Raw genomic sequence first — 144,179 nt, 5'->3', positions numbered from 1 at the left:
ATGTCGAATGTCAATGTGTTTTGTTCTGCTATGTTGGATAGGATTTTTTGAAGTGTTGATAGCACTTAGGTTGTCACAGTATAAAGTCAGAACATCTTGTTCCACATTATACTCTTTCAACATCTGCTTCATCCAAACAAGTTGAGAACAGCTACTCGCAGCTATTATGTATTCAGCTTCAGCAGTAGATAAAGACACACAATTCTGTTCCTTACTAAATTAGGAAATCAGATTATTTCCTAGAAAGAAACATCCTCCAGAGGTACTTTTCCTGTCATCAGCACTTTCAGCCAAGTCAGCATCATAGTATCCTATCAGCTTAGTGTTTTCACAGGATGAGTATAAAATTCCATAGTCACTGGTGTTATTGATGTACTTCAGTATTCTCTTCACCTGAGTAAGATGACTCATCTTTGGGTCAGCTTGATATCTTGGACACACACCTACAACAAAGATGATATCTGGCCTACTTGCAGTAAGATATAGTAGACTCCCAATCATGCTTCTGTACATGCTTTGATCAACAGATATACAACTTTCATCCTTTGTTAGCTTTAAGTGAGTGGTAGCTGGAGTTCTTTTGTGTCCACCATTATCCAGTTCAAATTTCTTCTCAATGTTCTTGGCATACTTACTCTGAGAAAGGAAGATTGTATCCTCCATTTATTTAACTTGAAGTCCAAGAAAATAGGTCAATTCACCAACTAAGCTCATTTCAAACTCAGATTGCATTTGCTGTACGAAATGTTGAACCATCTTGTTCGACATTCCACCAAAAATAATGTCATCAACATATATCTGGGCAATGATCAGTCTAACATTGTCATCTTTTACAAACAAGGTCTTGTATGTACCTCCTTTCTTGTACCCTTGACCCACAAGAAATTGAGTGACTCACTCATACCAAGCCCTAGTTGCCTGCTTTAAGCCATACAGAGCTTTCTTCAATTTGTACACATGATTGGGAAAGCTGGGATCAATAAATCCTTTAGGTGACTTCCTTATTCAAGTACCCATTCAGGAAGGCACTCTTAACATCCATCTGGAACAGCTTAAATTTGAGGATACAAGATACACCTTGCAGTAATCTTATGGACTCCAGTCTAGCAACAGGTGCAAAAGTCTCATCAAAGTCCAGACCCTCAATCTGAGTGTATCCTTGAGCTACTAGTCTTGCCTTGTTTCTGGTCACAGTTCCATGTTCATCAGACTTGTTCTTGAAGATCCACTTGATACCTATCACATTTATACCTTCAGGTCTTGGAACTAAATCCCATACATCACTCCTTTTGAATTGATTAAGCTCTTCTTGCATTGCTTCAATCCAGAACTCATCTGTCAGAGCTTCTTTGACATTTTTAGGCTCAATTTTGGACACAAAACAAGAGTTGGCAATGACTCCAACTGATCTTCTGGTAGTGACTCCTTCATCAAGATTTCCAATAACAAGGTCTAGTGGATGATTCTTTTGTACTCTTGTAGAAGGACCCTTCTTAGTGGACATCTGATCCGGCTCAATATCTTCATGTTCATCTTTCTCTGGTTCGGATTCAATTACCTGGGTAGGTGCATTATTTTCCTGAGTAGGTGTTACAACATCATCATCAACATCCGAAACCTTCTCTTTAGGCACATCATCAATCACTACATTGATAGATTCCATCACATATTCAGTTTTGGTATTGTAGACCCTGTAGGCTCTGCTGTTAGTAGAATAACCCATAAATATTCCTTCATCACTCTTAGGATCCATCTTCCTTCTGTAATCTCTATCAGACAAAATATAGCACTTGCTACCAAACACATGGAAATATTTAACCGTAGGTTTTCTTCCTTTCCAAAGCTCATAGAGAGTTGTAGTGGTACCAGTTCTCAGTGTCACCCTGTTGTGAATGTGGCAGGCTGTGTTCATGGCTTTAGCCCAGAAACGATATGGTAAATGTTTAGCATGAAGCATGACTCTAGCAGATTCTAGAAGAGTCCTATTATTCCTTTCCACCACACCATTTTGATGTGGAGTTATAGGTGATGAAAATTCATGTTTAATTCCCTCTTTAGTACAATATTCACTAAACCTAGAGTTCTCAAATTTAGTTCCATGATCACTCCTGATTCTAACAATACCACAACCCTTTTCTCTTTGCAATTGTGTACACAATTCTTTAAATACATCAAAGGTATCTGATTTTTCTCTAATAAAGTTAACCCAAGTGAACCTAGAGAAATCATCAACTACTACAAGAACATACCTTTTTCCACCAATGCTTTCAACTTGCATAGGTCCCATCAGATCCATGTGCAGAAGCTCAAGAACTTTAGAGGTTGCTTGATGTTCCAACCTTGGATGAGACATCCTAGTTTGTTTGCCAATCTGACATTCAGCACATATGCTTCCTTCAACAATCTTCAGATCTGGTAGACCTCTGATGGCTTCTCATGACATGGTCCTCTTCATTCCTTTCAGATGCAAATGTCCCAACCTTTGATGCCACAGTTTGATTTCTTCCTCTTTGCTCAAAAGGCATGTTGAGATCAATGATTCTTCCTGAGACACCCATAAATAGCAGTTGTCTTTGGATCTTGTGCCTCTCATAAGAACTTCTCCTTTCTCATCTGAAATCTGACATTCTGGTTTGGTGTAGTTTACTCTCAGCCCTAGATCATACAGTTGGCTAATGCTAATCAAGTTTGCAGTTAATCCTCTAACTAGTAGCACATCATCAAGTCTTGGTAACCCATGTTTTATTAGGTTTCCAATTCCCACAATCTTTCCTTTAGCTCCATCACCAAACGTGACATAACTGGTAACATAAGGTCTCACATCTTTCAGATAAGTTTCAACAGCAGTCATATGTCTTGAACATCCACTATCGAAATACCAGTCTTCTTTAGATGATGCTCTGAGGGATGTGTGAGCAGTTAGACCAGTCTTGGTGTTTCTGTGGTTCCATCCATTGAAGTGCATGAACTCACCTTTCAGCTTGAAACAGTAAGGTCTGATGTGTCCCTTCTCTCTACAATGATCACATACCCACAACTTTGATTTCTTCTTAGTCTGATGTTTCTCAGAATGTTTGAACATTGACTCTGCTGTCTTCATTCCAGTCTGTTCATTTATCTGTTTCAGTTGAAGATTCAACCTTGACAGTTCATCATTGAGTTCTGAAATATGAGCCAAATTATCAAACCTTTTATCCTGCAGTTGTGCAATCTCTCTTGCTTGCTCTTCTAGTTTCTGGGTGAGTTCACTGTTTTTGGCCATCAGGTCATGATAGGATATAACAAGCTCATCATAAGACATTTCTTCCTCACAAGACTCAGTGTCTGACATAATTCTACCAGCTAAGGTAGAGACATGATTAGCAGATTCAGCTTTCACCTCATCATCTGAGTCATCCCCATCTGACCAAGACACAACCAAACTTTTCTTCTGTTTCTTTAGAAAAGTGGCACACTCTGTTCTGATATGACCATAGCCTTCACATTCATAACATTGTACTCCTTTGTAGTGAGAATCCACTTCATCAGGTCTTGTCATCTTCTCTTTACTGGGTTGACTGTCAATGTTGGGTCGGATGTTCTGCCCATTTGGTCTGGACCTTCTGCCAAATCTTTTGAAGATCTTCTTGAACTGTCTCCCAAGTAGTGCCAGAGACTTTGCCATGTCTTCATCATCTTCAAAATTTCCTTGTGCATCATCAGAATTCACACTGGAAGTAAAGGCAATATCCTTGCCCTTTTTATCAGTCTTACTGTTGACAGTAATTTCAAAGTTTTGCAGTGAACCTATTAATTCATCAACCTTCAAGCTAGAAATGTCCTGAGCCTCCTCAATAGCAGTGACCTTCATGTCAAATCTCTTGGGTAGAGATCTTAGGATTTTTCTCACTAATTTTTCTTCAGAGATTTTCTCTCCAAGAGATTCAAAAGAGTTTGCAATGTCTAGAATATTCAAGTGATAATCCTGAATGCTCTCATCTTCTAACATTTTCAAATTCTCAAATTTAGTAGTAAGAAGTTGCATTTTAGCACTTTTTACCTTTGTTGTGCCTTCATGTGCAGTTTTGAGATTCTCCCAAGCATCCTTAGACACAGTACATTGCTTGATCAGTCTGAACATATTCTTGTCTACACCATTGAACAGAGCATTCAATGCCTTTGAGTTTCCAAGAGCCAATTCATCTTCATCAGCACTCCATTCTTCTTTTGGTTTCAACACTTCAATCCTATTGCCATCAGCATCAAGTTGCACAGGATGTTCCCAACCTCTCAGAACTGTCTTCCATATTTTGCTGTCAATAGATTTGAGGAAGGCACTCATGCGTGATTTCCAGTAGTCATAGTTTGAGCCATCCAACAGAGGGGGCCTGTTAACAATTCCACCTTCCTTGTCCATGATGCTAGAATAGAACTCCCTGGAGCTCACCCTAAAACAGGCAGGGTGCCTGCTCTGATGCCAATTGAAATTCTAGCGCACTTGTTTTAACAAGTTATGTCAGATGTTTTAACGTTTGCAATGTTTTGATTAATGTTTCAACATCACGCGATAAACAGAAATAAAACAAGAAAAACAAAGGACAGAAAAATAAAGAACACAGGAAGTTTGTTGACCCAGTTCAGCACAACACGCTTACATCTAGGGGCTACCAAGTCAGGAAGGAAATCCACTAGTGTAGTCCTTATTCAATAGCCGTATAGACTTCAACCTAGGAACTCCTAGATCTGAGATCCCATCTCACTATCCTAATGGTCAGTCACTGCCCCAGGGACCTATCAGACCTCAAACACAACAAAATAGAAGTTACCTTCCAACACAAACAACCAAACCTTGTTTCACAACTTCGGTTTAGTGCACAAGAGTATCAATACTCAAAAACTCAGTCCTAAACAAGTATCACAGACGACACAAGATAGGTACACAATAAAGATTCTAGACTTGCATCACAAACGACACAAGAACAAAATACATGAAGACTCAAACCCTAAAGATCTAAACTTTTTAGTATGACGGCTTGAATGAGCAATTAGGTTTTGAAGTCTTCCTTTTATACTGAAGCAGCTTGGGCTAAATAATTCATTGGGCTTCAGTAAACTTGCAGATCGGTTCAACTTAACCTGCAAAACAAGAATCAGAACAAATCTGAAAAGTCCTAAAATGTCAGAACATTTATAGGAGCGTTCCAAATAATAACAAATATTTCCTAAAATAAAATATCTACTTTAGAAATATTCCACAGCTAATTCTTAGATGATATGCTCGTTGCTTGGCCACTAAGTTAAGGAAATATGGTTTCCTTAATCGATAAAATACGCGCGTACACAAAGGCGAGAACTCAGGCTCACTGAACCGTGCCAGGATGTTGAAACATTGTATCCAACATCTTAGAGAGTCGCCTTACCAAATGCTGGAACATTGGTTCCAACTTACAGAACAAGGATATTTGTTTTAGCAATAATGCAGCCAACACAAATACCCAACAATATTTTCTCAATTTTTCACCTAATCTCATGGTTCTAACCTCAAAACTTATTCTAATTATCACCCTATGGATTATCTAAGGTCTGTACACAATTACTACATCAATTCAACAACTTTTCATCATCTAATCAACAAATTTCTCTCTAAACCCTAATTCTTAAATCCTCACAAACTCAACCTACAACATGTTCAATCTAAATATCAGAATTACAGACTTAATATTACTGAAAGTTAGTCTCACCCTTACCTTAGAATTATCGATTAGCAACCCTTCTCTTGGTTCTTCTCTCCTCTTGTTCTCTTCTCTCTAGACCTTGTTTTCTCCAAATCCTTGTTTTTACATATGTTAGTCTTTCAACCTAATGTCTCCTCTATTTATAATACTAACTTCTCTTCTTAAATATAATTAGGCCCAATGACTCTCTTCTTTCTATTTCAGCCCCCAAATCTACTTATTCTAATAATTATATTTCTCAACTAAATATAGTCTCCCACTAAATATATTCTTTCACTAAATAATAATACACCAAATAACAAATATATTTCTACACCAGATAACATATATATTTCCACACAAAATAACAAATATATATCTACAAAAAAATAACATATATATTATACTAGTAAATACCAACATATAACATAACAAAATATCACTCATCAAAATAAATCGACTAAATTATAAAAAGACATCTAATCTCAATAAAATAATAAATAATAAAAGTAGGGCGTTACAACTCTACCCCCTTAAAAGAATTTCGTCCTCGAAATTCAAAGCAAAAGAGAAAAATGAATTTTATTATTGCTTAAATATCTTAAATCATATATAACAAAATAGAAACTTCAAACAATACACAAAAACCACATTAAAGTTAGTCAGTTAAACATGATCATATAATAAAACATAACCATTAATTAGAAAACACAACGACAGTATTCGACTGTCACACGACACAACGACTCATCTACTTGGCCGGACGGACCGACCTGCTCTGATACCAATTGTAACACCCCGTTTTCCAAACATAAAAATTTCATAAATATATCAAAGTTTCTCAACATAAATGGAATGTCACATTTCTTTTCATAAAGTTGTAAACGAAATAAATAACTATTTATCCTTGAAAATTCAACAACGTAATATTTAAAACTTCGCAGCGGATTTATTCAACATCTAACATAATTCTTGGCATAAGGGCCTCAACATAAAATCTCATAAAAACTTAGTTCAACAACAATTCTTGAAAAACTTCTTAAAGTAATACGTCAGGAACAGAAAGCAATAACAAAATTCCCATCCTGTTACGTATCAGAGCACCTAAGACACACTTGTGAGAGAGTCCACTCACGACCGCGACTAATCTTGGTTACCTGCAAGTTACCCATACGAAGAGCAACATTTTCAAGCAGAAGGGGTGAGATTTCACAAACAACAATATTAAGCATATAATTCATCACTTACATTTAACAACATAGACATCATTAATTCATCATAGCAATAATTATTCATAAAGCACTTCATTAATAACTCATCAACTTGACATATTAACATCTTAACAACTTCGACTTGACTATGCAACTTCAACTCGACTATGCAACTCTTAACATCTTAAATCATCTTGACAATGCAAATGCATGTGGTACCAATCAGGGCATCAAGCCCCCAACATATTGAGCGTAAAAAGGCTCCAGGGCATCAAGCCCCCAACATATTTGAGCAAAAGCTCCAGGGCATCAAGCCCCCAACGTATTTGAGCAATGACTCCAGGGCATCAAGCCCTCAACTTGAATGAGTATGCATGGACTCAACTTCTTACAACTTAGATAACATCATGAACATCACATACGACTCCAATGACTTGGACAACATCTTACAACTTCACAACTTAGACCGACATTTACAACTTTATATTATTAATGGTCAACAACAGCAAAACAGCAACGTAAGGCAACATATAATAACTCTTAGATATCATATCAACATTAAAGAATGAACCACATCAACATAATCATCATAAATAATACATAAAGTGAATATATAACAATATCACATTACTAATAATTTTGATCATCTTAATTCAGGCTTTCTGGACAGCTTACAACATCATAAATAACTTTCATTCACTACCCCAAGGTCATCTCAAGACTGCACGTGCGAAAGGATCGCAAGGAAACAATTTTGGGCAACTATACTGAAGATTAAATCAATTCAGGAAAAGATGAGGACGGCTCAGAGTCGTCAATGTGGAATGTGTTTTGATTTTTGAAGTATTAAAGGGTATCACAATCTATAGCAATGATGAATCATAGTTTTATTTCATTATAAAATTTTCAATACAATCATATGCCACAATTGTGTCCACCAGGTCCACCATAAAGAAAAGCCTGCCTATACACAGATCCTGCATAGCCATTGTATCCCAAGTCATAACAATCCAATTTTGCATCAATATATTTCTTCATATCATCATATTCTACATCATTTTCATTATATTTTGAATCAATAATCGCAAGTCTTCCCATGAAATTCGAGTTTATAACTTTTTCTTTAGGCAATCTCCCGCTACCCATTGGGGGGCTATCCTTATTAGGTGGGGAAAAAGTTTGACCGCCAAATCTTATTAAAGATGCTCCGTTACTTAAGTGAGTGAATAATTCTTTTGGCCAATATCCAACATACACTGATTGAGGTTCAGGATCAATAATCAACCACCAATGACCTGTTGATTGATCCTACACATATTTAAACCATTAAGAGATATCTGAATAGGTTACAAGAAAATGATTCCAACCAAACAAAGTAAAAATAAAAAAAAGGCAAAATTACATTATGTGTCCTTTATCTCATTTATTTGGAACACATTAGTCTTTTATCTTTATTTTTTCCCGTTTAGATCCTTTATCTTTCATAAAAGCATGTATAAATCACTTTTCTCATCTTTTATTAAAAAATACATAACTTTATTTTAAAAAAAATATTTTCATTAAAAATATAAAAAAATTAGAAATAAGATGAACATTTCATCATCTTCATCTTCTTCCTTTGAATCTTCATCATCTTCCTTTAATCAAAAAAATTTCTACACAAATATATCTTCAAATATCATAAATTTATGTTATGTTCACCTTAAATCTTCTAAACACAAAAATCAAAACCCCAAATTCTCAATAAAAAAATTAAAAACAACAACAACAAATTAGTCGCTAAAACATTAATCTCAAACTTATTATTTAACATTTTCTCAAACTTAAAAAGTTTATATTATTTAACATTAATATCTCTCTCGTTCTTTGTCTGTTGAACCATATCGCACATATTCTGCACTATTGTAATCATGAAACACCACAAAATCAACATCAACAAAAAAAAATTATTCAAGGAAGATGATTAAGATTTAAATGAAGAAGACGAAGATTCAAAGGAAGAAGATGAAGATGATGAACATGTTCATCTTATTTCTGGATTTTTTTATTTTTTATAAAAATATACTTTTAAAAATAAATTTTGCACGCTGAGGGAGTATATAAGGACTTTAAGTCCAAATTCTTCATAATTTTCTTCACTTCCTCTCTCTAGGGTTCGGCACAAGTTCTTGCTCTCCATTCTCTCTAGAATTGTCTTCTCTTTTCCCACACAACACTTGAATCCTCACTTAATCTTCACTCAATCTTTCATCAAGACTAGAATCTAAGCAAGGCTTGATACTAAGAGTGTTGGCTAGAAGTTCTTCAAGCAAGCTACAACAACTTGATCTCTTCTCTTTAGAAATTGTTTCACTAGGGTTTGGTGCTAGGCTTAGAGTTCTTGAGCTCAACTGCAGATTCTATAAGGTGAGTTCTTAGATAGATTCCACCCATGAGATTGTGTGTTTACTCTTGTAGAAAATCATGAAATTTTAGGGTTTATTCATAGAGTTTTGTTACCCCTTTTCATGCCATGCTTGCTTAACTTGTGAATACTTGCTAAGTTAATGTTTTACAGGTTTCCTATGATCATTAGAGTCATATTACACTTGGATATACTTGGTTTTGAGGTTTTTGGGGTCAAAAATACCATTTTTGAAGGTGCTGGACTATCATAACTCGCTGGGACGAGCTATTACTCGCCATGGTGAGCTAGGCCACAGAACAGGGGGTCCTGCTCGCCCCCAACTCGCCACAGCGAGCAGCTGCTCTCCTCCCACACACAATCACTCGCCTAGGCGAGTAGACAGTGAGGAAACTCACTGTTTTGCTCGCATCAGGCAGTTTTGGCGATTCGCGAGGTGGTTTTCTCCTTGCTGTCTTTTTACAAAAGTGAACCCTTCAAACGAAGATCCCATTGGATTAATATTGAAAAGATATTCTTGAAAGTGAAGCAAGTATTTAACTAATTAAGTAATGCATGATATGCGAGAGAAATTGTAGGCTTATAATCGGGTAGCGAACTATACATTAAGAATGGGAATGAAACTAAAGCCTCAATATAGCTTATCTAGAATTAGAGTGTTTAGCATGAATACTTATACATATATATATGTTAAGACGTGAGACGATTAGTTTAATCTTTTGAGTAAGAAAGTATAAGTAAGAAGTAAGTGTCGTGCCACTTGCGATTCACACTAGGTTGAATCTCAAGCGTTTCCATTAGGCGAAACGGGATAAGCTTCGCAAGAGGGGCCCGTACGACACTAAGGCAGTACCGATGTTACCTTAGATAGGTTTCCATCGGTTAGATAGGGATTATGCTCGGGTTTACTCCACCCCGGGGCTCTCCGTAAAAATTGAACTCAGATAATGTATTGTTCAACGCTAACCTCTAACTTAATGAATACGATTATGCATGTTATGATGTTAGACTTGAGTTAAGTTATGAAGATCACCAACGATGAACTAAGGGTTTTTCCTATTCGTCCGGTTTAGAAACGTGTCATGTAAAAGTTAGTATTAGGCCTTGATGCACTAGCGTATCTCGGTTTAGCGATCTTAGTTCCCCTCGATCGCCTTGACACGTAAGATGTAAGCAAAACCATTGTTTTATACGAAGTAACTATGACGGCTTTAGCACGCACTACCGTCTAAGCAAGCATATCCACACACGTATAATCAACCGTCAGGTTGTATTGTAGACACATGGTAACCGTAGGTTTTCCCCGAGGATACCTATAGCTTAGGAATAGGGAGCTCACTGAGACATTATGTCTCATCCCTCTCCTTATTTTGTTCAGGTTCATAGGTATCTCGTGGCAAAGGTAAAGAGAAAGCTTTGGATTGATCGTGCTTTCGTGGATCCAACTTTGTGTCTTTCTATTGATGCATATGTTATATTATGAGATGTGTTGTAATGAACTTTGTAGATAAGTTTCGTTCGACTATCTTTGTGGAAATAATGTAACATAAGACCTATGTTGGCTTTGTATTTAAACTCTCGACTGATGTCGTTTCTGTATTGTATAATTAATGTACCCAATATCAGTTTTAATGTACTTATTGAAAATTCTAGACACTTTCAATTTGGGCGTTACAAAATTTATGTATTATTTTTATAAAAATTGATTAAAAAAGGATTTATATGTGCTTTTATGAAAGATAAAAGATCTAAACGGAAAAAATAAAGATTTTTTTTTACTGAGTCAAGAACGAGGAAGACATCAAAGAGCCGGTAGACACCCCGACAACGTCGACACCCCAGGGAACTCAAATCCTCTGCCGCTCACCCATATAATATATATATAGAAAAAAATAAAGATAAAACACTAATATGTTACAAATAAATAAGATAAAGGACTCCTAATGTAATTTTGGCTTAAAAAAACAAAAACATCAACTCATAATAATGAGTTTTAGCTATTTTAGGTCTTCTACTTAATTATCATTATTTTTCAATTAATTTAATTGCCACTTTTTAAAATTTCTCAATATTATCTTTCAAGTAAAAAATAATGTACTGATTATTACAAGCCTTAAATAATCTTTTCTTGTGTGTAAGCCTTAAATAAACTGTTATATAACAACAACAAAAAAAGCATTAATATTGTCAATTTGTAGTAATAGTTTGTAGCAATAGATAGTATTATAAAATATGTGAGTACATTCATATTTATATTTTTACCTGTTTAATTTTGGCATGTAATAATTTTTTCTTAGGCGATCCAATGGAACTAGTGGGTCTTAAGATAACTCCAAGAGCATTCGCTTTGTTACGGTTAACTTGCACGAAACCCGGACAAACATGATTGAAACACCCGGTTTTTTTGTGACCATCAACCTACATGTTTGTATAAAATTGAGCTTAAGCACAATCACATTATTTTTTTGATTCGATGACATTATTTTGAGTTATGTGATGCATTAAAGTCATTATCTTACCGTCCACTGACCAGTTAGTCGCAGTTGGCTGTCTCCATATAAGCTTGGGTGAACCTTATACATCGAAAATGGATGTGAATAGTATATTAATTATAAAAGGGATATTTTCGGTACAATATTAAAATGAAGTTTTATACGCATAATAATATGAAACTATCAAATATCAATACATTGGTAAGAAGAGATCAATTTAAGGAATGAAAGATTTCTCTCTCTAGTACAATGTAATCTAATAAAATTTAAAAATAAAATAAAAAATCTGCATAAATGTAATGATAAGTAACTTACCCCGGTACCAACTTTTATGCTATTAAGTTCCGTTGGCGGTCCACTTTCAACCCAAATTGAAGATATGCTATATTGATTTTCTTCAATTGATAGATTATACAAGCCTATCATCGCGTATGCTCCATGAAATATCATGTTTTGGGTTGTATCAAGGGTTACAGTCTAGAGAGTATAAAAACATACAATGTTTAAAACATATTTGTTAGCAATATATGATAAAATGGTTTGATGTGAAAAATTTGAGATATTACAATGTACCAAATAAATTTATCATGTTGGTTATGTCTTATGTTTAATATTTAAATATATATTTAATTATTATCCAATATGAACCACAATTCAACTATTAAACCATGAATTGTCTTCATATTCGTGTCTGTTTTGTTTGTAGAATATATATATATATATATATATATATATAGAGAGAGAGAGTGTGTGTGTGTTAAGAACACTGATCATTTTCTAACACTTTCTAAAACTCACTCGCTTATTGGATAAATATGGGTCTCACACTTTAGAAACGAGTCTCTTATAAAGTGGTGGGACTCACGCGTGTTTCATCTAATAAAAAAGTGATTTTTTTTTGACAAGAGAAAAAAAATGAATGTTAGAAAGTGCGTATTCTTAATACTTCTCATACATAAGTGTTCGCCCACAGCCTGGTTACGACAATTGGGCACTCTCCTAATTCCAATCTGATCCCTAAAAAAAAATATCATAGTCCATGTAAAATGTATCGATTAAAAATATCTACTTACATGATAGTCAGGCGAGCTTTCGGAATTTTGCTCAAAATTATCAATTTGTAACTCCGAAGACAAATTAGTAATAATTTGACGTCTCCTTGTCATGTTGTAGATAGGAACTTTTCCTGTTGGACATTCATCCACGATTTCTTTATAGGATGGTCTACTTCGCACGTTGTTCCTTGCGAAAGTTGGGTAAAGCTATGTCGCAATGAAGAGGGAACAAATTGAGATTGTGAACAATTAGTTGCAGTTGGAGTTGAAATTCCTTAAAAAAGAATAAATTAATCTCTAATAATTTTTTAGATTTGAAATGTAGAATAATAAATTATTTTAGGTTTTTTTTACGTTACCCCTCGATGATTTTGGGTTAATTTACCCCTTTCAAACAATTTTTATTTCTTCATCTTTATCTTTAAAATTAGTTAACATTTTCATCTCACGAACATCAAAGTTTCTCATCTCTTCAATTTAACATGTGATCTCCATCTTTTTCGTTTCATAATCGAATCATATTTGTTATTAGGGTTAATTTACCCTTAATTCATTAAGAGTAATGTATGTTGGTTTTTTCTTACAATTAGTTATCATTTTCATCACAAAAACATCAAGTTTCTTCATCTCATTCATTCAACATGTGATCTTCATCGCCTTCATTTTAGAATTGAATCATATTTATTATTAGGGGTAAATTACCCCAATTTATGAAGGGGTACTGTAGGCTTCACCTTTATTTTGTTATATACAAATTACAATTATCATGATTCTCTAACTCTTCATTAAATAACAATTAACTACTGCACCTGAATTTTGTGATTTTTTAGCAAGGGATGTTGTAGAGCAGGTTGCTTGTACATATCAACACAGTCAAAATCATTGTCCACCTGATATTGAATTTCTTAACCAAAATTACAATCAAGCAAATCATGTGTAAAACAAATTTATCAAGGAAAATAAGTCACGGAAATACCATGCTGATATCTGATGCAAAAAAATGATGTTCCTCATCTGGTAGAATTTTGCTTCTTGCATCAGCGTTTGAATAAGTTGTGCACAAACTAAGAACTAGAAAGAGAACCAGAGCCATAAGTTTTATGATGTTACTTTCAAGGATATCTAATACTTCTACTTGTACGAACACACATATATATAGGGGTGTTCAAAACCGAACCAACCCACTGGAAAACCGTAAACCGAAACCGCAAAAAACCGCATTTGGTTCGGATGTAATCAGATCAGTTTTTTACTCAACCGCATGATTTGGTTTGGTTTGCGGTTTTCATTTTAACAACCGAACCATACCGATCCAACCCAAACCGTATTGGTTTGGTTCAGATTTTATTTTTAAAGTCAACCGAACTAAACCAAACCACATACTTTTTTATGTCGCGGTTCGGATGATTTTTACGCTCAAAACTGAACCAAACTGCACTGTGAACACTATATATATATAAACACACACACACACAGGGGGCTACTAACTTGCACCCACCTAAAAACACTAAGGTGCAAGTTAGCAAGCTACTCCTACTAGTTATTTACCAAAAAACTCATTTATCGTTGTTCAAATCAATTTTAAATAGAAGGATAGTTTTGTAAATTTAGTTGATTAAAAAAAACAATAATTTTTTGAAACATGCTGTAACCGTTTTTCCAACAACGTTGAATCCATTTACCTGTTGTGTTAAATTACTCTAGTTTTTCATGGTTTTTTTTCCCTTCCTTAGAAAATATACTATTGATAAAAAAAAAAACACGGTCTGTAAAATAACAAAATGCACTGATCACCAAAAAAATATTTAACAAAAAATAGATTAATGTCATTTTTCTAAACGAACCTGAAAGTTTGTTTTGCAATATGATTAGTGATTAGAAAAAAAAAAATCCGTCAAAAAGCTTTCAGGTTCGTTTAGGTCACTTTCTATTTACTAGTCAAGAAAAAAATATGACAAAATAAACTAGTCAGGAAAAAAATATGACAAAATAAACTAGTCAGGAAAAAAAAAAGCCTTTAGTGATGAGGAAAAAAGAAAACAGGAAGCATGTGCAGGAATTGGTTGTCGTGTTTGACGGAAGAAAATGTGTTATCTTTTGTTTTTTGTTTTTAAAAAAAGTGGAATAGACAAAACTATCCCTTAATTTTAAGTAACTTGAACAATGGAGATTGATTTATTTGTAAAATACAAGTGGATGTGTAGCTTGCTAACTTGCACCTTAATGTTTTTAGGTTGGTGCAAGTTAGCAGCCCCATATATATATATATATATATATATATATATATATATATATATATATGTATATGTATATATGCTGGAAGAAATTAACAATTCAATTTTATGTGAACATTAAAAATTAACCTTCCTTAATTATAATATTGATCATTTGTCCACAAGATCTAACTCAACTAGTAAAATTATCAAAATTTCTATATTGGACGTCATGGTTAACGTTTAAACCCCGACTCCTCCACTTATGTGTGTGGGTTTCAAATGAGTATTTTCATTTTATTTATCTAACAAAAAAAATATCGATCTTTTGATTAAAAATAAATGCATGATATAAATTATTAAAGTCTTTCAAAAAGATATAAATTATTTAAGGATATGATTAGTATTAAGGAAATGTTAACTTATGACCTTAGGACACATGTTAAAAATTCCACTAATAGAAATTATGTATTGGAAATTGTGTTAATTTATTGCTCAAAATAAATACTACCTCCGTCCCTAATTATAAGACCCTTTTGAAAAAATAATTTGTCCCTTTTTATAAGACCCCTTTGATATTTCCAAGTACATTAATTATTTCTTTACCAACATACCCTTATTTATTTTGCATTTTTTTCTTCAATCAACAATAAATATTATATTGAAAACATCAATTAACTCTCTCTCTTAAGGATAAAATTGTAAAAACAATAGTAATTATATACAAATTTAATACTACAACCAACTTTCTTAATCTCCGCAATTTTGGCAAAAGGCTCCTATATTTAGGGACGGAGGTAGTATTAATTTTTTTTCATCAAATTCTTACAAGAATGAAATTAATGTTTGAAGTATAAGTTAACATGACCCTCAGTATTATTATTGAACATGTATCCGCTAAACATCAATAAAAAATAGTAGTTACGAGATTTATTAAGAAAAAAAAAAGTTAAAGTTGATTTTATAATATCAAATGAAAAAGGAAAAAAACATAACTATGATTTAATGCATTTTAATTGCATTTAAGACAATAAATGTATTTAAATTGCATTTAAGATAACTAAATGCATATAGAGAAGTTGACTTTGACTATATCATTTTCTTATAGACAATTAAATGCATGGCTTCTACGAATACTAGGCCTACGTTGGCTATTTTGTCTGGATTGCCTCCAAGTCCTTCGATATGTTCAAACTGCATTCAATAGTAACAACAATGCAATGGATCCAATCCAACTAATGAAACTGGTTTTTTAAAGTCACTTTTCCTATTTTCAGTTCATCAATATTCATTTTCCCAACCTTCAACTATTGCAGACCAAGAAGAAAGTGACATCACGACTCCGAAACTGAAGTGGGAGCTAATCTCAAGTGCAGCCGGATCTGTGTTTTTTCTGCTGTGACATTCTACATACGAATGTAAATGACAGTGGTGTCGTAATTAAGAAAGATACACATGCTATAATACCACTATAACAATGAATCATTGTTACGACAATGTATACGAATTTTGGGTATGCAGCTCTCTGAGTTCCTAAGATTGCTAGAGATGGTGTCTTTATGTGACACTAAAGCTTTTACGACAATACAACTAAAACATGACTTCATGTAGTGAAATTAGTTCACTGATAACAAGTAGAATGTTTATGTACCAAGAAAAAAATTGACACATTTATTATAGAATGTAGTGAAATTAGTGAACTTATCACATAGATCTAATCATGTAATTTTATGAATGTTTATGTACCAAGAAAAAAATTGAGAATGTTTATTTGATAGGTATATTGTTGGTGTTCTTTTATCTAAAATGATTGTAATGACCGATTCTATATTTTATTGGAGTACTTTTTCTTTCGATGTTTGTGATGTTGATTCCCATTTGCACTCATTCTACGAATGATATTGTTTATATATATATATATATATATATATATATATATATATATATATATATATATATATATATATATATATATATATAGGGTTATGTTACAAGACACCTTCATAAAAAGTAGTGTGGTGTCTTTTATCAAGTCACACCTCAAGGTGTGATTTTCACTTTTTTAGTTATAACTTTGATAAAAGACACCTTCATAAAAAGTAGTTGGTGTCTTTTAACAAATGCTCATAGAGTAACTTGATAAAAGACACATTCACAAAAGGTGTCTTCTATCATAACCCATATATATATATATATATATATATATATATATATATATATATATATATTATTGAAGAGTAATATGTTTTTTTTATTTCTTTATTGAATTGTGGGTTTTTATAGATTTTATTGTATTATTCATGTATTCGTTAGTCCGATATGGAAATACAGTTTATTTTGTTGTCAAATATTCTTTGGAACATTGTTTTTTCGGTTAATTTTAATGTGTGAATGAATTTTTTATGTTTGCAGGATTCATAAGAAATAATTATACCGGCAATGCTATATCCAAAGACAAAATTGATAGCGAAATTTTCTCAAACTTCCATTTCTATGTATTTTTAAATAGTACAAGATTTATGTCATACCCCAATTTTTGACGTAAGGACATAATACAATAATACAAAACAATATCTAATCCTCCCAACACTATTATTAGTGATAACATTAAATAGTGATAATAATGAAGGGATCAATCTGGATGACATAAATAGTGACATAAAAATTGATACCCCAATTATTGTCAATTGAAATAGTGATTGATGTTTTGGTTCTGGAGTTGGGAGGATTAGATATGGTATTAGGGATGGCGTGGTTGAGTACGTTGGGAGAGGTGCTCACGGATTGGAAGCTTTTGACGATGCAATTTGTCCACAAAAATCAATTGGTGAAACTCCAAGGTATTGGGGGAAAGCAAGACAGTCAAGGTGATCTGAACTCGTTCTTAAAAGATATACATGGAAGGATTGGATTGGAAGGATGGTGGCCTCAGTTTCAATCCATTGAGGCTGGTACAGTTCTGGAATCACAAGATCTCAATGAAGTTTTGGGAGATTTCCAAGAGGTGTTTAAGAGTCAGATTCTTCTTCCTCCTGAGAGGTCCATAGTGCATCAGATTAATCTCCTCCCAAATCATGGTCCTATAAATGTCAGGCCCTACAGGTATCCTCATCATCAGAAAGAAGAGATTGAGAAGCAAGTGGCTGAACTCTTGGAAGCAGGAATCATTAGGCCAAGTAAAAGTGCTTTCTCAAGTCCAGTAATTTTGGTAAAGAAGAAAGATAAGAGTTGGAGGATGTGCGTTGATTACAGGGCCCTTAACAAAGCTACAATCCCAGATAAGTATCCCATTCCTATTGTTGATGAATTATTAGATGAATTGAATGGAGCTGTCATGTTCTCAAAAATTGATTTAAAATCTGGTTATCATCAAATTAGGGTGCATGAGAATCATATTGCTAAAACAGCTTTTAGAACTCATAATGGCCATTATGAATATCTTGTTATGCCATTTGGCCTGATGAATGCTCCTGCCACTTTTCAAGCTACAATGAATGATATTTTTAGGCCTTATTTGAGGAAACTTGTCTTAGTCTTTTTTGATGACATTTTAATATATAGTAAAAATATGCTAGAACATTTGGATCATTTGAAGTTAGTTTTAACTCTGCTATTAGACAATAGTTTCATAGCTAATCAATCAAAGTGCAAATTTGGATGTGTCCAGATTGATTACCTTGGTCACATTATTTCTGGAAAAGGTGTAGCAGTGGATCCTGAGAAAATAGAGTGTATTGTAGCCTGGCCTGAACCTAAAAATGCAAAAGGTGTACGTGGTTTTCTGGGTCTTACTGGATACTATAGAAGGTTTATCAGAGACTATGGGAAAATTGCCAAACCCCTAACTGAATTGACAAAGAAGGACAATTTTTCATGGGGGCAGATGCAAATAAAGCTTTCCAACACTTGAAGAAGGTAATGACCACTCCTCCAGTCCTGGTTCTTCCCAATTTCAATATACCCTTTGAAGTGGAGTGTGATGCTGCTGGTAGAGGGATTGGTGTTGTGTTGATGCAACAAAAGCAACCAATAGCATTCTTCAGCAAGGCTTTGTCAGAGGGTAACCTGGTCAAGTCTGTGTATGAGAAAGAACTGATGGCTCTGGTCTTATGTATCCAACATTGGAGGCATTATTTGCTGGGCAAAGAATTTGTGGTGTACACTGATCATAAAAGCTTAAAACATTTTTTACAGCAAAGAGTTTCTTCACCAGACCAGCAATGTTGGTTAGCTAAATTATTGGGAAAGTTTGAAGTTAAATATAAGCCAGGCTTGGAGAATAAAGCTGCTGATGCATTGTCAAGGATCTATGATGAAGGGGAGATGAATACAATTGTTTCTTATCCTTTGTGGGAGGATAGGGTAAGAATACTTGATGAAATTGCTAAGGATCCATACATCTAGCAACTGGCCAATAAGGTGCAAGAAAATTCAGCATCTCATCTTGGATTTGAAGTGAAACAGGGAGTGCTGTTATATCATGGCAGGTTAGTCATATCCCCACAGTCACCTTCCATTCCCTGGTTACTTGCAGAATTTCATGCCACCCCTGCTGGAGGGCATTTTGGTTTTCTCAGAACATACAGAAGATTGGCTGAGTCACTGTACTGGGTGGGAATGCAGAGAAGTGTCAGAGAATTTGTCAGGGCATGTGATGTTTGTCAGAGACAAAAATACAGTGCTACAACTCCTGGTGGATTGTTACAACCTCTGCCAATTCCTAATGCTATAAGGGAGGATCTATCCTTAGACTTTATCACTGGTTTGCCCAAGTCCAAAGGGTATGAGGCAGTTTTGGTAGTAGTGGATAGATTATCAAAATATAGTCATTTTATTTTGTTAAAACATCCTTATACTGCAAAGTTTATTGCTGAAGTGTTTGTTAAAGAGGTAGTAAGATTGCATGGAGTTCCTAATTCAGTGATCAGTGATAAAGACCCAATATTTGTGAGTCATTTCTGGTTGGAGCTATTTAAATTACAAGGCACTAAATTGAAGATGAGCTCATCTTACCATCCTGAAACTGATGGGCAGACAGAAGTGATTAATATATGTTTAGAAAGCTATTTGAGATGCTTTGCCTATGATCATCCTAAAACATGGTCTCATTGGTTACCTTGGGCTGAATTCTGGTATAATACAACTTTTCATGTATCAATTGGGAAGACACCTTTTGAGGTGGTGTATGGTAGGCAAGCTCCTCCAATAGTGAAGTTTTTTTATCTAATGAGACTAGAGTTGCTGTTGTACCTGCTGAATTGAAAGACAGAGATGAAGCTTTAAGTCAACTGAAGAGGCATTTATCTAAGGCTCAAGAACAGATGTCAAGCTATGCTAACAAGAAAAGAAGGGACCTGAGTTTTGAGGTTGGAGAGTGGGTTTTTCTGAAGTTGAGACCTCATAGACAGCAATCTGTGGTGAGGAGAATCAATCAGAAACTGGCTGCAAGGTTTTATGGTCCTTTTTAGATAGCTAAAAAAATTGGGGAGGTAGCTGATGACATGCTGTCATTACGTAATTTTTAGGACTTATTGTGACATTTTGATAGAGTTCTCATGCAATTTATACTGTTCTGGAGTGCAAAAAGCTTAAATATTGAAGTCGGTTCGAAGGAAATCGCGCCACGCCAATTTCAAGCCGTGCTGCGATTTTTTGAAGCAAAATTACATCCTCCCTGATTGAGGGAAATCGCGGCACCAATTCATCTTCCCTCAATCTGAAGAACAAGGGTTACGATTTTGGAGAGCAAAGTGCGATTTTGAGACATCGGAGACGGCTAGAAGGGCGATTTCTTCAACCTTTTACCAATTCATGTATGTTTTAATTATTTCATTGATTATGTTATTTGTAAACTCGATTATGAGTAGCTAAATCTCTTAGAGATTAGATCCGAGATGAATCTTTGTAACCCTAATTGACACATGTTGCTGTAAAACTCTATTTTGTTTATGAATTCAATTCTAGTTTATTCAATTCAATTGTTCTTAATGCTTTTTATATCTTGATCACATATAACTTGATTTCGTGAGAACGAATGACCACTGACCATGGCTTTCGACTTAGACCTAATTGAATTGTTCTAATAAACAGGGTTAGTTTAGGAATAGATAATCGTTTGTTAGTGATAATAGGTTAACGTTCGGTAAAACCTTCAAGAATTATTAGACCACCTAAGGAATTAGGGGCTGTAGTTTAAGAAGAGGGTCCTAACTCAAGGGATTGATTAGGGCTATTTTGTTAATCATCGTAAATTAGAAGAGGATTCATAACAAATAGGTGCAGTAGACCAATTAGGGGAACTTAGAGGATTCGACGGATCTGATCTCATCTCTCCCCATATTTTCTTAACAAATCTTTATTTTCTGTTTCTTGATTTAATTAAAATCAAATCAAATCTACTGCCTAGTGGCAAAACAAAATAAATTTTATACATCCTATTTTTATAACGCAATTGAATTATTGAAGTTAAAAACAGTCCTCGTGGGATCGATATTTTTACTACTTCGATAGTATTTGGTGCACTTGCCAAACGTCTATCAAGTTTTTGGCGCCGTTGCCGGGGACTGTTGAATTATTTCAACAAGGCAATTACGTTATAATTTAGGGTTTTTGCAATTTAATTTTCTGTTTTTAATTTTTATTTTTCTGTTTTCATATTCACTTGATTACTTTGCATTGTGCAGTGCTACTAAGGTATTTTGCTGTTTATGCGAGGTAAACAGAGCTCTGACGACTTAGAGTACGATCCGGAAATTGAAAGAACTGCTAGAGCACTTCGGAAAGCTGTCCGGTCGCAAAGGTTAGCTCAGTCCGTTCCACCGGGTGTTCGAGAACAAATACCGGAGCCACTCTCAACTGAATCTGAAACGATCTCTTCTCCTAAATCTGCAACTATGGAAGGTGAAGGAGTTGTACCACCGAGACCTAAGCTAGGAGACTACAGGTTAGCTACTCATCGCGGTCAACTGACCCATACTTTTCAACCAGCTAACCCCGTAGCTTTCGACATTAAGACAACTGTCCTCAACGGTTTGAGGGACAAGCAATTCAATGGGACTGAAGCTATGAGTCCTCATGAACACTTGAGCCGCTTTGCTGAAACTTGCGAGTTTTGTGTGCAACCAGCCACCGTGACTGAAGCACAAAAGAAACTAAGGCTATTTCCTTTCACCTTGACGGGAAGAGCAAAAGATTGGTTGCTAACAATACCAAACGGGACTGTCCAAACATGGGAAGAGTTAGAGCTGAAGTTCTTGGAGAAATATTTCCCTATGTCTAAATATTGGGAAAAGAAGATGGAGATCTCTAACTTCAAGCAAGGAGAAGGTGAGTCATTATATGATGCTTGGCAGCGATTCAACTTGCTTCTTAAGAGATGCCCTAATCATGAGTTCACCGAGAAACAATACCTCCAAATCTTCACTGAGGGGGTAACACCAAACACTAGGATGTTCTTAGATGCTTCCGCGGGAGGTAGTCTCAAGAGCAAAACTGATCATGAAGTCCAAGCTTTAATCGAGAACATGGCTGGAAATGAGTATCGTGCTGAAGCTAAGAAGAAAAAAATAGGAGTGTTTGGGGTGAGTGAACAAACTGCTATCCTTGCTAACCAAGCAGCTATGAACAAACAAATTGAAGCTCTAACTAAGGAGTTTCAAGGCTTCACTTTGGCTCACAAGCAACAACAAGTAGCTGCAATCAAGTGTGATCTATGTGGTGAAGAACATCCAAATGGTGAATGTGTACCAGAAGGATCAAGTGAGGAAGCTAACTTCATGGGAGGCTATCAAAGGCCAAACCAATACTACAATTCAGGTATCAACAAGCATCCAAATCTCAGTTACTCAAATAACAACGCTTTGAATTCTCAGATGCTTACTCCTCCTCAACAACAAGAAAGAAAGCCATCAGCTCTTCAGGAAACTATGATGAACTTCATGAAGATGACTCAAGGCAACTTTGAAGAGATGAAGAAGAGTCAAGAAGCTGAAAGAAAGAACAATGAAGCTTCTAGGAAGATGCTTGAAACTCAACTGGGGCAATTAGCTAAGCAATTGGCTGAACAAAGTAAAGGCGGATTCTCAGGTAACACGAAAGACAACCCTAAGAATGAGTCTTGTAATGCTATTGAATTGAGGAGCAAAAAGGTTTTGACACCTTTAGTTCCAAAAGCTCCAAAGAAAGTTGATGATGTAGTAATTGAGGTGGAGGAGAATGGTGAAGTTGAAAAAAATGATGAGGGTGTAGTTGAAAAAGAAGATGATTATGGAGTAGTTGAAAACGAAAGGAAGAAAAAAATAGAGGGAGAAAAAAGTGAGATGTTAATTGATGAAGATTCAATCTTGAGGAAGTCAAAGAGTCAAATCTTGAAAGATGGAGATAAACCACAAGTTATTCCATCATATGTGAAGCTTCCATACCCTCACTTAGCCAAGAAGAAAGAAAAGGATGAAGGTCAATTCAAGAAGTTCATGCAACTTTTCTCACAACTTCAGGTGAATATTCCTTTCGGTGAAGCTCTCGATCAAATGCCGTTGTATGCTAAATTCATGAAGGATTTGTTGACTAAAAGAAGGAAGCCTAAGGATGATGAGAACATAGCACTTTCTGAAAATTGTAGTGTTATTCTTCAAAAGAAGCTGCCACCTAAGCTGAAGGATCCTGCAGCTTTCACTATCCCTTGTTCAATTGGACAGGTGGACATTGATAGAGCTTTATGTGACTTGGGAGCAAGTATCAACCTGATGCCTCTTTCAATGATGAAGAAGCTTAAGTGTGGGGAACCAAAACCAACAAGAATGACCATTACTTTAGCTGATCGGTCAATCTCTTATCCTTTCGGTGTGCTTGAAGATGTGCTAGTCAAGGTTAATGACTTGGTGTTTCCAGCAGATTTTGTGATCTTAGATATGGCTGAAGATGAGGATATGCCACTCATTCTAGGAAGACCTTTCCTTGCAACTGGCCGTTCTTTGATTGACATTGAGAAAGGAGAGCTAATGTTGAGATTCCATAAGGAGCAAGTAGTGTTTAATATATTTGAGGCCATGAAGCACAAAGATGAAAATCCCAAGTGTTACCGGATTGACATTGTTGAAGAAATAGTTAAAGATGACTCTTGTGAACATCAACCAACACAACCTCTTGAACGTGCAATTGTGAATTCTATAGCAAGATGTGGAGATGATGAAGATCTTGAAGTAAGTGATTGTGTGAAGCAACTAGAAGCAAGCAAGCAAGAGTTGGGTCCGGTAAAAATAGAAGAATTAATGGGTAAGTACTCTATGGATGCTCCTATTTTGAGTGGAGAAGGAGAGAAAAATCCAGAATTAAAAGAACTCCCTTCTCACTTGAAATATGTTTTTCTCACTAAGGATGCCTCTAAACCAGTAATCATCAGCAATACCTTGACACCTTTGGAAGAAGAAAAATTAATGAGGGTGTTAAGAGACAATCAAGGAGCTTTGGGGTGGAACATTTCTGATTTGAAGGGTATTAGTCCAGCTTATTGCATGCACAAAATACACATGGAGGCTGAATACAAACCGGTGGTTCAACCTCAAAGGAGACTTAACCCAACAATGAAGGAAGTGGTGAAGAAAGAGGTGCTGAAGTTACTAGATGCAGGTATGATCTACCCTATCTCAAATAGCTCATGGGTAAGTCCAGTTCATGTGGTACCCAAGAAAGGAGGAATGACGGTGGTAGCAAATGAAAAAAATGAATTGATACCTACCCGCACCGTCACTGGTTGGAGAATGTGTATAGACTACCGGAGGTTGAATACCGCAACAAGAAAGGACCACTTTCGATTACCATTCATGGATCAAATGATTGAGAGATTGGCTGGCCAAGCCTTTTATTGCTTCTTGGATGGGTATTCGGGGTATAATCAAATTGCAGTGGCTCCGGAGGATCAAGAAAAGACTGCCTTCACTTGTCCATTTGGAGTGTTTGCTTATCGAAGGATGCCCTTTGGGCTGTGTAATGCGCCGGCAACCTTTCAAAGGTGCATGCTTTCCATCTTCTCTGATATGATAGAGAAGAACATTGAGGTATTTATGGACGACTTTTCTGTTTTTGGTAAGTCTTTTGATCAATGCTTGTTCCATTTAAATGTTGTACTTAAAAGATGCACCGAAACTAACCTTGTTTTAAATTGGGAAAAATGTCATTTTATGGTAACTGAAGGTATAGTTTTGGGGCATAAAATAAGTGCTAAAGGCATTGAGGTGGACCAAGCTAAGATAGAGGTTATAGAGAAACTTCCTCCACCCGTCAATGTTAAAGGAGTGAGGAGTTTCTTGGGGCATGCCGGTTTCTATCGGCGGTTCATAAAAGACTTTTCTAAAATTTCCAAACCCCTCTGTAACCTCTTGGTCAAAGAAAACGAGTTTAATTTTGATTCTGAATGTCTAAATGCTTTTTCTTTGATTAAAAACAAGTTGGTGACTGCACCAATAATCATTGCACCCGATTGGGATTTACCTTTTGAACTTATGTGTGATGCAAGTGATTATGCTGTTGGTGCAGTCCTAGGCCAACGCAAGAACAAATTTTTCAATGCAATTTACTATGCAAGCAAGGTTTTAAATGAAAATCAAGTTAACTATTCCACCACTGAAAAGGAATTGCTTGCTGTAATCTTTGCGTTGGAAAAATTTCGTTCTTATCTAATAGGATCCAAAGTCATTGTTTTTACAGATCATGCAGCTCTTAAATATCTCTTAACAAAAGGGGATTCAAAGCCACGACTGTTGAGGTGGATCCTATTATTGCAAGAATTTGATCTTGAGATTCGTGACAAGAAGGGAGTCGAGAACGTGGTAGCTGACCAGCTCTCAAGGCTGGAGAATGATGAGGTGACAAAGAAGGAGAAGGCCATCAAGGCCGAGTTCCCCGATGAACAGCTGTTTGCTATTGGAGAAAGACCTTGGTTTGCTGACATGGCAAACTTTAAGGTCGGCAACATAGTTCCTGATGATCTGACCTACCCTCAGAGGAAAAAGTTCTTCAAAGATGCAAACCACTACTTGTGGGATGACCCGTATCTGTTTAAGGTAGGTACTGACGGTTTGATTAGACGTTGTGTTGCAGGTGAGGAAGCACATAGCATCATGTGGCACTGCCATAGCTCAGCTTATGGAGGCCACCACAGTGGAGAAAGAACAGCTGCAAAAATTTTGCAAAGTGGATTCTGGTGGCCCACCCTTTTCAAAGATTGCCACGACTTTGTCACAAGATGTGACAGATGCCAAAGGACAGGTAACATATCAAAGAGGAATGAAATGCCCCTAAAAGGAATCATTGAAGTTGAACCATTTGACTGTTGGGGTATCGATTTTATGGGACCATTCCCTTCCTCTTACTCTTATCTCCATATTCTAGTCTGTGTTGATTATGTCACAAAGTGGGTTGAAGTGATACCATGTGTTGCTAATGATGTCAAAACGGTTGTCAACTTCCTTCAAAAGAATATTTTCACTAGGTTTGGAACCCCTAGAGTATTGATCAGTGATGGGGGGAAGCATTTTTGCAATAATTTTCCTGAAAATGTGCTCAAAAAGTATAACATTAAGCACAAAGTTGCAACTCCCTATCACCCACAAACTAGTGGTCAAGCAGAGGTTTCAAACCGACAGCTGAAATAGATTCTGGAGAAGACAGTTGCGTCAAATAGGAAAGATTGGTCTAGGAAATTAGATGACACACTGTGGGCATATAGGACAGCCTTTAAGACCCATCTTGGGTTCTCACCCTATCAGTTAGTCTATGGGAAGGCATGTCATCTTCCAGTCGAGCTAGAACATAAAGCTTATTGGGCCATTAAGGCCTTAAATTTTGATCAAGTAGCCGCTAGTAAGAAAAGAATTTTGAAACTTAATGAACTTGAGGAGATGAGGCTTAGAGCGTATGAAAATGCGCTCATCTATAAAGCCAGGACAAAAAGGTATCATGACAAAACCTTAGTGCCTAGGGATATTAACTGTGGACAACTAGTTTTGTTGTATAATTCCAGGTTGAAGCTGTTTCCTGGGAAGCTCAAGTCAAAATGGTCTGGACCATTCTTGGTCAAAAGTGTGTCACCATATGGAGCTGTTGAACTAGTGACACCTGAAGGAGATCGAAGTTTCAAAGTAAAAGGACAAAGAGTTAAACCATACCTAGGTGGCGACCTACCAAAAGGAAGGGTGGCACTCATTCTGAAGGACCTCTGAGGATCCTTAGTAGTCAAGCTAGTGACGATAAAGAAGCGCTGAGTGGGAGGCAACCCACTAGATTTACTTTGTTTTCAATTCATTTTCTTTATTTTCTTTTTAATGTCGAAGTCCATTGAACTTATTTCCCTATTGTAATTGCTCCTGCACTTGTTTATTATTAATGAATTTGTTTTGTTTCATGTGACCTATTCCAGTTTAGTAACAGTTGTTTGATGAAACGGTATTCCAAAAGTTCTAAAGGAGGGGTGACTTGATTCAAAGGCGAAGTGTACGGCGTTGCTAGGTAGTCACACACTCCCAGAAATCTCAGCCATAAGGTTCATTGCCAAATTTGTTTTTCAATTTACTTATATTTAGATTAGTTTTCCATGCAACTACATTTCTAGAACTTGCATTGTTTCTCTATTATTGATTGGTCTTTGTCGATTACACACTGAGGCAAAAGTGCTTGGTCCTGTGAGCCTTTTTGAAGCCTACCCTGTTTTTTAATTTGTTGAAATTATCCTTTCTTAACCAATTGTGAGCCGGTAGGATTAGAACTTTTTGTTCGGTGACAAACTACATTACAAGCCTAGAGACTTTTAGGACTTGTCCCTTAATGTATTTTCTGAGTTAAGGCATTGTAGAATGTTGCTAAAGATTAAGTTTGGGGTTGCTATTGGAATTTGCAACCAACTAAGTTTGGGGTGGGGGTACTAGAGAATAAGAGAACAAAAATGAAAGAAATATGAAATTGTCATGCAAAATACACACAAAAATGGTGTATCAAAAAAAAAAAGAAATTGAATGATGAAAAAGGGACAAAACATTGAAAATTCGAGTAACTTCAAACTCGATTGTCCCTAAATGTTAAAAATATTCTCTAGTACCTTTGCATTGATTGTTATTCCACAAGGTGAATGATTGAAGGATTGAATTTTGTGATTTAACTTCCGTAGGAATGCCTAACTCAAATTTTGTGTAGCCTACTTATCCAAATATATCCCACCTTTCACCTAAGCCCCGTTATAACCCTAAAGACCTCAAAAGTGTGTAATGATATTGACTTTGATTGATGTTTAGAAACTTTTCAAGTGTATGGTAATATGTAGACCTACATGTCGACTGGCAGAACCCTGTTTCAATTTGATGCGAGGAGTTGTGAATTGGTGGATGCGAACAAGTCAAACTAGCTCATCTTTAGCTAGAAGTAGAATGAACTTTTGGGTACTATCGTTTTGTCAGGTAACTGTTATTTTACTGTCGTTTGTCACTGTTGCAAGCAAATTCCTTGAGGACAAGGAATGGTTTAAGTTTGGGGTTGTGATGACATGCTGTCATTACGTAATTTTTAGGACTTATTGTGACATTTTGATAGAGTTCTCATGCAATTTATACTGTTCTGGAGTGCAAAAAGCTTAAATATTGAAGTCTGTTCGAAGGAAATCACGCCACGCCAATTTCAAGTCGTGCTGCGATTTTTTGAAGCAAAATTACATCCTCCCTGTTTGAGGGAAATCGCGGCACGCCTATATACATGGCGCGGCGCGATTTTGATGGGTCAGGCCCATGACTTCTATAAATACTGCACTCAATCTGAAGAACAAGGGTTACGATTTTGGAGAGCAAAGTGCAATTTTGAGACATCGGAGACGGCTAGAAGGGCGATTTCTTCAACCTTTTACCAATTCATGTATGTTTTAATTATTTCATTGATTATGCTATTTGTAAACTCGATTATGAGTAGCTAAATCTCTTAGAGATTAGATCCGAGATGAATCTTTGTAACCCTAATTGACACATGTTGCTGTGAAACTCTATTTTGTTTATGAATTCAATTCTAGTTTATTCAATTCAATTGTTCTAATGCTTTTTATATCTTGATCACATATAACTTGATTTTGTGAGAACGAATGACCACTGACCATGGCTTTCGATTTAGACCTAATTGAATTGTTCTAATAAACAGGGTTAGTCTAGGAATAGATAATCGTTTGTTAGTGATAATAGGTTAACGTTCGGTAAAACCTTCAAGAATTATTAGACCACCTAAGGAATTAGGGGCTGTAGTTTAAGAAGAGGGTCCTAACTCAAGGGATTGATTAGGGCTATTTTGTTAATCATCGTAAATTAGAAGAGGATTCATAACAAATAGGTGCAGTAGACCAATTAGGGGAACTTAGAGGATTCGACGGATCTGATCTCATCTCTCCCCATATTTTCTTAACAAATCTTTATTTTCTGTTTCTTGATTTAATTAAAATCAAATCAAATCTACTGCCTAGTGGCAAAACAAAATAAATTTTATACATCCTATTTTTATAACGCAATTGAATTATTGCAGTTAAAAACAGTCCTCGTGGGATCGATATTTTTACTACTTCGATAGTATTTGGTGCACTTGCCAAACGTCTATCAGTAGCCTATCAACTGAAGCTACCAGATGAATCTAGGATACACCCAGTTTTTCATGTCTCACTGCTCAAAAAGGCAGTGGGAAACTATCAGGTGCAAGGTCAGCTGCCCAAAGGACTTGAGATTGATGGGGAAGATGATGTGTATCCAGAACAAGTGTTGGGTTCCAGAACTATAAGACAAGGGGATACTGAGGTGTTGCAGAGCTTGATTAAGTGGAAAAACAAGTCTTTAGAAGATGTTACGTGGGAAGATAATGAGATACTAAAAGGGCAGTTTCCTGAATTTTGCCTTGAGGACAAGGCTGTTTCTAAGGAGGGTGGAGTTGATAGAAACGTGAAAGAAGGAATGGGCCTTGACTTGGGCCCTAAGCCAAGAGTGTGGAAAGTCTATAGTAGGAAGAAGACAAAAATAGCTAAGAATGATGATGTGGCAAAGAATGGGGTTCCACTTGTGTAACATTGGCCATTTTCATGTTATATAACATTGCCCAATTAGGGTGTGCCACGTGGCACACCCTTTAAAAAAAAATAATAAAACAACACGTGAGAGAGAGAGGAAGAAAACTCAGCTCCACCCTTTTCTTCTTCTTCTTCTTCATTCCTTCCTCTTCAAAACAAAACCCACCCACCATCATCATCAGCTTTCCGTCCACCGCTAGTCGCCGCTGCCTCCGCCGCCATCTACCTACCACACACTTTTCTTCTTCAATTTGGCTGAAGATGTATCACTGGACATATATTTGACAGCATAAAAGCATAATCCACAAAGGCAAAACACAAAATTGCTCTGAACACTTCCACTTGACTTTGACAGCACAAAGGAAGATTTGAAGCTGATAGAAGGCATAGTTGTAGTTCCATTGGAAAATATATTCTTTTGATATAAGTTTGTAACTCTTTTTAGAACATAATGAATTCAGATTCTTTGTTTCACTACAATTACTCTTGTCCATTTAAATATTTAATTGAACCATTATCAACATACAAAATGAAAGCAAAAACACTATAATTGCTATAATTGCAGAAACGGGTTACTCTTGTCCATTTAAAACTCTGTTCTTTTATTAGTGTATACCAATGTTAAAGGTACAAACAGACAAGCAGGTAATTAAGGTTTATAATGAATTTTATGGTTAATATACCTTTAATTTGACGCATTGAGTTTTGTTTTGAAGAAAAGCTGATGATGATGGTGGGTGGGCTTTGTTTTGAAGAGGAAGGAATGAAGAAGAAGAAGAAGAAGAAGAAAAGGGTGGAGCTGAGTTTTCTTCCTCTCTCTCTCACGTGTTGTTTTTTTTTATTTTTTTAAAGGTGTGCCACGTGGCACACCCTGATTGGGCAATGTTATATAACATGAAAATGGCCAATGTTACACAAATGGAACCCCAAAGAATGCATAAGACGCATGGGCTGGCTTATATAAACAGGGATAGTACTAGAGAATAATCAGCTGATAATTATGTTATGATTGTGTGGGGTCACCTTTGGTGATTTGGGAAGCCTGCGTGCTTTAGGGTTGGTAGCTGCTTCTACCAATTTGTTATTTTTTCATTCTCTTCTACTGTAATTCTGGATCTTAACGTTCAATTACAAAGTTATTTCCACTATTTTATATCATAATCCATACTTTATACCATTTTCTTGTCTGTTATTCCCATCATATGCCTACTCAATTAACTTTTCAATAAACAAGGTAATCAATCCATAATATACCCAATTTATATATAACATCAATAACAACTTTTCATTGAGCCGGGAAATGGTTTTACTTCAACATGAACCAACGCGGTTAAAAAACCCATGAATGTCTCCTCAGTCCTCACTCGTATATTGATGGAAAGAAACTACTTAGCTTGCACATTAGAGAAGAAACACATGCCATATTATTTCTGTTCCTACATACTGACATCTAGGCTTACCTTCCAACAGAAGACCCTACAAAATCATAAAAATAGGCTTAGACTTCCTATCAAAGTGGAACTCTGCAAATGAGTGCATGGAAGTCAGCAACAAAAGGAACAACAATTATATCAATTAAACGTTGAGCGATTGCTTTAAGGGGTAAACGTCATATTGAAATTTTAAAAAGCACTTTTTCAAAAAGACTCTTCGTATTGCGAAACAGAATATTGAAAATGCTAAAATAATAACATAGTTTAAAACTATGTCTTCAGTGCTTGATTGCAACGGTAAATCATTCTTCTTCAAAAGTTTCAGTAGTTCCTGTTAGAATTACTTCTAATATTTTGTGGGCTGCAATCAATTGTTGATTTTGGTTTTAATAAAAACGGACTGATGTTGTGATCCATTTGATGATGTTTAGGCCCTAATAAAAGTGATCAATAGATAATGGGCTTTTGGGCACTTAATCTGATTTGTGTAGAAACATAGTGTAGGCCCAAACACTAGGCCCATGATGGGTGGTGCCTAGGGTTGCACGGTTATAAATAGAGAGGCTAGGTCCCTTTGCCATCACTCTGACTATTCTGCTCATTAACGGTTTGCCCCATTGAAAACCCTAAGTTTGTAGCATGTGAAAGGCATAGGAAGACTCTTGTCTCCAATCTCGGCGAATCCGCTTCCAAGTAAGTGTGTTCTAATTTCATATAATAATAATTCGATCTTGTTGATTTAACTTACATGTGGTATCAGAGCTGCTATTATATGATTTAGAACCCTACTTTCAATTGCTTTGAATTATACTTATTTTATTCGATTTTATAAAATCTGAATTGAGAACATCAAATTGACGTTTTGAAAGATGAGAGAATAATTGTTCTATCTAATTTGGTTTTCTCGATCAGTATGACGTTTTGAAAGATGAGAGAATAATTGTTCTATCTAATTTGGTTTTCTCGATCAGTAGGGATTTTCCATCGATTACCCTTAATTGTGTCATCATAAGTTTCGGTTTCTATTTTTATGTGATACACCATTGATCTTGGTCTTAATTTAATCCATGTAAAATCCATGTAAAACTTGATACGTGCTTGTGTGCGGTGGTTGTGTTAAAATTCAATTGTATTTTTATTGACATCTGCTACTGCCGTCACTTTATTCATAGTGCACTATAGAGAATCAATATGATTTGTAGTATAACAAAAACAAATTGATAATGGTTCTGTTATCTTTAATTTTATTGCGGCTTTCAAAAATATATCAATGGGTTGATTTAGCCAATTATACTTTGATCATCGAGAAACTAATTTTCTTTCGGTTCATGATTTTGATTATAACTTTCCATGAGTTTGATAATATGTGCTTTGCATCCTATGTGAGTTTTGATGGTAAATAGCTTTTTCGGTTGCTATATTTTTGCTGCATCTTATTTGTTATTTGAGATTTGCAAAGCAAAGTCGGTGTAATTTTGTTGTGCGACTTCCGTTATATTTTAAGAAAACTATTGTATGCCTGGGAACATGAATAGTCCTTTTCGGTTGATATATACATAAATTGATTTATAAAGGGTTAAGGGCTCTGATTGTACTACTTGATTTCGTCACAAATTCATGAAGGTAGTTAAAACAATGTGAACTACTAAAGTGACATTTTTTTTTTATATATATTAATATGGATCGAAAAGAATGCTTCATGCAATTGAATTCAATTTCCTAAAGTGGATATGGACATCGATCAATTTTGAGTGATATGTTTCTAAAGATTTAGAATTAAATCTTTTCCCTTTGGCTCATTTTTCATCAATATCGTTGCCACCATATCTTGGAATTTGATATTCTTTTCACCTTGGTATTTTTTTTTTTTTTTGGGGCTGATATATTTATATATGGTCTGCACTTCATGGTGAATTTGCATATTTGTTTATAACGTTCAAATTTGCTTTAAAGAATTTGTTCTTGTTTTGAGCATTCAGTTTGAAGCTTTGAATTGAAAGATTTGGTTTTTCATGTTCAAAATGAATTATTGAAATTGTTTCAATTTTCAAAATTATGTGGCTCATACTAAAAGAATATATTTCCTATTGTTGTATGTGCTCGATCTTTGAATATCTGGCAAACAATTTTCATTGAAATTACTTGAACAAGAGTTTTGATTGTTTTCTTTGTGGAATTTTGGAAAATTTTCTTGATCAATATGAAATATAGTTCGAGTTTAATAATTGTTTGATCAATTATTATTATTTTTATATGTGTCAAAGATGTATTAATACATGTGAAATTGGTATTTGATTCATTTTTGTGTGGCTCCTTCTTCTGTTAAGTTTATGGATAGTTTCCTTTATATATGACTATAGTTTCTATTCTATTATTTGAGTGGATTTGAGATTTGGTTTATGCATAGATTGAAGTTGCTTTAAAAATATGTTTATCATGATTGAATTACAATTGCATGTGTGAATCCAGAGACAATTTTGAGTAGTCATGTTCAAATTAAGATAATGTATTTTTGTGCTACTCCTTTTGATGTTGTTCTTGTCACTAAAAATTGATTTTATATTTATTTTTGTTGCCATAAGGTTTGCGGTTTTTGAAACAAATTTCACATGTGATTCATTGTGCATGTGCATCTAGTGTGTATAAACATTGGCATGATTACTATATGAATATTCCATCAAACATAATTTCATTTTATCTCAAATCTAGAAGGAAACATCATGATTAATATTTGATGGATCAAACTTTGCATATTCAAGAGGATTTGATTTGATTTTGGTGGATTGATTTGTTTTGAAAATTGAGTAATTTGATTGGAAATAATTTCCAAACATTGTTTTCACATTTTTATTTATGGGAATAAATTTTATATTTATGGGAATAAATTTTATTTTGTGAAATATGTGAAATCATTTTTTTTTATATATATATATGTGAGATATATATTCCCAAGGATGAGTGTAAAATATTATTTGTGAAATTCTCTTTTATAGAAGTGAATTATTCTATTAAAGTGTTGTATTTGTGAAATTACTTTACATTCAATTTTGTCAATCATAGCACCAAATATCAATGTATATGAATTTATAATTATTGAATTATATGTTGCCTTGTTCTTATTTGAATGCTCGATTGTGGAATATCATAAAAGATAATTTTTGAGCAATTCTGAAGGCAATCAAAAACTGTTATCCTTGTATTTTATTGATGTATTATGGGAGTCTTTCTTTTGCTATATTGGTTTCTTGTTGAATTATGAACCAATTGAGATGACAATATGCCAAATTGTGTGGAATTTTCTCTAAGTCATCGAAGCTTAATGACTCTACATACAAGGAGAATTGATTACATTTTTTGAGGTTAGCCATGATTTAATTAATTTAATTTTTTTTTATTTATTGAATTTGATTACACTTATTCCCTTATTATACAAGGGATGAGCATATCATGATTTAATTAATTTAATTTTTTTTTATTTATTGAATTTGATTACACTTATTCCCTTATTATACAAGGGATGAGCATATCATATTGGTGTAATATTAATTGACATGACCATTGTGTGATAGAGAATCTAGTTGAATATTTGTTTAAATATTTTAAAAATCTTGGATTGATAATCCAACCATCCTTCTCTATCAAGTGGGAGAATCTTACATGTCAATTATCTAGAAATGAAAAAACAAATATTATTTGTTGATGAATAATCTTTAGTTTATTATGGAGACTTACATTGAGGATATTATAGACTTTTCTTAAATATTTTTTGTAAATATTTTGTCTTTTATCCTCAATGGTGGTGAAATTCAAGTCTCATATGTTTCCGCTGCGTAGTTAATTGATTTAAATCATTGCTTGTATGAGATTATGAGTTTAGCTGTAGTAGTTACTCTTCCAAAAGATAGCACATAATTATATGTTGATTTCTTTTATGTGCTTTTAACGTACTATTTTGCCGCATTGGATCAAACAAAATTATGATGAATGCAAATTAAAACGATATTGACCAGTTTAGATGTATTTAAATGATGCATATTTTTTCTGTGACGTATTTTGACAAGAGTTGTTGATTCCTATGCAAAAAGAATTTCTTGCGTTGATATAGGTCGTTACCACCAAAGTGGGACCGCCTCTATTGATTGATTGATGAAATTTCCTTTTGTAGTTTGAGGAATGTTTTTAATTGTAACATGTAATTTCCTGTCCAAAGGTGGTTATTGCATTTTACAATTAAAAATTTAGTTGGGATAAGTTATTGGAGAATGTTTTGAACTAAAGGAATTTGTCTGCCCAAAGGTGACAAATTTCTGAATTCAATACATGCTCATTGATTAACTTACATGAGGTTTTGACTGGGGTTATAACCTTAGTTTGTACATTCTGCCCAAAGGTGATTGTACAATTATATTGGCCTCATTGTGATAGCTTGTTTATTTTGAGCTATATCTTGTCAAATGATATATTTTAATGCATTCATGTTTTGTCTCATATATTTCCTCAATGGATAATTGTTATGCTTTTATTATGCATGCTCATTGATTAACTTATACTTATATGAGATGGAGTTATTGGAGTATATGTTGAACCAAAGAATTTGTCTGCCCAAAGGTGACAATTTCCCAAGTTCAATGTATCCTCATTGATTAACTCATTTGAGGTTTTGGCTTGGGTTTTGACCTTAGTTTGTACATTCTGTCCAAAGGTGATTATACAATTATATTGGCCTCGTTATAATAGCTTATTTATTTTGAGCTAAATAATGTCTTATGACATATTTTAATGAATTTATGTTTTGTACCAATGAATTTCTCTGTGAATAATTGTTCTGCTTCCATCAAGATGTTAAACAAGTCAAACTATAAGAAATGGAAGTAAGATTTGGAGTTGCCTCTAGGAGAACATGCATGAACTGTAATAACCTTTTGGTAAGTGGGAGATGACTCACAAGTTAAAGTACCTGACCATATTGGTGTCCATATGTCTAATGAAAGTTATTGGACATGAAAATATGACAATGTTGTAATTTAGGAGTAACTGTGAAGTCAGTGGGAGATGTCAACTTAATTTCAGTTTAATATGATCAAGGAGTAATTGTGAAGTCAGTGGGAGATGTCACCATAATTTAACATTCTAGTTTTGAACTTGTTTTGAAAAATATCTTTCGCGTAACCTTCATTTAGGATGAAACTTATTTGTGTTACCTTGTTGTAGCAACTTTGTTTTAGTTTTACTCTTGGAGGTTGAAAACTAAGTTTGAGATTAAACTCACATAACCTTGCTTCATCCTTTATTCATCTATATAAATTGTCTATAGTAGATGGTTCATAACTCCCTGGATCTTTTGTTGATAGTTTATTTAAATTGTCTTTGACTTCACATAACCTTGCTTCGTCTTTCATTGTCAAAACTTTTTGTTGCTATAAGGTCTAATGTTGAGGAAGACATCCTTTACTTTATGACATAAGCACTTGGATCATATTTATTGGGGAAAGGGCTGAGAAATTAATCAAAGTAAATATTCTACCTTTCTTAAAGTTTGATGATCCAGGTACTTGTGTGGATTGCATTAGAAGCAAATTTACTAAAACCAAAGGTTACAACTAGCATTTTTGAACCCTTTGAAATTGTCGAAAATGAAATTACTGGCTCCCAACTCCTATATTTTATGGTAATAAATTATTTATTACATTCATTGGCTCCCTAACTTTGACATTAATTGTTCTTTTAACCAAATGACTTAAGTTCATTGTTTTCAAGAGTCATTTTGAATAACATGAATACTGTGAATTCTTTTGATGCATTTGGTTAGTGGGAGTTTGAATTTTATATTATTAATTTTTTATGATGAATTTTTATTTCACTTATTTTCTTTGATATATTGATGTGAATTTACATTCAATTTAATTATTGATGATGAGATGAATTCTTGTATACATCAAATATCAAATGTGAAAAATTATAGCTCAGTGTTGAAGGGATCACTATGCCGGTGATCGACACTATTTTGGAGCTGAGGCATTACATGTGAAAAATTTTGAGCTCAATGTTGACAGGATCTTTATGCCGGCTGTTAACATTATTTTGGAGCTGATGTATTATGTGTGAAAATTAGAGCTCAGTGTCGTTGGGATCACTATGCCGGTGATTGACACTATTTTGGAGCTGAGGCAATGTGGTTTTCCGTGGACCACATAATTTCTCTGACTTTAAGGCATTTGAGAGAAATCACATAATTTCTTTGGCTTTAATGTATTTGAGAGAAATCACATAATTTCTTTGGCTTTAAGCATTTGAGAGAAATCACACAATTTATCTGGCTTTAAGGCATTGAGAGAAATTGAGGACCGACAATGAAAATGATAGTATGGTCGATGATCACGTTGACATATCATTTCTTGCTACACTCTACACAGTTGACTAGTCGACGGAATTGGTGATATTTGTAACCATGGAAGGTGTTGTATCAATTAAGGATATAACTACCGCCATGATTCGATATCATTCAGTTCTTAGTTGGACGGAGTCTTAATTAAGTGTTGCATCATGGGATCATGTAGTGGTCACGTTAGGAAGTTTGTTATCAGTCCGAGAGTCGTTTTCAAAATATATATTTTTTTTATTTATTTATTTACTATTTTTTTTTTAAATACACAATTGATTTTGCCCAAGTGGGAGAATGTTAGAATTACTTCTAATATTTTGTGGGCTGCAATCAATTGTTGATTTTGGTTCTAATAAAAACGGACTGATGTTGTGATCCATTTGATGATGTTTAGGCCCTAATAAAAGTGATCAATAGATAATGGGCTTTTGGGCACTTAATCTGATTTGTGTAGAAACATAGTGTAGGCCCAAACACTAGGCCCATGATGGGTGGTGCCTAGGGTTGCACGGTTATAAATAGAGAGGCTATGTCCCCTTTGCCATCACTCTGACTATTCTGCTCATTAGCGGTTTGCCCCATTGAAAACCCTAAGTTTGTAGCATGTGAAAGGCATAGGAAGACTCTTGTCTCCAATCTCGGCGAATCCGCTTCCAAGTAAGTGTGTTCTAATTTCATATAATAATAATTCGATCTTGTTGATTTAACTTACAGTTCCACCAATAGTTTAGTATCATTGTTGTTCATAGCAAAAAGCTGCAATAAATTGACAATAGCTTACCAAATGCAAACAGGATACATAATCAAAGAAATTAAGACATTAGTATGTCTAACAATACCAGTAAATGGTGTGCAGATGCAACACTTGGTGCCAATCCATAGACATTATGCTTCCACAAAGCCTTCTTTCTTGCTCACATATTAAGCAAAAAATCCTCAATTTCATTTCATATATCTTCCGATTTCACAAATGACAGCATATATTTGTAAAAGACAAAGTATACACACAAATAAAGCATACCAATATCAAGGGCTCCAACATGAACACATGCTTTAGTAACTTCACGACCGAGATGTTAAAGTTTACAACACCAACACTTGTGATTGTATTGAATTGTGTCATTTTCTCAAAACTTGATCGGTGCAGACGTGTCTGTGTTGTGTCATATCTGATGTCCGTGTCTGTGTTCATGCTTCATACATGATAAGAGAAACTTTGGAAAACCTAATAATATATGGAAGAACACTAGAAGATGAACTCGTTTCTAAGTAAGCAGTTTATGGTAAAAAAAAAAATATTGTTTTTCATTCATTACATGTCTTTTTTTGAGACATGAATAAATATATGATTGGAATGTTCATGTTAAGTGTTAATTTGATAATTTTCTTAAATAAAATAATGGAAAAGAATTTTTTTTTTTAAATTTCTTTGTAATTGTTAGTTTCATCAAATGATTAGACTAAACCAAAATATCTAAAATATAATAAATATTTTTTTAGTCAATATATTAAAGAGTTTTAAATACATAAAAAGTTTGAAAGTATTGTTATTTATTCCTAAAAACTACTTTTGTAACTCATTGATAAAATTAACGATTATTTTTTTACAGCTCTAAAATATTTTTTCTTCTTTTCAAAGAAATAATAATACAAGTTTTTTTTTAATTATTAATTCATAATGGTTGAAAAATTATGAATATGAATAGATGGATTCAAGCGATTAACAAATTTTAGTTACCGCCGAATAAATTGTTAGAAACAACGAATTAAAACTAAAAAAAATAATAAGTGGAATATCAATGTGGTACAAATATGTGGAAATTTATGGAGCTATGAAAACCCTTTTGTGTGAGCATAATTGAATAATTAAAACTAGAAATTTTGTTATGATCTCTAGTTTTAGTATATGAATATTGTTATAATTACTATTTTTTTTTTGTGGGCAGAAGATATCTATTTTTTTTTAGAGGAGGAGATATCAAATTTTGTTATGATCTAATTTTCATATATTAATATATTTTTAGATAATTTTGGTGGAAAAAAAGTGGAAGCAAAAACAATAGAAAAATAGTGACAACAAACAAGCATAATCAATAAGTGTCAATTAGTGTTTATGCGTTGGATGTTTTAAGTTTGATCTAACATCCCAACTTTACAAAACTAAAAATAGCTAAACAAGTTCCAGCTAAAAAATTAGAGAAATCGTTTCATAACAGGACAAAGGAGTAAGCGTGACAGTATATAAAGATTATCAATCTTATTTTCTAGCAAACATCAATATCAGTTCTTTTCTATCTTTCCTTTAACACCATGAAGATCTTCGTTCTGTTTGGTATCACTTTTGCATGTGGCTTTTTTGGAAACTTTATTTCAAATGCTAATCCTCTACCGTATGAAGCCATATTCAACTTCGGTGACTCTACAAGTGATACCGGAAATGCTGCATTTGATCACCTCAAAGAAATGGAAAAATTAATTCCTTATGGTTCAACATACTTCAAACATCCATCTGGACGCATGTCAAATGGACGACTCATCATAGATTTCATAGGTACTTTTACACATACTTTTTTTCTTAAATAAATTCTTTTTGTATTAATGAAATAGTAAATAACAAAAAAAAAAAAATAATACCAAGAACTCTAAAATAATCTATTTTATGAGGTCGTTATAATTAAAATCAATAATTTTTAAGGTTGATACATTTCCGATTGAAAATTTCACTAGCTTATTCTCATTTTAATTGTAGCTGAGGCATATGGGTTGCCATTTTTACCGGCCTATAAGAATATCACCAAAATCCCAGATGCTATAAAAAAGGGAGTTAATTTCGCTTATGCCGGTTCAACTGCACTTGATGTCAAATATTTTAGTGGTATTAGTGGAGTCACTGCACCAAAGGAATCATTAAATGTGCAATTTGATTGGTTTAAGAAGCTAAAACCCGACTTATGTAAAAGCAAAGAAGGTTTTGTCCTAAATCCTTGCATGTTATTTTTGTGTGATATAATTGGTTTATCATCTATATGCCTAACAATACTTTTGTTTTGTTATGAGTTCACAGAATGTGACAGCTTCTTCAAAAACTCATTGTTTATTGTGGGAGAGATTGGTGGAAATGATATTTTTTATCATCTTTCTAAAACTATTACTGAACTACGAGAGATAGTTCCCTTGATGGTTGAATCAATCAAAAATACCACCAATGTATGTTATACAAATCTTAAGTAATTAAATGTTTACATATTAGCAAAAAATAAATAACTGTTGACTTCAATTGTAGAATAATTTTGTTTAAGTTATAGGTATTAGTGAATAAATAATGGTCTTGGAAAAATGTAATAGAGATTTATTTAATTATGTTTGTCAGGCTTTAATTGAAGAAGGAGCGGTAGAGCTAGTGGTTCCAGGTAACTTTCCAATGGGGTGTAATACTGACATATTGTCAAAAAAGATTAGTCAGAAGAAAGAAGACTATGATGAATTTGGATGTTTGACAGCTTACAACACTCTCATCGAATACTTTAATGAGCAGCTAAAAAAATCCATAGAGACAATAAAACAGAAACACCCTCAAGCTAAGATAGTATATTTTGACTATTACAACGATGCCAGACGTTTATATCAAGCACCACAACAGTATGGTGTGTGGAGCAATTATTTTCTATCCTTGTTAAATTTTCATTGTTTTATTCTTGTCAAATTTGTTTGATCCCATTCACTAATTTATGTACATTAATGATGTAGGTTTTACTTCTGATAAGGTCGAGGTTTTGAAAGCATGTTGTGGAGGAAGTGGACCATATCATCATGATCAGTATTGGTGTGGAACGCCGAATACAACAGTTTGCTCTGATCCTTCAAAACTAATAAATTGGGATGGACCACATTTTACCGAAGCCGCTTATAAGCAAATAGCTAAAGGTTTAATCGAAGGACCTTTTGCATATCCTTCTCTAAAACCTGCTCCTTTCAAGATAGCTTAGAGTTGATGATGTAAAAATTAAGAAAGACTTTCTTTGATGAATTCCAAACATGGTTACACATTATCTCTGGTATGAGAAGTTTAAATGTACTCAATATAGTGAATTAAATTGGGTTTTTCTTTTTTTTTGGGTACAAAAATTGGGTTTTTCTAACCTATGAACATTGCATAGTTTAAGGTGCTATAAACGTACCACTTTGGTCAAAATAAATTGTCTTATTAATTAAGTACATATTTCCGGTATTTATGTTAGGATCAAATGTAAACGCAATCTCATATATCAACTATAAAAAAACATATAAGTGATTTTTTATACTGAAAAAACTAACGAATCAAATTCCCTAAAAAAAACTATGTGATCAAATTAATGGCTGGATGATAAAATTTCATTCCATATATCAAGAATATATTTTTATGTAATTTTTTTAGATGGAAGAGAAAAAACATTTTACAAAAATTAAATAGAATGGTTAATAGGAGAGATAAACAAATTGTTTTCCAAGAACAAGTTAAATAATGTGACAACTTATATTGATTAAACTGATACATTTATTGCACTTTAACCTATGGAATGAAAAATCCGTCTATAATTACTCAATATATATATATATATATATATATAAGGAAACTTGATTCTTTCTTATTCAAGAGTTTTGTTGATGTGGCGCATCTAGGAAAGCTTCTCATTGTTAGAAAATTTTCTCACTTCACTTATAACTTTTCACCCTTTGATATATCTCATTAATCCTCCACTAAATCATAATGTTGTGTGAATTAAAACTCTTCACTCTTTCTTATTCAATTATTATTAGTACCATAGAAAGTTATCATGTATTTTTTTTAGGAGAGTATATTAACGGAACAACTTAGTATACACTCAATTGAGAGAGACACAATTTATTAGTTCATGGGTGATAGGAATTTTTAAAGCCGTAACATATAAACCAGCCTTTTGTCACCTTTAAAATCAGACTTTGAATAAATTATGAATAAAAAATAAATCATATAAAAATAATCCTTGAACCGGCAAAGTGATATTGTTATTAGTTTGATAATTTTAAATTAAAATCATACTTTGAATAAATTATGAACAGGGGAGCATAGCCCTTGTTCTCAAAATTCATCACCAAATTCCAATTGGTTTCTACTCCAACAACATTCTCCATTCACGTGAGTGCTGACACTGAAGAGATACCCTTTCCCACTCCGTGCATCAAGGGCGATGCATTGAGCATCAAAATCGGTCAAGAGGAATACCGGAAGGGTTTAGAAGATTGCAAGAATGCGTTAAGGGCTCGTCTGACCCTTAACAAAGGAGATAAACCGTACTCGGCACGTGATCTTAGTGCTAAAATTGATAAATTATGGAAGACATCAGCGGGTTGGAAAATGGTGCCGCTTGGTAAAGGGTACTATGATTTTCTCTTTGAATCGGCGGAGGATTATAGGAAAATTTGGGCTGTATGTACGGTTAACCTCAAACCGGGTCTCTTACGGTTTTCTAAGTGGACAAAAGACTTCAAGTATCAGACACAAAAGCAGACTCATGTGACGATTTGGATACGTTTGATGGAGTTGCCACAAGAATATTGGAGGGAGAGAACTCTGAAGGAAATTGCAAGTGCAGTTGGGACTCCAATTGATGTAGATGGACCAACTAGAAACCGTACTTTTGGCCACTATGCTAGAATTCTTGTCGACATTGACCTCTCAAAGCGAATTTATGATGAAATTCTTGTAGAAAGTGAGGGCTTCGCATTTAAGGTAGAGGTGCAATATGAGAGGCTTCCACTATTTTGTCAACACTGTTATTCTATTGGACATAATGTCTCTTCATGTCGTTGGTTGCAGCCGCAACCACCAAAGGACAAGAATGATAGAGCGAAACAAATTGTTGCCGAGGCTGCCCTTAAAATTCTTCATCGGCAACACAAAGGTAGTAATGATGTGGGTGCATCTACATCAGCCATTGTTAACAATGGGTCTTGGGTTCCTATCCCGGTTGTGTCGACTGTTACAACCACTCACAGAGTTTCGGTCTCTGCTACACCTGCTCCTACATCATTAGTCTCAACGTCACTAGCCTCACCGATTTCAATGCCTATTATCAGTTCTCAGATGGCGCCGGTTGTTTCAGCTATGGTGGTTTCTTCTCAATTTGATAAGTCCAATAACTTCAGCATTCCTTTACACAATGTGTTTGATTTAATTACTCCTCGAGAGTTGTCACATAATAGGCCAGTGCTTGAGCTTGTTTCCCCTGAAGCGCACGTTGACGTGCAACCTGTAGAAGTGACAACGTTGTCTCAGAAATCGAGGGAGGTGTTGGAGAACCCCTCGATAACTGCAGCTACGGAGTCGCTTTTGGATAGTGTGAAACACAATCATATGAGTCCGCGGGAGATGGGGAGGAGTCCCAAGGAGTCTAATGTGCGTGTTACACATTCATGTCCTCTTGGGCGTGAGGACATACGACCTGACGGGGTGGAACAGACAACTCAGACGTCGTTGGAGATTCCAGTGACTGATGAGGTATCTGAACCACTTCAGGATGGTGTGGATCAAGATCATGTGAGCCCACGGGAGCTGGAGGAGAGTCCCAAGGGTGCTCGTGAGATTGTTCCAAGGCCATCTAATGGTGAGCATGATGACATGCAAGACGCGCATTCTACTAAGGAAGTGGATGGAGTGACCGTTGAATCGATTGTCACAGTTTCTTCGCAGGCAGATATCTTACCTATAGTCTCTACACATGAGGTGCCTGTTATGCAACGGCATGAGGTTCCTTCTGAATGCGCAACTGTTCAGCAGCACGGAGTTCCGGTCTCTCATAATGTGCAACATGATTTGGATCTTTGGGCTCGTATTCGTGAGTATGATCAACGAATGGCGGCTGAAGGATTTACGCAAGTTCTATCCAAGAAACAGCAAAAGGATTTAAAAAAACAAGTGTTAGTAGGGAAGCCTTCATACAATACCCGGACAAGGGGTACACCTCCATCCTCTTCCTCATGAATTTACTTTATTGGAATATCCAAGGTATTGGCAATTTTGACTCTAAAATTGCTTTACGTAATTTATCTTTGTCTCATTCTCCTGGTATTATTTTTATTGCGGAGCCTATGATTCTTTTTGATGATGTTCCTTTATGGTACTGGCATAGTATTGGTGTTTCAAATTATTGTTTGAATGTTAGAGAAAATTTGCAGCCGAATTTATGGGCACTTTGGGGCAAGGTCACTATCCCTACGGTTTTGTTTGTGTCGGATCAATGCATAGTCTTACAATTGTCTTGTCAAAATTCTCTTGTATATATTGCTGCGGTTTATGCTAGTAATTTTTATTTGAAGCGTCTGCAACTTTGGGCAGACTTGTCTCATCTCCAAGGGCGCTTTCCCGATCCTTGGTTATTTATTGGTGACTTTAATGCGGTGTTGGGTGCTCATGAGAAGCGTGGTCGTCAGCCTCCTCCATCTTTATCTTGTCTGGATTTTCTGAATTGGTCTAATGCAAATTTATTAAATCATCTCAGCACGTTGGGTACTTTTTATACTTGGTCCAATGGCAGACTTGGTTCGGAAAATGTGGCACTTCGCCTTGATAGGGCTATCTGTAATGTGGAATGGATTAATTTTTGGCGCAGAACTTCTTGTTCGGCCTTAGTGAGGCATCAATCGGATCATCATCCTCTCTTATTGACGGCTGAGTTGTCTACAGCACATAGTGGCGGCACTTTTAAATTTTTTAAAACTTGGACTTCCCATGCTGATTGTCGTAGGCTTCTTGTTGAGAATTGGACAATGAGGTTCCGGGGGCATGGTATGTCTCGGCTATAGGCCAAGCTCAAGCACATGAAAAATATTTATTCTCATTGGAACCGTACGGTCTTCGGTGACGTTGACAGACAAGTTCGTTTGGCAGTGGATGAAGTGAATAGAATTCAACAAATTATTGACACTGATGGTTTTTCGGATCAGCTTTATATGCAAGATATTGAGGCTCAATTTATTCTAACCAAAGCTTTGCATTATCAAGAGGAGCTTTGGCAGGAAAAAGCTAGAAACCAGCGGTTTATACATGGGGATAGAAATACGGCTTATTTTCACAGAGTAGCCAGAATCCGGGCTTCAAAGAATTCTATTTCTTTTTTGCAAGATGGTGACAGAATGCTTATTGACCCTGAGGACATTGAGGTACAAGTGGTTAATTATTTCAAGTCCATTTTTACTGTTCCTAATAACTGTACGCAGAATAATTTGATTGAGGAGACTATCCCATCTATGATATCGGATGATGATAACCAGCAGCTGATGTGTGTTCCTCAATTTGATGAGACTAGGAATGCGGTGTTTTCCCTTAACGGGGATGGTGCTCTGGGTCCTGATGGGTTTGGAGGACTTTTCTATCAAACCTATTGGGACATTGTTGGTACGGATGTAGTCCAGCCGGTTCAGGAGTTTTTTATTACTGATGCTCTTCCTGTAAATATTAATAACAATTTGATTGTGCTTATTCCAAAGGTGCCAGGGCCGAGAGTGATGGGAGACTATCGCCCTATTGCTCTAGCTAATTTTCAGTTTAAAGTTATCACTAAAATCCTTGCAGACAGATTGGCACCCATTGCTATGCGGACTGAATCAATTGAGCAACGTGGGTTTATTCGTGATCGTAATATTTATGAATGTGTGATTATTGCATCGGAAGCTATTAATTTACTTGACAAGCATCAATATGGAGGTAATGTAGCTTTAAAGGTCGATATTGCGAAGGCTTTTGACACTTTAGACTGGAATTTTTTGATTAATGTTCTTAGGGGTTTCGGTTTTGCTGAGACTTTTGTGAATTGGATTCTAGCTATATTGAATTCAGCTCGGCTGTCTGTGTTGGTTAATGGTAAGGCTGTGGGTTTCTTCTCTTGCACTAGAGGGGTTCGACAAGGGGATCCATTATCCCCTCTCTTATTCTGCTTGGCCGAAGATGTCTTGAGTAGGTCCATCTCTTTGGCGGTATCATCAAGGAGGCTGCATCCTATGACTTATTGCCGTGGGGTTTCTCTTCCTACGCACATATTATATGCTGATGATGTTATGATTTTTTGTACAGGAACTAAGCGTAATATTCGTGTGCTTCTAAATATTTTCCATAGATATTCTGAGGTGTCCGGACAGATTATTAACAATGCTAAAAGCCGATTGTACACTGGTGCTATGAATTCAACACGTGCTCAGATGATTTCAGACATGTTAGGTTTCACTGTGGGACACGTTCCTTTCCTTTATTTGGGGTGTCCAATTTTTCAAGGCAAGCCAAAAGTTGTTCACTTTCAAATGATTGCCGACAGGATAAAGACTAAGCTTTCTTCATGGAAGGGTTCTCTTCTTTCTATCATGGGACGGGTTCAGCTGGTTAAATCTATTATACATGGAATGTTACTCTACTCTTTTCATGTTTATATGTGGCCACGTTGTCTGCTTCGATTATTGGACACCTGGATTAAAAATTTTATCTGAAGCGAAGATGTTCTTTCTAGGAAGTTATGCACGGTTTCTTGGAAGTGTATTAGTCGACCATGGGCGGAAGGTGGGTTAGATTTGAAGCCAACAAGTTTAAGTAATGAAGCGGCAATGTTAGAATTAGCATGGAAGCTTATATCCACAGACTCGCAATGGGCATACATCATGAAGCGTAGATTTTTTTCCAATGGTAAACCTCTTAACCATTATTTTAAATCTTCTGTTTGGTCTGGTATTAAAACTCACATAGGTACGGTGCTTGATAACTCTTTGTGGATTGTGGGCACAGGTGAGAATATTTCTCTATGGAATGATAATTGGCTTGGTACCTCTCTTGTTGTTTTATTTAATGTTGATATGTTCTTTCATGCTGGTTTCACTGGTAAAGTGTCGGATATTATTGTTGATGGAGGGTGGAATTTGCCACCATCTCTTATGACTGCGGTTGTGACTGACAAGCTTCCTTCAATTCCTTTACCTTGTGATCCTCTACCGGACACTTTTGTTTGGTCACACTCCGCTGATGGTAAATTGTCTTTGAAATTGGCGATTGATTTTCTGAAGCCGACAGCTCCAAAGTTGCCTTGGGCGGATCTGATTTGGAAGGGGTGCATTCCCCCTTCTCACTCTTTTACTTTTTGGCGATTCTTGCATGGTAAAATGCCTACGGATGAAAATCTTAGAGCGCGGGGCTGTGTAATTGTTTCAGCTTGTTTCTTTTGCTTGAAAATGGATGAAACGTCTGAACATCTATTTCTTCAGTGCCCTTTTGCAACTGATCTCTGGTCTTGGCTTGGTGGTAAACTTAATTGTTCCATAGACTGTACTTCAGCTCTCTCTCTTCTCTCTTGCCTTCCTGCTCATTGTTCTTCGCAGACAGCTGATATTTTCCTAGCATCAGTTATACATACAGTGCATACTATTTGGCTTGCTAGAAACAGCATGCGGTTCTCTTCGCAAGTTACAACCTTTTATTCTGCAAAGGTTCGCATTCATTCCTGGGTGGCTTTATCTGGTAATACCTCAACTGGGAAATGTTTGCCATTTGACTCTCAGCTTTTGGATGTTTTTTCGGTTGATGCTCATTGTCGTACCGTAAAAGAAATCATCCCGGTGTTGTGGATAGCTCCCTCTTCTCCTTGGCTGAAGGTTAACACTGATGGTTCCGTCATTGCTGGGCATGCAGCTTGTGGAGGTCTTTTTCGGGACTTTAGGGGCTCTTTTCTTGGTGCCTTCTGTTGTAACATTGGGGAGGCATCGGTTTATTATTCCGAAGTTCTTGCTATCATTTTAGCCATGGAGCATGCTTCTGCTCATGGGTGGCGACAGTTATGGTTGGAGAATGATTCCACTAGTGCTTTGCTAATTTTTTCTAATCCTTCATTAGTGCCAGTTATGCTTCGAAACAGATGGCATAATGCCCGTAGTTTGGGTATTCAGGTTATTTCTTCTCACATATTTCGTGAAGGTAATTGTTGTGTGGATAGGTTAGCAAATATGGGTCACTCTTTGCAGGGTTCTGTTTGGTTAGATGTATTACCTGCTGCGTTGTATCTTGATTTCTTTCGGGAAAGGGTAGGCTTACCTAATTACAGATTTCCTTAGGGACTTGTAGTCTGCTGTTTGTATTGTTTCTTTATTTTCTGAGGGTTTTGGCCTAGTCCCCCATCTTCTTGTACAGTTTTCCCCTTTTTTTTAATAAAATGTTAGAGTTTGGCGGCATAGGATGGAGGTTTCCCGGGATGCCAACCTAGTTGGGATGTCGGTGTTTCCTCTTGATGCTTGTCCAATCTCCTCGCTTAGCAAAAAAAAAAAATTATGAATAAAAAAATAAATCATATAAAAATAATCTTTTTAGAATTCATTAATTTTCTCTTACTCGGTTACTCCTATAAATTTATTAGGTCATGGCTATATTGATATTAGTTTGATAAGCTTCAACCCATATGCCCCCATAAATTAAATAGACTAAAAGTGACAGTGTCAATCAATCTTCTGTTACAACAAATTAAAAACTCTTCAACTTTTCTCATCATATAATGGAGCTTTTTATTATTTAAATATTTTGATGAAAATTCATTAATTTACACTAATGTAACGACAACTTCAACTTGAAGAGTTAGAGTCAAGGTTAAGCAAACTTTTAGCTCCCTGATTGGTTGATTTATGTGTGTGCGTTTGTTTTTGTGTGTTTGCAGATCACAAACTAAGCTTTTGTATCTTAATCAACATTAGAAAAAAAAGCGTCAAGAGGTAATAGAAGAAACAATGTTGAATCATGTGAGGTTGAAGAAACAATCTACTTAGAATTTCAGTATACAATATTTTTATATGGTTATGTTGATGAATTTATTGTTTCTTTTGAAGGTATTGAGGCATCTACTATGTGATCGATTTTGGATACTTTTTGTTGATATTGACAACTTTAGCATGTGTGGTATTTTTACTTTTGTATATGTTGTTAGCATGTCATAATTACAATGTCATAATTTGCTCTTTTGTATATGTTGATTGATTCTTTAGTTGTCTTCGCCGTCTATTAATTCAATTTTTACATTGTTACCTTATTTGATTGTTTATGATGTCTAAAAATATATTACATTTTATTACTTTGATTTTTTTGTTAATTTGTGGATTAAATTCGGGTGAATTTTTTTATACCCGGCATAGAATATAATAAAGAGCAAATTGTTGGTTATATACTTTCATCAGTTCAACTCTTACCCCTACATACTATTAACTTTGCTAAAAAAAAAATTTATATTAAGCTAGATGCGTAAGAAAGAGTTAGCTATATATATGTTAACATTGATGAGATAAGATAATTGGATTAACAAATTGCACATCCTCTACAAAACCATTGGATCCTCTAAAAAAAAAAAAAGAATTGGCAGTAGACAACGTCAAGAAAAGAAGAAGAAAGAACCGGCAGTTAACAAATAGAAGAATACCACCTAATTTCCAAAAAATAATCATTTGAACCTTTGCTTTCTCTAGAATGCATGCATTTTGCAGATCACAATAAACTATATATATGTTCAAGGCTTTCAGTTTATTTTCTTCATTCTAGAATTTGAGCAATAAAAATCTATGTAGTTTTGGAAGTTTTTCTTTTAAGTCATTCATATTACTGTCCTTATAATGTCAATTTCCTTCTTAGACTTGCGGGATACCCGTACATACGCGCATTTTTGTGTGTGTTCGTAATATACAATAAAGTTATATTGATAGTTAAACTAAAATTAAGATAGTGGTTAAAATTGTTTATAATATTGATAAAACTTAATTAAAATTGTTTCTATACAAAGTTGAAGACATATTTATACCATAAAATATATAGTCCCTCGATGACAAAAAAAAAAAAAAAAACTTAAAAAGTATAGATGGAAAAATGTCATGAGATTTTGCATAACTTTTTTGTTTGTGCCTTTAAGGATGAGCCTTTCTTTGATTCTATTTTATTTTTTTAATGGCTGAAAAATATGATTTATTTGTTTATGTTATATATCATTTGGATTGAAGGAAAAATGAATAAGATTGGAGTTGAAGTTAATGGTGCTGAATTAGGGAATCTTCAAAATTCCGATGTTCGTTATTGGAAGTATAATGTTACTGCATCTATTTTGGATGGAAACAATGTTTTGGTTAGTGGCATTTATGAAGCATTTTTTGTTGTTTTCATGTTGTTAAGTTGTTGTTGGTTAATTATAATTTGTATGATTTCTTGACAAATCTATTGTAGACTTTTCCTCGACGTGTTGCTGAGAATGGTTTGTATATCAATCAATCTAAAATTCTCCTTTTTAATGAAGAAACTGGTAAATCTTATGACTTTGATGTTCACACTGCGTCAAGAAGCATGCATCAGAAATACATAGGGAGAGGATGGTACGACTTTGTTCTTGAAAAGTGCCTAAAAGTTGGTGACATTATTTTGTTCACAGTCAATAATCCTCCTAATAGGATGTATGCTACCGTCGTTAACTGGGATTGATTCTATGATCGAATGTGGTGGCTCAAGGTTGTTTGTATGGTTGTCTATTTTTAATGTAATATTTAAGTTGTGGAAGGTTTGGCCAAAAAATGATTGTTCTATTTATTGAAGCTAAATTTTAATTGTTTTTATGTTAAATTTGGTTAATGGTTGAAGTAATGAATTGAAGTTTATGTTAAACTGTCTATGTTGAATGTATGGTTTACATTTTCTAATATAATTCATCAATAATTGTGGATAATTGTATGACTTTTTTGGGGATATTCTTGCAATTTCATGACATTATATCACATGTCACATCATTTAACAATTCTATATCGCGGACTTAAATCCAATAATCTGAAGGTGGGATCAAATCGAATGATTTTAAAACTATGAGACTAAAACTAAGTACAAATAAGGGACTAAAACTACAACTAAACCAAAATATTTTAACTGAAATTTTGTTGGGTACCTTATGTAAAGCCACTATTCAAATTATAAAACTAACTTTATAGTATATTTCAACTAAATGTCACGATAATTCATTAAGAAAATGACTTCAGCAATATTTTTTTAAATTAATCAAAATATAATAATAGTATGTTTAATTATACCAATCATCTCTAAATATAATTCATTAAGAAAATGGCTATAACTATTTAGGGACATAATTAGGGTTCATAAAAGAAAATTTATCATCACAAAAATTGAATTTTCAATGAAAGTGAGAGAACTTAAGTAAGATTTAAAAATGAGAAGTTGATGCATAATTTACAAGAACATAATTAAAAGATGGAAAAAGACATAACAACCAAAGATTAAACCATATGATAATTGATTGGATGATAAGAAAACATTAAATGAGATAGGGAAGGTGAAGATGTCAAGTGTACTATCAAAATAAAATAAGGGAAATGTTTATAATAGAGATTCTTCCTGAAGAGGCAGGTTCAAAGGTTCAGACACGTAGCTGGCATGATAAAACTGTCGGAAAATAGTAGTTTCTAGTCGTTGGTCTGATTAGTTATTTTCTCTTATGTATGTATAGTAGTTTTTCAAAGGAAAAACGGGTCACAAATCATTTAGCAAAAGTTCTATACACTCAAAGTACCAGCGTTTAGAGAAACGAGTCAGAATGTATGTATTGATGATCTTGTGAACCATTATTATTTACAATGTAACTAGACTTTTTACCCGTGTGACGCATGGGTCTTGTCGACTATAATGGAGACCAATGAATAATCCTTAACCCGTTAGATCATGGGTCGATCAATATTAGCAAATATAATCTTTAACCCGTAAGATCATGGGTCGATCAATAAACGCAAATTAGATTATTAGAGATACAATATTACAATCAAATTTGTCTTACTATGTCCTTCAGTGACACTTGAATTTTATCAAATTTTACATTTTAGTTTTGAAAAACTAATAATTTAAAGACTGTTATTTTATTTTATCACAATATATTATTGTGGCATTATCTTCTCATTTTTTTAAAAAAAATATAAATAAAAAAAGATAAAAAGAATACAATACTATTATATTGTTGCACGGGTCAATTTTATTTATTACTTTTATAGTTAAACATCAAAAATTGACTAGTAATAATTGTTTTAAATTTCTACTTAACATGGAAAACAAAGTCACTTCAATTAATAGAATTTCTAAATTACGTACAACTCTAAAAATAATAATTACACTTTGATATTTACTAAAAGTAATAATATATTTTTCCAACCAAATACATATCATATCTGGAAATCTCTTACTTATAAATGTTAACCCGTCTCGCTATCTCTTAATTAAAAAGGTCAATCCGTCTCGCTATACTTAACCTAATTTTAACCTAAATTTTTCCTCCACACTTTTGCATTTAATTTTTATCTAAAGTAAAATAAAATTATGTTCCTAAATATATGCTATTTTTTTGGAAAGGAATAACCGTTACACCGTCTCGCTATATCTCTTACTTATAAATTAGGGTATTCTGTTTGTAAACGTATTAAATAAGTGTACAACAACTTGTCAAAAAAAAGTCTACAGAAACAATAGATATATACAAACGATGACACAACAGGATAGGAATGAAAAGCTCATCAGTGAGGAGAAATATTAGGGATTGCTGCATTTTAGAGGGAATTTCTTAGATTAAATTGGTGAGCTGCATTTTTTTAGATGGAATTTGTTAGGTTAAATTACTGCTAACCTAATGTAGCATTTTAGAGGGAAATTATTAGGTTAAGTTGTTGCAGACCTAATAAAATTAATAAATAAGGATGCAATTACTTTTCGAATTCTGCTCTTCTCCCAACAAGTTTTGCTCCAACCCAACCAAACTGACCAAAATATCCCTGCGTGAGTTAACAAACGCATGTGTAAAACTCTGCGTTAGTTAACTTACGCATCGTGACTTAAGTCATGCATCTGTAAAACTGTGCGTGAGTTAACTAGCGCAGCGTGACTTAAGTCACGCAAGTGTAAAACATTGCGCGAGTTAACTCGGTAATTCTAGCGCACTTGTTTTAATTCGTTCTGTCAGATGTTTTAACATTTGCAATGTTCCGTTCAATGTTCCAACATCATGTAGTAAAAAGAAATAAAAACAAGAAAATAAATGACAGGAAAGTAAAGAACAAAATCAGTTTGTTGACCCAGTTCGGTGACAAACACACCTACGTCTGGGGACTACCAAGCCAGGAAGGAAATCCACTAGTGTAGTCCTTATTCAATAGCTCTCAGCAAACTCCTCGTTTACACTATATGACCTAGGACCTACCCGTATAGACTTCAACCTAGGAACTCCTAGATCTGAGATCCCATCTCACTATGGTCAGTCACAACCCCTGTGACCTATCAGACCTAAACCAAAACACAAAGATGAAGTTACCTTCAAACACAAACAACTAACACCTTGCTTCACAACTTCGGTGTAGTACACAAGAGTATCAAACTCACACAAACAGTCCTAAACAAGTATCACAGACGATACAAGAAAGGCACACAATAAAGATTCTAAACTTGCATCAACATGATACAAGAGCAGAATACATGTAGACTCAAAACCCTAAAAACCTAAACTTTTTAGTATGATGGCTTGAATGAGCAATTTGGTCTTGGAGTCTTCTTTATATACTGAAGCAGCTTGGGCTAAATACTTCGTTGGGCTTCAGTACAATGCAGATCGGTTCAGTTAATCTGCAAAACAGAAATAAGAAACAAATCTAGAAAGTCCTAAAATGTCGGAACATTTATAGGATCGTTCCAGCCAATAACAAATATTTCCTAAAATATAAAATCTACTTTAAAAATATTCCACAGCTAATTCAGTATAGATTTGCGCGTTGCTTGGACAATAAGATAAGGAAATATTGTTTCCTTAAACAATAAAGGGCGCGCGTACAAATAGACATGATCCCAGGCACACTGAACCATGCCAGGATGTTGGAACATTGTATCCAACATCTTACAGAGATGTCTAACCGCATGTTGAAACATTGGTTCCAACTTACAGAAACAAGGATATTTGTTTTAGCAACAATTCAACTAACACAAATACCCAACAATCTCCCCCTTTGGCAAATTTTTGGCTAAAACAAATTAAGGCCAAATCCAAAGAATAAAGAGGGATACAGAAGACTATTTCTTCAAGAGCATGAACACATACCTATGAAGAAACAGCTAGCACACAGATACCTTAGATACACTTCCTCAAGTCATCACGAACACATATTCAAGAATAAGGAGTAGCAGGCATTATCACTCTAGAGATAGCAAGAATGTGCATATATAGAATACCTCACGAGTCTTCAATCACAGCTTCAACTGGCAGAGGTATTACACTATATCAGAGACATGCAGCAGCGGTTCAGATAAATAGCATAGTCTCACTAGAGCAAAGGAAAAAATAAATTCTTAAGCTACATCTAGGGAACATAAGTTTTTGTACACAGGATGTTTCAACATCCTTCACCACATAGAGCAGAGGAAAAATAAATTTGTAAGCTACATTCAGGGAAAACAAATTCTCACACAGAAATAGAGAGATGCAAGTTCTCTCAAGAGTAGAGGAATTCCTATGCTACAAACAGGGAAAGAGAATTCCCACACATAATAGGATGCTTCAACATCCTTCGTAACATCGGACAGGAGTACCTGCCACACATAGAGGCAAGGAAAAAACAAATTTCCCAACCTACGGAGTACTGTCACCAACCAACCATAAAAGCACAGGAAAAATAAATTCCCATACTTACACGTGACAGACTTGGATGTCAACAGAGTACTGTCACTAACCACATATAGAAGCAAGGAAAAAATACTCCCATACTTACAAGTGACATACATGGATGTCTAAACATCTGCTTCAACATCCTGTCAACCAGCTTGAACTAGCACAAGCACACATAGAAGTATCACTCCCCCTGAATATATGAACTTATGAGTGATTACTTACAGGAATATTCCATTACTCCCCTGAATACATGCATACAGATATTCTGAAACTCAAAAACTCCTAATGCATAGACAAAATGAAATTAGGATCTGGTTATAAAATCTTTCAAGGAATATTCTTCAACTAGCATCAGACCTATGCTAGCAGACCTATCAAAGGTCACACACAATCACTTAAACTTTTACAAGTCATACACATAGACATGTTCCATCAAATAAAGCAACAGCAGGGAACATGTAAACTTGAAATTCTAAGAAAAATAAATTCTCAGAACAACACAGAGATGTTGTAGCACCAGTGCTAACATCTACACTAGTCTTCTCAGACATGTTCCAACATTCCAGAGAACATCAGCAAGGAACATGTACATAGCAAAAGCTGAGAAAAATATAAATTCTCAGACAACATAGAGATGCATTTTTATCCCCCTTTTTAGCCACAAAATATTCCAAAGCAGAAAGATAGAGGACTTCAGGAGTACTTCATTGCTTGCATACCCCACAATACAAAGACGTGCAAATAAGTAGAAGTATTGATAGCACGCCTCACAACACAGATGATCAAGCCTCCTCATGCAGGCAAATCCCCAACTTGCCTCTTAGATTTTCAAACTGTTTAGCATCTCGGGCCTTGCTGAAAATGTCTGCCAGCTGCTCCTCTGTGTCAACATGTTCAAGTGCCACAACCTTTTCTTCAACAAGATCTTTGATGAAATGAAGTCGAATGTCAATGTGCTTTGTTCTGCTATGTTGAATAGGATTTTTGGAATTATAGATAGCACTTAGGTTGTCACAGTATAAGGTTAAAACATCTTGTTCAACATTATACTCCTTCAGCATCTGCTTCATCCAGACAAGTTGATAACTCCTACTTCCATCTGCTAGGTATTCAGCTTCAGCAGTAGATAAGGACACACAATTCTGTTTCTTACTAAACCAGGAAATTAGATTATTTCCTAGAAAGAAACAACCTCCTGAGGTACTTTTTCTGTCATCAGCACTTCCTGCCCAGTCAGCATCATAGTAGCCTATCAGCTTAGAGTTTTCACAGGATGAGTATAAGATCCCATAGTCACTGGTGCTATTGATATACTTCAGTATCCTCTTCACTTGAGTAAGATGACTCATCTTTGGTTCAACTTGATACCTTGCACACACACCTACAGGAAAAGTGATATCTGGCCTGCTTGCAGTCAGGTACAATAAACTCCCAATCATGCTTCTGTACATGCTTTGATCAACAGATATACCATTTTCATCCTTTGTCAGCTTCAAGTGAGTGGCAGCTAGAGTTCTCTTGTGATCACCATTATTCAATCCAAATTTCTTCACAATGTTCTTGACATATTTGATCTGAGAGATAAAGGTAATATCCCCCATTTGTTTAACCTGAAGGCCAATAAAATAGATCAACTCACCAACTAGACTCATCTCAAACTCAGACTTCATTTGTTGAATGAAATGTTGAACCATCTTGTTCGAAATTCCACCAAAAACAATGTCATCAACATATATTTGTGCAATCATTAGTCTTCCATTATCATCTTTTACAAACAAGGTCTTGTATGTACCTCCTTTCATGTACCCTTGTTCAACAAGAAACTGAGTGAGTCTCTCATACCATGCTCTGGGTGCCTGTTTTAACCCATACAAAGCTTTCTTCAATCTATAGACATGATTGGAAAAGCTAGGATCAACAAATCATTTAGGTTGTTCAACATAAACCTCCTCATTCAAGTACCCATTCAGGAAGGCATTCTTTACATCCATCTAGAATAGCTTGAACTTGAGTATCCAAGACACACTTAGTAACAGTCTTATGGATTCCAATCTAGCAACAGGTGCAAAAGTCTCATCAAAATCCAGACCCTCTATCCGAGTGTAACCCTGAGCTACAGTTCTTGCCTTATTTCTGGTCACAGTTCCATGTTCATCGGATTTGTTCTTGAAGATCCACTTGGTACCTATCACATTCACACCTTCAGGTCTTGGAAATAAATCCCACACTTCACTCCTTTTGAATTGATTAAGTTCTTCCTGCATTGCTTCAATCTATAACTCATCTGTCAGGGCTTCTTTGACATTTTTTGGCTCAATTTTGGACACAAAACAAGAGTTGGCAATGACTCCAACTGACCTTCTGGTTGTGATTCCTAAGTCAAGATTCCCAATGATTAGGTCTTGAGGATGATTTTTTGAATTCTAATAGAGGTGCCCTTAGTAGTAGACAACTGATCTTGCCCGGTATCTTCATTTTCATCTTTCTCAGGTTCAAATTCATTCACCTGGGTGGGTACATTTGTTTCCTGAACAGGTGTTTCAACATCAGCATCAACATCTGGAACTCTTTCTTTAGGCACATCATCTATCACTACATTAATAGATTCCATCACAGTTTCAGTTTTGGAATTAAAAACCCTGTAGGCTCTGCTGTTAGTAGAGTAACCAAGAAAAATTCCTTCATCATCTTAGGATCCATCTTCCTCCTATAATCTTTATCAGACAAGATGTAGCGCTTGCTACCAAACACATGGAAGTATTTAACAGTAGGTTTTCTCCCTTTCCATAACTCATAGATAGTTGTTGAGGTTCCAGTTCTTAGAGTAACTCTGTTATGAATATGGCATGTTGTGTTCATGGCTTCAGCCCAGAAACGATAAGGTAAGTGTTTAGCATGAAGCATGACTCTGGAAGATTCTTGAAGAGTTCTGTTCTTTCTTTCCACAACACCATTTTGTTGAGGTGTTATAGGAGAAGAAAATTCATGTTTGATTCCCTCACCTATGCAGTATTCATCAAATCTTCCATTTTTAAATTCAGTTCCATGATCACTCATAATTCTTACAATGCCACAGTCCTTTTCTCTGTGCAGTTGTGTGCACAGATCTTTGAACACATCAAAAGTATCTGATTTTTCTCTAATAAAGTTCACCAAAGTGTATCTTGAGTAGTCATCAACAACAAGAACATACCTTTTTCCACCAATGCTCTTAACTTGCATAGGTCCCATCAGATCCATGTGCAGAAGTTCAAGAACTTTAGAGGTTGCTTGATGTTCCAACCTTGGATGGGACATCCTTGTTTGTTTGCCAATCTGACATTCACCACATATACTGCCTTTAACAATCTTCAGATCTGGTAGACCTCTAATAGCTTCTGAGGACAAGGCTTTCTTCATCCCTTTCAGATGCAGATGACCCAACCTTTGATGTCACAACTTGATCTCTTCCTCTTTGCTTAAAAGACATGTTGAGATAAATGACTCTTCCTGAGATACCCAAAGATAGCAATTATCTTTGGACCTTGTGCCTCTCATAAGTACTTCTCCTTTCTCATATGAAATCTGAAATTTTGATTTGGTGAAATTTACTTGCAGTCCTTGATCACACAGTTGACTAATGCTAATTAAATTGGCAGTTAATCCTTTAACTAGCAACACATCATCAAGTCTTGGCAACCCATGTTTAATCAGGTTTTCAATTCCTACAATCTTTCCTTTAGCTCCATCACCAAAAGTAACATAGCTGGTAACATAAGGTCTTACATCTTCCAGATAGGTTTCTACACCAGTCATATGTCTTGAACAACCACTATCAAAATACCACTCCTCTTTAGATGATGCTCTGAGAGATGTATGAGCAATTAACCTAATATTGATGCTTCTGGGGTTCCATCCTTTCTTGTATGGTTTCTGCTGAAAATGCTTGAACTCACCATGCAGCTTGAAGCAATAAGGTCTAATGTGTCCCTTCCCTTTACAGTGATCACATACCCAAGGCTTTGGTTTCTTCTTGGTATGATGTTCCTCTGGATGTTTGAACATTGACTCTGCAGTTATCATTCCAGCCTGTTCTTTCATCTGCTCTAGTTGAGAGTTCAACTTAGACAACTCATCATTGAGTTCTGAGATATGAGCTAGATTATCAAACCTATCATCCTGCAGTTTTGCAATCTCTTTTGCCTGTTCCTCAACCTTTTGGGTTAACTAGGTATTTTTCGCCAACAAGTCATAGTAGGATATAGCAAGCTCATCATAAGACATTTCCCCTTCACAAGACTCAATGTCTGACATAATTCTACCAGTTGAGGCAAAGACATGATTTGCAGATTCAGCTTTCACCTCATCATCTGAGTCATCTCCATCTGACCAAGACACATCTAAACTCTTCTTCTGTTTCTTTAGAAAAGTAGCACACTCTGTTTTGATATGACCATACCCTTCACATTCATGACATTGAACTCCTTTGTAATGAGAGTTCATTTCATCAGATTTAGCCATCTTCTCTTTACTAGGTTGATTGTCAATGTTGGGTCAGATGTTCTGACCATTTGGCCTGCACCTTCTGTCAAACCTTTTGAAAATCTTCTTGAACTGTCTCCCAAGAAGTGCTAGTGACTCTGACATTTCCTCATTGTCTTCATAATTTCCTTGTGTATCATCAGAATCCATACTAGAAGTAAAGGCAATTCGCTTCCCCTTTCTATCAGTCTTGTTGTTGGCAGTTATTTCAAAATTTTGCAATGATCCTATTAATTCATCAACTTTCAAGCTAGATATATCCTGAGCCTCCTCAATAGCAGTGACCTTCCTGTCAAATCTCTTAGGTAGAGATCTGAGGATCTTCCTCACAAGTTTTTCATCAGAAATTTTCTCTCCAAGAGACTCAAAAGAATTTGCAATATCTAGAATGTTCAAGTGGTAATCCTGAATGCTCTCATCTTCTAACATTTTCAAATTCTCAAATTTAGTTGTAAGAAGTTGGATTTTAGTACTTTTTACCTTAGTTGTGCCTTCATGTGCAGTTTTGAGAATCTCCCAAGCATCCTTAGCCACAATACATTGCTTTATCAGTCTAAACATATTCTTGTCTACCCCATTGAACAAGGCATTCAATGCTTTGGAGTTTCCAAGAGCCAGTTCATCTTCAACAGCAACCCATTCCTCTTCTGGTTTCAAAACATCAGTCATGTTACAATCAGCATCAAGTGTCACAGGATGTTCCCAACCTTTCAGAACTGTCTTCCAAGTTTTGCTGCCAATGGATTTGAGAAAAGCACTCATGTGTTATTTCCAGTAGGCATAGTTTGAGTCATCCAACAAATGGGGCCTATTTACAAATCCATCTTCCTTCTCCATAGTGCTAGAATGAAACTTCTCACCCTAAAACAGGCAGGGTGCCAGCTCTGATGCCAATAGAAATTCTAGCGCACTTGTTTTAATTCGTTCTGTCAGATGTTTTAACGTTTACAATGTTCCGTTCAATGTTCCAACATCACGTAGTAAACAGAAATAAAAACAAGAAAATAAATGGCAGGAAAGTAAATGAACACAGTGAGTTTGTTCACCCAGTTCGGTGACAAACACACCTACGTCTGGGGGCTACCAAGCCAAAAAGGAAATCCACTAGTGTAGTTCTTATTCAATAGCTCTCAGCAAACTCCTCATTTACACTATATGACCTAGGACCTACCCGTATAGACTTCAACCTAGAAACTCCTAGATCTGAGATCCCATCTCACTATCCTAATGGTCAGTCACAACCCTTGTGACCTATCAGACCTAAACCAAAACACAAAGATGAAGTTACCTTCAAACACAAACAACTAACACCTTGTTTCACAACTTCGGTGTAGTACACAAGAGTATCAAACTCACACAAACAGTCCTAAACAAGTATCACAGACGATACAAGAAAGGCACACAATAAAGATTCTTAACTTGCATCAACATATTACAAGAGCAGAATACATGTAGACTCAAAACCCTAATAACCTAAACTATTTAGTATGATGGCTTGAATGAGCAATTAGGTCTTGGAGTCTTCTTTATATACTGAAGCAGCTTGGGCTAAATACTTCGTTGGGCTTCAGTTAATCTGCAAAACAGAAATAAGAAACAAATCTAGAAAGTCCTAAAATATCAGAACATTTATAGGATCGTTCCAGCCAATAACAAATATTTCCTAAAATAAAAAATCTACTTTAGAAATATTCCACATCTAATTCTGTATAGATATGCGCGTTGCTTGGACAATAAGATAAGGAAATATTGTTTCTTTAAACAATAAAGGGCGCGCGTACAAATAGGCATGATCCCAGGCACACTGAACCGTGCCAGTATATCGGAACATTGTATCCAACATCGTACAGAGATGCCTAACCGCATGTTGGAACATTGGTTCCAACTTACACATACAAGGATATTTGTTTTAGCAACAATGCAACCAACACAAATACCCAACAAACTAACGATGTACTGATATATCAGTACAACATTAAATGATGTATTGGTGTGCAGTCAATGCAAACAATTTCATTGATGACCCGCAATCTTTACACACTCATAATTGAACCGAATAACGCCAGTTTAACAACAAAATCACATAATCGCACATAAACGATCAAAATTACACAAAATCATCGTTTTTCTAACAAACACATAATCACACATGAACGATCGAAACGTTCCAAATTACACAAATTCGCCAGTAATGGCCCGTAATCACGTAATCAAACTTAACGATACATAAACGATCCAAATTACATGAATTTGTACTTAAATTCCCAAAATCACATCACGGTCCAAATAACCAAAATTCATCATTTTTCTCAAAATCATATAATCACATATAAACGATCCAAATTACACAAATTCGTCGTTAATGACGTGTAATCACTTAATCGCATATAATTACACATAAACGATCCAAATTACACATAACACAAATTCATTTAAATTCAACATTACAGACACAAATTCGAACACATTAGACTATTACACGTTCATTAATATTACACTTCAACGGATCATACATAAAGATGTAAAGTGTTATCCTCAACCATTAACCTAAACATGTAATCAACGTCGCTATCATCTTTGAGAAGTTGTGGATAATACACGGTCTTCCATAAGTCTTCTTCCTTATCCTCCCCCAAGTCCACGTCTGGCACATTTACTATCACATCACATGTTCTATGATTTGAACCAATATGGATAAAGAAGTCGTCAAGTTTTTCCTTCACCTCGTCCAACTTGTCGGTGGGGTTTACAAAGAACCTAGCCCTCTTTTTTCACATCTACATAACGAACATGAAGTTTAACTGGATCTTGTGCATCTTCAGACATGTTTCACTTCACAAAATATAATGAAAAACAATTATGAGAGAAATGAGATAAAATAAATAGTTGAATAATTAGAGACCAAAAAATGCGAGTAATAATTGGCGTGACATAACCGACAACCAAAAAAAATTTCACTTCATATATTTATATAATATTAGTTACATATTGGCCACAAATATCCAAAATATCCAAATTACATATCGGCCACCAAAAAATACGTCGGTGTGATATCATGCAAAAAATAGGACCAACACCGACCAAAAAGTCTCATAACCTATAACCTATCTAAGTAGTCTAGTGATAGTGCTAAATGTCCGTCTTCTTCCATGTCGTCTTCCGTGTCTTCCATGACTTCAAATTCTTGTTTCTTTTTTTTTCCGGAGTGGGAGTATCACCACAAATAATTGGATTGTGCTCATTTGTTGGTTTCATTGTAAGTGGAGTCCATAACCAAAACGGTCGGAAGAGTGTTGAGCAATTTAATTGACTCCGAATGAGCAAAAAATGTCTTCAAGAGTGGTTTCCTCGCTATTGCATCTTGTGTAATAAACGTATTGATGCTCCACCAACTTCGAAATCAAGTATTGCAACGCCGTCATGTCACCTCTTTGCCCCTTGCGCCATCTTGTTCGCACATTGTACACTTGCTTGATAGTTATCACACTTTCTTTGTTATTTTGCTTCAAGTTAGTGAGAATATTCAGAATATCATGGTCAAGCTATTTGTCATGTCAATAACTTTTTTATTCTCCTCCGCACCAAGTCCACCCGCAAGAAGGTGGCCTTGTAACTTTTCCTCCAAGTCATGGTTGTGCATTCCACAAAGCATTGAAATCCACCAATCGTTTGTATCCTTATCAAAGAAACCTTTCAACCTAAACGGACATTGACATTTCCTTGAGCCGATGCCTTCAAGATTCGGTTTCTTCCTCGTCTTAGGTTGCTTGTATATCCCACTCCTTTCTCATTGCATCGTCAAGTATGGCCTTTTTAAACTTGATTTATCTATATAAATAGTAAATCGCCTCGCTCTCTCCATCTTGCATTTGTTGTGAAAAATGAGGCGGTGTCGCGAACTTTCAAAATCAACACCGATAGGTACCGGTTTAGGTTCTTTAGTTTTACCAATGTTAGCTTGAAAGGGAATTTTGACTTAAAACGGTTTCACATTAATGGTTGGTTTGACATCGTCGAAAGCTTCAATTTTGTCCGGTTTCGGTTTAACGTCATCACCCGCCACATTGTCAACCATCTCACTCTATGTCTATTGAATAAAAAAAAATAACAAAGAAAAAATTAATAAATTACTTGTGGAACAAGCTAACCAAGAACAATCGTGGCGCAAAAAATTCAAAAAATTGGTCTACACACAGTAGCGTGACTTAAGCCATGAAACACTTAACTCCTGCATGACTTAAGTCACGCAAACCTTACCTCTTGCGCAAGTTAACTTGTGCTGAGCCCTATGACCTACGAAAAAACAAACGAACCAAGCACAAAAACCAGCAAAATGAGATGAGTTTAGATGATACATTACCTGATATTTGATGCTTGATGAGCGTAGAAACTTGCCTCCTTGCGATTTGCAATGATTTGGAATGAAGATTTTGACCTAAATTTTTGCACTTTTTGGGTTTTTGAAGGCGGAGGGAAAGAAAATGGTGCTTGGATTACAGATTGATGGGTTTTGTACAAAAACAGTAACTTTGCGTGACTTAACTCACGCGGCGTGAGTTAAGTAACGCAGCATTAATTAAGTAACGCAGGGGTAAATTGTTAATTTCAGTTGGGCGCGAGTGTTTTGTGCTGGGAGAAAAGCAGAATTTTTACACTAACCTCCCTTGAGGTCTTCGTAAATAACACTAACATCCCCTCTAGTTTGTAATTAAACAATAACCTCCCCCTGTCATCTAACACTGTTAGCTCTCCGTTAAGATCAACAACCATTTAGCTACCACTACATGCGGTAGTTAACTCGCTGCTAATTACAACACTGCAAAAATTTAGAGATTAACCTGTTTCCTTATCGCTCACACTCATTTCATCGGTCATCACACCTTACTTCCTAACCAAAATTTAAGTAGTGCTAAAATGTTTCAATTCACATCAATTTCTCACCTTCCTTCAATTCATATCAATTCCCACCTTCGTTCTTCTTCTTCTTCTTCTTCTTCTTCTTCTTCTTCTTCTTCTTCTTCTTCTTCTTCTTCTTCTTCTTCTTCTAGGTTTTTCAATTAGCACATGTCTCTTAATTTTACATTATGTGACATTGATTTCAGCAATATATACTACTATTGTGTTAAGATTTTCAATCAATTTGGCAAGATTTTCAATCAATTTAGCTATATTTCTTCAATTACTGCACTGATTCTTCTTCCTCTTGAATTTGGTTATCCATTTTTTTTTCAAACATCATGCCTCAAAAGCTAATCCATCGATCAGTGTTTTCAATCTATTTAGTTACATTAAGCAATCGATCAATCACTATTTAGGCATCAAACTTCACACCTCAGAAGCTAAGGTATGTTTCTATTCATTCCATTAGTTGACAGAGAATTAGATAACCATTGGTATGGCCATGATTGCTTGGTAGCTATATGCAAAGCAGAAAGGACGAATATAATGTTGTGTTAAATCAAATTGTAGGGAGTTAGTTAACAGAGCACTAACAGTGTTAAATGACAGGGGAGGTGCTTGTAACTTTAAATAAAAATGAAGGGAGGTTAGTGTTTAGTTCAAAACTAGAGGGGATGTTTGTGTTATTTATGAAGACTTTAAGGGAGGTGAATGTAATTTTCCCTTTCCTTTATGTTTCTTTGCTTTTAAAACTTTAAGTCTTTTACTTGTTTTAACCCATTGATTTCTATCTAAAGATAGTTATCTTCATCTAAAAAACAGTTTTCTTTATCGTGTTCATTAACAGATTCATGAATATGATGAATGTTCATACATTTTCTAGAAAATCATTGCACAACATGTCCTAGGATTTATAGTCTTGTTGTTTACCAAAACCACCGGTAAACAAATTGGCACGCCTATTGGGACCCTGTTTGTGTAATTTTTGGACGGAAGTTCCATTACTTTAAACTTTTTCTATAATTTCTTGTGGAAAAAGTGTTTCTGGAAAATTTTAATTGTCTTTGGTAAAATTTTTATGGAGAGAACTTCATTTGTGCATGCATTTAAGAAGTGGCAAAGTCTTGAATGAAATGGCTTGTCCCAATAATAGTGGTACTTTTGTATCATCTACACAAAGTAACACACGATCTTCACAAGCACAATCCTACAGTGGGTGCCAATGTGTCAACTGCCATGAGGGCAACCATGGCCATGGTAGTTTAGACAGAGATAGGGTAACTGCCCCTGCATTTGTTTCGACAACTGATGCAAATACACAACCAGACTTGGTGGCTTATATAACACCATTTACTATTATTCCTATGACCCATTATCACCAAGTTAGAACTTCGTTAGATAATAGGTTCATGGCTATGCAAAATTTTACTATGTCTATGGTCACAAGAGGACAACCCTATGGTATGCCAACATCAATGATGGCAGGCCGACAAAATAATGCATCCACATTTGCAGATAATGCAATTGCATATACCTCATATAATGCACAATTACCCTCAAGTTCTAGCATTCCTGGTCGAAATGCTCTCCCTTTTTTTACAATAGATTCTATAAATTCTTTAAGACAACAAATGGATGAGAGCAATCATGAAATGGTTAATTGTTAACACAACAAATTGTTCTCTTGTGAGATGTGCTACGCAAAACCCCCAAGGAACGATCCTCGGTGATCCCTGAAGACGCCACCGATGGAGCCAAGGGAAGGGGAACCATGACAGGACCCATCAATGTTGATTTTAGTCCACCCACTAGGAGGAGTCTAGTGATAAGAGGCAGCCAGCCAGCCAGAGCAGTCTAGTGATTGGTCAATCGAGGCACACAGCCAGCTCCAAAGCTTGCGGGTAATCGGGCAGCTGAAGAAAATATGATCAGAAATTTCAGCCTGTTGTGAACAAAAGCAGCATATCGAGACAATTTCACAGCCTCTCTTCCTGAGGTTGTCGTCTGTAGGCAGTCTACTGTGAGCTAGACGCCAGAAAACGAACGAGTGGAAAGGCGGGACAAAACTATTCCAGATAAGCTTACACCAACTCAAGCTAGGACCAGCAGCACACAACGCGGTGCAAGATAATTTGCTAGTTAAAACCCCATCAGCAGCGGCCATCTAATTCATCTTGTCCTTAGAGTCTTTTTTTGGTGGTGGCCGAAGTTTGAACCCCGGACCTTGCATATTTTATGCATTGTCCATACCAACTGAGCTAAGCTCACGAGGATCTTGTCCTTAGAGTCTTCCAAAATATTATTTTTAGTTTGTTTATTTTATATTCCAAAACCTTTTAAAATGTTTGTACTGCGCCCGCTTCAAATTTATGTTTCTATATTTGCAGATATCATAATATTGTTCTCATTTCCATATCAACAATATTTAAAAACAATAATTTTAACTAATTATCCCTTACAAAAAAAATAATTTTAACAAATTATTCTTGTTGGTTCCGTAAAAATACCTATACTCTCGTTGGTCTCGTTGCATTTTCTTCTTCACTTCTCGCATATTCATTCTTGGTCTCGTTGCATTTTCTTCTTCACTTCTCGCATATTCATTCTCAGCAATTTTAGTAGATATATAACACATAATTTCCAGATCCAAAAAAGTTTTGGAATTTTTTTTTTTTGTGATAAAAAATGAAAAAATCAACTTTTTTTACATGTAAAATATATTTTGATACAAATAAATTCTTTAACAACATCATTTGCAATGTATATGAGAAATAATTCCAATCTGACACCAAATGTCATATCAAATCTCATTTGATTTGTTTATGCTGGGTTCAAATTTATTTTCTGAATCTATAAAATTGAATTTTCTATTTTTTTATTCTTCTCTTAATGGATAAGATTGTTAAATAACTCTAAAAAGGGTTAAATATGTTTTTGGTCCCTATAAATATGTCAACTTTTCGTTTTAGTCCCTCTAAAATTTTCCTTCAACTTTTAATCCCTATAAAATTTTCAATTTTCACTTTTGGTCCCTCTTTTAAAGTAAACTCATATATAAAATTCATATTTTTTAATAAAATTTTCCAGAAAAATTCAAAATATTATAAGAATCACTCCAAAAAAAATTTAGAATTTTTTAACAAAACATGAATTTAATATGAATTTTTATATTTTTTACGGTTAAAAATTGATATTTAATTTGTGTTTTGTTAAAAAATTCTAATTTTTTTCAGGAAATTGTTTTAGAATATTTTATACATTTCTGCACAATTTCATTAAAAAATACATAAATTAAGTTGAAAATAAGGACCAAAAGTAGTGATTGAAAGTTTTATAGGGACCAAAAGTTGAAGGAAAATTTTAGAGGGACTAAAACGAAAAGTTGACATATTTATAGGGACCAAAAACATATTTAACCCCTCTAAAAAATAAATATATTGTTTGTGATTAACACAGTTATACATACAACTTCTACTTTGTTTTTTTTTTTTTTTTTAGATGAAGGTAACATTGTGCAGCATATGCAAAGTTTCCAGCATGAACAATAATGCTAGTATCTATGCAGGGGCGGTTTCACCCCCCAGCTAGGCTGGGCTAGTGCCCAGGCTCTGCTTCTGATTTACTTGCAACAAGCCCAACCCATTAGTCGCGACTCCATGCTTCTGCTTCTGCTTTACTTGCTTTTGCCCAGGCTCTGCTTTTCTCTCTATACAAACACTGTGAAATATAAGCTTAGATTCATGATCAGCGTGAAAATCCAAGCAAAATAGTATTTTAATTTGTGAGATTTGATGAATATTTGAGGTTTTAAAAAATTTGAAGCTTTGATGGTTTTTGTGTTTTTCATTCACGTGGCTAGAGGAAGAAGAAAGAGTGGACTCTCTTTCTCTTCCATTGACTCACGCGGTCCCACAACTTTTTTGTCCTATTTGCTGAATGTTCACACGCATGTCTGCCCATCGTATACTGTGCACCCTTGTTTTTTTAACTCTTTGATTTAGATCTTGTGGCTGTGATGAGCCCTTTAGTGATTAAGTTTGGACCCCTTGATGCATCAAGTGGTCCAGATTTAATCCAGTTGAGCCAATTTTGTTTTTATTTATTTCTTCAACATTTTTATTATTTTTTACACCATTTTTGGCACTTTAATGCCTCTTTTTTATTCATAAAAATTTATGATGTGAACTAAATGTAGTTAATTGATCATGAACTTTGTTTAAAGATATGCTATGAGTAGTTATTTATTAGTTAATTTCTTTTCAATCTGTCAAACATTCTATCTTTACTAAATGTAGTCTATTTTTATTATTCTATTTACTTTAAACATGTTATAATTATGGAAAAAGTATTGATCTAAGTTATTATACATTATATGATAATATAAATAGTTTTAATACGTTTTGTGAAACGTTTTGATTAATTCACACCGTGAAGACTGTTTTGTTGAAGTACAAGAATTTTGTGTTGCTAAAGGTATTCCGGTGCCAAATATGGATGAAGAAATACCGGTTCGGGGTCGTTCAAGACTAGAAGAGGTCGCAGAAAGGGCATTTACCTCCTAATTTTATTTAGCACGCCATTGTCAGGTTATATTTCTTCTCTCTTATTTCAAATTGTACTTTTGTTGAAAAAATAATGAACCTCTTTTATTTCTATTTATGACTCTATATATATTATGTCATATATGAATTCGGGATAAAAATTTCGCCCAGGCTCTAGAAAAATCCTGGCTCCGCCACTGTATCTATGGAATGAATGAAAGATGCATCAATAACAACTTTCGGTCGTGTTTGATTTAACTTTTATGTTGTTTTATAATCTTTTATTTTACCTACTTGTATTTCTGTCTTTTTCTTTGTAGTTTGGTGGAAATTTTCCAGAAAAATGAATTTGAATGCAGGGTAGCCGGATTCCAATTAAGTGTGAATCTCTGATATACTTTTTGTGTCAAGGGAAAATCTCTATGTTCCTTTTTTTTTTTTTTTTTTGTTAATAGCGATTTGTGTCATTGTCAATGTCGACATTTTGTTAGTGTGATTCATTACATAAATGCAAAGTCTGCATTATAAAAATATCATATTATCCACATAAACTTACCATGTGCTAAATGACCCCATAAAAATGTTCAAAAAAATAAATAGAACATACCCCATAAAAATAAATAATGAATGTTTTTAGGTTGTGTTTTACTTTTACACCTTTTATTCCTCTTTTATAGACGCAATCATCTTAGGCTAAATTGCTGAATAATGATCCACAATCATCAACTAATTTGAAGTTTGGATAACAATTAACCTCAAATAATATTAATTAAATTAAATCAGATGCAAAACATTAAACAAGCCACTCACATACCAAGTAGAAAGCTACCAGTGTGTACTAGCAGCAGCACACTTATTTTTATGGCTAGAAAGTAGTAAAATCGATCTTAATAAGCGTCGCAAGCTCACAAATTAAACCATATACTAGGTCTAGCTATAACGTTCATGCATTAGTGAATTCATGGATGAACCGTTGATGCAACTCTACCACCGCCGCCACCACCATTGCCGGGATTTGGAACCTCAAAGCCAGGGTTTGGAACAAATGTGTCATCGCCACCGGGAACATAACTATGACCTGATGATCCTGATCCTGCTCCTGTTCCTGATCCTAAACCCGAACCTGATCCTCCAGTGCCACCAATAAATGGATTATTAGGAGTAAGCCCGATTTTCGGTGGAAATCCTAAATGTCCAATGCCAGGGTAATGTAGTTTACCATGATCATGCTTGAATAAAAACTGCGGCTCTTTCTTGTCGTCGCTGTCGGAGTTCTTAGCATTAGCAATGCTGCGGCCAGCAACTGCTTGCTGTGATGTGACAAGGAGGATATTGAAAATGAGAAAAAGTGCAAAGAAAGAGTATGCTCTTTGAACCATTTTTTAGATAAGAACTAGGAGGAGGATTTGATTAGCTAGTGATGTTTTTTAGTTTGTGAATTTTGTGTTGGAGTGAATGCATTATATAATAATTTTGACCATACAGAGTTGAGTGAACATTGGCGGTGAGTTAAATGTGCCATGATCGATCAGTTACTAGTTTTTTTATCATCAGTTTTATTAGTTGCTATTTGTGGAAGACATTCACCAATGTTGTAGCGGCCACTTAATGACCATATTTATGCACCGCAATTTGTAGAAAACATTGGGACATTCACCAATGTTGTAGCTTATTTTTTTCTTTTAGCTTATTTGTTCACCCCATTTTTTTTTTAGTCTTGTGTGCAAGTTCTTACAGATGACGCCAATGTTCGGCCTTAAGTTCACCACACGATTTTGTTTTTGGTTAAAAGACGTCGTGGTGGATAGAAAAGTGTGGTTGTTGTTAATAAACTATTGTTAGTCTCGACTTTCAAACAATATGAGACTTTGTGGCATACAACTATAACCCCCCAATCAAGGCTAAGGGGTTGAAGAGCATCTCAGGCCCTCGTGCGTGACTTATAGGGGCGGATACTTTTGTACTACTAGGGTAGCTTCGGCTATCTCGACAATTTTATTTTTTGTTGTCTGCGTGCATTTTTACCTACCTCAATAATATATTTTTAACTACCTCAAATAAGTCTCCTTTAACAAAACAAAAAATACCTCAAATAAGTCTATTTCCAAAAATTAGCATATACAAAAGAATGAAAAATTATTACTTTGGCTAATAAATTTATTCGTCTTATTTTGACACTTTCAATCCCACAACTACAATGAAATCATTTCTAATAGTAAAATTTATCCATAGTCAAACAATAAGGACGATGAGTCTATTGCTGGAAACTTCACTTATTTGTACACATTGAAAAATTTATTAGTCTACTTAATGCATAGACAATTATAAATATATCTGACTCCTTCAGTCGTATAAATATATCTGACTCCTTCAGTCGTAATTTTGTATGAATCAAACATATTTAATTCTTAAATTTAATATATATTTTTTAAAATAATTTTTCCTTATCCCACAAGAATTATTTATTTGACGCCCTCATGCAAATTACTCTAGCTTCGTTGCTGGTGACTTAGATGTTAGACCCTCAATTTCTACATACTACGCTAATGTTTTGACCTCAAGTCCACCCCGCTACTTTTTCAAATTATTGTTCGTTAATTTTGCGTTTCTCCTTAATCAAAATGTGTCTTGGTTGATAGAGGAGTGTAGTTGGTGTTTAGAATTTACTTGTCTCCATTCTCAAACAATATGAGATATTTTGGCATGTCAAGATGGTTCTATATTTTAATAACTCAGTAGACCTTACATGAATATGGAATCAAAATTATTGTAAATTATGTTTCTTTTAAAATATTAAGATAAATATTAAGAGAAAAGTTAGTGTTAAATTACTTGGTGTCACTATTTTTATTTGATTTAATGTTCTCAAATTGCCCATGTTACTATAAGTAGGTTGGAGTGTAGTTTACTCAACCTAAAAATTGGTTAATTGAGAAGGAGAGTCAATAATCAACAAGATTTTCACCAAATTCACATAGAATTAGTTTACTTTTAGTGTAGCCAATCATGACCGAAATTGATTATAAACAGGTAACGTTCTTTTTACGTTAGTCTCTTCCCAGTTGCAACCTCATATCATCTTTTCTTGGCCTATAGTGATGATTGATCTTGGTTCAGTGTACAAACCTTTAATCATGTCTCTATAAATAATTGATTGACAATAATTAGCTTTAGCTAGTGAAATCAAATTTCATAGATGTAGGACTTCGAACCTATTATTATGTCCACGGTTAATACTGAAAAGTTGACACTATTTTCACCCAAGATTTGCTCTAATCATATTATCTTAGGACCAATGCACCCAGTCGCTGACACATTACTCCCTCCGATCTCATAAATATATAATTTTTTGTCCTTACAGTGTCTGGAGCACATGTTAACATTTCTCATAGTATAAATAAAGATTCATTGTACCTAATCTATTTTAGCACTTGAACTCACCAAAAACACCACTAAATCAAGACATAAATGTCTCCAGCATAACCAAAAAAACCAAAAAAAAAAAATTGAACATGTTAGATCCGCGGGTTTGAAACCGTAAACTAATTACCCAAATCAAACCACTTCGAGTTTGTCTAGGTTTTCTACTGGTGAATTAGGCTACCAAGGAGCATCAAAATGTTCCACTTCAACAAAAAAAAAAAATCTTTCTTGAATCTGAGTGTTTACCAGGTACTACAATAAACAGTTACCTCATGAAGCAAGAAATTCAAGAGTTTGATCTTTCTTCAGAAAATCTAGGAAGTTGGACGAGTGAGTTTACACGAGTGACCCCTTCCAAACCTAACCAGTTTTGATCTTCACCTGATGCTGCTTCATCTTCAACATCGACAGACACTGCTCCGTTGGTCTCGTTTTCTTCTGATGATCTCACAGTAAAGTTCCTTCTCAAAGATGGCTCCGATTTTTGTCCATCATCTGATTCAACTGGATTCCCAGAATGGTTGCTCTGAATGGTTGCAGAAGAGAAGCCCTGTTCATCATAATCTGATTCTGAGTCCATTTTACCATCCAAAAATAAGCACACTACAGCACAGTCATCCATTTTTGAAGTCGGGTACTTGAGTTTCCATTCCCGAGCAGCTGAATTTACCAGAATCCTTGCTGCTGATGATCGTGTTGGTGCCGATGATACTATCTCAACCACCTCCTCATTGCTTAAAACATCCCAAACCTAGAAAAATACCAAGAGAATCAGTTATCATCAGTGAATGTTGGAAGCTTTAGGGGCTAAATTATACTAAAAACTATGATAAGGGTAGCAAATATTTATCCTACACAAGTTATTTACAAATTTATTATGTCTCGATCACTTAATTAATTCCTGCAGTAGAGACAGACACGGACATGGTTTTAAAAAGGGACAGAGACTGTGGTCAGGGTAGCTACATCGAGGTTATCAAAATCACCGCAACCACAATTAACACCACATTTGACTATGTTTCTACGCAAAATCAAAAATCTCGATGCAACCCAAATCAAAAACGTTAGACACAAGGAAGCTTCGCAATCAATAATGTTGTTCCCCAACAATGTCACTCAATGACAAGACATGCAATATTATTATGCAATGAATGAAGTACCATGCTATCATTGATGTGGCAGAGGATAAATCATATAAATTCGACTTAGGCAATGCATATTTGTATCCTCATCAATTAGCATGGCAAGAGGAAATTTTCTTGTAATAAATTGCACTTGCATGTTGTAAAAGGTCCATATTTCATATATTTGCAGGCTAGTAAAAGTGTTACCGAGTCTAAATTACTTGATAACACATGTCTTTCACAGACCTAGCCTTGAAAAGTCTAATTCCTTTCACCGAGTCCATATTAGAACCAAAAGCATTAACATGTACCGAATTTTTTTCCAATGTTTTGTACTATTTAATCCAGGTTACTTGAAATTTTTGATGCCTTTCACACAGACCTAAACTTGAGAGTGTTACGCAGTATGCAAATTATTTAAAAAATAGATGGTCAAATACCTATTTGCTAATGCTTAAAACATTTTTATCTGACAAATATATAGATAATAGCTGTATTTAGCATTTCAAAGCGCATCCCTTCTATGATTGGTTGTTATTTCCCACTCATTGAAAATCAGATACCAGCGTTGTGTTGAAATATCAGCCAAACCCAGCAAAGGCATGTTTCTAAAGTAGCCAGAAACAAGTTGATTTTCATAGGGCAGATATCTATAAGTGAAACTCCGAACTCCTAAGATTCCACGGATACATTCAAGCACAACAGGACAATTAGTCAAGAAGCTAGCTAACTCAATTATCACACTGCCAATTGACAAACAGGACATGTTATTAGTTCTGTCAAGTTATTGAACAAGTTATTCTACTCAATGGTTGGTTCTAGAAGCCACTTATTAGTTTCCTTCCTACCAGCATATGGTTAATGTTAGGCCACAATTCATTACTATTAACATTTATCTATACTAATTACATTTTCTTATTTCAATTTCACAGCTAGACATGGTAAGATTATTTTTTCATGGTAGCTCATATATTTTGAAATTTCCGATTCACACCAGAAAAATAAAAAATAGAAAATAAATAACAAAAACAAAAAGCTAACGAAATAGTATGATATTGAAATATTTTACCCCATCTGACGCAAGAACAATGAATTGATCTCTGTCTGTGAGCAGCCGGTGAGAAAATTCAGGTATAGAAATCACACCATACTCCTTCAAGCAGAAATCTCCAAACGCCCTAGCCATTGCTAACCCTGGTGCGTCATCAAAAGGCAGCCACACCCTAGGAACTTCAGGCTCATCTTGCAAAGCAAAAACCCTACCCTTGCACTGCTTGATTCTTTCCGCTTCTCCTATTCCCAACCAAATTGGAATTAAGTTAGAAACAGGCCAAAAGCATATACTCGTCAGAGAATAAATAATATTGGCATAATGACCCACTTGGCAAATCAGGCTTCAAATCAACAGTCAACTGAATTGCCACCATGGAGTCATTGCTGTCTTTGGATCCCATGATTGCTCGAGAATCCCCAATATATCCCATGAAGAGATTTGAACCCTGGTAAGTTAAGAAATTAAGAAAAACATAAAAGGTAATAATAGAAAACGAGACTGTAGAAGCTTCTCAATCTACTTTTGCTACCTGCTTTACTACAGTCACAGATGTGCTTCCACTACAGAAGCAGTCTAGATTTGGATAAGACCTAAGCTCTTTGTCCATGGTCTTGTATGCTTTTATGAAAGCTTCTCTCCAAGTGGAGTTCAGTTTATCCTCGGCAGAACAATCCTTCTCAGACTCTCCACGGTCTGGTGTTATGTTCCGTTTGAAGCAAGTTTTGTCCGACCTATTTTGTTTCGATTCAAGAGAATGCCAAAATGAAAGCAATTTTACTGGCAATGTATCCCTCACTTTACGCGCAACAAGATGACCTTGTGGACCATGACCATCAAAAACACCACAAAATATCGTATCTTCGGACATGAAATCCTACAAAAATACAGATAATAATTAGGATGTGAATATCGAAAATTAACCAAGTCTCCCTCAAATAACTTAAAAAGAGAGTCATGAATTTGCATTATCACCAATAAGATGAACATGAACATACTTACTTCCCACACAACCATGGCATCCTGATTAATTCCCTTGCGACCCTGCTGTGTAAATATGCACGAACCCCGACTCTTTCCATTAGTGAAAATCCTGCTAGGTAAGGATGATAGTTGGTGTAGAGAAATAGCATGATCAGAAAATGTTCTCCTTGCTCTCTTTTGTCCACAGAAACAAATTTCGAAGCAAGATGGAGTTATCATCTCTCCATTGCTCCCGCTGCTACAAGTACTTCGACTGCTCGTTGAGACACAACAACCCATTTTTTTTTTCAGTTCCAGAATACACACATTATATGGTGGTGACTTTAAAATGCTTCCCTTTCCACTACAGATCTCACGTTCGCATCAATTGCTGATATCAGAAGTCTAGTCAACTCAGCAAACAATCTTTACTCCAAAAATTCTCTTTAAGTCCAAATATAAGTTACTTTACAACTCATTATCGAAAAAATACTTCTTCAAAATCCGTGGGACGCTATTTGAACTGATAATGAAACCAGCTGAACACAAGAAAACAGTAGACTCCAATAATAGTTAATATACAATCTCACAAACTCTACCATTTGCCAAATGTAAAATAAAAATAAAACAAGTTATAAGAATAAAAAAATTCCCAACATGTGAAGAAAGAATATAATATACTAAAAATCTCTCTGATAATTGAGAGAGTCAAAATAGAGATTATGAACTAATTTAAATTCTAAAAACTTGCATTAAAAACTAAACCAAAACAAAGGCATGAAAGAGAGAATACAAAACAAGAAACCATGTCCTATTAATATCATGTTTCAAATGGGTTTAAAACAAAAAATTCTTTGTTTCCTTTTCAATAAAAATAGATCCTTATATAGCTCAAATAACTAAATATCAAAGCAAAGGAATCTCCAATTGCAAGCCACGAGATAACACCCGTCACTAATCAAGTGATCGGACTCAACTGGTTACTGAGCTCCACTTAAGGACAAATCGTTCGAGAGAACCCGAGTTCGATTCCTATGAAACATTCTTGTTCAGACTTTACTTACCTCCAAACCGAATTTCAGATTACCAACCGGAGGAAAAACACACAAAAAAAATTTGATCACATACTATATTGTATAAAAGGTTATAGCAGCAGAATCTGAATAGCTTATATATCCTAAATTATAAACAACCCCAAAACTAAAAAACAACCGTAAAAACAAAAAACAAGAAGAAAAAGGAGAAAAGAGGAAGAACATGATTTTATATGTCAGAAATTAAAAAAACTTTTTGTCCATTGAAATTTTCATTGCTTACCTTTACAAAGTTAGAGCAATAATTTTGAAAATGAAGTAATGCTTGCTGCAGGGTTGAGACTTGAGAGTTTGATTTAAGAGTAAAGTAAAGAAAGAGAAAAATATTATTAAGTAGAAAAGTACAAAAAAGTATGGTTTCCCACTACACAAAAATACGAGAAGAAATAATAAAGCAGAAAAAGACGAAAAAAACTGTGATCTCGTCAACAAAGAATCAAAGATACACCAAAAAAACAAGTACCCACTATAAGATCAAGTAAATACTACTACGTAACTAAATATCATAACCAAAATAAAAATAAATAAATAAATAAAGCAATGGTTAATACTTAATTAATTAACAATTAACCAAGTAAATTCTACCATTAATTTACAGGAGAAACAAGTGGTAAGAGTAAGATTTTTTTTTTTTGAGAGAAGTAAGAGTAAGAGATTTTTGGCTAGTTACCTTTGTTTTGTTGATGAATGGAGGAAAATAAGGTTGAGAAAAAGTGAAGAGGAGAGAAAGGGAGTGAAAGAGTAAACGGGGGGTGAGAGTATTTATTAATAAGGAAAGGTGGTGGCGTGTATGGATGGGGATGGGAGTAGTGCTGCATTCATTGCAAAAGCAGACATAGACAGAACACAAAGTGAGTAAAGGTAGGGAAGAATGAGGTCAAAATTTAATAGTGGTAATAACTTTTTTAAATTAAATAAAAATATTCTATCCATTTACTATTCTTACAATAATAATAACTACACTATTATATCTCCGTCAGTTTAATTCAGTTGGTAGAGATATTGCATATTATATGTAGAGGTCGGAGTTCGAACCCTGGATACTCTACTTCTCCACATTTAATTGTGTGAGTTCTAGCCACTAGACTACTTGAATAAAAAAAAACTACACTATTATTATAAACAAAAAGAAAACAATGGTATTAGATTATTTAAATAATTGTTGATTATGTTAATTATTCAATAAATTTAAAAAATAATTTTAATACTTATATATTTTATCCTTAAAAAAAGTTATGTATTTTAAATAACATTTTGTCAAACCAAAAAAAAACATTTTGTCAAAAGAAAACTATATTTTATAGAACATTAATAATTTTTTATTTTAATTCTAATTATTATATTCACAAGTCAGCTATATTTTATTATGTATATATGCATTTCAATTATATTTTATTACGTATATATAACAATTCAATTATTTTTCAAAAAAAAAATTATCTTTGACCAAAGAAGAGCAATTCAATTATCAATAACCTATGAATTTTTTTTTTTTTTTTTACATTTCATCATTTCCTAATCAATTTTAAATCGTTTTTTTCTAAGGAAGTGTGACATAGAAACTTCTAGAGGTCTCTCATCCAAGCCATATCAAAAACCTAAATAACAATTTTTTTTTTAAATTGTTAAAATGGAAAATATTAATAAATGCAAACGGTCTTTCAACACAAGAAGTGTTTAAGAAGACTTCAAAAGTGATACGAAGTTAAGATAATAGTTTTCAGAATCAAGAGAACAAACTAAAGAAATAACTAAGTTACAACATATAAAAAATGGCTTAATTACACTTTTGGCCCCCTAAGTTTCCCAAAGTTGTGATTTTGGCCCCTAAAAAAACAACTCTTTTCAGGCCCCCTAAGTTTACTTTCTGTTGCAATTTTGGCCCCCCACGTCAATTTTGACCCAGTCAACAGACACGTGGGCGCCACGTGTGAATTTTTTTTAATTTTTTTTGTTTTTAAAAAAAGATATTTTTGTAATTAAAAAAATTGTTTTTTTATTTTAATTACAAAAATAAAAAATTAATTTTTTTGTTTTTTAATTACGAAAAATAAATTTTTTTGTTTTTTATTACAAAATAAAAAAATTATTAAAAAAAGTTTTTTTAAATTAAAAATAAAAAAAATTATTTTTATTTTTTTAATTACAAAATAAAAAAATATTAAAAAAATACAAAAATGCGTCCACGTCAGCATTGACTGGGTCAAAATTGGGCTAGGTGGCCAAAAATACAAAAATGCGTCCACGTTCACGCCATTTCAACACCTCTCCTAAAAAATTGTTTCAACTATCAAAAGGAATGAAGCTTAACACCTCTCCATTTCACCACCTCCTCATCTCAAGCAAAGAGCCTCCGTCGCCATTTCAACACCTCTCCATTCACTCCCCACCATATAACATTCACTTCAACTACAATAGTCATTTTGTTCTCAGTTAACTCATACAATCTACCGAACCTAACAATAAAAGGTACATCTTCCAACCATGGATTTCTTCAAAGTAGAGTGGAAGGCCCATCACCCACCTCACAACCAATATTATCAATAAACCAACCCCCATCCACCAATCCTACACCCTCTTTAACAATTAATTTATAACGGGAAAAAATAGTAAGAAAATTAGAACAGTCGAAACTAAGTGATTGAATTCAAGTGGTTAATGAGCTCTATCAAAAGACGAATCGTTCAGGAGAACTCAATGTCGATTCATAATTGGAACAATTTTTTGACTGACTTTACTAACTTTCGATAAAAAAAAAAAAATAATTTGAAAGAAAGTGGATATAGATATAAAATTGAAGAGCTTAGGTTGGGACTTGGGAATCTCCGACAACATTCCATCAACTTTATGGTCGCCATGATTTTAGCTTAAGATTAAGTTGAGTTCCCTCATTCTATCATTTTAGTTACATGCTACGACAAAATTTTCCAATAGGATTCCCTTGATTCATTCATTACTCAAATTACTGGAGCTTCAAAACTTAACAAACCTCTCACAATTATGACTGTAAAGTGCAGCACTAAACCTGAAGGCAATCGTGTCATAAGTTGGATATTTTGGTTTGTTCCCGTGCAGTGTTGGATGGATCACACTTGCCTTGAGCATATATTAATGCCTATTTGACTCTTAAGATAATAGCTAAAGCAACCCAAAATAGCACCACTATATCCCTAAATAAATCCGAGCAACATGTCTCAGCAAACCACAATTGTTATAATAGCACAAAAAACTTCGGTATTTGGAAAAATGGTAGTTTTTATATCTTTTATAGTACAAGTTTATGTTAAGAGTCTCACATCGGATAGGTGATGGTCTGCAATGTGTTTATAAATGGTGACAATCCACACCTCACAAGCTGGTTTTGTGGGCTTGTGTTAGATCCGACCACGATTTTTAAGTTGGTATCAGAGTTTGTCGAATTCAAGGGCTGCCTAAACCTATTCACGCACCAAGCCCAAGGAATGCTGAAAAATAATTAGTTTGGTTTGTTTTTGCAATATTTCTTTGCAGAATAATCAAACCGATGAAGATAATATTGATTTGGTTTTGTTCAAACTGTTGTCATTTTTAAAAATTAATAATAAACGGTTAAAATTTGGGTCTAACTCGTCCTTACAAAACCGACTTATAAGGTGAGGAACCGATTCGTTATACCTCAACTTGTTGAAGCAATAGTTCTGTTCCTTATAGTTTTCTTGCGTTTGAGTTTGATGAATTGTTAATAAAATACTATTATTTTGTGTAAACATGAACAAAAGACAACATGCATGTAGAAAGTATAAAAATCTATATAATTTTTTGCTATTGGAGTAAAATATACATGAATTGCTTAAGTATGATATAGGGATTTAGGTCCCATAAAAGACAGTTATGCAACTCAAATAAGTTACTAGCAATACCATTACATGTACATCACATCACAACAGAACTACAAGCAAAATGTTTCAAATTCACATCACCGCACACATAGAAAAGAAACGTTAGTCCAGCAAGAAATCAATACGTGAATTCTATGGAAATTAATTAATTCTTGTCGGCTTTAACAAATGTTATGAGTTACCTACACTGTGTGATTTATGGTTGTCACGAGGTGTTTGTGATCTCTTAAATTTGCATGTAACAACGACTCCTAAATAACACATTTAGTATCAACTTGCAGCCCGGTACTTGTCGGAATTATTGAGGTTTGTTATTTAAAAAAAATCATTTTTTTGGACAATTTATAGAACAATTAAGTATATATATATATACACACACACACAAATCTAAACAATAAAAAGATATTAAGAACACAATAAAAATATGAAATAGAGTATGCTATAAATTGCTTTAAAATAGTTGGACAAATATAATTTCTCGAACTATTGAACTAAAATCAATAGTATTTCATTCGTTTAAAAAAAAAATTAGTAGTATTTCATCCTGCATTTTGACCAAAGTTACAAGGAATGGCGTGGCAACACAGGCATGTTCAGGTTTTAATCAATTTTTTTTTTTTTTGACATAAGGTTTTAATCAATTTTAAAAAGAGACGTTTAAGCAACATACATTTACTACTACTTTTATAAATTTTCTCTTTCTATAAAATTCTTTATATATTAAGATATTTCTAACTAGATTGCTGGCCCGTGCTATCGCACGGGTCAATAACGAAGACATTACATGCATCAATCATAAGATAGAAGAAAATAGGTTCAGAGGCAATTATGGAGTAAAAAAAATAAAAGAGAATGAAGCAAAACATAGCTGACTTACGCAATAAGTACAATGTGAAGTGGAGTAAAAAAACAACTACCTAATATTTTGAAAAACTTCTTGGTAAACTACATTAGAGGTGGTTAGTAGCTTCTGTCTTTTGACAAACATATAAAATGCCTAATTGGTACTCTTATAAGCTTGATCATTGGAACCAACCATAAAATGCTCGAACACAAAACTTGAACCCTCCTCCAGGTGATCCTTAAAGAGTGAGATCAAATTTTTGCGTATGCTAGCTTGAATTTTCCCACACTGAATCATATATAAAATAAAGGGTATGCATCTCACACTATTGAAGAAAAGCAAATGATAGCTGAATACCACTGATAAAGATACAATCCATAATTAAGGAACACATATCATTTATAATCATTGAAACAAACAATCACCAATATTTCACCCATTAATCACCTTTACAACTCAGTGTACGAAATACTTAATGTATCTGCCATAAAATTAATATCATGGCCATCAGACCATTTATATTGACAGTAGAAACTAACAAAAGCCTATTATAGTAGTCATATTTGATTATATGCCATTGAGTTAGAAATTAATATCAATATAAAGACCTGCCTCCTCCGTGCACCAGCAGCTGCACTACCTACACCAAGCCAATGTGCTCCACATAATCTGCATTATTCAGAAGAAAAAATTTGCAATTTCCAGTGTATAGTTTATCTGCGACCAAAGTTCTATAATGAACAAAACTGTTTAGTATGCTTTAGGAATATGAAAAGCCATGAAAATCCCCAATCACATTGCAAGGTTGCACCTCTATAATCTCATTATTAATGAGACTCTATGAGTAAATAGACTAAACATAATATGTTGCGACAATCATGCCGATATTCAATTAAACTTACCTTATTAAATGCATGTGTTCATTTGGTGAGTGACCTCTCAAACCTCCACATTTGTCTCATTATTGCAAGGTATTTCTACCTAAGAAGGAAACCAAAACTTTTAAGTCTAGATTATTCAAGAGTATTGCCAAAAAGGAATCGCATACTGTAAGAAAGAAATAAAAGAACCGAAACTCAAAGCAAGGAAAGTGATTAACGAACAATCACAGTTGAAAAAAAGAGTCACATATGGGATCACATACTCGACAGGAATCACCTTGAGTGCTATCATATACATATTTAGCAAACACTAAAATTATTTCTATAGTAATAAAAGTACATACCTTTGAAATTGGTTATACTACCCAAACATTAATCCAAAGCAAGGGTGCAACGATGAAAGGAAGAACATGAAATCCAACTTCTAGATAGTATGTCAACAAAGCTCGCATAGTCATAAATTGGTAGAACAAATTAAGGAGTACGATATACTCCGCCAACAAAGTAAGCACAGAAGCAGTTGTACTAAGTCCACATATCATAGATCACATCGACGACAATAAATTTACTGGTTCTCACTTGAAGTAAAGGAAATATGCATAAATACATATGCCATGAAAATGTGGTTCAGCAGGATGAGAGACTGTTAAAATACATATGCGAATAAGGCATAATCAAATATGCATAATACAAAAATTTGCAGACACAACACAATTTCACAACCACCGCAGCAGAATTTAATAGCCCAACATAGCAAACTGAAGCAATGGCACAATAAAAACAATAAATTTATTCACCAGACACTCTTAAGTTAATGAAATCCACTTCTCCTCTAAACAGTCATAAAAAACATACCATGCCACCACTGCAAAATTTAATAACCAAATATACCAAGCCAAAGCAAAGGCGGTACAAAAACAATAATTTAATTCGTCAGACTCTTAAGATTTCAGTCAATTTAAAAAAAATGCTCATAAGAACCTAAATAAAAATCTGATTGAAAATTAAAATTGACGTTATGTAGCTATAGTTAAAAATCTGATTGAAGATTAAAATTGACTTATTTTCATAGTAGCAATTCATGAGTATGTAGCTATAGTTAATGTGATCAACTTCAATAAAAATACATCTAGAGAGAAACTTTACCCATAAGAACCTTTTCTTCATTAGATTCAAGCTAAACAATCAGATTCTCAAATTTCTCCTTCTCATTTTGCAAATGATTTGATGCTCACTTGCTCTCAAATTCTGTAAACGAAATACCTAACAAAAAAGGACACAACAAAATGAGGTTAAAATCTATAAAAAAGACAACAAAAAGGAAAGAGTAGAAATTAAAGTATCAAAGCAAAAGTAAGCATAAATCATTGACACTGACCTTGACATCTACCTCTTAAAATTGCGAATAACAAACTTCAAATCCAAAGTGCTTAAAATACCTGCCTAATTGTCAAACAAAAACCAATTAGTACCAAAAAAATATAATTTGTTTTCCATCAGGGTAAGTTCTTCAAGAGAAGAGAGTGAACCTGTAAAGAAGATCGAAATTGACGTAAACACAAGCATGACCAATATGGCTAAGATCATAAGCAGTAACACCACAAACATACATTCCCACTTACCTCAGTTAGTGTAAACACGCTTCATTGGTGATTTCTCCTTCTATATCATTTTGCTGACAAAAAAATAACGCAAAATAAAAATAAAATAGCATCAAATGTGTTGTTTAGAGATAATAAGAGAAAGGCATCATTACCCTTCAATTGATGTGACCGTCGCAGGCGACCTGCTGCTGCGAGCAGCATAACAAAAGTTTCTCAGCAGGAGACTATTCATTGAACACATGTCTTTCCGTTGTTGCATTGTAACTTCAAGCTGCTCAGACTCTCTTCAACTGATACGTGACATTAGAAAACTTATATGCAATTTAAATTTTATATTTTTAAAATGTATAATAGCATGGTTTTTATTTCAATTACCATTCTTAATCATTACATGAAGCTAAATCATACTATAACAACTTTTGCACCCCTGATTCTAGTAAGAGACCTGCTGCTACTTGTTCTAAAATCAATTAATTGGCCATATTTTACATTTTAAAGTTACTTGTTCGATTTAGACATGTGAACGAAACAATTACTTAAACACACACTTAGGCATTGAAGAATGAAAAAGGAGTTTAGACAACCAACAAATATGTAGCATCTTAAAAGATGTTGCACATTGTAGAGAATTATGAGCTAGATTTAAAATCTTGAAACAATTAAACTGTGCTAACTTGAAATTAAACACACACACACACATAGATTGATTTATTCAAATGTCATATAGTAATTAAGGACACTCACCGTACCATCTTGTGTAACCAAGGGATAATCAGAAGCACTAAGATTAATAAACCAATCCCATTGACATGTTTTAAGAAGCATTGCCATAGCATGAAGAGTAGTTGCAACTTTTAAACTATACATATGTTTAATTTCCTTAAACCAATCGCTGTGAACAATGGCCAAATAGAAATTAACTTCATAGACTATAGAAACCATAAATGTAATGCCCTATTTCTATTAAAGCGATAAAACACGCGAATATAACAAATATTCAAGAAATAGACGCTACGTCTCAACAAAAATCCAAAATCATCATGCATATATAAAATATCTCAACAGCACAGCGGATACAATCATATATCTCCAAGTCTACATGCCATGGTCAACATTACATCATCAAATAAAAATTCTCCAAGTCCCGACAAGTGGGCAAGTATCAACTAAATAAAAACAGAATCCCACAACAACATAAAGACACGACCACCTAATCAGAGCCTAATCCTACGACTCCAAACGATAACGGAGATAGCTCCCGCTATCCAAGCACTCACCAAAAGCAACTACTCCTGCACAACGTCTACTCATCCATACAGACAGGTAGGCGGTCAAAACCACTGGAGGTTAGCTTTACATCAATCACAATTAATAAATAACAATTGACATAAATGAATCAATTCAACCTCAATAGTTTGCATGAACAATAAATTTTCATATACATTCATACAATCATTCCAAGTATCGCAAGCAAGCATTTATCAACACTTATCACCAACAGACATCATTCCCATAACACAACAAGATCTCATTTTTATATGCAATGCACCTAAACTCGACACATATATGCATGTGGTACCATACAACAACATTAGATGTCAACCGCACATCTATGTAAGAGTACACCTCCTCTTACAAACAACTATGTAAAAGTACACCTCCTTTTACATTTCAACATACGACTCATATGATATGATGCATAGACATACAACGACGACCCGATAATGGACAACCTCAACATAACAACTATCAACGACAATGTAAAAGTACACCTCCAATTACATTGACTATCTCAACAACAATTGCATTATCAAGTATTCATGTCCACACATTCAACAAATCACGATTCAAATAAGAGTCATCAACATGGATCAACATACATCAACATCAACTACAAAATATCACAACAGTTCCATATACTCCTGATAAACCAAGCAAAATGGAGCAACACAACATTTCATGATAAATATCATATTCAACCTTCAACAATCATCCGCATATCCTCAATTAATCATGTAAAACCATTCACGAAAGATTTATAAGGTAGTTGGTTTAAAGGAACCATTTTCAACCAAGTTCGTCTATCTTACTACCATTTTCAAAATAATTCAAGCTATTGATCCAAAACCAAGTAGACAAGATCCAATGCCTCAACTAAGTATACATTTAGGCTACATATAGGTGCAGTAGAGTATACCTTGGCGTTTCACCGGCTAAACACGGCGAAATCATGAAATTCACAAAGTTCGTCTCACTTTATCACTTTTCAAGAAAATCCCGTTTTCAAAGCAAAACAAACTAAAACTTGATGAAACCAACCACATCCATTTTTAGAAATCATATAATCAGTACACAACCTTAACCCTACTTCAATTCCATGAGAAAAACGAGTTTCCGGAAAACTGACGTTTTGGACCATTTTTCAAAAGTTAAGTGAAATTCACAAAATCAAGTCCAATTCGATTCAAATGAAGTTCCAGTAGGTTTAAGTGTGCAAACAGAGGTTAAACAAGTTAAAAGAAACATTTTAGAAAGCCCGGATTGGTCCCTAAGTGCACGAAGCGAAGAAATAAAAATGGCTGAACTGGGTGTTGCACGCTTAAGCGTCCTCTGCACGCTTAAGCGTCCAACTTCCAGTAGCTTCTGGGAGTGTACGCTTTCAGTACGCTTTTGGCACGCTGGGTAGCTCGCTTAAGCGTCCTCTACACGCTTAAGCGTCCTACACCAGACCAGTTCAAAATGTTTCGGGTTTCAACCCCTTTTCACCCCAAAATCCCAATTTTGATCATTCCAAACCCCAAAACTTAATCCCAAAGATGTTTATAGGTCATATACACTTCAAAACACTTAAACATGATAAGTTTTGAGATTAAAACATCAACACCACAAAATTCACCAATTCTCCAAACTTCCACAACTTTCAACGACAACAACAATTCTCATCACCAATTCACCAATTCATGATACTCAATGCATCAATTCAACAACAACACATGTCAAGATAACAACAACAACATTTGAACATGAATTCATTCACAATTCAACAACCACAACTTTATTCATCATCAATTTCACATAAAAACACATCATGTTCATATATACCCATTTTGACATACAAATTCAACAACAACAACAACACAATTAACATTCAATTCATGTACATAATCATGTCATCAAAATTAAGCACGAATTTCTACAACCAAATTCAAATTAACCACTTAATTAAAGAATTAGGGAAGAACTACAACCATTAATTATGATTGAATTCTAACCCCCTTACCTTAATTCTTCACAATCACCAACTAAGACTTCACTTTAGCTCTAAAGACTTGAATCTCTAGCCTCCTCTAGCTCTCTCTAGATCTCCCTCTTCAAACCCTTATCTTCTCTTGCTCTTTCTCTCTCTACCTCTTCTTTCAAAATGAAAAATGATGGTAAAACCCTATTTTCCTCTAACACTAGAGTTTATATAGGTTCTACCTAATTGAGCTCAACTCACAATGCCTTAATGGGCCTAACCCATTACTAATCTAATTCAAAATGTTACTACTCACTTAACGGTAAAATGTAATAATAACGGTCACCTACCGGTAATAAAACAATTCACTACAACTCCCTATCACTTAGTAAAATAATAAGGCTCTCACTAAGCACTAAAAATAATTCTCAACAAAATTACTAAATTACCCCTACTCACAAAATGACCAAAATACCCCTGAGTCCAAAATGACTAAAATACCCTTGTAACACCGAATTCTACAACTCCCAATCAAAAATACACACAGAGGCAATTAATCACATATGATCACATATAAACACACATAAAAACAATTAAATTAAATCTAGCAAAAAATCGGGTTGTTAAAATAAACAAATTCAGATAAATTATTTACTGACATAAATAAGAAAAAAAAGGGGTTAACATCAGGTTTTGGTGAAGAGTAGGAAGAAGATATCCGGTTTTGAGAGTGAGAGAGGAAGAGGAGGAGACTAGTAATGAGAATGAGAAGAGAAGAGAAGTTATGTTGTGACTTCTCAGAGAGTTGATGGTAGGTAGATAGATAGATAGATAGATAGATAGATAGATAGATAGATAGATAGAGAGAGAGAGAGAGAGAGAGAGAGAGAGAGAGAGAGAGAGAGAGAGAGAGAGAGAGAGAGAGAGAGAGAGAGAGAGAAGAAAAGAAGTTTTGGAGCAATTAGTCCTGCAGTGTGCACCGTCCAATGTTTTCCACCAGAAGGGTAAAAAGGTAATTGACATACTAAATTGAAAAACATAGGGTTTTCCCTCCTCAAGCCATCAGTACAAATGCAAAGTGAATTCTAGGGCTAACTTGCAGATTGGTATTCCATTAATAATATTATGATTATTAACTTCCTTTTAAAATAAGAAATACATATAATAATGGAGAAATACATACTATCTGCTTCATCTCATGAAGTTTAAATATGAAATAATATTAATATCAATTTTGTGTTTACTTTTACAAAAATGGGAATTTTTTTTTGAAGGAGTATAAAAATGTGGTAATAGTTATCTTGGTCCTTGAATGTGTAACGAGGAACCATAATAGTTCCTCAATGTATTGAAACTTCAAAACAATTCGTGATTATGCACTATATAAGTCAAAATAGTCATTTACATTAAAATGATTACTTAATATTGTCATATTAATCCTCCAATATACATACTTATTGTGAATTTGTGATATCGGTCGGTATAAGTACATATTTACTGTCGTATCAGTCTCTATATCAAAATAGTTAATAATTTTAACGTTGAAAACTATTTTAACTCACGAAGTGTACAATCAGAGATTATTTTAAAATTTTGATAAATTGAAGAACTATTATAACTAGTCGTTACACATTTAGGAACCAAAATAACTATTAATCTTTGCTATATATAAAGAAAACAACTCATTTCAGCTCTTTTGGGCTGACTTTTTCTCTTTCCAAAATTGCCTTCAATTTTTAATACAAATAACACATGTAAAAAATAGATAAGAATAAATTTAAATATTAAAAAAATGTAACAAACACGATATAAATATATATATATATATATATATTTCTCCTTTATTATTTAAAAAGTGTAACAAACTAGATGAGTATATTTATACTTACTTTTTCATTATCACAATTATACTCCTAAAAAACTTTTTCTATAATAAATATCGTTGTTGGTGTCATTAAAAAAAATTAGATTATATTTTTTTTTATATTGTTGGTGTCATTGAAATAAATAATCATGATTAATTTAGTTTGTTATAACTTGAAATCAACAAATATTTATATTTTTAGTTTTAATCCAAATCAAAATTTCATAAAAAAAGCACCATTAATCATGAGTATACTGATGAAATTTTCATAAAAAAACATTGATACATCATATACATATATGAAATTTCATAAAAAAAACTAAATTATGAGTATACTCATACACATATATGAAATTTCATAAAAAAAATCATATGTGTATGTGTATATGATGTATACTCATACAAATAAAAAAATCATGAGTATACTCATACACATATATGAAATTTCATAAAAAAACACCATTGATACATTGATACACATACACATATGAGATACATCCATATGCTGTATACTGATACATTGATACACATACACATACACAAAATCTTATATTTTCAAACATTAACGCAATACGTGAGTATACTGATACATTGATACACATACACATATAGATGTATCTCTAAACGCTTAGTTTTATATATTTTTAGGAGTATATTTTTAGCAGTTGGTACACAATTTTATAGGGATCAAAACATATTTAACTTTTTTTAAATAGGTATATATTTTGTTAGCAACGCCACTATTCCAAATGCTCCCATTTCTTTCGACAAAAAAGAAAAGAAATGACTTTTATTTAAGAATTTGCCCAGACTATAAGAGAATTTCATCACTAAAGCATTTTTTATTTATTCTAAAAGGAATAGACTGGCCATTAATTGCTGAGTCATGCATTGAAACGGCTAGTCATTTTCACGAGTCCAAAGTGCGCATAATATCATATTCATAGGAGTAACACGAATATCCACCAGCTTTTTATAGTGTGGCTTTAACTTTTTATTTAAGGGTTAATTATGTTGTTGGTCCCTATAAAATTGCGACCTTGTAAGTTTAGTCCTTACTTAATTTTAATAGCATTTTTAATCCCTACAAAAAATTTCTACACTTAATATTAGTCCTTACTCAATCTAAATTTGTTTAATTTATGCTTAAACTCTTAAGTTTTTCAACAATTTTTTACAGGCGTGTTAAGAACGTTATTAAAAGGTCCTCCGAAAAAAATATCGCAAAAATTTGATTTCTACGTCCATATTTTTGTTACTTATATCTTAAACTTTTGTCGTTTTAAAAAATTCATATTTAATTTATTTCATGTTAAAAAATTATAGATTTTAGTAAATGAACCTTTCATAGTGTTTTAAACTTGTATAAAAAGAATCGTTAAAAAATTTAAGAGTTTAAGGATAATTAAACAAAATTTATTTTAGCAGGGACTAAAATTATAAGTACATTTTTTTTGTAGGGATTAAAAATGCTATTAAAATTAAGTAAGGACTAAACTTACATGGTCGCAATTTTGTAGGGACCAAAAACATAATTAACCCTTTATTTAATTAACAAGTTTTAACTTTTTTCAATGAATATGCATATAGTTGGTTTGGTAGATACGGCTGTTTTGTTTTTTCAATTTTTCTACAACTTTTTATAAATGTTTTTATTTATGCTCTCCATCTTTATAATAAATCGTCCAAAAGGTACGCCTTTTCCCTGTATCATATTGCTTTATAGATATGTGTCTATATATATTTGTATATAAAATAGTTTATGCACAGTGCTATTTTTGTCTACCAACTCAAACTATATATCATACATACATCTTTGAATTCACAATATATTTAGTAGAGGCGGACTTTAACATAGATTTAAATGAAGTTTTTACAATTTTTTCTTTTTGACATGTCCCACAAAGTGCATCTGAGTGATAAATGTCTGATAAACTTCTGACCAGTTGTAATTTGCTAGGCTTAGAGATTAATCTCCAGTTAGCATGTCCTAACATTCTTTGAATTTTTTTTTTTGACCCTGTTCCCAAATAAAATTTCAAATCTGACCCTCTATCAGATTTATTTTCCAAAATGACCCACTTTCTATTTTTGTTGGTTTTTTTTTGTCGTTTTCCTCATTCCCGCCATTTGAAACGGCGGGAATGAAACGGCAGGAAGGAGTCCTCTCTACCACCTCCTCGTCCATTTCAGTCCTTATGCGGGTACTATTGGGTCGACCTTTCTTTAGTCTTCGCATGTTTGGATTATGGCAAAGCACGGGACCGTCGTATGGGAGCCAATAACTATTGTCGTTGACTACTTTGAATGCTGTGTTGTAGATGGAGTAAACACTCTCATTTTTTAACACAGCTAGAATAAGAGTTGTGTAGTCATGGTGAAATAAAGAACACGCGGCTATGACATGGGAACAAGGCAAATGTAAAGCTTGAAATTTCCCACAATCACACCACCCCGCTTGTAGGTCCACCTTGAAAGTTCCCATTGGCCTTCCCTCCCTGTAGTTGACGGTCTCACGGACTGAGAAGGTATACCTTTCTCGGTCAAACTGTTTGACATGATGGGTGTTGGACTTAACAATATCATCCTTAATCGCATTTTGGCAATATTCACTGTAACAGGTAGGTTGCGTGTTCCCTTAAACACAGAGTTCCACGACTCAACGATGTTGCTTGTCATGTGGTCCCATCGTCGACCCTCGTCAACGGTGTTGGACTTACCCAGACCAATCACAATACTCCTCGTTCAACCTACCAACACTTCCACGCATTGTAAACTATCCCCAAACAAGCTACGCACCTCAATGGCCAAATTCACAAACTAATACCATAGAAAGCCTGGTAGCAGGGTTTAATGACGATGACTTCGTTAATGAAATCTAGACCAACTCAGCTTCACAAGTGCAAAATGAAGTCACTATGGAAACTAATGATGATGCTGAAATTCCTGACGAGGATGTGGAACAGGAAGAGCACAAGAGGAAGAGAAAAACCAACGACCCGTACGAAATAAAAAAGATAAATTATGTGCTACGGGAGGTCATAATTTACATTGGTGTAAATGGTTTCCGCGGAGAAAGTAGTTTTTGTTTTTATTTCTTATGAAATTAGTGTTTTTAATCAAATAAATTAAATATATCATCATTATCATTAATATGAATTTATTTATTATTATTTGTGTTTTTATTGTACATATGTTGCCAAAAAAACAAAAAAAAATAATTCAGTCCCGCCATTTGAAATGGCGGTAATGGCAAAAAAGTTAAAAAAAGAAAGAAGTCAAACCTGTCATGCCTGTCACGCGCAGATAAGTGTCAGGGAAGAGGGCTCATTCCCGCCGTTTCAAATGGCGGGAATGAGGAAAACGACAAAAAAAACCAACAAAAATAGAAAGTGGGTCATTTTGGGAAATAAATTTGATAGGGGGTCAGATTTGAATTTTTTTTTGGGAATAGGGTCAGGAAAAAAAATTCACATTCTTTGCCATAGAAATTTCTCATCACTTACTGATAGAAGGCAAACTACCTTCTGATCCGCCAAACCAAAAATATTAATTTTGAAAACATTATTCTTCCTTTTACCTTTGAACACTAAGATTTGTTAGTGTTGTTGATCACTGTTCAGTTGCTCTTATCAAACATCACTTCATAACCACTATCACAAAATTGACTTATGCTAAGTAGGTTATGACTCAGTCCGTCAACTAACCAAACATTATAAATAGAGATAGAAGAGTTACCAACAGTCCTCATACCAATGATCTTTCCTTTTTGGTTTCCTCCAAACCCCACATTTCCTCCCTCTTTCATGGTCAGGGTTTGGAACATAGACTTTTCTCTTGTCATGTGTCGCGAGCAACCACTGTTCAGTTATCATGATCTCAGCTTTTCCATTCTTCTTAAGCATATCTGCAACATAAACAATTTCAGACTTAGGTATCCATATCTCTATGAGTCCTTTTGGGTTAGTTCTAAAGAGTTTATGCTTCTTTTGTGTCATGTGCCTAAAGTTATAAGACTTAGATTCATTCAAGACTCTAGGTTTGAAAACTTTTGGTCTTGAAATCATCTTAGTTTTAGATACTGAACTCTTTAGAACCTGAGCTTTCAAAGATCTTGATTATGACCTTATCAGAACCTTAGACTTAGAAGTCATTGGTTCTGGTCTCTTCAGAATATGAACTTTTGAAGTCTTGGGTTCTGGTTTGTTTAGAGCCTTAGACTTAGGAATCTTTGATTCTAATTTTTTCAGAATCTGGGATTCAGAAGCCTTAGGTTCTGACTGGTTCAGTACTTCAGTTTTGTCAGCTTTTGGCATAAAATAGGCTTTCAAACGTTTCTTAATGCAGTCAGAGCAAGATGGCAGGTTGGCTTTAGGTTTACCAATCTCTACAAAGCCAATTCCTTCTCTCTTGTTCCATATAGCACCATAAATCATGGAAGCTATATTGCTTATGTCAATTCCAGCACAATAAACTCATCAAGTGCAATTTCTTGCTAACTTAAGAGTTTATTAGACCACATATCTATTATTTTTCTAAAATATATGTTTTCTTCTTTCAACTATAAAATTGCAAGATTATAACTATCATTCTCTCTAGCCACCACGTCAAATTTTTCTTTTAAAATTCTTAACTCTTTTGACTTTCTTTGGTAATGACTGATAGGATCTTTGATAGTATCAACAAGTTCAGATCTAGTGAGTTTAAAATATACCTCATCTTCTTAAGCTTTTGGATCTTCTTTTGAAGCTCCCTTAGGAGTCTCTTTATCAGACTCATCAGCTTTGAGAGCCTTTGAAGACTTACCCTTTGACTTCAGTGCAATAGACTTGGATTTCTTAGCAGGTTCATCTTCACTGAGTCCTAACTCATGACAGTTGAGAGAACTCACAAGATCTTCAATACTAAGTGTATTCAAATATCTTGCTTTCTCTATATCTGTCACTTTAGGTCTCCACTTAGCAAGCAAGCTCCTCAGAATCTTGTTCACATGATCAACAGTTGAGTAGATTTTCTTCAAAATTTGAAGTCCAGATACCAGAGTCTGAAACCTTGAGAACATAATCTCAATGTTTTCATCCTCTTTCATCTTGAACATCTCATACTATTGAACTAGAAGATTAGCTTTGGTTTCTCTAACCTTCTTGTTACCTTCATAGTTTGAGCAAAAAAATTGAAGTAGTTGTTGCAGTTAACTTGTCACTTAACTTTAAGTATTCATTATGAGGTAAAGCATCACAATAAGACCTCTCACTTTGTGATGCTTTCTGTAGATCTTTCTCTGAGCATCTGTGAGTTTCTTTCTGTCAATAGCTACACCTTTTTCATCAACAGGAATGGTTATACCATCTTCCATGATATCCCAAAGACTATCATCAACACCAATGATATGACTGTACTTCTTACTTTTCACTTACACCACTAGTAGACATGTTTTTCTCATAATATTTTTTGTTACACTGTTAAGTGTTAGGAATAGAACAACATAACCATGCGCTCTAATGCCATTTGAAGGTGAGAAAAACACAAGAAGCGGGGTTGAATTGTGTTAACTTTTTCTTCTTTTTAACTAAGTTCAAAGTTCAGCTTCTGATAGAGTTCAAAATCTAAAACAATGTTCAAAGTTAAGTGTAGGGGATATAAAAGATATATATATATATATATATATATATATATATATATATATATATATAGAGAGAGAGAGAGAGAGAGAGATAGATAGATAGATAGATAGATAAGAGAAAGACACAAAGCAATTTATCTTAGTTCCTTCCACAATCCGGAAGTAGTCCAATCCCCTTGTCACTTATAAGAGATTTTTCACTATAATCACACAAGATTACAATTGCTCAAGCACGCAAGCAAGAGACTTCTTACAAACAAAGATTACAAAAAAAAATTGGATTGAACACTTGATATACAACCAGAGGTGTTCACAAAATACAACACAATTCATACTCTAAGACTTAAGAATTTCTAAGATGAGACAGTTATTAAGAAATCCTAAGGATTTTGTGCATATCGATTTTGATAGAGTATTGGCACTTGAAAAATATTGCAGAGTCTTGTAGTTTCTTCAAGTCTTCAATCCTTTATATAGAGGTTGAAAAAAGACGTTGAAGAGTGCCAACACATCATTAGAGTCGTTGGAGAATCTTGATCAAGCATCATTGTTTTATTGCTTGATTTGGTTAACATCCTATGAAGGAATGATTTTGAAACCTTTCCTTGATAAGGAATTAACTGTTCTTTTTCAAAGGAGACACATTTGTAGCTTCGTAAAAAGCACATAGGAATGTTGGAGGTAGTGGAGGTAGTGGTAATACAATTGTCCTTCAATGAAGATGGCATCCATTGACTCTCTGAATCTTTTGAACTATCATTGCAAACATCAGAACTACCATTGCTTGGCCTTGTAGTGTCTTCTACATCTTTGGATCTCAAACTACTCAGAATCTGGCTTTCAGAGTATGAGCATTCCACCTTCTGGGTTAACTTCAGAGTCTGACTAATCCAGCTTTTGATTTGTCATCAGATTCTGACTCCTTCAGATTCTTACTTGGACTTACGTTCTCTTGAAAATTCTTTGCACTACATTTGTTCTTTCATAACCAATACATGATTAAGACATTGTAAATTTTTGTCTATAGTCCTCGACACTTGAATAAATATTAGCATATCCAATTGATCTTTTAATACCTTGTATCATCAAAACTTAAGAGGCATTGTTTAAACTTATTTTGTTCCAGCAATATAATTTTCCACTTGTCTCACAAGTGCAGAAGGAGTCTGAGAAGATGCTAAAGCTGGAGGTGTTGATGCATGACTAGATGATGGTTGTGTTATAGGTACAAGACAATTCTTCTTAATGTGACCTCTTTGACCACATTGAAAGCATTCTCTATCGTCGTTAGAACAAGTTCAAGAATGGAATCTACCACAACTAAAACATGCTAAAGTTGTACCACTAGAATACCTATGAGTAAAAGTAGATCTCGTTGACCCCCTTGACCCAACCTATGACTTTGCACTGTACCATATGATTGTCCGCTAAAATTACTCTTCTGTGGTACTGATTTTTGTTGCCTTTGATGACCAAACATAGATCCACCACCACGATTAGAATAATTATTGTAAGATCCTTTCACTCGTTGTTTCTTGCGAGAATCTTGTATACTACCTCCTTTTTCCTTCGATAGCTGCTTAATCTGAAGTGCCAAACATAAAACATCCGCAAAAGTGTGACAACTAGAAATGACCACTGATCTAAATATGTATCCCCTTAACCCTTTGATGAACCTTTTGATACGCATCTCTTCTGTGATACGGTAGGGAGCATACCTAGAAAGTTGTGTAAAACAGACACTATACTTCGAAACCGACATTCCCTCTGTTTGTTCAAATCGCTCAAACTCATGAGCTAATATTTGTTACACTTTCATGAAGAAAACGAGCCATAAAAAAATCAGAGAATTCTTTCCATGCCATGGGAGGTGATCCCATTTGTCTTCTTTGTGTCACTGTATCAAACCGATCATATCCACACCTTCCAACTGATGAGATGTCAATTCCACTGCCCGTACCTCTGAACATCCCGATGCTCTCTATAACTGTAACAACCCGATTTTCGCTAGATTTGTTTTATTATTTATTATGTGTTTTTATGTGTGCTTGTTTGTGATTATTTGTCTCTGTGTGTATTTTGTTTCTGGATTAGTGGATTTTGGCTTACAGAGGGTATTTTAGTCATTTTAGACTTAGGGGTATTTTGGTCATTTTGTGAGCAAGGGTAAAATAGTCTTTTGGTTACGAGAATTATTTTTAGTGTTTTATGTGGGAACCATTATTTTACCGAGTTACTAGTAAGGCAGGATAATTAATTAAGGACCGGTAACTCCGTTATTTTTATCCGTAAGTGAGTAGAAACCTTGTGAAATTAGTTAATGAGAACTTTGAGCCCGTTAAGACATTTGAGGGTTGAGCCCAATAGTGAGGAGCCTATTTAAACTCTAATCTTTGAGAAAATTAAGTTACATAGAATCATTTGCACATTTCACACTTTTGAGAGAGGTAGAGAGAGAAAGAGCAAGAACAAGGGTTAGAGAGAAGAAACTTGGGAGAAGAAGAGAAGAGTAGAGATTCAAGAGGGTGGAGCTAAAGTGAAGCCTAAGCTTAGTTTGTGCTCAATTGAGGTAAGGGGGATAGTTTTCATTCATAATCTTTTAGTATAATCTCTTTTCTACTTAAACTCAAGTGCTTAATTATGAGAAGTGATTATTGTGAATTTTAATTGGTGAAATTCGTGCTCTTATTTTGATGCAATGTTTGGGTATGTGAAATTGATGATAATTAAGTTGTTGATGTTGAAATTGCATACTTAAGATGTATATATGTGAATACTTTGTATTTTGCACAAAATTGGTGAAGTATGATATTGTTGTTGTTAGATTGTTGATGAATTCAAGGTTAATTGATGTTGTTGTTATGAGATGTTGTTGTTGATGATTGATACCATGGGTATTCATAATTATGGAGTTGTGGTGTGAATTGAGTTATTTTTGAAAGTTTTATGAAAAATGGGTAAATTGATGATTTGTGATGGAATGATGTTTTAATTTCAAGTTTTATATGGTTTTGATTGCCTTTTTAAGTACATAAACATTTAGACAAATTTTGGGGAAGAATTTGGGGTTAAGGGAATCAAAATTGGAGTTTTGGGGTTGAAAATAGTGGATTCCCGAGAGGGAAAACACTAAGAACAGGGTTGCTGTTCTGATGCTTCCCGCCCGGCGACAAATGGTGTGCCCGACGAGATGTCCAGAAACAGCAACCCCTATTTTTATTGTTCTGGGTATTTGGGGGCCGATCCGAGCTTTCTAAAATGTTTCTTTCAACATGTTTGACTATTATTTTCACTCTTTAATCTACTGGAACATCTTATGAATGGGAATGAGCTTGATTTTATGAAATTGAACTAAACTTTTGAAAAATGTCAAAGAACGTCAATTTTTTCGAAACTCGTTTTTCTCAAAGGAAAGGGGTAGAGTTAAGGTTTTTTATTCAACACACGATTTCTAAAAATGGTTGTGAGTGTTTTCAATGAGTTTTAACTTGTTTTGCTTTGAAAATAGCATTCTTTTAAAAAAAATGATAAAGAGAGACGAACTTTGTGATTTTTATGATTTCCTCGTATTTGATCGGTGAAACGCACATGTATACTCAATTGCACTTATATGTGATCTATGAGTATACATAGTTGAGGTACTAGAGCTTGTTTTCTTAGTTTTGATTTAATTGCTTCAATTATTTTAAAGTTGGGAAAACGATATACGAACTTTGTCGAAAATGGTCTTTGAGACCGAATACTTTTCAAATCCTCTATGAATAGTTTGATATGATTATATGAAGATGTGTGAATGATTGATAGATGTTGATTATGATGTTATCATAGTATGATGTACTTCTCCTTTACTTGGATTGTGAGAAGTTGTATGGAGTTGATGAGTTGTAATAATGTTGTGATGTTGATTAATTGCATATTTGCTAAATGATGTCGATATTGTTGACGAGTGCATATATGTTAAATGATGGGATGATGTTGGTGAACGTATTGTTTAATATATGTTTGGTGTTGAGTCATATATTCATGCATACATGGTTGATGTTGATGGATTTTATATCCCTGTGGTGACGTCGTTGATGATGTTTTTGTTGCATCATTAGTTGACGACATTGTCGTAGTTGATGGCACCGTGTACATATAGAAGTCACGTCTAGGTGCATAACATATCTTGGCATGAGTCCTAGTTGTGTTTGTGCTTGATGTTTGATGTGATAGGTGTCCTATGCAATAGTGATAGGGTGAATTTGCTTGTGTTGATGAATAATGTTGAAGTTGAATTATCTCTTTCTTTGAATTATATGAAGTTTAATTTGATGAATACATTTTCAATAAATTATTTTTGATTATGATTGATGTGAAGCTAACCCCCAGTGGTCTGTGGTTGACCGCCTACCTATTTGTATGAATGGGTAGATGGCGTGCAAGATTGATCTTTTAGCGTGCTTGGTGAGTTGCTTGAGGATAGCGGGAGCTTCCTCTGTTTACCTGTTTAGAGTCTTAGATTAGGCTCTGATTTAGGATGTCAGTCTTTATGTTTATTCTGGATTGAGTATGTTGTTGAGATTTTACCTAGATGTCGGGATTTGGAGATTTTATCTGTTGATGTATGTTTAAGTTATGACATGTATATTTTGGGAGATGTATGTTTTATATCTGCTGCGACTTTTGAGGAATTTTTATTATGCATGTTTTTAGGCTTATTGGAGACGGGACGTCTATTTCTTGAATATATGCATTATTCGCGTGTTTTATCGATTTAATAGAAGTAGGCGTTACAGGTTGGTATCAGAGTCATGGTTAGTCTTGTCCGAACTAGAATTCGGTAAATTTCTTGTTTGTATGCGAATGGTATTGAGTTACCTTCGGTACTTGTTTTGTTGTTCTTACCTGTTGGGTTGGTTTTGTGTAGACGTGAGATGGCTGGTGGTAGAGATGATGCTGCGATTGCAGAGGCTTTAGCTGCAATGACACATGTGTTGGCTCAAGCCAACGAGCAAGCGACAGTTGGTCTTCGTGATCCTGGAGAAGCTCAGGAGTGGAGGCTCAATCGTTTCTTGCGAAACAATCCGCCAACGTTCAAGGGTAGGTATGACCCGGAGGGAGCTCAAACATGGGTATAAGGCATGGAGAGGATCTTCCGTGCTATGGTGACTAGTGAAGATCATAAGGTCAGGTTGGCTACCCACATGCTTGCTGAGGAAGCTGAGTACTGGTGGACGAATGCTAAGGGGAGACTTGAGGCTGCTGGAGAGGTTGTGACTTGGGCAAGGTTCAAGAGTGAGTTTCTGAGGAAGTATTTTCCAAAGAATTTGAGGACCAAGAAGGAAGTTGAGTTCTTGAACTTGAAGCATAAGTACTTGTCTGTGGCTAAGTATGCAGCTAAGTTCGAGGAGCTTTTGAGCTTTTGCCCGTACATCAATGTCGAGGATTCAATGGTTTCGAAGTGTGGAAAGTTCAAGAGCGGTCTGAGGCCAGAGATCTATCAATACATGTGTGTTCAGGAGATTAGGGATTTTGATACTTTGGTGCTCAAATGTCGCATGATTGATGATACCGGAAAGGCCAAGGTGAACCATTACAAGGCGTTGAATGTTAAGAAAGGAAAGGGTCATGGATTTAGGAAGGATATTAGTTGTTATAACTGTGGTGAGAAAGGTCATGCTAGTACTAAGTGTACCAAGCCGAAGAAGGCGGCGGGGAAGGTGTTTGCTTTGAATGCAAAGGAAGTGGAGCAGGCGGATAATCTCATCTGAGGTACGTGTTTTATCAATAGTACTCCTTTGATTGCAATTATTGATACCGATGCTACTCATTCTTTTATCTCGGTTAGTTGTGTTGAACGTTTGAATTTGGTTGTGACTCCGTTGTTGCGAGGGATGGTCATCGACACCCCGACTAGTGGTTCAGTGACTACTTCCTTGGTGTGTGCTAAGTGTCTTGTTAATTTTGGTAATGTTTATTTTGAGCTGGATCTTGTGTGTCTTCCGTTGAAGCATATGGATGTGATTTTTGGTATGGACTGGATGTTGTCTTTCGGTGTTAGCATTAATGTTTAACCAAGAGTATAACGTTTTCTAAGCCGGTAACTGAGGTAGGTGGGAAGTTTTTGACCATGGAGTAGGTGAAGAAGTCTTCAGACGGTGAAGCTAGTGTGTTCATGATGTTTGCATCGTTGAAGGAAAGCGACGAGAAAGGAGTAGGCGATTTGCCGGTAGTGCAAGAGTTTCCTGAAGTTTTTTCGGACGACATTACCGATTTACCGCCATAGATGGAAGTGGAGTTTGCAATTGATTTGGTGCCGGGAACGAGTTCTATTTCGATTGCGCCATATCGGATGTCTGCATCAAAGTTGGGTGAATTGAAGAAGCAGTTGGAAGAGTTACTCGAGAAGAAGTTCATTAGGCCGAGTGTTTCTCCGAGGCGTGCTCCAGTGTTGTTGGTTAAGTAGAAGGATGGCAGCATGAGGTTGTCTGTGGATTATCGGCAGTTGAACAAGGTGACGATTAAGAATTGATGATTTGATGGATCAGTTGGTTGGTGCGGAAGTGTTTAGCAAGATTGATTTAAGGTCAGAATATCACCAGGTAAGAGTGAAGGTGGAAGATATATCCAAAACCGCGTTGTGAACAATGTATGGACACTATGAGTATTCTTAGATGCCATTTGGAGTGACTAATGCGGCAGGTGTCTTCATGGAATATATGAATAGAATATTTCATCCTTTTCTGGACCATTTTGTGGTGGTGTTTATCGATGATATTTTGGTATATTCGAAGATGGAGGAGGAGCATGCTGAGCATTTGAGGATTATGTTGTGTGTCTTGAAGGAGAAGAAATTGTTTGCTAAGTTGTCGAAGTCTGAGTTTTGGTTGCGGGAAGTAAGTTTCCTTGGTCATGTGATTTCGAAGGGTGGCATTGTGGTGGATCGGTCGAAGATTGATGCGGTGTTGTAGTGGGAATCACCAAAGTCTGTGTTTGAGGTTAGAAGTTTTCTTGGGTTGGCATGTTATTATCGGAGGTTTATTGAGGGATTCTCTAAGTTGAAGTTGCCATTGACGCAATTGACTCGAAAGGGACAAGCGTATGTTTGGGATGCTAAGTGTGAGAAGAGCTTTCTAGAGTTGAAGAGATTGACTTCAGCGCCGGTGTTGATTTTGCCTAATCTGAAGGAATTGTTTGTTGTGTATTGTGATGCTTCTAAGATGGGTCTTGGTGGTGTGTCAATGCAGAATCATCAGGTTATGGCTTATGCGTCAAGGCAGTTGAAAGTGCATGAGAAGAATTATCCGACTCATTATTTGGAATTGGCGGCAGTTGTGTTTGTGTTGAAGATTTGGAGGCATTATCTGTATGGTTCTAAGTTTGAAGTGTTCAGTGACCACAAGAGTTTAAAGTACTTGTTTGATCAGAAAGAGTTGATTATGAGGCAGAGAAGATGGTTAGAATATCTTAAGGATTTCGACTTTCAGTTAAGTTATCATCCTGGAAAGGCAAATGTGGTGGTGGATGCTTTGAGTAGGAAGTCCTTGCATATGTCTTCTTTGATGGTTAAAGAGTTGGAGTTGATTGAGCAGTTTTGGGATTTGAGTTTGGTTAGCGAGTTGACGCCGGATGGTGTGAGGTTGGGAATGTTGAAGCTGATGAGTAATATTTTGGAAGAGATTAAGAATGGTCAAAAGGAGGATTTGGAACTTGTGGATCGAGTGGCGTTGGTTAATAAGGGTAAAGGTGTGGATTTCAGATTAGATGAGAATGGCGTTTTGATGTTTCGTGATCGAGTTTGTGTACCGAATGTGCTTGAGCTTAAGAAGCAGATTTTGGAAGAAGGTCACTGGAGTATTCTGAGTATTCATCCAGGAGCGACGAAGATGTATCAGGATTTGAAGAAGTTGTTTTGGTGGCCTGGAATGAAGAAGGAGATCACAGAGTTTGTTTATGCTTGTTTGATCTGTCAAAAGTCGAAGATTGAACATCAGTAGTCGTCGGGTTTGATGCAACCGTTGTTTGTGCTAAATTGGAAGTGGGGTAATATCTCTATGGATTTTGTTAGAGCGTTGCCTAAGACTGTGACGAGTTTTGATTCAATTTGGGTGATTGTCGATTGGTTTATGAAGTCGACACATTTTGTTCCTATCAATACCGGTATGTCTGTGGCGAAGTCAGCTGAGATCTATATTGAGCAGATTGTCAGGTTGCATGGTATTCCTTCTAGTATTAAGTCAGATCGGGATCCGAGGTTTACTTCTAAGTTTTGGGAGAGTTCGAAGCTGCTTTGGAAACTAAGTTGAGGTTGTGTTCTGCTTACAATTCCCAGACTGATGGAAGACGGAGAGGACTATTTAGAGTTTGGAAGATTTGTTGAGAGCTTGTATTTTGGAGCAAGGTGTCAGTTGGATTAAATGTTTACCGTTGATTGAGTTTACTTATAACAACAGTTTTCATTCTAGTATCGGGATGTCACCGTTTGAAGCTTTGTATGGTCGGAGGTGTAGGACGCCGTTGTGTTGGTATGAGTCAGGCGAAAGTGCTTTGTTAGGACCGGAGGTTGTGCAAGAGACCACATAAAATGTTAAGATTGTTGGAACAAAATATGTTTAACATTATCCTTTAGAGTTTTGATGACAACAAAGTATTAAAAATTGTCAATTGGATATGCTAATATTTGTTCAAGTGTACATGACCATAGACAAAAATTTGGTATCTTTGTAAGGTTCTGGAAGAACAAAAAGAGAGCAATTGGAATCAACAAGAAGGAAGCTTTATGCATCTGAAGAAAAGAGGTTCTGAAGATAAGTGCTCCTGAAGTGATGACGTCATCAGAAGCACCTCATCAGAAGCAGTTCTCATCAAGAGCTGAGAGAATTGAAGCTTCAAAGGTTGTTCAAGTGATTTAATCTCGCCCAACATTGCAGAAGACCAGAAGAATGAAGCAACGGCTAATTCAAATGGATTTGAAGGCATTGGATGCTTTTCCGTTGTAGAGAGTTGAAAAAGTTTAAATTGTACGAACTGTACAACCACTACCTCCACTACTCTGTTTTGTCTTTGCAACAAGAAAAGAACAACAGCTGTGCCTGCAACGATGTTCCTTCAGACTTGGAATGGATTTGAAATTGATCATTCATAGAACAATAACCATATCAGGCAAAAGATCATTGGTGATTGATCAAAGCTTCAAACAACTCTTTTTGATGTGTTGGCAATCAACAACGTCTCTTTCACACCTCTATATAAAGGAGTGAAGACTTGAAGATTTCTAAGAGACTCACAACAATTTACAAGCGCCAAAACTCTGTTGAAATTGTTCTGCATCAAAAGTTCACTTAGAATTTCTTATCAAAGTTCATATCTTAGAAATTCTAGAGTCTTAAGAGTCTGTATATGATTTGTATTGTGAACACCACTGATTGTATATCAAGTGTTCAACCTCAAACAAATTTATTTGTATTTCTGTTTGAATGCTTGTGTGCTTGAGCATAGGAAGTCTCTTGATTTAGTTCTTGAGCATAGGAAATTTGTTGCAGTTGTGCTTGAGTAAGTTTGAAGTCTCTTGCTAGTTTTAGCAGTGAGCAGTTGTAATCAGATATTATATTTTAGTGAACTCTCCTTAGAAGTGCAAGGGGTACAGGACTACTTCCGGTTTATGGAAGGAACCTGTATAATTGCTTTGTGTCCTTCTTCTCTCTCTCTCTCTCTCTCTCTCTCTCTCTCTCTCTCTCAATCTTTGTTTTTATCCGCCGCATTTAGAATCTGAACATCACTTCAGAAGCTGAACTCTATCTGCTTCTGACCAGTGATTTCAGTAGGAAAAACGAAGAAAAAGCTAACATAATTCAACCCCCTTCTTGTGTTTTTCTCACCTTCAATTGGTATCAGAGTCTTGGTCTATTGTCTCAACACTTAACAGTGTAACAGAAAAAGATGTCTGGTGAAGACTCCACTTCTGGATCTGGGAACAACAATGTTGTTCTATATGATTATGGTAACAATAAGAAAGCTGACTCTGGTAAAGTTCCTACGTTTAATGGAGATCCTGAAGAATTCTCTTGGTGGAAAACCAACTTCTACAGCTATGTCATAGGTTTAGATGAAGAACTATGGGACATTCTAGAAGATGGTGTTGGTGACTTAGTCCTTGATGAAGAAGGAGCTGTTATTGATAGAAGAAAAAAATACTCCTGCTCAGAAGAAACTCTACAAGAAGCATCACACGATCAGAGGAGCACTTGTCACTGCTATACCGAAAGTAGAGTATATGAAAATGAGTGATAAATCTACTGCAAAGGCAATGTTTGCTTCTCTCTGTGCAAACTATGAAGGTAGCAAAAAGGTCAGAGAAGTAAAGGCTCACATGCTTGTTCATCAGTATGAGTTGTTCAAGATGAAGGTTGATGAAAGTATTGAGGAAATGTACTCAAGATTTCAGACCCTAGTCTCTGGACTATAAATACTGAAGAAAAGTTATTTTGCTGCTGATCATGTGAGCAAGATACTAAGAAGCTTGCTTGCTAGATGGAGACCTGAGGTTACTGCTATTGAGGAAGCTAAAGATTTAAACACTTTAAGTGTTGAAGATCTTGTCAGCTCTCTCAAAGTTCATCAGATAAGTCTAAATGAACATGAGCCTGCTAAGAAGAGTAAATCTATTGCTCTTCCATCTAAAGGGAAGTCATCAAAAGCTCTTAAAGTTGTTGAATCTGAAGAAGAATCACCTGATGGAGATTCTGATAAAGATCCTACTGAGAAGATTGATATGCTCTTCAACAAGCTTGAGTATCTGGCAAGGAAGAATAGGAAGTTTCTAAGTAAGAGAGGTGGTTATAAAAGCTCCAAGAAAGAATATCAGAAGAGATGCTTCAACTGTAAGAAGCCTGGACATTTCATTGTTGATTGCCTAGATCTTCAGAAGGAGAAATCAAAGGACAAGTCAAAGAAATCAAGCTTCAACTCAAGGAAATTCAGGAAGCAGATTAAGAAGAGTTTAATGGCAACCTGGGAAGATTTAGATAGTAAATCTGGGTCTGAAAAGGAAGAAGCAGAAGATGAAGCTAATGTAGCTAGAGGGTTAGTGGCTACAGTAACATCAGAAGCTGAACCTTACTCAGAATCTGAAGATGAAAATGAGGTATACAATAAAATTCTCAGAGAAGAACTTATTGAGTCTCTTAAAGAACTCCTTACACATTTTGAACTTAGAACCAATGAGTTGAAAGATTTCAAAAAAAAAAATGTTGATTTAATGAAACAACAAGAATCAACCCTATTGGATCTGAAAGCTTCTGAAGAAGGACTTAGAGGCTTTGACTTCATTTGTAAAACCTATGAAGAAAAGCTCAAGTTTCTTTGTCAGAAGCTACAAGAAAAGTGTAATGGAAAACCTTTAAGGAAACATGAAATTGCTCTTGAGGATTTTATTATGTCTGGTATTGACAGAAGCAAAGTTGCTTCATTGATTTATAGCATTTACAGAAACAATGGTAAAGGGATTGGATTTTCAGAAGGGAAACATAATGAAAACAGTCTTAAAGCATGTTGTCAATGCATCAAGGAAGGATTGAAAACCTTCTTTGTACCTGAAGGTGCTAAGTTTGAAACTGTAGTTCAGTCAGAACCTGAAGCTTCCAGCTCTGAGGGTAAGATCACTTCAAAACCAAAGAACTCTAAGCCAAAGGCAATGAGAAACTCTGATTCTAAAACTTCAAAGATCAAAATTCTGAAGAGATCAGAACCTGTTCCTCAGAATCTGCTGAAATCTGAGTCTGACATCCTGAAGTCTAAGTTTCAGAAGAACAAAATAGTTGTTGCTTCTTGGGAATCAAAACCAAAAGCTGCTAAAACTAAGGTATTGATTAATCAGAAGCCACCAAACTCACAGCACAAGGTACAAGAAGTGAAGAGTAAAACTTCAAGTACTAACCTCAAAGGACCTATAAAACAATGGGTACCTAAATCTGAAATTGTCAATGCTGCAGATATGCCTAAGAGCAAAGGAAAAGCAAAAATCATGGTACCTAGACAGCGGTTGCTCAAGACATATGACAGGAGAGAAGTCTATGTTCCTCACTCTCACAATGAAAGAAGGAGGAAATGTGAAGATTGGAGGCAACCATTCTGGCAAGATCATTGGTACAGGAACTATTGGTAACTCCTCTATTTCTATTAATAATGTGTGGTTGGTAGATGGTCATGAACATAACATTTAGAGTATCAATTAGTTTTGTGATAATGGTTATGATGTGATGTTTGAAAAGACCAAATGCACAGTAATCAACAAGGATGACAAGTCCATAGTATTCAAGGGAAAGAGGATAGAAAATGCCTATAAAATCAACTTCTCTAAACTGGTTGATCAGAAGGTAATCTGTCTTCTATCAGTGAATGATAAGAAATGGATATGGCACAGAAGGTTGGCACATGCTAACTGGAGATTAATCTCTAAGGTTAGTAAGTTACAACTTGTCAAAGGCCTACCTGACATTGACTATCATTCAGATGCACTTTGTGGTGCATGCCAGAAAGGGAAGATTGTTAAATATTCTTTTAAAACAAAAGACATTGTCTCAACCTCCAGACCCTTAGAATTACTTCATATTGATTTATTTGGACCAGTTAGCACTACATCCTTATATGGAAGTAAATACGGATGTAAAGAGTGCATTTCTCAATGGAGTGATATCAGAAGAAGTGTTTGTCAAACAACCTCCTGGTTTTGAGGATCTTAAGCATCCTGACCATGTTTACAAACTTAAGAAATCACTATATGGTCTTAAACAAGCTCCCAGAGCTTTGTATGATAGACTAAGTAATTTTATGATTAAAAATGATTTTAAAAGAGGTCAGGTTGACACAATACTCTTCAAAACGACTCTTGAGAAAGACATTCTTGTTGTGCAGATATATGTTGATGATATAATATTTGGTTCTACTAATGCATCTCTTTGCAAGGAATTTTCTAAGTTAATGTAGGATGAATTTGAAATGAGCATGATGGGAGAGTTAAAGTTCTTTCTTGGAATTCAAATCAATCAATGCAAAGATGGAGTATATGTTCATCAAACAAAGTATACAAAGCAGCTTCTGAAGAAGTTCAAGCTGAAAGATTGTAAAGTGATGAACACTCCAATGGATCCAACCTGCACCTTAAGCAAAGAAGATATTGGAACAAAGGTAGACCAGAAGCTGTATAGAGGTATGATTGGTTCTTTGTTATACCTCACTGCATCTAGGCCAGATATTTTATTTAGTGTATGCTTGTGTGCAAGATTCCAGTCAGATCCTAGAGAATCTCAATTAACTGCTGTTAAGAGAATCTTCAGGTATTTGAAAGGAACAACTAATCTTGGACTCCTCTATAGGAAATCCTTAGATTATCAGTTGGTTGGATTTTATGATGTTGACTATGCTGGTGACAGGATTCAAAGGAAATTAACCAGTGGCAATTGCCAGTTTCTGGGCGAGAATCTGATCTCCTGGGCTAGCAAAAGACAAGCAACTATTGCTGTGTCTACAGCAGAAGCAGAATACATCTCAGCTTCAAGTTGTTGTACGCAACTACTTTGGATGAAACATCAGTTGAAAGACTATCAGGTTAATGCTAATAGTATTCCCATTTATTGTGATAATACTACTGCTATTTGTTTATCAAAGAATCCAATTCTACATTCAAGGGCAAAGCATATTGAAATCAAACACAATTTTATTAGAGATTATGTTCAAAAAGGAATTTTAGATACACAATTCATTGATACTGAACATCAATGGACTGATATATTTACTAAGCCTTTAACAGTTGAAAGATTTGATTTTATAAAGAAAAATTTGAACATGCACTTTGTGTCTGATTAAAATTGCTTGTCTCTGAACAAGGAATTTAGGTTCTGAAGTCGTTCAGAAGCTATAGTCCATTAGAAGCTCTTTACTGAGGTTCTGAGGAAAATGTGCTTCTGGAGATGACATCAGCATCTGAACTCCAGAAACTGGACTTCGTGCTTCTGAATAGGAGAGTTAGTGGAAACGTTGGAAGTTACTTTTTGGTAGCACCTGTCCCACTAACTTGGCAGTTACTCTGAAAAACTCTGACGTGGCTTAAGTGTATTGGTGTATAACGTAAAAGGGCAATGATGAATTTATGCTTTGAATGTACTATCTCGCGCCCCCTAAGTCATTAATGCTGTGTTTGTTTGTCTCCTTCTGAATTGTAATCGTTTTTACTAAAAACACTTAGACAAAAACACGCACTACTCACTTTACAACCTACACTTTCTGATTTTAGACTGATTCTCTGCGTGAACTTCATTCCTTTTTAAAATCAATATCTAGAACCCTTAATCTCTCATCAGAATCATGGCATGTTCAAGTTCAAGTCAAGGAACTTCCATGCAAATAGCTTCCGGTGACACTTATCAGATCAAAGGAGGAAGGATGAAATTAGAAGAAGATGATCTGTTCGTACAAATGGAGAATCCAGTGGATTTTAAATATCTAAAGCATCATGGAGTTGATATCTCAAGCTATCTTCTATATCAAGATTTGGAAGGCTACTTTGGAATGCTGAATGGTCCAACTTATGAGTACTTGGTACAATACTTCTGGGTAAGAGCAGAAATTTATGACAAGTATGCAGCTAAGCAAGAAGAAGCTGAGAAAGTTTTGTTAGACCCTAGTCTAAAAGGAAAGACAAGAGCTGAAAAGGGATTAAAGGAATTCAAAAGAACAGAAATTCGCTCCAACTTGCTGGGAATTCCTATAACCATTAATGAAGAAGTGATTGGAAAAGCTTGCAGAAGAGAAATTGAAGTTTCATTTCAATGGAATCTGAACCCCAAAACAAGTGTTTGGAAAGACATTGTTATCAAAACTTTGTTCAATGGTGACCCTAAAGGAAAGTACTTTGATTTCGAAGGGTGGCATTGTGGTGGATCCGTCGAAGATTGATGCGGTGTTGCAGTGAGAATCACCAAAGTCTGTGTTTGAGGTTAGAAGTTTTCTTGGGTTGACAGGTTATTATCGGAGGTTTATTGAGGGATTCTCTAAGTTGAAGTTGCCATTGACGCAGTTGACTCGAAAGGGACAAGCGTATGTTTGGGATGCTAATTGTTAGAAGAGCTTTCTAGAGTTGAAGAGATTGACTTCAGCGCCAGTGTTGATTTTACCCAATCTGAAGGAATTGTTTGTTGTGTATTGTGATGCTTCTAAGATGGATTTTGGTGGTGTGTTAATGCAGAATTGTTAGGTTGTGGCTTATGCGTCAAGGCAGTTGAAAGTTCATGAGAAGAATTATCCGACTCATGATTTGGAATTGGCGGCAGTTGTGTTTGTGTTGAAGATTTGGAGACATTATATGTATGGTTCTAAGTTTGAAGTGTTCAGTGACCACAAGAGTTTGAAGTACTTGTTTGATCAGAAAGAGTTGAATATGAGGCAGAGAAGATGGTTAGAATATCTTAAGGATTTTGACTTTCAGTTGAGTTATTATCCTGGAAAGGCGAATGTGGTGGCGGATGCTTTGAGTAGGAAGTCCTTGCATATGTCTTCTTTGATGGTTAAAGAGTTGGAGTTGATTGAGCAGTTTCGGGATTTGAGTTTGGTTATCGAGTTGACGCCGGATGGTGTGGGGTTGGGAATGTTGAAGCTGACGCGTAATATTTTGGAAGAGATTAAGAATGGTCAGAAGTAAGATTTGGAACTTGTGGATCGAGTGGCGTTGGTTAATAAGGGTAAGGATGTGGATTTCATATTAGATAAGAAAGGCATTTTGATGTTTCGTGATCAAGTTTGTGTATCGAATGTGTTTGAGCTTAAGAAGCAGATTTTGGAAGAAGTTCACATGAGTATTATGAGTATTCATCCAAGAGCGACGAAGATGTATCAGGATTTGAAGAAGTTGTTTTGGTGGCCTGGAATGAAGAAGGAGATCACAGAGTTTGTTCATGCTTGTTTGATTTTGTTGGAGCAAAATGTGCTTAACATTACCCTTTGAGAGTTTTGATGATAACAAGGTATTAAAAATTGTCAATTGGATAAGCTAATATTTGTTCAAGTGTACAGGACCATAGACAAAAATTTGACATCATAAATAGGTTCTGGAAGAACAAAAGTGAGCTAGGAAGCTTGAAGCATCTGAAGAGAAGTGTTCCTGAAGTCAAAGTGCTCCTGAAGTGATGACGTCATCAGAAGCAAGTTCATCGGAAGCACCTCATTAGAAGCAAGATCACCAGAAGTTGTAGTTCATCAGGAGATGCAAGACTTAAAGCTTCAAAGGTTGTTCACTGGATTTAATCTCGTCTAAGTATTGCAGAAGACTGGAAGAGTGAAGCAACGACTATTTTGAAAGGATTTGAAGGCATTGGATGCTTGTTCTTTAAAGAGCGTTGACAAAGTACAATTGTACGAAGTGTACAACCACTACCTCCAGTACTCTGTTTTTGTCTCTGCTACAAGACAAGAAAAACAGCTCTGCCTGCAACGATGTTCCTTCACAATAAGAATGGATTTGAAATTGATCCTTCATAGGACAATAACCATATCAGGTAAAAGATCATTGGTGATTGATCAAAGCTTCAAATGACTCTTTTTGATGTGATGGCAATTCACAACGTCTCTTTCACACCTCTATTTAAAGGAGTGAAGACTTAGAGATTGACAAGGACTCAACAACAATTTACAAGTGCCAAAACTCTGCTGAAATTGTTCTGCATTCAAAGTTCACTTAGAATTTCTTTTTCAAAGTTCATATCTTAGAAATTCTAGAGTCTTAAGAGTCTGTATCTGATTTGTATTGTGAGCACCACTGATTGTGTATCAAGTGTTCAACCTCAAACATTTTCTTTGTAATTTTGTTTGATTAGAAGTCTCTTGCAATTGTGCTTGAGCATTAGAAGTGTCTTGATTGTGTTCAGGAGCATAGGAAGTCTCTTGCAGTTGTGCTTGAGCAGTTTGAAGTCTCTTGCTAAGTTTAGCACTGAGCAGTTGTAATCACATATTACATTTTAGTGAACTCTCCTTGGAAGTCAAGGGGGACAAGACAACTTCCGGTTTGTGGAAGGAACCTGTATAATTGCTTTGTGTCTTTCTTCTTTCTCTCTCTCTGTTTTTACCCGCTGCAAGCTAGTCCTGATCATCACTTCAGAAGCAGAACTCTATTTGCTTCTGATCAGTGTTTTCAGCTTAGGAGAAAACGAATAAAAAGCTAACACAATTCGAACCCCCTTCTTGTGTTTTTCTCACCTTCAATTGGTATCTAGAGCCTTGGTCTATTATCTTAACACTTAACAGTGTAACAGAAAAAGATCTGAGAAAAACATGTCTGGTGACTCCTCTAGTTCTGGATCTGGGGACAACAATGTTGTTCCAAATGATTATGGTGATAACAAGAAATCTAACTCTGGAAAAGTTCCCAAGTTCAATGGAGATCCTAAAGAATTTTATTGGTGGAAAACCAACTTCTACAGCTATGTCATGGGTTTAGATGAAGAACTATGGGACATACTTGAAGATGGTGTTGGTGACTTGGTCCTTTATGAAGAAGGAGATGCTGTTGATAGAAAGAAACATACTCCTGCTCAGAAGAAAATTTACAAGAAGCATCATATTATCAGAGGAGCACTTGTCACTGCTATACCTAAAGCAGAGTATATGAAGATGAATGACAAATCCACTGCTAAGGCAATGTTTGATTCTCTTTGTGCAAATTATGAAGACAGCAAGAAGGCCAGATAAGCAAAAGCTCTTTTGCTTGTTCATCAATATGAGTTGTTCAAGATGAATGATGATGAAATTATTGAGGAGATGTACTCAAGGTTTCAAACTCTAGTCTCTGGACTACAAATGCTGAAGAAGAGTTATGTTGCTTCCGATCATGTTAGCAAGATACTAAGAAGCTTGCCTGCTAGATGGAGACCTAAGGTTACTGCTATTGAGGAAGCTAAAGATTTAAACACTTTAAGTGTTGAAGATCTTGTGAGCTCTCTCAAGGTTCTTGCGATAAGTCTTAATGAACATGAGCCTGCTAAGAAGAGTAAAACTATTGCTCTACCATCTAAAGGGAAGTCATCAAAAGCTCATAAAGTTATTGAATCTGAAGAAGAGTCACCTGATGGAGGCTTTGATGAAGATCCTACTGAGAAGATGGCTATGCTTTCTAACAAGCTTGAGTATATGGCAAGGAAGAACAGGAAGATTCTGAGTAAGAGAGGTGGCTACAAGAGCTCCAAGAAAGATGATCATAAGGGATGCTTCAACTGTAAGATGCCTGGACATTTCATTGCAGATTACCCTGATCTTCAGAAGGAGAAATCAAAGGATAAGTCAAAGAAATCAAGTTTCATCACAAGGAAATTCAGAAAGCAGATTAAGAAGAGTTTAATGGCAAACTGGGAATATTTAGATAGTGAATATGGGTCTGAAAAGGAAGAAGCTGAAGATGAAGCAAATGTAGGTATGTGGTTAGTGGCTACTGTGACTTCAGAAGCAGAACCTGATTCAGAAATAGAGAAGAACTTATTGAATCTCTTAAAGAACTCCTAGAGAAGAACTTATTGAATCTCTTAAAGAACTCCTTACACAATTTGAACTTAGAACCAATGAGTTGAAAGATTTAAATGAAAAATATGTTGATTTAATGAAACAACAAGAATAAACTCTATTGGATCTGAAAGCTTCTGAAGAAGGACTTAGAGGCTTTGACTTCATTTGTAAAACTTATGAAGAAAAGCTCAAGTATCTTTGTCAGAAGCTACAAGAAAAGTGTAATTGAAAGTCTTTAAGCAAACATGAAATTTCTCTTGAGGATTTTATCATCTCTGGTATTGACAGAAGCAAAGTTGCTTCAATGATTTATAGCATTTACAGAAACAATGGTAAAGGGATTAGATTTTCAGGAGGGAAACCTAATGAAATCATTCTTAAAGCATGTTGTGAATGCATCAAGGAAGGATTGAAAACCTTCTTTGTACCTGAAGGTGCTAAGTTTGAAACCGAAGTTGAGTCAGAACCCGAAGCTTCCAGCTCTAAGGCTAAGATTACATCAAATCCAAAGAACTCTAAGCTAAAAGGAATGATAAACTCTGATTCTAGGACTTCAAAGATCATGATTCTGAAGAGATTAGAACATGTTCCTCAGAGTCTGTTGAAACCTGAATATGAGGTCCTGATGTCTAAGTTTCATAAGAACAAAACAGTTGTTTCTCCTGTGGAATGAAAACCAAAAGGTGTTAAACCTAAGGTAATGGTTAATCAGAAGCTATAAAACTCACAGCACAAGGTACAAGAAGTGAAGAGTAAAACTTCCAGTACTAACCTAAAAGGACCCATAAAACAATAGGTACCTAAATCTGAAATTGTCAATGCTACAGATATGTCTAAGAGCAAAAGAAAAGCAAAAATCATGGTACCTAGACAGCGGTTGCTCAAGGCATATGACAGGAGAGAAGTCTTTGTTCCTCACCCTCACAAAGAAAAAAGGAGGAAATGTGAAGTTTGGAGGCAACCAGTCTGGCAAGATCATTGGTACAGCAACTCTATCTCAATTAATAATGTGTGGTTGGTAGATGGTCTTGAACATAACCTTTTGAGTATCAGTCAGTTTTGTGATAATGGTTATGATTTGATGTTTGAAAAGACCAACTGCACAGTAATCAACAAAGATAACAAGTCCATAGTATTCAAGGGAAAGAGGATGGAGAATGTCTATAAAATTAACTTCTCTAAACTGGTTGACCAGAAGGTAATTTACCTTTTTGATGAGTCAATAATTAGTTATTTTTATATAATATTTAGTTTCGTTTTATTTAGATTTAAGTTTATTTTATTTAAGTATTATTTCCTTTTTGAGCTATTTTACTTCAATTGCATATTATTATATTTCAGGAACGAATGTTTGATAGATTGAGTCTTGGAGCAAAAGAAAGAGGACTAGGAGCTGATTTGGGGTGAAAAGTACGAAGATTGAAGACAAAAATATGATCCCCCAAAGTCAGAAGCTTGGCCGGGCAAAGGCCAACAATTGGCACGGCCGTGCCACCCTCCGCAGCCACTACGCTTTTGCTTCAAGAATTAGTCGTCCGTTTCGACCAAAGCCCGTGGTTTCTTGTGGAACATTCTAGTGAATAGTTGCTTACGTTTTAAGTCGACAATATGACTATATAATATTAGGAGGAATGAAATAATCATCAATCATCCATCCTCTGTCCACCCAAAACAATCATGACAACTGTCTCCTTCAATGCGTCCACCACTGAGTCCTCCTCCTCCTCCTCCTCCTCCTCCTCCTCCTCCTCCTCCTCCTCCTCCTCCTCCCTCCCTCCCTCCCTCCCCCCCCCCCCTCCTCCCCCCCCCCCCTCCTCCCCTCCTCCTCCTCCTCTCTTCTTCTTCTTCTTCTTCTTCTTCTTCTTCTTCTTCTTCTTCTTCTTCTTCTTCTTCTTCTTCTTCTTCTTCTTCTTCTTCTTCTTCTTCTTCTTCTTCTTCTTCTTCTTCTTCTTCTTCTTCTTCTTCTTCTTCTTCTTCTTCTTTCTTCTTTCTTCTTCTTCTTCTTCTTCTTCTTCTTCTTCTTCTTCTTCTTCTTCTTCTTCTTCTTCTTCTTCTTCTTCTTCTTCTTCTTCTTCTTCTTCTTCTTCACATAAATCAACATATAGTCATTACATTTCCACATAATTCCTTACAATCCAAATAAAGGAACAAATACAACATATGATCACAAACATTATATTCCCTCACTCAACAGCATTCATACATCATCTCATAATCATTAATCCATTCATAAAAGGTTGATAAACAATAGGCTCTCAAAAATCATTTTTTAATCAAATTCGCCTCTCAAGGTCAAAATATTTCAAGTAATTGAGCATTTAAGTCAAAACCAAGTACACAAGCGTTCAATCGCCTATGTCATGTGTTCTCACAAGTCACATATATGCAGTAGAGGTTACATAGGCATTTCATCGGCCAAATACGATGAATTCATGAAAAACTCAAATTTCGTCTCACTTTATCACTGTTCACAAAAATTCTCATTTTCAAAGCAAAACAAGTTACTACTTGATGAAACCAATCACAACCAATTTTAGAAATCATAGGAACAATATACAACTTTAATCCCACCTCAAACTCCGAAGAAAAACGAGTTTTCGGAAAAATCGACGTTTGGACCGTTTTTTATAAAAGTTAGACGATTTTCACAAATTCAAGTCCAAACTAATTCAAATCATGTTCCAGTAGGATTAAAGGTATAAACAGATGTTAATTAAGTCCAAGGAAACATTTTAGAAGCATTAGATTGGTCCCCAAAAGCTCAAAACAAACAAAACCGAAAAACTGTTTTATGGGCAATTTCGCTATTAGCGAAATTTTCGCTATTAGCTCAATTTTTGCTACTAGCTCAATTTTCGCTATTAGCCTCAATTTTCGCTATTACCGAAAAAACTCCAGACAGTTTCGCTATTAGCGAAACTCTGGCGAATTTCTTCAGCAGTTACGGGTTTTCACACCATTTTCACCCAAAATCCCATTTTTCGAATCCCCAAAGTCCCAAACCAAGTTCCAGAAAGTGTTTATGGGTCAAAAGAGGTTCAATACACTTAAACAAACATGATTCAAGCATTAAGAACAACAACATAGCTCATTTCATCAAAATCACAAAATTTTCTCAAATACCAACATAACCACAAATCTCCTCATGAATCCATAAACAACGATTCCAGTTACACCAATTCGATTCTAACAGTTCAACAATCATCATCAACAACAAATGAACACGAATTCTTGCACAATTAACATCACAACCTCATTTCTCATCAAATTTGCTCAAGAACACAATATACCCATATTTATTCATTTCATCATGTTAATTCACATACTCACATACAAATATCATGCAAATCATGTTCTCAAACATAACAACAACAATCAGGCACGAATTCACAACATTTAGGTTCAATTCATCAATTTCACAAAATGGGTAAAAAGAAAAAGTTATGAAATTATGAGTGAAGCCTAACCCCCTTACCTCTAGCACCAAGATTCTCTAACCCAAGCTTCAATTTAGCTCCTAGATGATGAATCCCCTCTTTTAGCTCTAGCCTTTGTTCTTGTTCTCCTCTCTAGCCTCTAACTCTTCTCTTCTCAATTGAAAAATGTAGTAAAACCCTATCTCTCCCCTAACATTAGTTTATATAGGCTCCCTTAATTGGGCTTAACTCACCACACCTTAATGGGTCTAACCCATTTCTATTCTAACACCCAAAAATTGTTTAACTCACTTAACGGTAAAACATCACACTAACGGTCACTTACCGGTAAATAAAATAATTACTACACCCTCTCTAGTAACTTGGTGAAATAATAACTCTCACTAAGCACTAAAAATAATCCTCAACCAAAATTAGAAAATTACCCTTACTCTCAAAATGACCAAAATGCCCCCAAGTCCAAAATGATTAAAATACCCTTCGAACACCGAATTCTACAATTCCCAAAAAAATACACACAGAGGCAAATAATCACACATGAGCACATATAATACACACAAATAAATAATAAAATAAAACTAGCGAAAATCGGGTTGTTACAACTCTCCCCCACTAAAAAGAATTTTCGCCCTCGAAAATTACCTGAAGGAAACAACTCTGGGTACGCAACCCTCATCCTACTCTCCGATTCCCAAGTGGCACTCTCACTAGTCGATCCAACCCAAATCACTTTAACCAAAACGATCTCCTTGCCATACAACCGCTTCATCTCCCGATCTTCAATCCTCACTTGCCAAGTCTCAACAGTCAAATTATCTCTTACTTCCAAATCATCCACTTGAATCACATGAGACACATCATACACATACTTCCGCAATTGAGACACATGAAACACATCATGAAGATTCGACAAAGATGGTGGTAACGCAATCCGATACGTTACAACCCCAACCTTCTCAACAATCTCAGAAGGTCCAACAAAACGAGGAGTCAACTTCCGACACTTCAAAGCACGACCAACACCGGTTACAGGATTCACTCTCAAAAACACATGATCACCAACCTGAAACTCAAGGTCTTTTCTCCTCTTATCATGATTACTCTTCTGCCTACTCTGAGACGCTCTCATCTTCTCTTGAATCATCTTAACCTTCTCGGTCGTCTCTTGCACAACTTCTAGTCCTAACAAAGCACTTTCACCTGACTCATACCAACACAAAGGAGTCCTACACCTCCGACCATACAAAGCCTCAAATGGTGCCATTCCGATACTAGAATGAAAACTGTTGTTGTAAGTAAACTCAATCAACGGTAAACATTCGACCCAACTGACACCTTGCTCCAACACACAAGCTCTCAACAAATCTTCCAAACTCTGAATAGTCCTCTCTGTCTGACCATCTGTCTAGGAATGATAAGCAAAACTCAGCCTCAACTTAGTTCCCAAAGCAACTTGCAAACTCTCCCAAAACTTAGAGGTAAATCTTGGATCCCGATCCGACACAATACTAGAAGGAATACCATGCAATCAAACAATCTGCTCAGCGTAGATCTCCACCAACTTCGCCCAGATATACCGGTCTTATTAGGAACAAAATGTGCCGACTTCGTCAGCCGATCAACGATCACCCAAATCGATTCAAAACCCTTAGCAGTCTTCGACAACGCACCCACAAAGTCAATTGATATATTATCCCACTTCCACTCTGGCACAAACAACGGTTGCATCAAACCTGATGGTCTCTGATGTTCAATCTAAGACTTCTGACAAACCAAACAAGCATACACAAACTCTGCAATATCCTTCTTCATTCCAGGCCACCAAAACACTTCTTTAAATCCTAATACATCTTAATCGCTCCTGGATGAATACTCAAACTACTTCTGTGACCTTCTTCCAAAATCCTTCTCTTAAGCTCAAGAACTCTCGGTACACAAACACGATCACGAAACATCAAAACACCGTTCTCACTCAATCTGAAGTCTCCACCCTTACCTTGGTTAACCAACACCACACGATCAACAAGTTCCAAATCTTCCTTCTGACCATTCTTAATCTCTTCAAAAATATTACTCGTCAGCTTCAACGTTCCTAACCTCACACCATCCGGCGTCAACTCACTAACCAAACTCAAATCTCAAAACTGCTCAATCAACTCCAACTCTTTCACCATTAAGGCAGACATATGCAACGACTTCCTACTCAAAGAATCAGCAACAACATTCGCCTTCCCAGGGTGATAGCTCAACTGAAAGTCAAAATCCTTAAGATATTCCAACCATCTCCTCTGTCTCATATTCAACTCCTTCTGGTCAAACAAATACTTCAAACTCTTGTGATCACTGAACACTTCAAACTTAGAACCGTACAGATAATGCCTCCAAATCTTCAACACATACACAACGCCGCTAATTCCAAATCGTGAGTCGGATAATTCTTCTCATGTACTTTCAACTGCCTCGAAGCATAAGCCACAACCTGACGATTCTGCATAAGCAAACCGCCAAGACCCATCTTAGAAGCATCACAATACACAACAAACGATTCCTTCGGATTCGGCAAAATTGACATTGTTGCCGAAGTCAACCTCTTCTTCAACTCTTGGAAACTCTTCTCACACTTGGCATCCCAAACATAAGCTTGTCCTTTCCGAGTCAACTGCGTCAATGGCAACGCCAACTTAGAGAATTCCTCAATGAACCACCGATAATAACCTGCCAATCCAAGAAAACTTCTCACTTTGCAACACTGCATCAACCTTCGACGGATCCACGATAATACCACCTTTAGAAATCACATGACCAAGGAAACTCACTTCTCGCAACCAGAACTCACACTTCGACAACTTAGCAAACAACCTCTTCTCTTTCAACACTCCCAACACAATCCTCAAATGCTCGACATGCTCTTCTTCAGACTTCGAATATACCAAAATATCATCGATAAACACCACCACGAAACGATCCAAAAAAGGATGAAATATTCTATTCATATATTTCATGAAAACACCTGGCGCATTAGATACTCCAAATGGCATCACAGAATACTCATAGTGTCCATACCTTCTGAACGCAGTTTTGGATATATCTTCCGCCTTTACTCTAATCTGATGATATCCTGATCTCAAATCAATCTTGCTGAACACTTCTGCACCAACCAACTGATCCATCAAATCATCAATCCTTGGAAGCGGATACCGATTCTTGATTGTCACCTTGTTCAACTGCCGATAATCCACACATAACCTCATGCTTCCATCCTTCTTCTTAACCAACAACACAGGGGCACCCCACGGAGAAACACTTGGCCTGATAAACTGCTACTCGAGCAACTCTTCCAACTGCTTCTTCAACTCATCCAACTCTGATGCAGACATCTGATAAGGCGTAATCGAAATAGGACTCGTTCCAGGTACCAAATCAATTGCAAACTCAACTTCCCTCTCCGGCGGTAACTCGGTAACGTCGTCCGGAAAAACTTCTGGAAACTCTTGCACTACCGGCAAATCACCAACTCCTTTCTCACTACTTTCCTTCAAGGAAGCAAACATCATGAACACACTAGCTTCACCATCCAAAGACTTCTTCACTTGCTCCGCGGTCAAGAACTTCTCACCTTCCTCAGCTACTAGCTTAGAAAACGTTATACTCTTGGTCAAACAATTAATGTTAACACCAAAAGTCAACATCCAATCCATACCAAAAATCACGTCCATATGTTTCAACGGAAGACACACAAGATCCAACTCAAAATCTACATTACCAAAACTAACAGGGCACTTAGCACACACAAAAGAAGTAGTCACCGAGCCACTAGCCGGGGTGTCGACAACCATCCCTCGAGACAACGGAGTCACAACCAAACCCAAACGCTCAACACAACTAACCGCAATAAAAGAATGAGTAGCACCAGTATTAATAATTGCAATCAAAGGAGTACTATTGATAAAACACATACCCCAGATGAGATTATCCGGATGCTCCACCTCTTCCGCATTCAATGCAAACACCTTCCCCGCTGCCTTCTTCGGCTTGGTACACTTAGTACTGATATGCCCCTTCTCACCATAATTTTAGCAAGTGATCTCCTTCTTGCACTCAAAAGCCTTGTGACCTGCTTCTCCACACTTGTAGCATTTCTCACCACTCTTGCAATCATTAGCAAAATGACCCAATATGCCACACTTGTAGCACCTCACCTCAGCAACATTCACCTTAGAGCCTCCACCAGATTCTCTCTTCTTGCCTTTGTCCTTGTTGTACGGCTTCCCAAATCCATGACTCTTTCCTTTCTTCTCATTCTGAGCCTTGTAGTGATTAACCTTAGCCCTTCCAGCATCATCAAACATATGACACTTATGCACCAAAGTATCAAAGTCTCGGATCTCCTAAATACACATATACTGATAGATGTCGGGCCTCAAACCGCTTTCAAACTTCACACACTTGGAAACCATAACATCCTCTACATTGATGTACAGGCAAAACCTCGAAAGCTCCTCAAACTTTGCAGCATACTCAGCCACTGAACGGTTCTCTTGCTTCAAGTTCAAGAATTCGACTTCCTTCTTAGTCCTCAAATCCTCAGGAAAGTACTTCCTCAAAAACTCAGTCTTGAACCTAGCCCAAGTCACAGCTCCACCAGCCTCAAGCCTTCCCTTAACATTGGTCCACCAATACCTAGCCTCCTCAGCAAGCATATGAGTAGCCAACCTGACCTTCTGGTCCTCACTCGTAACCATAGCACGAAAGATCCTCTCCATGGCTTGCACCCATGTCTGAGCTCCATCCGGGTCATACCTACCCTTGAACGTCGGCGGACTGTTTTGCAAGAAACGATCCAACCTCCGCTCCTCCGCCTCTCCAGGATCACGATGACCAACTGCCGCCTGCTCATTAACCTGAGACAACACTTGTGCCATTGCAGTCAAAGCCTCTGCAATCGCTCCATCATCTCTACCACCAGCCATCTCACTTCTACACAAAACCAACCAACAGATAAGAACAACAGCACAACTAACAAGTACCGAAGGTAGCTCATTACCATTCGCATACTAACAGGGTAAATCAACAAACACTAGTCTACTAATCTATTAGTCTATTAGTCCGGACAAAACTAACCAGGCTCTGATACCAACTTGTAACACCCTATTTCTAATAAGCGGTAAAACGCGCGAATATACAAACATATTTTAGAAATAGATGCTACGTCTTCGAATTCAAACATACATGCATAAAGATCATGTTACATAACATAGCAGCGGAACATACATATAATTCTTAAACATCTTCAAATCTCAACATAATACAAATGTATTCTCCAAATCTCAATTAACAAGTACCATCTCAACTCCAAAATACATAGTCAAATAAAACAACATGCAAGAACTACCCTAGATCAGAGCCCTAATCTAGACACTTGCATATAAAGAGGAACTCCACTCCTCGGCATCATCAAGCAAACAAACTAAGCATCATGCACTCCATCTACCCGTCCATACAGAAAGGTAGGTGGTAAACCACTGAGGGTTAGCATTACATCATCATAATCCATATAAGACTTAATCAAGAACATTGGAAATGAAAGATACATTCAAGCATGATGATTAATAAATATACACATACTCACAAGTATCCACAACATTCATGTCATTCATTACCATCGTTCTAAGTTTATATCAACAAGTGTATCATACACATATTACAAATTCACCTTGACAATTAACAATTAACAATTAACAATTCAATTCACCATTACAATTAGCAATGCAACCATCAAGCACATCTCAATGCAATTCAATTCACCAACAATTTATGCAATGGCTCTAGACTCATCTAGATGCATGTGGTACCAAAACACCTCTAGGTCGTCACCTTCGATGCAACAAAAACATCGTAATCACCTCAATTGGATATAAAATCCACCACCATCAGTCATGCATGATGAACATATGACTCAACTACAATGCATATGTTCACACAAACAATTCACCTCAGCATCAACAATACTTGTATATATGCAATCAACAACAATCCACCACATAACATATATACAATCACCAACACATTCACAACGCAAGTAACATGTAGTTGTCACATAAATACACCAGCAATCATCTTCACATAAATCAACATATAGTTGCCACATTTCCACATAATTCCTTACAACCCAAATAAAGGAACAAATACAACATATGATCACAAACATCATATTCTTCACTCAACAACATTCATACATCATCTCATAATCATATTAATCCATTCATAAAAGGTTGATAAGCAATAGGCTCTCAAAAATCATTTTTTAATCAAATTCGTCTCTCAAGGTCAAAATATTTCAAGTAATTGAGCATTTAAGTCAAAACCAAGTACACAAGCTCAATTGCCTATGCCATGTGTTCTCACAAGTCACATATATGTGCAGTAGAGGTTACATAAGTATTTCATCGGCCAAATACGATGAATTCATGAAAAACTCAAATTTCGTCTCACTTTATCACTTTTCACAAAAATTCTCATTTTCAAAGCAAAACAAGTTACTACTTGATGAAAAACGAGTTTTCAGAAAAATCGACGTTTGGACCGTTTTTATAAAAGTTAGACGATTTTCACAAATTCAAGTCCAAACTAATTCAAATCATGTTCCAGTAGGATTAAAGGTATAAACAGATGTTAATTAAGTGCAAAGAAACATTTTAGAAGTATTGGATTGGTCCCCAAAAGCTCAAAACAAACAAAACTGAAAAACTGTTTCTGGGCAATTTCGCTATTAGCGAAATTTTCGCTATTAGCTCAATTTTCGCTATTAGCTCAATTTTCGTTATTAGTGAAAAAACTCCAGACAGTTTCGCTATTAGCGAAATTCTGGCGAATTTCTTCAGCAGTTACGGGTTTTCACACCATTTTCACCCAAAATCCCATTTTTCGAATCCCCCAACTCCCAAACCAAGTTCCAGAAAGTGGTTATGGGTCAAAAGAGGTTCAATACACTTAAACAAACATAATTCAAGCATTAGGAACAACAACATAGCTCATTTCATCAAAATCACAAAATTTTCTCAAAATACCAACATAACCACAAATCTCCTCATGAATCCATAAACAACGATTCCAGTTACACCAATTCGATTCTAACAGTTCAACAATCATCAACAACAACTAATGAACACGAATTCATGCACAATTAAACATCACAACCTCATTTCTCATCAAATTTGCTCAAGAACACAATATACCCATATTTATTCATTTCATCATGTTAATTCACATACTCACATAAAAATATCATGCAAATCATATTCCCAAACATAACAACAACAATCATGCACGAATTCACAACATTTAGGTTCAATTCATCAATTTCACAAAATGGGTAAAAAGAAAAAGTTATGAAATTATGAGTGAAGCCTAACCCCCTTACCTCTAGCACCAAGATTCTCTAACTCAAGCTTCAATTTAGCTCCTAGATGATGAATCTCCTCTTTTAGCTCTAGCCCTTGTTCTTGTTCTCCTCTCTATCCTCTAACTTTTCTCTTCTCAATTGAAAAATGTGGTAAAACCCTATCTCTCCACTAACATTAGTTTATATAGGCTCACTTAATTGGGCTTAACTCACCACATCTTAATGGGCCTAACCCATTTCTATTCTAACACCCAAAAATGGTTTAACTCACTTAACGGTAAAACATCACACTAACGGTCACTTACCGGTAAATAAAATAATTACTACACCCTCTCTAGTAACTTGGTGAAATAATAACTCTCACTAAGCACTAAAAATAATCCTTAACCAAAATTACAAAATTACCCTTACTCTCAAAATGACCAAAATGCCCCCAAGTCCAAAACGACTAAAATACCCTTCTAACATCGAATTCTACAATTCCCAACCAAAAATACACATAGAGGCAAATAATCACACATGAGCACATATACTACACACAAATAAATAATAAAATAAAACTAGCGAAAATCGGGCTGTTACAGTATTCACTGCTTCTGCCCCGAAATGTTTAGCCAAATATCATGGTTCTTGTCATTTCTTGTAAAGTTCTATTCTTTCTCTCTACAACCCCATTTTGCTGTGGGGTTCTAGGAGAAGAGAATTCATGGATAATCCCATGTTTTTCACAAAAAATTCAAATGGCTCATTTTCAAATTCTCTACCATGATCACTTTTTACTTTTAAAATTTTCAATTCCTTTTCAGACTGTATTTGAGTGCAGAAGTTACTGAATACATCATAAGATTTATCCTTACTTCTCAGGAATTTTACCCAAGTCCATCTGTTGTAATCATCAACAATAACTAATCCATATTTACTTCCATATAAGGATGCAGTGCTAACTGGTCCAAATAAATCAATATGAAGTAATTCTAAAAGTCTGGAGGTTGAGACAATGTCTTTTGTTTTAAAAGAAGATTTAACAGTCTTCCCTTTCTGGCATGCACCACAATGTGCATCTAAATGATAGTCAATGTAAGGTAGCCCTTTGACAACTTTTAACTTACTAAGCTTAGAGACTAATCTCCAGTTAACATGTCCCAACCTTTTGTGCCACATCCATTTCTTATCATTCACTGATAAAAGACAGATTGCCTTCTGATCAACCAGTTCAGGGAAGTTGATTTTATAGACATTTTCTATCCTCTTTCCCTTGAATACTATGGACTTGTCATCCTTGTTGATTATTGTGCAGTTGGTCTTTTCAAACATCACATCATAACCATTATCACAAAACTGACTGATACTTAAAAGGTTATGTTCAAGACCATCTACCAACCACACATTATTAATAGAAATAGAGGAGTTACCAATAGTTCTTGTACCAATGATCTTGCCAGATTGGTTGCCTCCAATCTTCACATTTTCTCCTTCTTTCATTGTGAGAGTGAGGAACATAGACTTCTCTCCTGTCATATGTCTTGAGCAATCGCTGTCTAGGTACCATGATTTTTGCTTTTCCTTTGCTCTTAGGCATATCTGCAGCATTGATAATTTCATATTTAGGTACCCATTGTTTTATGGGTCCTTTGAGGTTAGTACTAGAAGTTTTTCTCTTCACTTCTTGTACGTTGTGCTGTGAGTTTGGTAGCTTCTGAGTAATCGATACCTTAGGTTTAGCACCTTTTGGTTTTGATTCTCAAGAAGCAACAACTGTTTTGTTCTTCTAAAACTTAAACTTCAGGATGTCTGACTATGATTTCAGCAGACTCTGAGGAACAGGTTCTGATCTCTTAAGAATCTTGATCTTTGAAGTTTTAGAATCAGAGTTTGTCATTGCCTTTGGCTTAGAGTTCTTTGGCTTAGAAGTGATCTTAGCCTCAGAGCTGGAAGCTTCAGGTTTTGACTGAACTACAGTTTCAAACTTAGCACCTTCAGGTACAAAGAAGGTTTTCAATCCTTCCTTGATGCATTCACAACATGCTTTAAGACTGACATCATTAGGTTTCCCTTCTGAAAATCCAATCCCTTTACCATTGTTTCTGTAAATGCTATAAATCTTTAAAGCAACTTTGCTTCTGTCAATACCAGACATAATAAAATCCTCAAGAGCAATTTGATGTTTACTTAAAGGTTTTCCATTACACTTTTCTTGTAGCTTCTGGCAAAGAAACTTGAGCTTCTCTTCATAGGTTTTACAAATGAAGTGAAAGCCTCTAAGTCCTTCTTCAGAAGCTTTCAGATCCAATAGAGTTGATTGACAGGGCCGCAAGTACACGACTATGTCGGTTTTAGTATAAAAAGTATTGTATCCACAGAGACCAATTTAACAAGTACCGCTTCTTGTCGTTTCTATGTTTATCTAAGGCGAAATTCAAAACAATGGTTTCACGCGTAAAATAAATATTGATTTTAATTAAAAATATGACGAGTAGAGACCAAAACGATGGTTTCCGTCGACCTTCGTCACTCGAGTAACTTTGCGCTAATTAAATAGTAACGAGAAAAATAAAAATTTTGTGGAAAGTATTGAACAAGAGACTCTGTTTGCTTTCGCAATACGTTGTCAGAATTTTTAGACGCGTAACTACCTACTTTCGTAATGTATAGTTACAAACTTAAAAATTATCTTTTCTTAATTCAATAAATTCTTGATTAAAAGAAAAGAAGTGCTTTCGCTTTAACCTTTTCAATTAAAAATATGAAATTTTCTAAAGTCGGATGTCGTTTTCGCTCTTTCGATGCGTAAACGATATCTCGGTGTCTCTACTTTCGTAGTAGACTTTTTAAATTGCAAAGCAGAAATTTTCAAAACAAATATTTAAATTCTCGTTACACTAAAAGGGGCGCGCAGCTACATGAGGTTCGTCGGTACGACGGTCCTTTCGTGTTGGACTCAATTTAAACTACTCAGACATGATTAAATTATACATTAAAATTACTTCTGCAGAATTCTATTAAAGAGAAAACAAATAACTAAAGAACCGAACCTGTGAAAAGTTGGAAACTTTAAATAAAGAAGAAATAAGCAGCCACCGGATGCATCAATTCTTGGCAATCAATATCATCAATATTGAGTTAAACTTTAGAGAACTGTTCACACTTTTCTACAAGGCTTCTCAATTGCTTGCATTTATTGCCGACAAGATGTTTTCTACTCGCATATACTGTTCATTCCTGCATAGTACTTTTGTCATGCGGTTATATATTTCCTTATTGATATCTGTTAGATAGTATTAGATTTGACATGATCGTTTGTCCTGGGAGCAGTTGCATTTTTACATTTTCAAGGCACTTTAAGCCTTGAGGAATCAATATATCAGTATTATAATGCAGTAAATGTCCTGCAGAGCATCCAAAACAATAAAAACTGAGTTTTATATTATCCTAAAAAAAAAGTATAGGGGATGTCCCACAATAAAAATCCTATCTGAACCTAAGAACACTACAGCTGACACTTGAAGATGACAATATTTACACTCAAGAAAGCCTACAGCCCCATCTACCTATTTTTCTAAAACTTTTATTTTATTGCACAGATCATTTGTTCATTCTCTATAAATACCCACATTCTATACACACGAAAATTTGCAAACAAATAATAAACATAAAAATTAACTGATCAGCTGCACTGCAACCCATCTTCTTCCGAGATTATATGCTTTACTTCTTCACCTTCCTTTTCTGCCAATTTCAAAAACTTCTGCAAAACACAAATTGAAACCAGAAATAATCAGGGTATTATTGAGAATAAACTTCTGCAAAACACAGAGTATTTGCCAAATTTCAGGTTTACATCCTTCTATGCTATTCATTAAATTTTTATCATCCTGTCCATTTTTTTTTTTTATAGCTGGAAGCCCTCATTATGAAATCAATTGATAGGTCTTCTTCTAAATGAAGAGTTTTAAGGTATAACAATTTAACAAAGAGGCAAGTGTATTTGTTTTAAAAAACATAATATCATTTTATTAAAAGTTTACTATCTCTATTCACCGTGTAGATGCTCACAAGTAACATATGAGAATTGTGCTCAACAAAGGTCACAAAATACCTGAAATTTATACCCACGTGGAGCCAGGTAGCAAAGCTTATAATTTTTATTTCCCTTCAATGGTGACTTCCCTGTATCATAAGCAAAACAACAACATCATCAATTTTTCTATATAATAGAATATGCATACTGGTCTTCTTTAACTACGAGGCACAAGATCTAAGTAAAACAAACAACAGTTAAGGTTTGCTTTGAGATCAAACATCACAATGACTTCAATTTTAAAGCATGTGTTTGGTTCTTTCTACTAATGTCAAGCCAAGGCTGAAAAGGACTCAAAAATATCAAAAATAGTAAGTCTGAAGTTTCACACTATGCTTCAAAAATTGCAAGTTTGATACAACACAAAGCTTCAAAAATATGTTACTATTTTTTAAAATCAGAGTTCTGTTCATATTAACGTATTTTCACACTATGCACATGTGGCACACCTAAGAATTAGAACGGAACATGATTTCATCTGGTGCAGAAACATTTATAATTGAAGCTCAATGAAAGTACTTACAATCAGTACTGATTAAGGCACATGAAGCATTTGCCGATATATCTCATGCATTTGATTTTATCGACATATCCAACAACCTATCCAGTGCTTCCATGTTTGTGTTGCATTTAGGTGTGAGTTGCATTCTCAGAGGAACTTTTGTGCCACTTTCCACCTCTCTGCATTATAAGCCAAGCAACAAAGTTATAATACATAAGTTATAAATAGGATTAAGAATGAATGAGTTATAAATCGTAGTAAAAGGTGGTTATAACACTAAAAAACAATGAACAATATGCTTATTGTCCATATTTTAGCTACCTTAAAGAGATCAATAAGATGCTCACAAGTTGGTTAGCTTCATATGAGATATTCTTGCAAAATATTATTTACTTATGAGTTTAAAACTGTGAGAAAAGTTCTAAATAGACCATAGTTGTCAGATATCACCCAAAAAAACATTCTTAATTAAAAAATTTATACCAGGATATATGCAGATATGAAAAGATGGATTACACAATTAGAAAGTGGGATATCTAAGCAAAAATTATTTAACACGTTAACAAAATATCTTATTTAATATATCAAAATAGAGAAATGATTGTCCTACTCGATGACTGATCTGGAAATTATTAACCACAAAAATACAGTTGAACATATAAGAAACAATCCAATCACTTTTAATGTTAAGACCTATAGATATCAAAATGAAATTTGAAACAAAACACAATCCAATTAATATCAAAAATGGTATTTCGAATGCTAATAATGAGAGGAAACACATGTTCAAAATAGAAATGGGGGATTTGTGATTTATACATAATTTGTTCCAAAAATAAAATCAAGTCATAAATCAAACTATCTCATAGGTAAATTATAAGATTAGATTCGAATTTCAAAGTACAAAAGATTAGTGTTTCCGAAAAAAAAAATCAGAAATTTAAGGTTTTAGTAAAATATGTAGTAGAAAGAAAACTTACACATGGTGAATATCTGCCAAATGAAACTACCCATATTTTAGATCAGCTCCTTTCGTGATTCTGTATGTATAGAAAGACAGATATGGTTGAGGATATGATAAAAATGAGGCTGTTTTCGCAAATGGAGGCCGCGATCGACTATGAATGTGGTGGAAACGGGCGGCGGCGGTGCTCGTGAGAATGAGAAGGGAGAGAAGCAAGAAGTGATTACGGTTTCAGATTGAAAGGAATGAGAGAAGCAACACGTTTGGTTAAAAAGAATTATTGGGCTTGGCCCATTTCTAGATAGTGCAGTGGGGGTGTATGCCTAAAACAGTCGTGCAAATAGTAATATGTAAAAAATTTTATTTTTATTAATTTAAGGCAAATGTTAATTTGTGCCCTCAAGGGCACATGTTAAGAAACTCCTTATAGAAATATATGTATCAAAAGTCATGCAGTTGACTTCTTAAAGTTAAAATATTATGATTTCCAACGCAAAATTGCTTTTTTTGGATTCCTTAACATGTGTCCTAAGGGCACAAGTTAACATGACCCTTAATTTAATGAAACAATTTCAAACACGTAGCTTAGATTGATAAACCGATTTAGTGGAGAAGTTTATTACTTTACCAAGATAAATTTGGATAACATTCAGTTTAACAAAAGACATTTTTTTTACAAAGTAAGAGTGATATGACTAACTTATCCAGCTTATTCATGTAGCTCGACTATTGGTCCAGTTGTTTGATTAGTGACCTCATGATCTAGTGACTTTATCAAATCAATGACAGAGTCATTTTTTAAAACATTGATAACGGTGCCCTTAATATTTGGTGGATATCTCGATCTGATTTAATGCATGTATAATTTTATAAAGACTAGATATTCTGATTTAATCTGGTTCAGTCGTGTGATTTAAATAATGACATGATGATTCGATCATTGACACAATATCTTTGTCGAAAAAGATATTTATCTTTATTTAATTTAGAAAATGGGACACATTATGGGTTAAGTGATGACCACCTTTCTTTTATCTCATTTTAGTGTTGGATTAAATTTTGATTATCTTAGATTAGAGACGAGGAAAAATCTGAACGATAAAAATCATTTTAAAAAATTGAAAAGGGTGGAAACACCTACTTAAATAAGGAGGGAATACCAAAAAAAAATGTTTTGTATTGCGTTTGAAAAATGGAAAGTGGTGAAAAGAGAAAACATTTGATTCATCCATTGTATTTTAGAGTTGATTTGTTATTAGTTAAAATTAAAATTAGAACCATTTTGATATAATTACAAGCTATAGTTTTAAATAGGGGAAACGATCACTACCAAAAACCTTTGTTGCAATTCTAAGAAAGTTCACAATGATATAGAGTAGCACATTTTTTTAGGGGTTTATTCCAAAAATCCAGCAGCACATAGGGACTTTATTTATAATCAGCAAGTTCTGTAGAAAAATGTATGTGAGTCACACAATAAACTACTGCTACCTGTCTTCTACAGGTTAAATATGTCAGTGGATGGTAGATTACATTTTATTCATGTTTTTGGCCATTTAATTTTGTGTTTGTGATCATGGTGGCATTCACTTGAGTGAAAATGTTGGAACAAAATGCAACATATTGATGGTATATCCCATTCACAAATGGCATAAAGTTATTGATTATAGTTCAATCACAGTTACCTATCGCTCCAAACCTAGGATTCGCTCCAAACCTAGGATGATAATTGTAACAGTTGAAGAATTTTACACAGTTTCACGATTTAAACTTATGCTTATTTTGTACAAGAAAAAAAACTTATACTCATTTGGATACTGTTATTGATATTGATGAGTGGTTCAAAGTTATTGTCTTTAAAGATTGATATTTTGTTATGTTATCTGTGTTACAATGTACAAATATATATAGTACAAAATTTACCAATTATTAGTGGTAACGTACAATGCTAGCCGCAACATATTAAACTGAGATATTCTAGCTCTTAATACAAATAATGACTAATCAAATATTTGTTGACTAGATCAAGTATGCTCTTAATGCACTAATGACAATATCAAATATCCTTTAATATTTGATGACCAAATAAAATCTTCCTTTTATTCTTTGGTGATACCACCAGATTTGTGGATTTTATTTGGTCGATTATTGGTACTACTATTACTGCTGCTTTGCTACTGCAGACTTAGTGATTTTTGGCATTCATGATTTGACGTACGTGGTCAAGGACTGTTTGTTTATGAGTTTAAGTCCTTTTTGGTGTTCATGATTTTTGTGGGATTTTTTGTGTGTTTATATTTTAAATGTCCGCGTGTTTGTATGTTGTATTTCCATCTACGTGCGCTGTTTACTTCATGACATACACGTTTGTATTTTTGTACTACATTAGTATCGTTGTTGTGAATCTTTGACCAACTGTGGCTTCTATTGATTCTTACGCTTGATGTCCTAATGTCTGTTTAGGTCTTGCGCCTTCGCCTTGGTGTTGTTAATCAACGTCTGTGTTTCCCGTGCATTGCACGGGTTACACACTAGTTGTAATTAGAGCTGAACAGTGACACGACGGCAATTGAATTGATACGGCACAGTGAAAATAAGCAACAACAATTGGAAAGAAGCAATTAAAAGGAAAATAGATGGAATCTAAAACTTGTTAGCAGCAAATTCATGCATCGAAATCCAATAATCATAAAAAAAAAAAAAAGGGTAGCGATATAGCAAGATAATAATAATGAAACTCAATTGAATGAATTGAAATTTAAATTAAAGTACCAACAGCCAAGTAGTAACAACAGCAGCGGCTGAATTCAAAAGAAAACAACCAAACAAAACTGAAATTGAAATTATACTGCGGGCCAAATATATATATTGTGCGATGGCTAGGGTTTTCAAAAGAAAATAAAACTGAAAAGTGAAAAACTCCGGTCCTCTCCAACTGAGTGTCTCATGTGCTTTTATAGTCTAATTCTTGAACAGAAAAAATTGTCAAAGGTCGTTGGGCTTGTGACACATGATTTCTTTCTTTTCCTCATTTTTCTTCACCTCTGCTTTTTACACCTTATGATCCTGAAACACATCAAAGTACTAGCGGTAATCGTGCAAAATAAAATAATTGACTCTAAAATAAATGGAAAACAAACTATTTAGACAGTGTATTTTGCATGTTATCAAACTCCCCCACACTTGAACCATTGCTTGTCCTCAAGCAAAAAGCAAGGGACGACAACAACATAATTCAGAAAAACAGAATGAACTAAAAATCAATTGCATTTTTATTTTTCAAGGCTTTGTTCTCAGGATGCACTTATCACAACCTAATCACTTTTCAAGGATCACATCAACCCTACAACAGTTTCAAGTGAGTGTGTGTGTGTAGTCCAACCCTTTTCTTGCTCCTGTATAAGACAGATATTATGAGGAACATGTTCTATCCTTAATACTAAAGTAACCGAGAAAAATCCTTTCTTCATTTCGTATAAGAGAGATGGGAATTTAGTTAGAATTAAATTAACAATTTAAGCACAAGGGGCTGCAGATTGCTTAGGGGCTATCTATCCTCATAGGAAGTCTTTATGGAGAGGGTGTCCTTTCCTCCTAGATTCAAAATCACCCTAAGTAGTGCTGCAAAATTTTTTATCATCTCCACGTAGGAAGTCTTTATGGAGAGGGTGTCCTTTCCCCCTAGCTTTGATGAATTTATTTCCTCTTTTGAGGGATTTGGAACTTAAGCTTAATTTAGGGAGTCACCACCACATTTAGGAAGTCAGAGAGAGAATGTCCTTTCCTCCACATGTTGGTGCCATTCTCCCGCCCCATTTTAGTTTAACAATTTATAACAATAAAGCACATTATTTCCCACACAAACTTATACTACTTTTACTCTGACGACTTTTAAGGGTCTAAGTTACCATTAAAGTTAGAACGTGCTCCTTAAAATACCTACTCATACACTTACTCAAAGACTGCAACTTTGTGCTTTTCTCATAAAGAGAATTTTCACATTGAAACATGATATGAGTTTAGTGAAACTTAAAAAGGGAAAGGGTGTTTACATGCATAAAGTCATCATCGAACTCAGCCTTAAATTTATTTTTATTATTTTTTATTTTTGAAATTTTATTGGTTCATAAAACGGGAGAATTAGACAACAAAACAAAAACTACACATTTTATTGACTTAATAATTAAGACTTAGACTGTTAAGGTGGGAAATTCCTCCCCCACACTAAAACTCACATTGACCTCAATGGAAATAAATAAAAATAAAGGAAAAGGAAAGACACTACCTAGTGTATCAATCGTCGTCTGGGTCATCTGGGGGCATCCCATGATGCTGGATCATCCATATATCCTTGCAAATTTTGACTGATCTTTTTATTTCTAAAAAAAAAAAATAAACATAAAATAAAGTCAATAAATAAAAACTGTGGGTTGCCTCCCACGCAGCGCTTCATTTAACGTCAGTAGCTCGACGCCTTACTCAGCTTTCAGTGGGGTTCTAACCTATGATTCGGGAGTAACTTTGAAGAGTACTCCTTAACGCACCCATCTATGGTATCAACAAGGCAGCATGAATCGTTAATTGATGTGCTGTTCATGAATTTGAATAAGAGGAACTCAATCTTTTCATCTCCAACCTCAAAGGTTATTTTTCTCCTTCTTGACATCTATAATAGCACCAACGGTGGCTAAAAAGGGTCTTCCTAGGAGGATAGGGATGTGAGAGTCTTCACTTATGTCCATCACCACAAAGTCAGTGGGAATGTACAACTGACCAATTCTTAGAGGAACATCCTCCAGTATTCCAACTGGGTATTTTATGGATCGGTCAGCTAGTTGTAGGGACATTTTTGTTGGTTTCAACTCTCCTAGATTGAGCCTCTTGTAGATAGACAGAGGCATGAGACTCACACTAGCACCTAAATCACAGAGAGCTTTATCAATGATGTAGTTGCCAATAACACAAGGAATCGAAAAACTCCCTGGATCTTTCAATTTAGGTGGCATCTTGTTCTGAATGATAGCGCTACACTCCTCAGTGAGTGCTACAGTATCATCGACATCAACCTTCCTCTTACTTGTCAGAATTTCTTTTAAGAATTTCGCATAAGAGGGCATTTGAATAATAGCCTCAATGAAAGGGATGTTAACATGGAGCTTTTTCAATAGCTCAACAAACTTTTTAAATTGTCCCTCACTCTTTGATTTAGCTAGTCTTTGAGGGAATGGGATTGGAGGTTTGTAAGGAGGTGGAGGTACATAGGGTTTCTCTTTTTCTTCCTCAACTCCCTCCTTTCCCTTTGAGGTTTGTTCACTCTCAATAGGCGCATACTCTTTCTCAGTGCCTTCCCTCTCACTAGGATTCCCTACCTCTTTTCCACTACGCAGGGTAGCATTCAGCTCCCCTTTTGGGTTTGGTTGAGGTTGTGCAGGGAAAGTTCCTGAAGGTGCAGCTGCTCGTTGTTGGGCCACTTGTGCAATTTGCGTTTCCAACATTTTGTTATGGGTGGCCAACATGTCAACCTTAGATGCAAGCTGCTTAATCATTTCATTTGTGTGAATGTTTTGATTCAGGAACTCCTTGTTCTGTTGGGACTGAGCCATGATGAAATTTTCCATCATCAGTTCCAGGTTAGACTTTTGAGGAGCAACTGGGGTTCCTCTTTGACCTTGGAAACCAGGGGGTGCAATGGGTGCAAGATTTTGCGCATAGGTGGGATTGATATTTTTATATGGGAAATTAGGATTTATTTGCCCGTATGGGTTCCCATGCGCGTAGTTTGCCTGCTCCGTACCGACTAACAGATGACACTCGGTAGGAGTGTGTCCAGGTGTACCGCAAATCTCACAGTTAGGGGCCACAATGGCCACGGGGGCAGGTGGAGTGATGGTTAGACTATCTATCTTTTTATATAGCGCATCAACTTTAGCGCTCAGATGATCAAAACTGCTAACCTCGTACATCCCTGCATTGGGTTGACCTTTTTCAGCTAGAGCGCGTTCGCTCCCCCATTGGTAATGGTTCTAGGCCATATCCTCGATCAGGCCCCAAGCCTCATCAAACGGCTTGTTCATTAGAGCTCCTCCCGCAACGGCATCGATAGTCCACTATAAGAAATCTTGCATATTGCCAGGGAACAATGCCAGGAGCAAGAAGTCCTGGCAAATTTGCCAGGAGCTATGCCAGGGAAAACTCCTGGCAAAGTTGCCAGGGGCAACCCCTCACAAAAGCCTTGGCAAAATGTATGGAGCAGAAAAGATTCTCGTGTGGTCAGAAAAAGCAGGACGGTACAACACTTTGCCAGGGGTTATGCCACCAAAAACCCCTGGCAAATTGCAAAGCCTGCAAATTTGTCAGCACAGCCTGCAAAGGCTACGTGAATAGCCTGTATTGTAGCACTGAAATGAGTTGACTAAAGAGCAGTTGGGCTCTGTGGCAGTTTGCCAGGGGCAAGACCCTCGGATAACCCCTGGTAAATTGCATCTATACAATTGCTTTCGGTCACAACACTTATAGAAAAAAAATTCATTTCAGTCACAACACTTACCAGCGTTTCTCTTACCAGCGGCCATTCCTTCATTCTTACCAGCGGCTGCTCCCTTCCTTCACTCTTTCAGGTTCGTTGCTTCCTTCCTTCACCGTCAAACGCCGCCGTCGTTCCTCACCGTCAAACGTCGTCGCTGTTCATCACCATCGCCGTTCATCAGGTTTGTCACTTCTTCACCTCGTGTTTTCTCTCTTTCCGAAATCTTCTTTAGATCTGTAACTTCTTGAACCCTTTCAATGTGATGCTTACTGTCAAACGCCCTCGTGTTCTTCGTTCTGTAATGTTTACTCTTACTGTTATCTCAATTGCTTTTTTGCCCTAAAAATGTGATCTTAGTTTTTTGCCCTAAAACTCGTTCTGTAATGGTACTATGATCTTAGTTTTTTGAACTTAAATTTATATTTTTTATGTATAAGTTTTTTTGTACAAATGTGCATGTTTAATATCACATTATATTTGAAGTCACAAATAGAGAGAATAGCATAAACATGTTATACTATTGATGATTGTCTATTTTGTCTATAAACATGTTCAATGATGATTCTGTTTAGAGATTATTGTTGTTTGTCTATTTTGGATGGACATCAAGGTTCAATTAAATGTTTAACTGCAGTAGTTGAACATTGTGATGATAACTCTGAATCAGAAGAACCATCTTTTTTATTACTTGAATTTGCATTGTTAACTTCTTTTTCTAAACCAATTAAATTAAAATAACATTTTAAAAACGTTTTTTAAATAATTTTTATTATTAAATCAATTTTTAAAAAAGAAATAAAAAACAATTTAAAAGTGTTTATTTTAAATATTTTAATAATTAAATTTCATTAATTTTTGAAAAGAAAATTTAAATTCTTTTTTAAATTTATTTTAATTATTAAATTTTAATATTTTGATTTTTTTAACGAATAAAAAACGTTTTTTTAAAAATTAAACGAACACAATTTGCCAGGGGTTAACTCCTGGCAAAGTCCCTGTCATGTTTTGAAAAAGACTGATGTGATGAGCCTGCAAAAAGCCTACATTGACTACAATGAGTCAGAATGTGTAAGAAAAGTCTGTATTTATGCAGACACATTTTGCCAGGGGTTTTGCCAGGGCCTGTGCCAGGAGCACATTTGCCAGGAGCTAAAGCCCTGGCAGCGTCATTTGCGATGAGCGGATTTGCTGGGTATTCTGCCCCTGGCAAACGTCCATTTGCCAAGGCTTTCTGCATTTTGTCAGGGCTTCTGCCCCTGGCAAAATGCAACATTTCTTGTAGTGGTCATCCTTGTGTTATACAGGAGACCATTGTAAAAGGTATGGATGATCAGCCACTTTTCCAACCCATGAGGCGGGCAAGCTCTCAAAAGATCTTTGTATCTCTCCCACGCTTCAAAGAGAGACTCTCCGTCTTTCTGCCTAAAGCAAGTAATTAGGTTCCTCAATTGTGCCGTTTTGCTCGGCGGGAAATACCTAGCGAGGAACGCCTTTTTTAATTCATTCCATGTCGTTATGGAATTTGACGGTAGGGAATTAAGCCATGCACTGGCTCTGTCCCTGAGGGAGAAAGGGAATAAACGTAAACGAATGGCTTCAGGGTTGACGCCATTCACTTTCAGCGTCTCAGCGAACCGCACAAAGCAAGGTGCAAGTTCGGGTCCTCCGTTGGGTTTCCGGAGAACTGATTTTGCTGAATTATCTGCACTAAAGAGGGCTTAAGCTCAAAATTATTCGCCGCAATGGCAGGGCGAACAATGCTCGTATGAGGCTCCTCCTCAGAGGGCACAGCGAAATCCTTCAGTGGCCGGTTATCGTTGTTGTTGTCGCCCATTTCTGATTGAGTCTCAGATTGCGACGGGGTATCGAATAACAATCGGCGCCTAGCTCGAAAGTAGCGCTCAATTTCGTCAACGTAGGTGACTAGATTTTCGGCACTTCGGGTTTTTCGCATGCAAAGTTTTTTTTTAAAAAAATAAATAAAAGGGCCTTAGTCTAAACGGTGTAACAACGGAGTAGAGATATTGCCAAAAATTGGTCCCCGGCAACGGCGCCAAAAACTTGACAGGGCCGCAAGTGCACGACTATGTCGGTTTTAGTATAAAAAGTATCGTATCCACAGAGACCAATTTAACAAGTACCGCTTCTTGTCGTTTCTATGTTTATCTAAGGCGAAATTCAAAACAATGGTTTCACGCGTAAAATAAATATTGATTTTAATTAAAAATATGACGAGTAGAGACCAAAACGATGGTTTCCGTCGACCTTCGTCACTCGAGTAACTTTGCGCTAATTAAATAGTAACGAGAAAAATAAAAATTTTGTGGAAAGTATTGAACAAGAGACTCTGTTTGCTTTCGCAATACGTTGTCAGAATTTTTAGACGCGTAACTACCTACTTTCGTAGTGTATAGTTACAAACTTAAAAATTATCTTTTCTTAATTCAATAAATTCTTGATTAAAAGAAAAGAAGTGTTTTCGCTTTAACCTTTTCAATTAAAAATATGAAATTTTCTAAAGTCGGATGTCGTTTTCGCTCGTTCGATGCGTAAACGATATCTCGGTGTCTCTACTTTCGTAGTAGACTTTTTAAATTGCAAAGCAGAAATTTTCAAAACAAATATTTAAATTCTCGTTACACTAAAAGGGGCGCGCAGCTACATGAGGTCCGTCGGTACGACGGTCCTTTCGTGTTGGACTCAATTTAAACTACTCAGACATGATTAAATTATACATTAAAATTACTTCTGCAGAATTCTATTAAAGAGAAAACAAATAACTAAAGAACCGAACCTGTGAAAAGTTGGAAACTTTAAATAAAGAAGAAATAAGCAGCCACCGGATGCATCAATTCTTGGCAATTGTAATTAGAGCTGAACAGTGACACGACGGCAATTGAATTGATACGGCACAGTGAAAATAAGCAACAACAATTGGAAAGAAGCAATTAAAAGGAAAATAGATGGAATCTAAAACTTGTTAGCAGCAAATTCATGCATCGAAATCCAATAATCATAAAAAAAAAAAAGGGGTAGCGATATAGCAATATAATAATAATGAAACTCAATTGAATGAATTGGAATTTAAATTAAAGTACCAACAGCCAAGTAGTAACAACAGCAGCGGCTGAATTCAAAAGAAAACAACCAAACAAAACTGAAATTGAAATTATACTGCGGGCCAAATATATTGTGCGGTGGCTAGGGTTTTCAAAAGAAAATAAAACTGAAAAGTGAAAAACTCCGGTCCTCTCCAACTGAGTGTCTCATGTGCTTTTATAGTCTAATTCTTGAACATAAAAAATTGTCAAAGGTCGTTGGGCTTGTGACACATGATTTCTTTCTTTTCCTCATTTTTCTTCACCTCTGCTTTTTACACCTTATGATCCTGAAACACATCAAAATACTAGCGGTAATCGTGCAAAATAAAATAATTGACTCTAAAATAAATGGAAAACAAACTATTTAGATAGTGTATTTTGCATGTTATCATTGATTCTTGTTGTTTCATTAAATCAATATATTTTTCTTTTAAATCTTTCAACTCATTGGTTCTAAGTTCAAAATGTGTAAGGAGTTCTTTAAGAGACTCAATAAGTTCTTCTTTGGAAATTTTAGAGTATACCTCATTTTCATTTTCAGATTTTGAGTCAGGTTCAACTTCTGATGTTACTGTAGCCACTAACTCTCTAGCTACATTAGCTTCATCTTCTGCTTCTTCCTTTTCAGACCCAGATTCACTATCTAAATCTTCCCAGGTTGCCATTAAACTCTTCTTAATCTGCTTCCTGAATTTCCTTGAGTTGAAGCTTGATTTCTTTGAGTTGTCCTTTGATTTCTCCTTCTAAAGATCTGGGCAATCAGCAATGAAATGTCCAGGCTTCTTACAGTTGAAGCATCCCTTCTGATCTTCTTTCTTGGAGCTTTTATAACCACCTCTCTTACTTAGAAACTTCCTATTCTTCCTTGCCAGATACTCAAGCTTGTTGGAGAGCATAGCCATCTTCTCAGTAGGATCTTCTTCAGAATCTCCATCAGGTGATTCTTCTTCAGATTCAACAATTTTAAGAGCTTTTGATGACTTCCCTTTAGATGGAAGAGCAATAGATTTACTCTTCTTAGCAGGCTCATGTACATTTAGACTTATCTCGTGAACTTTGAGAGAGCTGACAAGATCTTCAACACTTAAAGTGTTTAAATCTTTAGCTTCCTTAATAGCAGTAACCTTAGATCTCCATCTAGCAGACAAGCTTCTTAGTATCTTGCTCACATGATCAGAAGCAACATAGCTTTTCTTAAGTATTTGTAGTCCAGAGACTAGGGTCTGAAATCTTGAGTACATTTCCTCAATACTTTCATCATCCTTCATCTAGAACAACTCATACTGATGAACAAGCATGAGAGCCTTCGCTTCTCTGACCTTTTTGCTACCTTCATAGTTTCCACAGAGAGAAGCAAACATTGCCTTTGCAGTAGATTTATCACTCATTTTCATATACTCTGCTTTAGGTATAGCAGTGACAAGTGCTCCTTTAATCGTGTGATGCTTCTTGTAGAGTTTCTTCTGAGCAGGAGTATGTTTCCTTCTATCAATAGCAGCTCCTTCTTCATCAAGGACTAAATCACCAACACCATATTTTAGAATGTCACATAGTTCTTCATCTAAACCCATGAGATAGTTGTAGAAGTTGGTTTTCCACCAAGAGAATTCTTCAGGATCTCCATTAAACTTAGGAACTTTACCAGAGTCAGCTTTTCTTGTTGCTACCATAATTATATGGAACAACATTGTTGTTCCCAGATCCAGAAGTGGAGTCTTCAACAGACATGATTTTCTCAGATCTTTTTCTGTTACACTGTTAAGTGTTGAGACGACAGACCAAGACTCTATATACCAATTGATGGTGAGAAAAACACAAGAAGGGGGTTGAATTGTGTTAGCTTTTTCTTCGTTTTCTCCTACTGAAATCACTGATCAGAGGCAGATAAAGTTCAGCTTCTGAAGTGATGTTCAGATTCTAAATGCAGAAGATAAAAATAGAGAGAGAGAGAGAGAGAGAGAGAAGAAAGACACAAAGCAATTATACAGGTTCCTTCCACAAACCGGAAGTAGTCCTGTCCCCTTTGCACTTCCAAGGAAAGTTCACTAAAATGTAATATTTGATTACAACTGCTCACTGCTAAAACTAGCAAGAGATTTCAAACTTACTCAAGCATAATTGCAAGAGATTTCCTATGCTCAAGAACTAAATCAAAATACTTCTTATGCTCAAGCACACAAGCAAGAGACTTCTATTCAAACAAAAATACAAAGAAATTTGTTTGAGGTTGAACACTTGATGTACAATCAGTGGTGTTCACAATACAAATCAAATACAGACTCTTAAGGCTCTAGAATTTCTAAGATATGAACTTTGATAAGAAATTCTAAGTGATCTTTTGATGCAGAACAATTTCAGCAGAGTTTTGGCGCTTGTAAATTGTTGTGAGTCTCTTAGAAATCTTCAAGTCTTCACTCCTTTATATAGAGGTGTGAAAGAGACGTTGTTGATTGCCAACGCATCAAAAAAAGTCGTTTGAAGCTTTGATCAATCACCAATGATCTTTTGTCTGATATGGTTATTGTCCTATGAAGGATCAATTTCAAATCCTTTCCAAGTCTGGAGGAACATCGTTGCAGGCACAACTGTTGTTCTTGTCTTGTTGCAGAGACACAACAGAGTAGTGGAGGTAGTGGTTATACAATTTGTACAATTGTCCCTTTTCAACTCTCTACAACGGAAAAGCATCCAATGCTTCAAATCCATTTGAATTAGCTGTTGCTTCATTCTTCTGGTCTTCTGCAATGTTGGGCGAGATTAAATCACTTGAACAACCTTTGAAGCTTCAATTCTCTTAGCTCCTGATGATCTTCAGCTCCTGATGTGAACTGCTTCTGGTGATGTTGCTTCTGATGAGGTGCTTCTGATGACCTTGCTTCTGATGACGTCATCACTTCAGAAGCACTTGTCTTTAAAACCTCTTTTCTTCAGATGCATAAAACTTCCTTCTTGTTGATTCCAATTGCTCTCTTTTTGTTCTTCTAGAACCTAATAAATTTAAAGATACTAAATTTTTTGTCTATGGTCCTGTACACTTGAACAAATATTAGCATATCTAATTGACAATTTTTAATACCTTGTTATCATAAAAACTCTAAAGGGTAATGTTAAACACATTTTGTTCCAACACATATAGTTGCAGATACATTGACTGAAATATGTACATAAGCAAAAGAGCCATCCATCAAGGAGGCCTACCAAAAAGTGACAATGCTGAACTTCAGATCTACTTGTAGCTTTCTACTCAGCTGCTTGGGAATCTGAAGAAAAAAAAAATGAAAGAGTATGCCACAAAGACTTATTGTGGAGACAACAACCACCACCAACTAGAAGGGAGCACACAAGGGTATGAGTAATAAAATTTCTAAAATCTAATGTCAATTTACAAAACTAGTAACCGTATAAAATTTTATTATTCATATTCGTTTATATGCATGAATATTAATATATTGGTAAATATTTCCAATCAAATAAGAATAATTCAAAGAAAATCCAATATCATAAAGATGAAAATAAAATTACAAGGCTTTTAAAATATATTGCCGAAAATCATAATAAAAGCCTTTAAAAGCCTTTAAAAATATATTGTCGAAAATCATAATAAAAGCCTTTAAAGAAAATATAGAAAACTCCATTTATTGAAAATAATCAAAATTGGTGAATCGAGAACTAGCTCCATCTCATTGATAGTTTTTCTTATTAAGAGTGGACTTTCTCTTAGTGGTAGCTCCATGTAACGGATATCTCTTTTCTCTCGACTCAAAACAAAATGTAAAACATTTTCAATTAGGGAGTTTACATCTCATTGATAGCCCTCTCTTCCTAATGGCAGCCTTTCCATAAGGGCGGCTCCATCTAATGGTGTAACTCTACCTAACCGAAATCACATACTAGGTGCACCTAGGTGGTGGTCACAATTATGTTCGTATTTCTCGTAACACATAGCTTATAAAACCATGATTCATAAAATATCAAACTTGTGTCAAAGTGCACACAATGAAATCTCAATTTGCAATTCTTTACTTATAAATCGTAGATAAAATCAAAATAATAGATCATATTATAATCAATGACTTTAAACATGTATCAAAGACGAGAAAAAAGTATTCGAAGGGTGTGTTCCCCATTTTGATAAATACTTCAACATATAATAATAAAAATATCCATAATAATGATAATGAAAATAATAACGATAATGAAAATATCAATAACTCATGGGATTTGATTTGGTGTTGAAATTGGATGGTTTTAAACAATTTTTTTGATGAAATGTGAGGAACATAGAGGTTAACGAGGGAAGTAGAATGGAAGAGAAAATGAATAAGAGGAAGTATGTTTATAGAAACTTCCACCGTGTTCTATTTTATTATCAATATTTCATTATTTTTTTTATAATATATGTGTGTTTTAATGAAACGGTGCGTTTCAT

General features: G+C 35.3%; 8 protein-coding genes, 2 long non-coding RNA genes, 1 other non-coding gene and 2 pseudogenes across 15 annotated transcripts; 5 read left to right on the top strand and 8 right to left on the bottom strand.

Annotated features, from left to right (window-relative positions):
- Window positions 1-2,434: 2,434 nt before the first annotated feature.
- Window positions 2,435-4,396, bottom strand: LOC146929450 (uncharacterized). Its single transcript, XM_085707324.1, has one exon. It carries the CDS (start codon window positions 4,394-4,396, stop codon window positions 2,435-2,437), a length of 1,962 nt encoding a protein of 653 aa, XP_085563450.1.
- Window positions 4,397-7,768: 3,372 nt separating this feature from the next.
- LOC146929449 (protein neprosin-like) lies at window positions 7,769-13,978 on the bottom strand. Of its 2 annotated transcripts, XM_085708235.1 has the most exons (7): window positions 13,832-13,978; window positions 13,665-13,745; window positions 12,874-13,062; window positions 12,116-12,277; window positions 11,828-11,881; window positions 11,571-11,726; window positions 7,769-8,212 (listed from the first exon to the last, which is right to left on the bottom strand). In XM_085708235.1, the coding sequence occupies exons 1-7, from the start codon at window positions 13,946-13,948 to the stop codon at window positions 7,820-7,822; spliced, it is 1,152 nt and encodes a 383-aa protein (XP_085564361.1). In that variant the 5' UTR covers window positions 13,949-13,978; the 3' UTR covers window positions 7,769-7,819. The 2 variants fall into 2 exon arrangements, with proteins under 2 accessions (XP_085564361.1, XP_085564362.1); XM_085708236.1 differs by lacking the exon at window positions 12,874-13,062 and having other exon boundaries at window positions 13,832-13,966.
- Window positions 13,979-40,260: 26,282 nt separating this feature from the next.
- Window positions 40,261-41,987, top strand: LOC146929448 (GDSL esterase/lipase At5g45910-like). Its single transcript, XM_085708234.1, has 5 exons — window positions 40,261-40,510; window positions 40,709-40,927; window positions 41,024-41,166; window positions 41,330-41,603; window positions 41,707-41,987. The coding sequence occupies exons 1-5, from the start codon at window positions 40,270-40,272 to the stop codon at window positions 41,943-41,945; spliced, it is 1,116 nt and encodes a 371-aa protein (XP_085564360.1). The 5' UTR covers window positions 40,261-40,269; the 3' UTR covers window positions 41,946-41,987.
- Window positions 41,988-44,955: 2,968 nt separating this feature from the next.
- LOC146929447 (uncharacterized) lies at window positions 44,956-49,062 on the top strand (annotated as a pseudogene).
- Window positions 49,063-50,983: 1,921 nt separating this feature from the next.
- LOC146929446 (uncharacterized) lies at window positions 50,984-51,631 on the top strand. Its single transcript, XM_085708232.1, has 2 exons — window positions 50,984-51,101; window positions 51,200-51,631. The coding sequence occupies exons 1-2, from the start codon at window positions 50,985-50,987 to the stop codon at window positions 51,449-51,451; spliced, it is 369 nt and encodes a 122-aa protein (XP_085564358.1). The 5' UTR covers window position 50,984; the 3' UTR covers window positions 51,452-51,631.
- An 18,734-nt stretch (window positions 51,632-70,365) lies between these two features.
- LOC146929445 (putative cell wall protein) lies at window positions 70,366-73,715 on the bottom strand. Its single transcript, XM_085701370.1, has one exon. The coding sequence runs from the start codon at window positions 71,005-71,007 to the stop codon at window positions 70,588-70,590; it is 420 nt and encodes a 139-aa protein (XP_085557496.1). The 5' UTR covers window positions 71,008-73,715; the 3' UTR covers window positions 70,366-70,587.
- On the bottom strand, window positions 70,366-78,140 carry LOC146929444 (putative protein phosphatase 2C 52). 2 transcript variants are annotated; one of them, XM_085701369.1, is made up of 6 exons: window positions 77,954-78,140; window positions 76,229-76,728; window positions 75,759-76,103; window positions 75,557-75,674; window positions 75,245-75,468; window positions 70,366-73,802 (listed from the first exon to the last, which is right to left on the bottom strand). In XM_085701369.1, exons 2-6 carry the CDS (start codon window positions 76,487-76,489, stop codon window positions 73,338-73,340), a joined length of 1,413 nt encoding a protein of 470 aa, XP_085557495.1. In that variant the 5' UTR covers window positions 76,490-76,728; window positions 77,954-78,140; the 3' UTR covers window positions 70,366-73,337. The 2 variants fall into 2 exon arrangements, with proteins under 2 accessions (XP_085557495.1, XP_085557494.1); XM_085701368.1 differs by lacking the exon at window positions 77,954-78,140 and adding an exon at window positions 77,507-77,553.
- Window positions 78,141-82,305: 4,165 nt separating this feature from the next.
- Window positions 82,306-84,800, bottom strand: LOC146929443 (uncharacterized). Of its 3 annotated transcripts, XR_015006043.1 has the most exons (6): window positions 84,643-84,800; window positions 84,416-84,561; window positions 84,265-84,329; window positions 83,231-84,149; window positions 82,908-82,986; window positions 82,306-82,736 (listed from the first exon to the last, which is right to left on the bottom strand). It is a non-coding gene; the product is annotated as an uncharacterized LOC146929443 (long non-coding RNA). The 3 variants fall into 3 exon arrangements; XR_015006041.1 differs by having other exon boundaries at window positions 82,908-84,149; XR_015006042.1 differs by lacking the exon at window positions 82,306-82,736 and having other exon boundaries at window positions 82,761-82,986.
- A 24,758-nt stretch (window positions 84,801-109,558) lies between these two features.
- LOC146929442 (uncharacterized) lies at window positions 109,559-110,149 on the top strand. The gene has a single exon (XM_085707322.1). It carries the CDS (start codon window positions 109,559-109,561, stop codon window positions 110,147-110,149), a length of 591 nt encoding a protein of 196 aa, XP_085563448.1.
- Window positions 110,150-124,082: 13,933 nt separating this feature from the next.
- Window positions 124,083-141,420, bottom strand: LOC146929438 (uncharacterized; annotated as a pseudogene).
- LOC146929441 (uncharacterized) lies at window positions 127,982-130,361 on the bottom strand. The gene is made up of 4 exons (XR_015006040.1): window positions 130,140-130,361; window positions 129,181-129,338; window positions 128,676-128,746; window positions 127,982-128,324 (listed from the first exon to the last, which is right to left on the bottom strand). It is a non-coding gene; the product is annotated as an uncharacterized LOC146929441 (long non-coding RNA).
- LOC146929440 (uncharacterized) lies at window positions 134,761-135,862 on the bottom strand. The gene has a single exon (XM_085700724.1). The coding sequence runs from the start codon at window positions 135,742-135,744 to the stop codon at window positions 134,761-134,763; it is 984 nt and encodes a 327-aa protein (XP_085556850.1). The 5' UTR covers window positions 135,745-135,862.
- LOC146929439 (small nucleolar RNA R71) lies at window positions 137,994-138,099 on the top strand. The gene has a single exon (XR_015009182.1). It is a non-coding gene; the product is annotated as a small nucleolar RNA R71 (small nucleolar RNA).
- Window positions 141,421-144,179: the final 2,759 nt, after the last annotated feature.

The sequence above is a fragment of the Medicago sativa genome, chromosome 4, assembly GCF_051527215.1.
Source record: "Medicago sativa cultivar Bolivia chromosome 4, Bolivia_mono, whole genome shotgun sequence".
Classification (NCBI taxonomy): Eukaryota; Viridiplantae; Streptophyta; class Magnoliopsida; order Fabales; family Fabaceae; genus Medicago; species Medicago sativa.
The sequence above is the reverse complement of the archived record's forward strand: the minus strand, read 5'-3'. Positions and strand labels throughout refer to the sequence as shown.

Excerpts from the sequence above, each read along its gene's own strand:
- LOC146929450 (XM_085707324.1), bottom strand. The coding sequence starts at position 4,396 with ATGGACAAGGAAGGTGGAATTGTTAACAGGCCCCCTCTGTTGGATGGC.
- LOC146929449 (XM_085708235.1), bottom strand. The coding sequence starts at position 13,948 with ATGGCTCTGGTTCTCTTTCTAGTTCTTAGTTTGTGCACAACTTATTCA. Across the intron at positions 13,746-13,831 it reads TTGCATCAGATATCAGCATG|GTGGACAATGATTTTGACTG; the intron begins GTATTTCCGTGA and ends ATTCAATATCAG. Across the intron at positions 12,278-12,873 it reads AAAGCTCGCCTGACTATCAT|ACTGTAACCCTTGATACAAC; the intron begins GTAAGTAGATAT and ends TATACTCTCTAG.
- LOC146929448 (XM_085708234.1), top strand. The coding sequence starts at position 40,270 with ATGAAGATCTTCGTTCTGTTTGGTATCACTTTTGCATGTGGCTTTTTT. Across the intron at positions 40,928-41,023 it reads CTTATGTAAAAGCAAAGAAG|AATGTGACAGCTTCTTCAAA; the intron begins GTTTTGTCCTAA and ends ATGAGTTCACAG. Across the intron at positions 41,167-41,329 it reads CAATCAAAAATACCACCAAT|GCTTTAATTGAAGAAGGAGC; the intron begins GTATGTTATACA and ends TATGTTTGTCAG.
- LOC146929446 (XM_085708232.1), top strand. The coding sequence starts at position 50,985 with ATGAATAAGATTGGAGTTGAAGTTAATGGTGCTGAATTAGGGAATCTT. Across the intron at positions 51,102-51,199 it reads TGGATGGAAACAATGTTTTG|ACTTTTCCTCGACGTGTTGC; the intron begins GTTAGTGGCATT and ends AATCTATTGTAG.
- LOC146929445 (XM_085701370.1), bottom strand. The coding sequence starts at position 71,007 with ATGGTTCAAAGAGCATACTCTTTCTTTGCACTTTTTCTCATTTTCAAT.
- LOC146929444 (XM_085701369.1), bottom strand. The coding sequence starts at position 76,489 with ATGGGTTGTTGTGTCTCAACGAGCAGTCGAAGTACTTGTAGCAGCGGG. Across the intron at positions 76,104-76,228 it reads ATGCCATGGTTGTGTGGGAA|GATTTCATGTCCGAAGATAC; the intron begins GTAAGTATGTTC and ends GTATTTTTGTAG. Across the intron at positions 75,469-75,556 it reads TTTGAAGCCTGATTTGCCAA|GAGAAGCGGAAAGAATCAAG; the intron begins GTGGGTCATTAT and ends GGTTGGGAATAG.
- LOC146929442 (XM_085707322.1), top strand. The coding sequence starts at position 109,559 with ATGGCATGTTCAAGTTCAAGTCAAGGAACTTCCATGCAAATAGCTTCC.
- LOC146929440 (XM_085700724.1), bottom strand. The coding sequence starts at position 135,744 with ATGATGGAAAATTTCATCATGGCTCAGTCCCAACAGAACAAGGAGTTC.